The 141,344-nt window shown below is 48.5% G+C and overlaps 8 protein-coding genes and 1 long non-coding RNA gene across 9 annotated transcripts; 5 read left to right on the forward strand and 4 right to left on the reverse strand.

Moving 5' to 3' along the window:
• Positions 1-9,535: 9,535 nt before the first annotated feature.
• On the reverse strand, positions 9,536-12,811 carry LOC144138418 (uncharacterized; the record flags this gene model as incomplete). Its single annotated transcript, XM_077670689.1, has 2 exons — positions 9,536-11,825; positions 12,668-12,811. Coding segments are annotated over 2 exons (2,124 nt in total), but the record flags the coding sequence as incomplete, so codon positions are not given.
• A 1,170-nt stretch (positions 12,812-13,981) lies between these two features.
• On the forward strand, positions 13,982-24,942 carry LOC144138420 (18S rRNA aminocarboxypropyltransferase). The gene is made up of 6 exons (XM_077670691.1): positions 13,982-14,392; positions 14,457-14,643; positions 15,279-15,472; positions 21,984-22,154; positions 23,973-24,021; positions 24,748-24,942. Exons 1-6 carry the CDS (start codon positions 14,269-14,271, stop codon positions 24,872-24,874), a joined length of 852 nt encoding a protein of 283 aa, XP_077526817.1. The 5' UTR covers positions 13,982-14,268; the 3' UTR covers positions 24,875-24,942.
• A 1,715-nt stretch (positions 24,943-26,657) lies between these two features.
• LOC144138421 (N-acetylglucosamine-1-phosphotransferase subunit gamma-like) lies at positions 26,658-36,085 on the forward strand. The gene is made up of 7 exons (XM_077670693.1): positions 26,658-26,973; positions 27,031-27,217; positions 27,294-27,377; positions 30,857-30,950; positions 32,591-32,791; positions 34,776-34,883; positions 34,957-36,085. The coding sequence occupies exons 1-7, from the start codon at positions 26,880-26,882 to the stop codon at positions 34,975-34,977; spliced, it is 789 nt and encodes a 262-aa protein (XP_077526819.1). The 5' UTR covers positions 26,658-26,879; the 3' UTR covers positions 34,978-36,085.
• On the reverse strand, positions 34,219-45,546 carry Ercc1 (DNA excision repair protein Ercc1). The gene is made up of 9 exons (XM_077670694.1): positions 45,331-45,546; positions 45,214-45,271; positions 44,806-44,909; positions 40,915-41,014; positions 38,814-38,890; positions 38,626-38,725; positions 35,883-35,954; positions 35,708-35,776; positions 34,219-35,021 (listed from the first exon to the last, which is right to left on the reverse strand). The coding sequence occupies exons 1-9, from the start codon at positions 45,348-45,350 to the stop codon at positions 34,974-34,976; spliced, it is 648 nt and encodes a 215-aa protein (XP_077526820.1). The 5' UTR covers positions 45,351-45,546; the 3' UTR covers positions 34,219-34,973.
• A 459-nt stretch (positions 45,547-46,005) lies between these two features.
• Positions 46,006-46,575, reverse strand: LOC144138424 (large ribosomal subunit protein mL62-like). Its single transcript, XM_077670696.1, has one exon. It carries the CDS (start codon positions 46,544-46,546, stop codon positions 46,049-46,051), a length of 498 nt encoding a protein of 165 aa, XP_077526822.1. The 5' UTR covers positions 46,547-46,575; the 3' UTR covers positions 46,006-46,048.
• A 2,370-nt stretch (positions 46,576-48,945) lies between these two features.
• On the forward strand, positions 48,946-63,762 carry Polr3h (RNA polymerase III subunit H). The gene is made up of 7 exons (XM_077670695.1): positions 48,946-49,260; positions 49,329-49,425; positions 49,590-49,676; positions 51,839-51,902; positions 54,005-54,091; positions 57,950-58,055; positions 63,490-63,762. The coding sequence occupies exons 1-7, from the start codon at positions 49,150-49,152 to the stop codon at positions 63,538-63,540; spliced, it is 603 nt and encodes a 200-aa protein (XP_077526821.1). The 5' UTR covers positions 48,946-49,149; the 3' UTR covers positions 63,541-63,762.
• On the reverse strand, positions 63,555-93,029 carry LOC144138419 (F-box/LRR-repeat protein 16). The gene is made up of 3 exons (XM_077670690.1): positions 90,854-93,029; positions 90,631-90,779; positions 63,555-64,138 (listed from the first exon to the last, which is right to left on the reverse strand). Exons 1-3 carry the CDS (start codon positions 91,942-91,944, stop codon positions 63,990-63,992), a joined length of 1,389 nt encoding a protein of 462 aa, XP_077526816.1. The 5' UTR covers positions 91,945-93,029; the 3' UTR covers positions 63,555-63,989.
• Positions 93,030-108,027: 14,998 nt separating this feature from the next.
• Positions 108,028-122,411, forward strand: Tzn (hydroxyacylglutathione hydrolase tenzing norgay). The gene is made up of 3 exons (XM_077670697.1): positions 108,028-108,179; positions 108,261-108,672; positions 121,885-122,411. The coding sequence occupies exons 1-3, from the start codon at positions 108,114-108,116 to the stop codon at positions 122,268-122,270; spliced, it is 864 nt and encodes a 287-aa protein (XP_077526823.1). The 5' UTR covers positions 108,028-108,113; the 3' UTR covers positions 122,271-122,411.
• A 4,787-nt stretch (positions 122,412-127,198) lies between these two features.
• Positions 127,199-128,154, forward strand: LOC144139286 (uncharacterized). Its single transcript, XR_013316132.1, has 3 exons — positions 127,199-127,727; positions 127,827-127,905; positions 128,011-128,154. It is a non-coding gene; the product is annotated as an uncharacterized LOC144139286 (long non-coding RNA).
• The last annotated feature ends 13,190 nt before the right edge of the window (positions 128,155-141,344 follow it).

Below are 141,344 nucleotides of genomic sequence, written 5' to 3' on the forward strand. Positions count from 1 at the left end.
TCATGTAGTTCGTACATGTTGGCCCCAGCACACAGCGTTACGCCCAGATATTTGTAGGACGTGGCGACAGTCAGTTGCTCTCCCTGCAATGTCAGGACCGGTTGTTCAGTCATGTCCCCGGCTAGTTGGACAACCATGGACTTCCGTTGATTGAAGCGGAGACCAAGTCTCTGGATTTCAACTGAGCAAATGTTCAACAGCCGTTGTACATCGTGTTCGTCCTCTCCCATGAGGACAAGGTCGTCAGCATATGCGAGACCCGGCAGGCGGCGGGAATCATCGACTCCGCTGGTGCTGTATCTTAAGCCAAAGCCCAGGTTTGCCTGAAGGAGGGACTTTTCCAGGCCGGACACATACAGCAGATAGAGGAGAGGAGACAGTGGGCAGCCCTGTCGCAAGCCCTTCTGGACCGTGACTCTCTCCGATCGCACGTTCCCAAATACAGTCGTGACTGTATTGCCCACATATAACCTCCTTATAGTGTCCAAAAGAAGTGGCGCTAATCCCAGAGTGCCAAGGCGATCGAAGAGGGTTGCGTGCGGAACATGGTCGTAAGCTTTTTCCACATCCAGAAAACAGCAGATGAGTCTACGGCCCTCTTTTCTGGCAATATATATACAGCTCGTGAGCACAAACAGATTATCTTCCAAACGCCTGCCTGGACGAAATCCGTTTTGTAGCTCCGTCAGGCACCCCGCAGTCTCCGCCCATCCGCTGAGCCACGCTTTCAACACCTGCATGAACACTCGATACACAACACTGGTGACCGTGAGTGCCCTATAGTCGCAGATATGAGCCGCATTGCCGCCGTGCTTCAGAAGGAGCACGACCCTGCCATCTCGCCACTCCTCTGGTATATCTTCCCCGTGAAGAATGTTGGTGAACAGCTCCGCTAGCTGTTCTCTCGAGCCCGGTCCGAGCAGCTTGAGTATGCGAGCAGGTATTCCATCTGGTCCCGTGGCTGTACCCATGCCAATGCGGCCCAGTGCACGTTTTATGCCTGCCGGTGTGACTTCCCAGGTTGTTTCTGATTGGCTTGGAGGCGAAGTTGGGGGCCTTGACAAGCTGACATCGACAAGCTGGCAGCAGCGCCACAGCGGCCTTCGCGGCAGCGGCTTGAAACGGAGGATCGCGGTTTCTCGGCGGGTACGCGCGCGTTGACGCCACCTCCCCCTTCTAGCCACCATAACCAAACGCTTTAAAGTCCTCAATGATGATGATGATGATATTTAGTCCTTCCCCTTTGTAGCGGGTGATCAACAGGCGCCCCCAAAAGGGCCCTGGATCTGGTCTAGTTCCTTGGCGGAACTCGAGATTTACTCCACCCGCGGCACTTGGGTGCTTGCGGTTGGAGTATGCGTCTGAGAAGCACGAATGCGCCACCAAAGTTCTAGGCGTCTCTTTGATGTCTCCACCGCCTGCCAACTAGGCTGCTCTCCCCGTCCGCGGAAACCGAGCGCCATCGCCAGCGAGAGGGCAGCGCCATCTGACGGGGGAGGCCGCAGCTCCGGGCATTCGAGCACAATGTGGCGCACTGTCTCGTCGTCCAGCCCGCAGTTGGGGCACGTTATGTCGAGCCCCGCTGTGTACTTTGCGCGGAGCTGTCGGGTTCGGAGCATACCGCTACGTGCTTCAAACAGTAGGCCACTGCCCGTAGAGTTCTCGTAGAAGAGCTCCTTCCCGATGCTTGTTTTTTCGGCGCAGTACACGGCTAGCGCCGGCTTTGCCTCGGCTGCCCTCCGCCACCTCTCCTCCTCTACCTTGTTGACTTGTTGGCGGACCCTCTCCCGCCAGCCCCTCTCTGCGGTCTCGCCAAGGCGCACTGGGGCTACACCGTATCTTTCGGCGAGGCGTCTCGTCCGGGCCACCCATTTGGTCGTAATGCATCTCATCGTGATGTATTTATACACCTCCCGGGCCCATCGCCCATCCGCCATGTGGCAGAGGCGTCGTTCGTATGTCAGCTTGGCCACCGCCTCTCGCGCCTCGAAAGTGGACCAGCCCAGGTCGCCCTGGATGGCCTCGCTAGGGACTCCTTTGTGGACGCCCAGGGCCGTACGTCCAGCCTCCCGTTGCCGTGTTTCCAGGGCCCGCTGAGTCGACGCCACCGTGCACATAACAGCGTTGCCAAAAGTCAGGGCCGGCACCGCGACCGACTTCCACAGCTCCCTGGCGACCTCAAAACGACTGAAAGCCCACAGCGCCCGCGAGCCCAGGAAGGCCCTGCGAGCGACGGCCTTTGCCCGGAGCTCTTCCTCGAAATCCTTGGTGTAGTAGGGCGCTGCCGCTAGAGTCACTCCGAGGTATTTGTAGGCGGCGACCCTCTCAATCCCGTTGCCCTGAAGGGTTAACCTTGTATCGTCCGCGCCGGCCTCCTCGGGAGCATACCGCATGGTGGCAGACTTTCTGGCACTGAAGGTCAACCCGAGAGCTGTACCCTCCTCTGAACATATGTCCAGAAGGGCCTGCAAGTCTATGCTGCTCTCTGCTAACAGGACTATGTCGTCTGCATAGAATAAAGCCGGCAGCCGTTGTGCCCTGCTGTCCCTCTGTTTCATGTATGTGACATCGAAACCCCGGCCGCTCTCAGCCAGCCTCCTCTCCAGGCCTGACACAAACAGCATGAAGAGAAGGGGGGACAGAGGGCAGCCCTGTCGCAGTCCCCTGGAGACCTCGATAGCGTTGGTGCTATGACATCCCCAGTGGACGACAACTTGCGTATTCTCGTAGAGGGCCTCGAGGAGCCGGAGCAGGTTCTCCTGTAGGCCCAGCGCTTTCAGGACCGACCATAGCCGCCGTGTCTCCACTGAATCGTAGGCCTGTGCCACATCCAGAAAGGCCAGCAGCAGCGTCCTCTCTTCCTTCGCGGCTATCTCCACCGCCTGGGTGACGATGAACAGGTTGTCCTCAAGGCAGCGCCCTGGCCTGAACCCGTTCTGCAGCTCTCCGAGGACTCCTTCCGCCCATACCTGGATGCGCGCCCGCAGGATGTGACAGAAAAGCCTGTACAAAGCGGACGTGACGGTGATGGGTCGGTAGCTCTCGGGAAGGCTCTTGTCACTTCCCTTTTTCCATACGAGCCTCATTCTTGAGCGCCCCCAGCTCCGTGGCATCCTTCCCGTCACAAGCACCCAGTTCAGAGCCGCCAGCATGACCATACGCGTCTGGAGCCTCATCCTTTTTAGCAGCATGGGGGGGACATCATCGAGCCCAGCCGCCGAACTACCCGACAGCCCCCTCAAGGCACGTTCCATTTCGCCCATAGTAATGTTGTCGCTGGCGTCCATCCCATCTCCAGCATCCGCGGTGGCCATAGGTGGAGAGGTCAAGGGGTCAACCCTAGGGGCATCCCCAGCCCGGAGCTTGGTGGCCATGAAATCCTCCAAATATCGGAGGCATTCCTCGTCCCTGTACTCTGCTCCAGTGTTCGAGTCGCGTAGTAACATGGGGCAAGAAGCTGTCGTTGGCTGCTGGGCCTTGATGTGTCTCCAGAATTTCCTGCCGGCATCCCTCCCCGCTTCCTTAATTTCGCGCAGTGTTCGAGAGCTGACAGCCTTCATCTTTCGCTGTACCATTGTTGCCATGGCCTGCTTTGCTTCTTGATAGCGCCCCCATAGCGCCAGGGTCTCGGCCTCATCCTTGGAATTTCCCAAGGCGCCCCGGTGGGCACGGCATGCCTGTCTGCGTGCTGCCAGTGCAGTCGCTACCTCCCTGTCCCACCATGCCTTGGGTTTCCTCTTGCTACTTCCCATCGTACCCTTTCTCTCCTTGCGTACCGCTTGCAGTGCCACTTGGAGCCATTCTTCAAAGTCTTCATATGTCTGCATGGACACCCCTTCCGCCCAAGGAGAGCGCAGTGTTGTCAACTTTTTCGCGTAGTACTGACCTATCGGCATTCATCCTGCCGCTCTAAATTCCTCCCACCATGTGAGCAGGATGTCTTCCATTTGGTCATGCTTCGCACCTTGTGCTTGTTTCGCATCAGGGCCGGAAACTTGCACATTCTTTTGAAGTTCCTCTTGCTGACCGGCAATAGTGTTGAGCGTTGACACTGGCAAACCGAGCTTGTGTGCCAAATCATCGCCTCCTTTAAAAGGGGGCGATGGCCAAATCCACGCATTTCCTGTTCGGGTACAGCAAAAATCTCGCATTGTTTTAGACTTCCTAGATTTCACATCCATGGCACAACTTAATTACATCAAAAACTGCTCCGAAAATATCTTAGACCTCTGCTTCTCAAACATACAGAACGCGCGAGTATCAATGGTGGATATCTCTCTTGTCAAACCCGACAAGCTTCATCCTCCATTTTCAGTTTCGGCTCCCGTTTCGATTCGGCATTGTGGTACCTCACTAAAGTATAATGAACTCTCTCCCTTCTGTTATGCACGTGGGGATTACATTGGCTTGTACAGCTTTTTTCTTCGTTTGATTGGTCGGAAATTCAAGAACTTCCTGATTGCAATGCACAGGTCGAACGGTTCACCGAAATTGTCAAAAGCGGTATGGACCAATTTATTCCCAAGTATAAACCAAACCACTCCAAGCACCCACATTGGTTTTCGAAAGAACTTCGTACGACTCTTAAATTAAAAGACCGCTGCCACAGAAAGTATAAGAAAACCGGGAGTGACGAATGGAAACAGAACTTCTGCTCTTACCGTAAATTATGTAAAAACCTTTATGAGCGGGACCAGCGCTCCTATCTCGATTCTGTAGAGAGTAGTGCGAATTCTCAGCCTGAAACATTTTGGAGATACATCCGGTCCCGTAAGAACAACTCACATGATCTTATCAATCTTGTAGATTCCTCTGGGGAAGAAGTTCATAATGTCGCCAACCACTTTGCTCAGCACTTCAGTGCCACATGCGGCCAGCGTGACGTCTCTGAAATGAACATATTGTTAAATCGCGTACAAGGCTCCAGCTTAGTGCTTTTGGACGAGCAGTTGGTTTTGGAGAGCCTAAAGCGCATGAAACCGTCATTGTCGTGTGGAGCTGACGGAATACCTCCAGCTATTCTCAAAACATACGGCAGCATTTTTGTACCTGTTTTGACGGTGATATTTAACCAGTGTCGAAAAACAAACGTGTTCCCTCTCGCGTGGAAAATTTCTCGAGTCCGTCCTATTTTCAAGTCAGGCTCCAAATCGGATGCAACAAACTACAGAGCAGTTTCTCTCCTTTGTGCTTGTTCCAAGCTGTTTGAGACAGCGCTGTACAAATTACTGTCAAGTTCTGTACAGAATTTTCTTGTAAGTAAACAGCACGGCTTTATGTCAGGAAGGTCGACAACAACTAATCTCTCCTGCTTTATGGAGCAGGCCTCGGCAGCCATTTCTGAGAGGCGCCAGCTCGACGTTGTCTACTGTGATCTGAGCAAAGCATTTGACGTTGTCTGCCACACGCTGTTACTTAAAAAGCTTTTACAGGTAGGAATTGATACACCACTCGTGGCATTGTTGGGTAGTTATCTAGATAACCGGTTCAGTTTCGTTAGCGTTAACGGGCAGACGTCTGCTCTGTACAGATCAACAAGCGGTGTTCCTCAAGGCTCCGTGTTGGGGCCTCTCTTGTTCTCCATTTTTGTTAATGATGTGTCAGCCGCAATTAAGATGTCTTCTTTCCTTCTTTACGCTGACGACATTAAAATATTCAGACGGATTGAGTCCATTAATGACTGCATTGCCCTGGAGCAAGATATATCCTCATTTTCCAAGTGGTGCTCAGACCTTGTAGTATTTGCGCACGAAGTTTCCTAGTGGTCCGTTCATCTTGTGCATGCTTATTCCACCTTACACTAAAGCATGAACAAAGTCATGGATTACGCCATCCACTTCAGATTCTTTCACACGTTGTCTACAGGGCACATCAAAGAGTGTCTGCTGAGATGTTTCCACCTTCTCCGCTTCTTGGGTGGACATCTCGAACTTATTTTTACGAGATGACGCTATAGTTCACTCTAGCCTCTGTATGGGCCGCCGCGCTCTTCAATTTCGTCTGCTCGAAACTGCTCTGCGGCCCGTTGTCGCGAAGCCTGCTATATGTTGCTTTTTTTTTCCCACGGCTTTTGTCTTCCGCACGTACGCGGCACTCCTGCCCGCACACGGGCATGAGATCGCCGAGCAGACAAATGCAGGAAGGACGAGGAACAGATACCGCCAACGAAACACGAGAGATGCCCCGGAGTCGGAGACCGCCGCCGCGGAGACGTTGCCGCCGCCGGCCCACCCGACCTTGGAGGGCCGACTGCGGCGGCTTGAGAAAGGGAAACGGCGGAGGGAGCGGCTTCAACGGACCTGGGCTTGCGAAGGTTAGCTGCGTGACGTCATGCCGTCTCCTAACTTTTTTTTTCCTCTATGTCGTCGTCACGTCAAGACATCGTCAAGAAAAGTCACGTGACCAAAATTGTTTCGCCACTTTTTTGTTTTTGTTTTTTTGTTTTCGAAACTCTCTACGTGGGGGCGGCGGGTCGGCGTTTGAGGCCCCATTGTCTACCTTTAAACGTCGATGCTATCCGCATGTTACGTTGTCAAGGCCGGTTATTTGAACCAAGTGCAGCGTCAATCTGGAAACGCTCGAATTCACGTTGTGTGCTGTGCTGGGAGCTCACGGGTGAAGCCGGCGTGCTGAGCCCTCGTTGGCGAAACGGTGACCTCGACGACACCGATCCGTCTCGTGAAGGATCGAGGATGAAGTTTGCCACCACTAGTTCTGCACTACCTATCCTACAAGTCACGTTGCCATCGGTAATGACATGCAACAACGTGCCAGAGATCACCACACGAACAAACGCCGTGCTGTGATGTACATACGTGGCGACGTGTGGTTCGATTGCGTGCATCGGAGCGTAGAGCTCGACGTCTTACCACACTCGGCTTTTGCGGTAAATGTGCAATTGAGATGTGGTCGAGTGGAGGGTGTGTTGTGTCATATGTACCGATTACTTTGTGCTGTCGCCCTTCATGTCAGCGCACTCTGCGGTGAAGTGCGATGCTTGGCAGCGATTGTTGCAGGCAGCCGCTGCAAGCAACGCGCGGTTGCGCTGGCAGTTACGATCGCTTTGGCGTTCGGTTAGCGCCCGAGGGAGGTTGTTTCGCTTAGTAGAGCTGCTACCCGCGTAACATGCTGCGCGTTGTGGGGACGAAAGATGGCACCGGAGGTGGTGAAAGGGTACGGAGACCATGTTGACAGCAGGACGCTTGTTTACTTTATCCCTCGCCCGTGCACTTATTCTATTCCAGCATAAAGGCTAGACTTCTGCCAATTTACTAGGACGTCATAACCTAGCTTTATGAACGACAAAAAGTAGGTTCTGTAGCTAGTAACAGCTTCGAATTTCAGATTTACAAAAATACAGCCATTACACTGGACTAAATGGCCACTTTACTAGTGCCCTTTTAGGGCTGCTATAATTCAGGCATGTTATCTGAACAACCTCCGCTTAAACCCTTTTGCGCTTACCCCCGCCTTTTGCTATATATCCTCCTCTGGGGATTGAAGTGTCCCTGTGCATTCTGCTCTTTGTTCTCTTCAATTTTATTTCAAGCCGTACTAAAACAAAGTTCATGTAATGACTTGCATAGTTTCGCAGTGTTAGTAAGAGTATTCCGAGTTCGCAGCCAATTTTACAAATTAATTGTGAAACCGCCATACTGCACGAACGTTAGTCGCAACCGTTACCAAAGCCTGAAAGGAACTTTACATTTATTTTGTGTGTCAGCAACAACTGAAAGAGCCCTGCTGTAAACAAATTTTGTACCAAACATTATGCTTGCATTAAGGCGCATACAGTTGGGATGTTTAATTGCCGCTGCTGTACATCACAACTTTACATTAATCAGGCAGAGTTAGAATGACAGCAAGCATTGCCCACATGCTTGAGAGAAACTGCTGGTAAAACAAAATATATAAAATATAAAATCAGCACATGTGCCATAAGGCCATTAACTGCGAAAGTAAAATTAGAATTCAATAAGTACACTTTAAACACGAGAAAAACCAAAGAATATTTTACTACAAAAAGTGCAATATCTTGCAGGTAGGTAGTTTATTGGTGATATGACTGACTGCTTGTTTGTACCTGTAATTCTGCCTTAACTGTGTGAAGCATTCAAATGGTAATGACTGTCTAAGCTGTAGCTTATAAGCCACTTAACTGCACTCGGCAATGCTACAGATCTGTGAGACAGGATAGTTGAGCAGACACCAATTTATTTGAGAGCAGGCCTCAGGTACATGTGGGTGTACAAACATATTCAAAGTTAACACCGAAAGACAGACTAATATATAATATACACAGGTAAACAATCCAATGTGGAGTAATAAAATAGAAATCAAAGAACACAAGACGACTTGCACTTCGCTGTACAGACCTCCGTGAAATTATAACTCGCGGGCATTGCACAAAGCCTCCACAAAAATTGTTCCATGATCAGTTAGAAAAACACAGTAAAGAGAAGAGTTGGTGCTCAAAATACAAAAGGCACGAAGTCAGGTAAATTCCAATACATTAGCATGTGTAGCTTACATGTATGCCACACACGGAGGCAACACCACTCTGATAAACTTGAACAAAGCATGGACATTACACAAATATCTATTATTTGAGGACTGCTAAGCATATACTACAGACCAGTACTTTGTTGATGAATTTAATTTCTCTCAAGTGACCCTTTTATTGTTATAGCAGTTGAAAAACTAGCATGTGGCATAGATGCAGTAATGACGCCAAAACAACATACATATCAGTTGATGACACAGCCCGCCGATGGAACATTTTTGAACTCAAGTGAGCACGAACATATCAGGCAAGCCTCCCTTCACTGTGGTCCTTAGAACAGGGAGTTCAGTTCAGCAAAAAACACACTCCCGGGATATCTGTGTCAAAATTTCAGTGTAAATGCAACATTAAAGAAGCCACGAAGACAAAATGCAAGTTTGGTTCATTTGAAAAAGTGCCTCATTACAATAACCCTGATACCACTTTAGGCGCAAGCTTCACTCAAATAAGCTATATAATAAGCAAAACAGAAAAGGCATGCAACACCCGAGCTACTTTTCCGCACTGTATGATGCATTATGAGCAGCTTGTTGCGATTGGCTGATGCCGACAAAGTGCAACACAAATTCAACAGGTGTCGCAAGCTTGTAAAATTTGATATTTGCATCTAAGTTCGGTGCATATTCCTTTTATAGCGGTAAGAATGATAGGATAAACAATGAAAGCTACAAACATAAACTTAAAAGCACCAGTGCTAACGGGACGCACAATGCTGGCCGAAGCTGCGGAGCCGTCGGGCACAGTGGGCTTGTCTGACACGACACTGTTAACTGGCATAAGCTACATTGCCACTTACGTAACTCTGTTTGTCGAGCATAACCAGTGCTTCACGAAACGATTACTATGAACCGTACAAAAATAAGCCAGGTACACATCCGGTCAAAAACAAAGCGAGTGTGGACAGCTGTCTTTGCGCAGTATTATTGTGCCACGTAGGAACGTGGACGGTAAATAAAGACAACAAATGGCACGTCTCGTCGTTTGCGGCAGACTTAGTCAACACACACTTTTGTTTTAGGAACCTACCCTAAATATGCATCGCTGATGTCACGAAACACGCAATGCACCGGGAGAAAATTTCGACTTAAACTGTTTAATTTCTCAGTGAATAAGGCATTGTTTGCTGCCTGACAAGTGCTGGAGGCACTGTAAAACACCAAATCTTTCACAAACTTGTATTTTGCTTTCATGGCCTTTTGAGTGCAAAGCATTTTGTGGACAACTTTGAAGGAGTTCATACACCACTCGCAAGTCAGCTAGCCTACAGTGAAAGGATAGCGCACTATAGGCGTTTTCGCTTTGGAAGGGGTTTCAAAGATGAGCATCCTTTCGTTGGTGAGCCTCGAATTCGAAGACCTGAACTGTGTGGCACACATTCAGCTAACCTACGAAACGCTGATTCAACCATTTTCTTGGTGTCCAACAGTGCATCAACGTCATGACAGTAATGAAGAAGGGAGCTGCATTTTTCCCATTCTTCAGCTATGGCTTTTCGCAGCACTGATGCTGCCGGATTTCCTAGAGCTTCTCTCTCGGAATGCAGAGCCTGCTGAGGGGCCTCAAAAACAGGCAGCTCTACGAGATCAAGAACATCTGAAGATGTATCTTCTGATGGTGGACAGCTGCCCAAAGTAATTTCGGGCCGATTACGGTAACTATCTGGGAGTGATGAAAACGACCACCCACTAATGTGCTTAAAAACAGCACAGAAATGCTTGCATGGGTATTTGTGCTTGGCAAAGTCAGGGCAAGTGCATAGAGGCTTGCAGAACTCAACTGTGTGCACTTCATCGTCGTCTCTTTCCGACTGAACAGCAAACGCACCTTCAGTAGGCAGTTCCCTAATGTCAGAGCGTGTATACTCCTCTGCATTTACAAGCCGCCTGAGCATGTGCCTAATAAAGCTGTGGGGCCGGTTGTGAAGAAATGCGGGGACAGTGTCGTTGTACTGTCTGTACAGTGACGACTGCCTCATTGTCGACTCGTGGAAAATTTTCTCGTTGTCAGGAAGGTAGCCACAAACAACTGCTGCGATCAGAGACGTCAGTGACCGCTTTCCACTCGCACTTTTGACATAGTGGGCCTTGAGCACCCTGTTTTGGGCTTCAATGCCGTTATTTGTCGTTAGAACAACGTCAAATTCAAGTCTATGAAACATTACCCACAGCTCCTTCACACTTAGCCACACCGTTTCAAAGTAGCTGCGAAGTTTCCCATTGTTCCAGTACTCTGAGCTAACAAGGTCTTCAAGTGCCTTCTCAAACTCGCCCTCATTTAAAGCACTGCCCAGGCGTTTCATTAGCTGCAGGGCATGCTCTGGATGAGAAATGTTATTTTCTTTTCTTCGGAGCCACCTTTGCCATGCCTGCATTCTGTGAAAATCACAGATCGTTACCCTGCTGTTCGCAAACACCTGCCGGATGGCACTGATTTCTGCATTGCTGTAGTCCACCATCCAGTACTGTGGGGAAAAGTTGTTGCCCCACTGTTTGAAAATGTTCAGGGCTTCAGCAATGCAGAAAGATGTTTCAAACTGCACAATAAAAGTGCCAGCAGCTGCGTACGCTGATGGTGTCTTGACAACCAGAAGAAACAAAGGCAACGCATAATCACTCGTCTTGTGCGTTGCATCTAAACATACAACTGCACTGCCGTACTTTAAGAGCATGGTGTTCATAAACTTGGACTGAAAACAGAAAAGCAGCGTTTCCTTACACTCACTGGCGACAACTTCTTCCACATTCTCTGATTCAGTACTGGTTACGCAGCTGCGTGCCCTGTATGGACGGTAGAGGACAAAGCTGTCTGGTTGCTCGCTGCTGATTTTTTTAACTAAGTCGCCAGCATTCTCTTGGTCTATCGTGCTGAAGCGGTCTTTCCTCAGGACTGCCTGAATGTGGTTGCTCACATCTCTGTTTGTAGGGTAGAATGCCCTGCTACTGGTATCAGGCTTTTCTTTTCCTGAGAAAAGCACATCACGCACATAGTAAAGAAGGCACTTTTTCACATCCGGCACAGATGCAATTCCTTCCCTCACAAGAATTTCAATCCTCTCCGCAATGTCCTTGTTTACACCCTGGCTGAAGGCTTCAATTTCATCGAAACCATGATTGCAATGAGAGTCCAAGTCAGCAACTGCAACGTATACCCTGCATTCAGTGCTTACTGCCTGCTTTGCTTGCAGTGCCTTGTTCAGCTGTCTGGCCTTGTCCGACTTGAGCCTCTCTTCCTTATTTCGGCCGCATGGCTGTGGTATGTCCGCCTGAAAATTAGGCATTATGGATTATAACGTATACATCAATCACAATGGCTTTCGTCACATGGGCACTGGGCTATGAATGCAAAAAAGATTACATAATGTGCTAGCACTATTCAGTCAGTAGAAGTTTCTCAGATGACTATAGAAGCCTGCAGCAAAATGTTTTTTTCAGAGAACTTGTAAGAGCCATTTACATTATTGCAGAGGTAAAGATAGCCCTGCTGACCAACAAAACTAATAAGTGAAATCAACATACCATTCAAATAGAAGGTATAAACTAGACTGCAATAACAGTAAAAAAATGGTGTTTAAAACAGTTATGACGACATGCTATGAAACACAGTTATGTATGAAATGGGTATAATACATGATTGTTATCTGGAACAAGTTGCAAGTGATGAAATGTAATGCAACAGATGCTGAGAAATTTTAGCTCTTGTGCAGCTGGATCCAATTAGGAGAATTACATCATAAAGAAACTTTGATAACTAGCATCTTAAGGAGGCTATAAAATTCATTGAACAAGGAACAAATGATTGCACTATGCACAATTATTTGGAAGTGAACATTTTGGGTGCCATATCATAATTTAGAAAAAACTTTTACATTTACTTGTAGGCTGTGTATGTGCAGCTCTTAACCAAGCTTTTACATCTCATTCTGAGAGATTAATTATATAAAAATGCTTGCATCTAACTTTCCTTGTTCAGATCCAAACAATGGGCAAGTAACCGTTACAGGTCGAACTTATGAAAGCAAACATTGAAAGAGAAAAAAGATAGTTGTGTGTGAAAGATCGAAGCACCTCAGCTGAAATTTTTACACCAACAATCGCACACAATTACCTTGAAGTCGGGATAAAGTTCTACATGCTTGAAATGTAGGGTTGCTGTGCACCCTTTTTTCTTTGTCCCTTGGAGCAGGATTCTCTTCTTCTGGAAGACTTCTTTAGGCCAGTCTGTAGCTGTTGGGCCCTGTAAATTCAAGAGAGAGATATATTTTTATTCGTGATGCACCAATGTGCCAAACAACCAGTACCCAAATATGTTCAGTGTGGCATCCTGTGACCTAGTGCACACACAAAAAAAAGGGAGCAAGAGGCTTCAATGCTCCCAAAAATTTTTTTTTTGTTACTTTTTCGTTAGCACAACTTGGACACGTAAGCACTCTCTACGATTTAGTGAATGTGAAAGCATTAGTGCTCAATTGCTTCCCAATAAATATGCCAGTATTGTGGGCACTGCCATTGTGTGGTGGATCACTGGTGACCTGTGCACCAGTGGGTAAGCTCGATGAAATCACGTACTCTCATTCATATCGTCCTTTTTTCTTTTGCGTCTGCGCCAACTGCTGCTACACTAGCCCAATGCAAAGAACCGAAATGTCCAAACCAACGCGACTGCTCTCCCTCTTCCCTGTTGAAACCACTCTGACATTGAAAAGCAGCCTGCTAACCTTCTTCCTGCGGCAACAAGCGACAAGTGGACCAATTTTGTACATGTTTTTGCCGTTTTGCTGCCTCGGTAAAGCTAGCTAACACACAAAAGGGTGAATGAGGGAACAACGCTGGAGTAGTGAAACACCATTTATGCCAAGCTGCAGCACGAAAGCCTTAGACAGGTGGTGAGCTGGTAGGCATTCGTGGGCATGGCTTGCTGTGACTACTCGAGGATGCCCAATGACAAAAAACAGGTGACGTCACTTCCGTGGGGCGCTCCAGCCATGGAGCATGGACATCATGGAGGAAAGAAAAGTTGGCTCCAGCATGGGCTCCAGCCAGCCGCCGATCGGGCGAGGCTGGAGCACCCCGGGGGTATAGTGCCTAGAATATACCAGTATATTCTAGGCACTATACCGGGGGAAAGGATCCCCGGGGTGCAGCAGCCTTTGCCATAATGCATAACAATCTCCTGAGTAACTCTGAACAATCTCAATGCTAGAAAGCAACGCCAGTGCGGCATAACTACATTACGTTCACGTTATTGTCCCCGCAATATTTTACAAGCTATATTTAGCGTGGTTAGGAGAAATATAAATTGTAAACGCATGCGGAAATATGACGCTACGTTGGTTCATCATCTACTGCTCTAAATGTTTTTCAGGCTCTTGCGAGTTTTCAGATTCGTTCAAATTCTTAAATAAATCCGTTATTGACGTTGGCTGGACTTGAATCTGCGACAGCATAGCTTATGGCTCTGATAACCTCACTTCAACTAATGCAGTGCAGCCAAATAGAATACAAGAAAGAAACTTGCAGAAAAAAAGGAGTAAGCTCAGCCCCTGTCCCACTGCAAGCTTCAACAGTTTACGAAGTTTACGTCCCCAGAGTCATTTCTCCACCTTTTGCAATAGTACAAGTCACGTGATACAAACAACACATGCACGAGGTTCGCAGCAGCCGGTATCCGTGGTATCCGTGTGCTGTGTCAACTTGCAATCAAAGTAAATGGATAAACGTTCTAACAAGAAATGTAGAGGAGGTAAGCACTCCGCTGCCCGCGCAAGAAAACAAGAACGGCTAGCCTCCGGAGAAAGTATGGGGCGAAAACCAGAGCACGACTCGGACGATGGTAAAGTTTGACGTTGGAGCCCTCTGCGCAAATTGTAACCAATGATAACCTCTATCGCATGCAGACGACGATGAGAGAGTCCGGTGGCCTTTCGCTGTGGCCATGTGGGAGCTGGGCCACTGCGATCCGAAGCGTTGCACCGGCCGGAAACTCGCACGCAAGGGGATCGTGCGGCTTCTACGTCTCGGTCAGCGCTTCCCGGGAGTCGTTCTTACTCCCAATGCCACGCGGTGCTTGTCACCGGAAGACCGGTGGGTGCAGTTGTAATACGCGCATTCCACCAGTTGTACTTTTTAAGAATACGCTTATTTAAAACATACTTGGAGTCCACGTTTTTGTAAAACTCGTCAATGCGATCGAAGCTGCCTTACACAACTTCCGATGTAGTGTTGCTCCGAAATTCTTGCTGTTTGCTGTGCATACGAAACGACAAATCGCTTTTCTTGTATTGCCGCGGTTTTTCTCTGATGAGACGATGTAACCTGGCCACGCCATTACAACGGCTGGGACTTCCTCTTTCAACGCCCATGCTGCCTTCACTTAAGGGCCACATCCCCGACATTCTGTTACAAATCTAGAGGTCGCTGCTTCCGCTTATGTCTACGTTTCCGATACTAGGCCCGTACCCTGTTAGCTGTTATTCTTGAGCATAATCTTACCTGTACAAAAAGTTAGTTTTCTTCTTCCTACTTCAGCTTTCGATCTTTCTGTTTACCAATTCTCTTATGACTATGCACTATTTCTTCATTCAAATGTTTGTTTCTAATTTATAGTTTTGTCAAGCGGGCGCATTAGCCAATACGACCGATTCTTGGCCAATCCCCCTGTGGGTATGTGGCCAAAAGGAAATGGAGCAACAAGTTATAGAATGGTGCTGATGTTTCAGGGACATCGTGACAGGCCACGGACTGGCCCTTGTGGACTGCTCGTGGGCGCGCCTGTCGGATGTTCCCTTCGGCCAGATGCGCACCCCTCACCCGCGCCTGCTGCCACATCTGGTGGCTGCCAATCCGGTCAACTACGGCCGCCCTCAGCAGCTGTCGTGTGTTGAAGCACTGGCGGCCGGTTGCTACATTGCGGGTACCATGACCTTCGCTCTCCTTGTGGGGGTCTCTCCGGTTTCTCATTTCGGACTCAACTACTCCAGAGCTGCACCGTACTTTTTTCTTGTTTTTAGCCCCTCGAAGTCATATTGCGAAAGCAGTTGATGTGTTTATTTATTTATTCCTGAAAGATCCCAACGGGCACTTGAAAGTAGGGTTAGAGCAATATATCGTGTACTGCCCATGCCCACAAACTGCTCAGAACTATTCAGAACTATACCACCCAAAACGCAGCATTGTATGAGATATCGTAATTGAGAAAGCAGGGTTGGTCGGCCCTAGGTATATGGGTAACCTGCTCTCTGTATTCTAAAAGTATGATATGGGCTGGTTTCCGAAAAACACAATCCTTCGGCGAGTGTCACAAAGACCAAAACGGATGAAGGACAAAGGAGGCGGGGACGCAGGCGATTTGTCACACATGTCCTCTCCAGGTGTTCCGTCAGGTTTTTTTTTTTTTCATAAATTAATAGTTTTGTTGCACTTGTTGATTGATGTTGTTTGCACTCAAGTCACCATCTCTCTCCCTCCAAATGCACACCTATAACTATCATAGGAATGTCATAGAGGCACTGGAATACACAAATATTGAGGGTTTTATTGAAACCTTATAAGTAGTGCCTTGTGAGAATACTTCCACACCAAGACCATGTCAACACTTGCCGTAATGCATGATTGGCACTTCAGGGTCATGTGCCGTACACTGCAAGGCACCATTAAACGTTGAATCACTTCCGTACATACAGAGGGTAGTACTAGTGTAACTGACAAGAACAAATTGAAGCACTAGGTATTGGATATACCCGTCTCTTTCCCTCTCCCCCTTACAGTCTCTCCCACACTGCAGGCAATTCAACCCTTTCTCGACCCCGCACGGGGCACCTTGAGTAATCTTGGTGACGGTATTGGCAACACCGCGGACCCCAAACCCCCATACTCATGCTGTATCCTACCGTGGCTAGGAGTTTTAAGGTGAAGGGTAGAAACCACAAACGGTGGCCGTCGGAGCCGTGGTCAAGCTCCGGGACCTCTCTCGGCATCAGGGTAAACCGAGCGAAGAAAGTACCCCCGTTCTCTGCTTTTTTTCCATGCTGCATGGTTCTTTCAAAATTTTCTAAACCCACTGATCGGCCCCCCAAAAGGGGCCGCACCGAAGCGAATTTTCCCCCATTGCCTGCCCTATCGTTCCAAATACCTGACAACTTTCCCCGGTTCTTGATCATCGCATCCGAAGATAGTACAAAGCCAGTGACATCTACATCCGTTTTCTTAATAGCTAAGTGCGTTGAACATGTAGGAAAACACTACAAAGCCAAGAAACTGACCTCTGGAGAAATCCTTGTAGAAGTAAACAACCCGGCTCAATCAAAAAAGCTCCTTGAACAAACCCTCATTGGCGACCTGAAAATCAAAGTCACTCCCCACCGAACGCTAAATACATCCCAAGGTGTCATATCCGAATCTGATCTCTACAATGAAACTGACTCTGACATCCTCGAGGGCCTGCGCGACCAGGGCGTCATTGCAGCAAGGAGGATCACTATGCGTCGAGAAAATCAGGAAATCACAACCAAACATGTTGTCCTCACCTTTGACCGTAGTACCTTACCTGAATTTGTGAATGCAGGCTTTCTTCGTTGTACCGTCCGACCATATGTCCACAACCCGCGTCGGTGCTTTAAGTGCCAACGTTATGGGCACAGTACTAACAACTGCCGTGGGCGTTTTCACGTGTGCAAAGTGCTCAGAGCATGACCACCCCAAAGAGAATTGCAACAGCACTTTGATCAAATGTCCGAACTGCGGTGGCCCGCACACAGCGTACTCAAGGACGTGTGAAACATTCAAACTTGAGAAGAAAATAATAAATCTTAAAGTCAATGAGAACATCTCTTACCTAGAAGCGCGTAAAAGGCTCAACGCCTTTGCTTCTGCGAAGTATGCCGATGTGGCTTGCCGGGGGGGCGGAGCGGCGTCTAGTCACTGCGGCCACCCAGTACTGTGAAGCAGACTTGGTGCCGCCCCAGCCCCCCGAGGTGCTGCCTAAGGCTGCCCAACCAGCTGACACAACACCTGTGGCACCCGCAAGTGTTGCGTCGGCCACGAATGCCAGGAGTGACGGCTCTGCCGTCGGTCCCCTTCCTCCGGCTACCAGACCTCAGGTGGCCATGGATGTAGATGTGGCGGGTCCTTCGACCACCTCTGCGTCCAACATGCAACAAACTCTGGTGGGAGGGATTCCTTCCTCCACTTCGAACATATTCCGTGTCGGAGGCCGCAAGGACTCCATCTCGTCGCTGTCCCAGCACTCAGACGAGGACATGGAAATGGCACCGTCTCAGCCAGTGCCAAAGGCGGTGAAAGAACAGCGCTCCATGGCGGGGCGGGGACAAAAGCCAGCAGCCCCCCGTGTCACTGGCCCAAATCATACCTAAGTGTGGTAGGTGATACATCCATCCCTAGTCTTCACCAGCCAAAATCTTCTTTAAACATTTATGGTAGCACAAATAGTTATGCAGTGGAACTGTAGGGGATTAATTAAAAACCTAGATAATATATATGAAATTCTACACAAAACTCAAGCAACCGTCCTGTGTCTACAAGAGACTCACTTGAACCCTAAGCATACCAACTTCCTAAACCAATACTTAGTATTTAGAAGAGACAGAGACAGCTGCTCGCACTGCTCGGTTGGCGTGGCAATCGTTATGTGAAAAGCTGTCCCTTGTCAATCTATTCATTTGCGCACCGGCCTAGAAGCGGTTGCTGTTCGGGCAATTATCTTCAACAAGTTAACAACAATTTCTCACTACATTCCCCCTGAATATCGTCTGTCCAGTTACGAATTTGAGTCCCTTATAGATCAACTGCCAGAACCGTTTTTACTAGTTGGTGACCTTAATGCCCACAGCCCACTATGGGGATCGGAACGCACAGATTCCCGGGGCCGCTTGATAGAAAACTTTCTCTTGTCATCCGGAGCTTGTCTCTTTAACAAAAAGCAGCCGACATACTACAATACAGCACACCACACATATTCACACATTGATCTGGCTATAGGCTCCCCCGTTCTTTTTCCGTCCATCGAATGGGAAGTGGATACAAATCCCTATGGCAGCGACCACTTCCCAGTCACCCTCAGATATTTAGAAAAATGCCCCTACAGTTACATTTCACATGCAAAGTTTAAAGAAGCTGGTGCCGACTTGGCAACGTTTAAAGAGATGTCGAAACTTACTTACACATTAATAGCACACTTAAGTATTGAACTTTGAACATATTTCCAGCTCCTCCCACTACACCGAGACATTCTGGCGATACAAAGAATCTGTTGAAAGAAAGCCTATTTGTGACAACAAGAAATCTAATGACGGGTATAACTCTAATTTTTCGCTGCAGGAACTTATGGTAGCCCTCAACACATGCCGCGCTTCGGCGCCAGGAGTTGATAAAATAACATACACAATGATTCAGCACCTGCACATAGATACCCTCAATACTCTTCTCTTCTTGTACAACAAGATATGGTGTGCTGGGTACTTTCCTCATGCTTGGAAAGAGGCAATTGTGTTAGCTATATTGAAAGAGGGAAAAGATGCCTCTTCTGTGACAAGCTATCGCCCTATTGCTTTGACAAGCTGCTTGAGCAAGCTCTTTGAAAAGATGATCAATAGACGGCTTATCTATTATTTCTTGGAATATCATGGTGTCCTTGATAGCTGCCAGGCAGGCTTTCCCTTGGGGAGGTCAACAACTGACAATCTTATAGCTGTTGAATCTTATGTTAAAGATGCTTTTGCTCATAAACAACACTGTATATCTGTATTTTTTTACATTGAAAAGGCCTATGACACCGCTTGGCGGTATGGCATCCTGCATGACCTTAAATCTGTCGGCATTTGTGGAAACATGTTAAACACACTGGAAAGCTACTTATCAGATAGAACATTCCGGGTACGAGTTGGTGCAGCATTATCCAGGACGTATACACAAGAAAATGCCGTTCCCCAGGGCGGAGTACTTAGCTGCCCACTTTTCATTGTAAAAATGAATACGTTAGGGAGAGCACTGCCACCCACCATTTTTTATTCAATCTATGTAGACGATGTTCACATCAGCTTCAGGTCATGCAACTCCTCTATCTGTGAACGGCAGATCCAAGTTTCTGTGAACAGACTAGCCAAGTGGGCAGACAAAAATGGTTTTATCCTAATTCCGCAGAAAAGCACTTGTGTTCTCTTTTCCAGGAAGTGTGGGATCCATCTGCAACCAACCATACAACTTAAGGGAGTTGACATACCCGTAAAAAGAGAACACAGGTTTCTTGGAGTAGTTTTAGATGATAAGCTTACATTCATCCCACATATTAAACAACTTAAAATGAAATGCATGAAGACTATGAACATCTTAAAAGTCCTTTCCCGCCAGTCATACGGTGCAGATACAACATGCCTTTTACGTGTTTTTAACAGTCTTGTCAGGTCCCGTATCGACTACGGAAGTGTAGTGTATGGGTCTGCCTCAAAAACAGCTCTAAAAATGCTGGACGCAGTGCTGCACTTGGGGCTCCGCCTGGCATCCGGAGCTTTCCGGACGAGTCCTATTGAAAGCCTCTATGCAGAAACGGATCAGTGGTGCTTAGAACACCAGCGTACATACATGGCACTTTTGTACTGCGTAAGGGCGACATCCTTAAATAGTCATCCGCTAAATGCTATTCTTGAAAACAAAGCGTCCGAAAGGCTGTTTTTGAGCCGTCCGTCGCTTCCTCTGCCTTTCTCTATCCTAGTGAAGGTGGAGGCAGAGGAACTTGGGGTTATTTTATCTGAATCTTACAAAACTGACTTCGTTGAGTTCATGCCGCCTTGGCAACTGCGCCCTGTCACCTGTGACATGTCGTTCAAGGAAATTTACAAAAAACATTCACCCACAGAACTCATCCTACAACACTTCCTGCACTTGCAAAACAAATTCCCATACACTGCTTTTTACACAGATGCCTCCAAAACTGCCACTGCTGTGGCATGTGCTGCACACGGTCCCAATTTTGCCAGCACAAGGACACTAAACAGAAACACAAGTATATTTACGGCTGAGGCACATGCTATATTAATTACGCTAGAACACATAACACAAACAAAGATACAACAATCCATTATATACACAGACTCATTGAGTGTTGTGACAGCACTGCATTATGGAAAACCGAGTAGGAACATTGTGCTGAACAGGTTAGTTAAAGAGATAATGGCAGCCTACGCTTTAAAACAGGTCATAGTCGTGTGTTGGGTGCCTGGACACAGTGGCATTCCTGGTAATGAACTCGCAGACCAGAGCGCCGCTGTGGCAGCACTTCGCTGTAGCGTCGACGTTCAGCAGCTTCCCTATCTTGACTGGAAACCATCCATTCGAAAGGCAATCCGACAACGCTGGCAGCAACACTGGGACACTCAGACAGATAATAAACTCCACACTATAAAACCCCAATTAGGCAGCTACTACACAGAAAAACACAACAGAACAACGGAAGTATACATGTGCAGATTACGAATAGGCCATACATACGCTACTCACTCGCACCTTCTGCAGGTCAAACCACCGCCACAATGCGACAGGTGCGAACATCGCCTATCCGTCAGCCATGTCTTAGTTGAGTGTGGGTACTTCCACAAGGCAAGGAAAAAGCACTTCCGGGAACTCTACACTCACATGATTCCTCTTCATCCCTCGTGTTTTTTTAGCTGATCAACCCTTAATTCCAAGTAAACGCCTTTTTGCTTACCTGGGAGACATTGGCTTTTTAAACCGCATATCATACCACATGTAACCTCGGGGCCCCTCAGAGTGGGAGGAAGCTATGAGTGTCTATTTATTTTTTACATTCTCACCCTGCCATTCCCATTTCCCCAATTTTGTTGTTGTTTTAAATGAGGGGCTGTATACACCCCCACACTAACCTCTTTTAATATCGTCACATTTACAGCACCATTTTACTAAAACATCATTCAAAATGATCAACCATTGCGTTGGCGCTCTTTGGCCATCGTTGCCCTTGCGCCATAAAACAAACAGATACTACTACTACTAACCCTTTCTCGAGTGCAGTCTTGGACAAATGAAATGCGAACACGGAAATATGAACCAGAATGCGCAAAAATTGAAAAACACTGTTCATGAAGGTCGAATAATGGCTCGCTTTTGGAATATACTTGGAAAGCCACATTTTTGAACCTTGTTACTGTAATTGAGTCACGCGTCAATTTGACTTGCATGGAAATAAATGGCACTATTTGTGTGTTCTGGGTCATATTTTTGGGATCGCGTTTCATTTGTCCATGGCTGTACATCCTCCATTGAAAGGCAAAACTTTGATTTTTACTTATGGCGCCGTCTGCTGGAGTTTCTGCGCATGTCGGACTCGGGGAATGTCACAAGCCTTAGCTGTAAACCTGATCAGTTGCTGGTATTACAAGTGTGCGCTGTTGCAGGCTATGAGGAGCTGGCCCGCGAGTGCCTGCGGCCCTTCAAGTGGGGCCATGCCTTCCTGCAGCTGAACGGAGAGCTGCTGGCGGCCTATGCGGCGGCCTCCGACGGACCTGGCGTTCTGGAAGTGCAGCGACAGCACCTGGAGCAAGCTCATTGGGACCGGCAACATCGAGGCAGGCACACCTAAAACTCTTGTCTAACATCTCCTACTGGAGAAACGTGCCGTAGTGGGTTTGTAGTACGTATGCAGTCTACGCTTGCTGATATGAGCTCGGTTAGGTGTCCCTCAGGGTACCAGACTAGGAACACTCCTGTTCTTTCAGGCAGCTGCTTGAACAGCACCACCATTCGGTAGCCTAGGGGTAGAAATCACGGGTTTTGGAGAAAACTTCCTGGGTTTGAGCCCCAGCAGGGCTAATTTCTTTTCCGAAACTTTTAGCTCCGATCTGCTCATTCTTTTTGCAAATAAAGACAATTTGGTACCCTTTAGGTCTGTTTAGAGGTGGGGTGTGGCATCTCAACACTTCATATTAACATTCTGCATCACAACAGAAGTGCCCAGCTTGTACCTATCTCGGAACGGAATATCGCCTCGGTTAGTCCAGTTTTAGTTTTATTGCTTGACGTCACTAAATTTAGCAGTCCCGTCTTGATGTAAAATAGACTAATTGGAGTCACAGAGCCACACACTGGATATGATGGTGTTGGGGCAGTCTAGCGTCACTGGGGGCGTTCTAGCATTGTGTGAGGAATCGTCCATCCGCTAACTGGTGGTCAGACAAATGTCGCGTGAGGGAAATACACGTTCAAAGGTACTTTACCGAATGTAACTGTGTGCGGGTAGTGGCGGTTTCAGCTATCAGAGTCAGTTTCTTTGCCACCTGGCAACAACGCACCTCCTTGGTTGTACGGTGGAGATCACTGGCTCCCTTGCCTTGTAAGTGCTTCAGCATTAAAAGGGCCATGAAGACAAAATTCAAGTTTGGTTCCTAAAAAAGTCTGCTTTATCTTCATAACAATGATGCAAACTTTATCGCAAACTTCAAAGAAATTATCTAGATATTGAAGGGGCGATGCAGATAAAACACAAGTTTGTTTTATTCAAAAGCATTCGTGTTTTATAGTGCCCCCAGCGCTTGTCCAGCAGCAAACGGTGCCCTATTCACGGAGAAATTAATCAGTTTAGGTTAAAATTTTAATTCTCCCGTCAAATCGTGTGTTTTCACAACGTCAGCAACGAAGTCATAAGTGCGTGTACTCAAACGAACTTCCACTGTGTTATTCAGCTCTGCAGCCTTGCTTGCCGTCAGTCCTCTTAGATGGTGCTACCATACTCATCCACAGACTGTTGTCTGCCGTTGCTTTGTTTTTTACCGTATTTGCGCCTGGCTTGTTTTTGCTACTCTAGAAAGAAATTGTTTCGTGAAACATGGGGTATGCTTGACAAACAGGGTCATGTAAGACAACTCCAAAGCGGCGGGCTGCTGTGCAACAAAAACAAGCATAGTGCGCCCAGTACCAACAGCAGTGCGCATCGGTACTTCCATGTTGACGTGCATTTTCGTAACTTTCATTGTTTACCCCACCATTATTACTGCTGTAAAATGAATATGCATTACACTTAAGCGCAAATAGTTCATTCGGAAAGCTATTAAACCCTGCCTTAATTTGCGTTTTCTTTTGCCAGCCTCTGCCAATCGCAGAGCTGGGCATATATGACATTACAGGTTTCGCTGCGGGAAATTAGCTAGTCGGTCGCAAGGCCATTCCCTTTTTTCTTAATTATATAGCTTATTTAACTGAAGTGTGCACTAAGAGTGGTGTCACTATGATTCTAACAAGGCAATCTTTCGAATGAACCAAACTTTTTTTTGTCTGCATGGCCCCTTTATGGAAAGTGAACAGATCCTTTGAAGCATGTCACTTATTTTGCATCTTTTGACCAGTATAACGGGAACACAGTGTTGACTGGCTGTGTGTCATCGGTGCAGGGGAGATGGAGCTACCGCCCACCGACAGCAGTAGCAGCAGCAGTGACAGGTGAGATGCCACGAGAGGCCTTGATGTGAACACAACTAGTGGGATATGGCAGCGCTTCTGGATGAAAAACTACATGGAACACGACACCCCCTCTGTCGGGGTATGGCAGCTCCTAGCTGAAACACAACTTTTTTTTTTTTTAATTGCGATAGCATGCCTGTTGGCATAAATACTATGCTACAAGTATAGGTTGACTCCCGTTTCGTGAAGAAACGCAAGAAGGGAGCGGTGGTGGGGTCCTCATCTTCACCGATGAAGGTCAGGTGGTCTGCCAGGGTGTCTGCCAGGCTGTACCTCGAAGGTGTCGTGTTCTGGCCGCTTACAATGAAGGTCACGTCCACAGCAAATGTTCTGTGTTGGCATCTTCGGCAGGAGCCGTGCAAAAGGGGCAGTTCTGGTCGAACGGGGCATGGTAGCGTGGTGGCCACTCCCGGGTAACAGCGGGAGAGAGGGCTACACCAACACGAAGTCTTATGAAACATGACAGCATCTCTGTTGAGGTAGGGCAGCTTCTAGCTGAAACGCGACAGTCTCTGTTGGAATATGGCAGCTTTTATCTGGAACACATCAGGGAATACAACAGCCTTTCTGTTGGGCTACAGCAACTTCTGTGTGGAACACAAGGAACGCAACCGTTTTTTGTTAGTATACCACAGCTGAGTTACCGTGGAATGAGGTCATGAGTTAAAAATGCGGTATTCGTGTCGTTTTTTTTCTCCCATTTAGCTCTGAGGATGAAGCAGCAGCGTCAACACCCAAGCCGCATGTGGAACAGTCCCAGGTGGAACAGTCCCAAGTGGAACCGCCACAAGCGGAACAGCTGGAGAAGCAAGCAGCCACCATTGAATTATGAGCCACCTGTTCCATGCTCGTTGAAAAGGGGAGGTCAGCTTTCCGCAAGAGTAAACAACTTCAGCAATTCTTGCCTTTCCCTTTCTTTCTTCAGAGTGGTCCGGACACAAACTTTGAACCGGACTCCGTGTGTCTCACCTGTTGGCATTGCGGAGCTTTAAAATCAAAACTGTATCGGCTATTGGCTGGTATGGTTATCGGCTGTATCACAAGTAAAAAGCCAACATGAGGCTATGGCACAGGTTTTTTTGATGTTCTCATAAAGTGGCTGACTCCTACTCAAAAGAGGCATGGTTGGCAGGACTTGGTAGGTGCCTACTCGCGCTATGTGCCAAAAATCTGTGATCAGGTAAACGAATTGTGCAGGTTACTTGGTTCTGATCAAGTCCATGTGTGTGAACAATATCCTTGAGCTGATATGCGAACCGTGAACCTGTTGCTGGGGTTAATTGGACAAAAACGCTTACGCTTCCCGTACAGTGTGAGAAGTAATTAGGGGGCGACACTGCACTTGCAGGAATTTCATAGGCACCGTGTTGCATACAAAGTTTCTCTTGGTCAATAATATGTGGTACTGCTGTAGACATTCCAGTTTACCACATACTGAGAAACTAGTTCAGTTTCAGGGTTCCGGTTCATGCTCTGTTGCCTTTGCGCACATTGTAGTCTTTGTTTCAATGTCAACAACAACTCTCGGTTTGTCAGTTTGTAGTGCACTCCAGTGTGCCAACAGCATCCAGGCCTTGTGTTAAAACGTGGCGGCCTTTAAAGTGAATCGGTGCTTTTGTCTGCATTTGAGCACTTTTACGTTGATAAAATAGATAAAGTTGCCCACAATATGGCAGCAACACATAGGTAGCCACCGGCAGTGTGCTGTTGCGTTTGGTCTGCTGTCTCACACAAACGCACTTTGCCATGTCTACATAATGTGTCTATTTCTAGCTGTGCTGTTGATGCCATTCGCATGTACTGCTACATGTACATATAAACAGCTGCTTATATAAGTGTACATATACTATATATATGCTTGGTCAGGAGAGCGCATAGATGGCAGTGTTTGATGGCACTTTCTCTGTCCTCCGCAGGCAGGACTATTTTATTCAGTATGCAGTCATGTGAACGCACCGCAACGCGACTAAATTAAGTGCAACCAACTTTCGCTTTGTCTTGTAATTGAAAACACATGGAGGACGGTGAGGGTCATTTGTGGTCGTTTGCTTTTGAGCTACGCAGACGCGTACGACACGAGGGGGTGCTGCATGTCGCCAGAACTCCAGTGCAGGAGCCCTAGGCATGGACTGTGGGCATGGAGGCCACGGCCCTAGCATAGAGTTTCCTACAATTTTTATGAAACTCTATGGGCCCTAGGAGCAGCAGGAGGCCAACCTCGACTCTCTAAAGACAAACCAGGGCCCAAGGCTACCCGCCCAGTACAGAAAACAAGTCTGCTCCCTATGAAAAGGTTCATTACTGCAACTGAGAAAGGTTGCAAGGTCCGTGTGGAGCAGATGCCGGCAGAAACTCTATGGATGCCGCATTCGCGCCGATCCTGAGCTCGTAACCTGTAAGAAATTCTATGCTCGTAACTTTCGATGTGCCAGTTTTCGTTCTCTGGCAGGCATACGCCAACATTCTCGCAGCAGTTCTAAGCAAATTATTTTACTGCGTCTCAACAAACTGGATTACAGCTACCCCATGAAGTTTCATAGTATGAAACTCGATGCAGTTACCGCGGAATTTACGAGCGCTACTTTCCGCACATCGCTGCCGACCGCAGCGCCATTGTTGTGTTTTCAAATGAGACAAAATGGCGCCAGCCGCGCTGCGTGACAAATCCCAGCTGAGCGACGCTACCGAGGGTGTGACTCGCGTTTGCGCAACGCGATGGGCCTCGATAACAGCACGATAACGTCGGTAGACTCCTCTTGCCGGCTGTGTGCTACACGAAGTGGCGTGCTACGAACTTTAGAGCCTCGGCCTCCTGCGATCGGGTCGTTCCGTGCGCGATGAAGCAAGCAGACGACACACGCGATCGGCACGTGCGACGCCTTGCAAGCGACCGCACCGCCGTCATTTCGTCCATTTTTCTTCTAGCATTGGGTAAATATGGCCCCTTTGAGAGGCGACGGGCTGTGCCTACAACTGTTGCCTTCGCAGCCGTCCCCGGCGAATCTGTGCCGATGCGGCTAGTGAAGCAGGCGGCCGGACACAACTCCGGGCTACCGCCTGCTGGTCCGTTGCAGCATCAGCAGACGACGGTGGTCCGCACGCCGCCACGGCCTTTCAAGGGACCGGAGCACTTGAGGCCGCTTTTGGGGCGCTGCTTCAGCCAATCAACCGCAGGGTACACAGCTAATAGTTAGATCGGTTAATTTAATTGGCTGTCGTGGGAGTTTCATTGATTCAGGGCTGCTCCGCAGGTACCGCTACACCCTGTGCCCCTTCGACAACGTTACTCAGGCCGAGGAGAGCGCCCGCTGGAACGCTTACAACGGTGTGCTCGGGTAGGCTATACGGTTGCCTGCACTTGCACGCCTGCAGTGTTGTTGCGAAAGCTTTTGCATGCACTATCGCCACTTTCCAACAGCTGAAGTTAAGCTACAGCGAATTCCTCACTTGAGCGAACATTAAAAAAAAGATTTTAGTAATAAGTAATGTTAGGGTTCCTCGAACTCAAACGCACATATGAGTTCCCTAGCCGAAAAAACCATTGGAGGTCCAATTGGTCCTCAGATGAATTTTGTCGGCTGGGTTAATTTATTCGCAATTTATTTCGCCCGCGTTTCTGAAAAAAAAAAAAAAAAAGGTGCAAAGAGAGTGGAAAATTTAACACAAAGCAGGATCCAAGTAAATATCGGGCATTTCCGAGCAAACAATAGCGAGGTAGACCATATGTCTATGTGGCAGTGTTGCGGAATGGGTATCCCCATTCCATTCCGAGGAATTAGAACTTGTCGTGATTCCATTCTTTACAATTCCTCGGAATGAAAGAAGTTAGCCCATTCCCACTCCAGGAATTGACGGAAAGATCAATTCCATTCCTTTAATTCCTCTACGTAAGAACTGCCTCAGGTGCTCTATCGAGTTACCGAGGAACGCAACATGAATCTGACGTTATCATACGCGTCGAAAACTGCAAAAGTATGGTGAAAAATGTGTCACTTGTCAGCAAAGTTGCCAGGTGGCAGAAAATTGGGTACATATCTCTTGCAGAACAACTACCTCATGCAAAAAATTACCGCGCCTTCCTTACGAAAGTAGAGAGAAGCGTGAAAGCTACAATTGTGTCACACTTTCGCTGAAAGTGCGTCTAGACCCATCTTCAAACATTTAAACATCCAAACCACACGCGAAGAACGAACCCATTCGGCGATTTTTCGCGGACTAAGTACACGCAACTACACGCAACACCGTTACGTGGTTTGAGTAAAGGTATATTGTTGTACTCCTTCATGATCGACGCGTGTGTAATCTTATTTATAACCTTTCGTTTATGTGACTTTCAAGTAAGTGTTTTAACCCAATGGTAGCCCAGTTTAGCGAGAGAGAGAGAGAAAGGGAGATTTAATTTGCGCTTTTCGGTAGAGCAACCGGTCTAAGGGGGAATATTATATTTTCTGATAGAATGCGATAGTAACACTAAAAATCTTTCGTTCTAAAAAGGAAAGTTTTTTCCGTTTTGTTGCACAGTCTGTGGCGTGCTACCTTGCTGTCTGCTTTGCGCACCCTCATACCAGCGTAATTAGTATGCTGTGGATAACTCACAGGCATGTCGCGCGGAGCTCATTCACATGTACTTACATGCATTCCAAATGCTTACTTGAATGATTTCAAGTGAATTTACAGGATTGAGCGCTAATGCTACTGTACCAACGCGAGAGATGGAAGGGCGGCGGCAAGGAACACCGTTAACACTTCTTGCATTCACCGTAGGAAAGTCGCCACCGCTTCCACGTTGACCTCTATTTCGCTTGTTTGTTGCCCTGGCCTTACCTCGGCACAATCTGTTCAATACAGAACATTATTTATGACCACCTAATTTAAAGTGACAGACCCATATCGTGACGGGAGCCATAGCAAAATAAAGATGTATGGAAAGGCAGTTTGTTTCCACGAACGAGCAACCTATATGTCCAAGGACCTGATCAAAATTGTTAAATGACGCCTTCCTACCTGAATTGTGGCGACGTTTCAACTTTCGAGCCGAGAACAAGGCTTCAGTAATTAGGTACGTTTGTACCCAGGCGCAGAGGCCGCATGAATAGAAGCAAAGCAACCAAACCACGAACAAGACTGGCCCAACAGGAGGAGAGGGCTGCACATTGGGATCGAAGCAAAGCACGGTGTCGCACTGCTGAGAGCTGTCAAAGCACTCGCAAACAAAAGGCGCCATTTTCACCACAACTATTAGAAACAAACGCCTTTCGGCAGGTGTGTGTTCTGCATTGTTTATATAATATCTAGTGTAATCGTATATCCCAGCTGCCCACTACCGTATAGCAGCCGTAGCGGAGCGTGGAGGTACAAAGCTCAGTAACATATTCGAAGCTCGCTTCTCAGGCTTATGGCGGGTGCCGTGAACACAGGGCCCTCACCCGCTATTTTCTTTTGTTGCCTTGGTTTTAATTTGCTAGAGCCCCGGGCACTCACTGAAACACTCGGTCAGACGGTCGACATGTCGACGTCGTATTCCCGCGAGATGCCTACCAGGTCGGCTTGCAAGCTACAAGGCTATTCCTTGCGCTCCTGGTACGGAGGGTGGTAGGAGAACGCAAAGTAGACTCGTTGGTTCATGTTTTATGCGAAAACGCTTTACATTGTTATCTTCAAGATTTCGCAGCATCAACACCGCTGCTTCGGAGGCACGAAGTTCGTATCCCCCTCCCCCTCCCCCCCGTCTCTGCTTGTCAATGCTATTCCCCGCCTGCTGGCCTGGTCACACGGCGCCTGCCACTGAGAGAGACGCCGGTCTGCCATCGGCGCCACGGGCAGTTGTATAGAGAAAGCTATGCCTCAAACAGCCTGCCGAAGCACGAAGAGTCGACCTAACGGCGCCACCGGCCAGACGTGCTTGCGCCGCTCGAAGCTTACTTTCACACACACAGCGGCAGGTTGCGCGGATTCAGTTACTCGAGATGTCGGGTATGCGTTCTCGTTTTTGTCACCGCTGACCCCTTTGAGATGTACCGACGCAGTCGTCGCCACATACTAATCAAGTAGCCGGAAGGCACCAGCCATGGTGACACTGTCGTCAAAAATACTCATTCCATTCCCATTCCATTCCTGGCAAAAGACGCTTAATTCTATTCCCATTCCATTCCTCCAAGCGTTGTCCTCATTCAATTCCCATTCCATTCCGGCATCTCGAAAAGGTGGAATGAATCCGGAATCATTCCAATTCTGGAGTGGTAACTCCGCAACACTGCTATGTGGAGATTCCTTTTTTGCCATTGTTTTTGTATCTGCGTGCCTTATAATTAGTTCACTTCAGAAAAAAAATTTATTGACGCAAGCCGTGTTGCTAGCTCCTCTTGCCCAAACTGCAGGTGCTCAAAAGAAATACTTTTAAGTTTCTAAAATATCCCAGATTTATGACTTCTGACAGCTGTTTGCTTGGGGCAGCTTGTCGCCGCAAGCGTCAGCAGTGGCCAACAGTTGCCTTTTATACCTAGACCTTAACAAGTTCTTGGCAGTTGGTGCACTGTTGCGCAACTCCTTGGTCTTGTGGCTGTCTGAACACACCTTCACCTGAAACCTACCTGAAGTGTACTTAGTGCAATTCCTTGGCCATGAAGGAATTGCTAGCAAAGGAAAGTACAACACCGCGTACTTAACATGTGTTGGAGTAGCTTTAACCAGAGCATGGCAAAGGTGATCGGGCATTCTGTGCACTGCTTTACGGAGACCTCAGACATGAGCACTCTGCAGATGTCTATTAGATGTCTATCAGATGGCAAAGGCCTCTTTACACTTCCTTTCGCAGTGTCTGGCAGGGCTGGTCTGCAGCCAACGGCAGCCTGACAGCCATGCACTACACCCACGGGGACAGCTGTGGTTCACTCAACCGCTCAGTCGAGGTATTCCCACCTTCTTTGAAGCAACTTCTAACTAGAATCAAAATGCTTTTAAATGGGCCATGAGGACAAAGCACAAGCCTGTTCAGTTTGAAAGATATTGGCTTTGGTAACTCACTGAGATCCATTCCTGCCTCGAAAAACGTCGTCTTAACCGAAAAAGAGCAAGAAATATTGAAGAACTCGAATTTTATGCTTCAGTGATGCAATAAGGGCAGGAATGATGTATTAAGGGTTATCAGTAGAAAACAACATTTAAGTTATCAGTGTCTTAACTGCCTAAGCATTCAAGTGACGTGACCGAACAGAACTAGGCGCCCCACTTGGTGGTGGCTTAGACAGGCGGCCTCCAATCACACAAACAAGGTTCTATGATGTCATAAAGATGTGGCCAGAAAATGGCTATGGAGTCGCCACTGCTGCATATGTTTTTCTCAATATCTCTATTTGTTTGAAGTTTGCGACAAAATTGGTACCATTGTTATCGGTACGAGGCAGTCTTTCTAACGAACCAAACTTGTATTTTGTCTTTAACACAAAGTCCGCCCTAATTCCATACCTGCTTGACAATCCCAATTCATTATACGGTCGATCCCGCATATATATTGAACCCAGATATATCGAATTATTGCATTTATCGAGCAGTCCAAACAACCCCTTGGAAATCCTATGCAAAAGAAAATATTTTATATGTCGAATTATCGATATATCGAACTATTTTGCGATCCCCTTAGAGTTCGATATATCCAGGATCGACTGTGTAGTCCTGTTCATTATTATTACAAGAGACATTTAGAATTTTTATGTTTGTGTTTGCGTTGCCGTGCTACTGACTGTTTTTGCTCGAATGTAAGTATGCTTGTTTAGTGCAATGTATAATTACGGCTAAGTGTGCCAGAAAACTGCTTTTCTATAAAAAATGTTTCCTTTTATCTTCTTCGAATTAGTCCACCAACAAATTGTTTTCCTACATTGCAACTGCTGGTTGAACTGTATATGGGGCACAGGCCTTGTCGTCGTAGCTTGCTCACTGGACCCAAGTATAGCCCCACAGCGTTCCGTTGTAGCGGCTGTTGTCGCGGCGTAACTCAGAGGCTTCGAAAGCCAAGTGGTTTATATAGTTTATGTACCGGTTTATATAGTCATAAGTGTTCGAAATTTGTGAACCGCTGGCGCTTGTCATACATCTCCCCATTGTTTAGTGCAAAGAAAACTGCAGGTACATTTGAGGCCACATATACGTAATTAACCGGCAGCACCCGCGTTCATTTAGTTGGGAACGCTCGTTGGGTTGGTTTTAACGGTAGTGAGCGAAAAAAAGTGGCAGTGCAATGCCAGCACGTGCAAGAGGAAAAGCAAGCACAAAAAGAACCGAACTCCCGCTGGCGCAATTTCAGGCTGGGGGCGCGCGAGCACTTCGGAGGCGGGAAATTTGAATTGCATTGGGTGGTAGCAGTGAGCGGATAATGGCGCTACACTCCATTATGGCGAGTCACTGCTCTGCACTTCCGACAGCTTTCACATTGAGTGGAACGGCTTTAATTTTTTGCCTGTGTCCTTAGCATAATTATTGTTGACATAAACCTGACTTTGACTGTGACTTCAACGTCAGAGTATCTGAAAGTGCGTTGCACTGGGTGCAGGTGCGGCTGACGTGTGCTCCACAGCCGTCCCTGGTGTCGGTGAGTGAGCCCGAGCGGTGTCGCTACGCCATGGAGTTGGCCGTCCCCACCGTGTGCCACGAAGATGCCCTGCTCGTGTGGCCAGCTCTAGGGCAGCCCCAGTGGCAGCAGCGGTGGCACTTGGCCCACAGCCGGCATCACTCGGGGGAGACCACCGCGCAGGCATGCCTCCTCACCTGCCACTTTCTGTGTTGGTTTCAATCGTGAGAGCTTTGAAGGGGCCGTGCGGGCAAAATCCGTTTTGTTTATTCGAAAGATTTCGTGTTTTAGGTGCGAAGCATCTCATGCTCGGGGCTGTGTCCCTACCTCCCTTGTCGTTGTTGTCCGCCGTCCACACACCCACTGCGCATGCCTGGCCAGGCACCGCTGATGATGATTGTGGCAGGATGCCCCTAGGGATTGGCCAACCAAAGAATCCATCACGAGATAGCTTCACGTTCAACCACCGTCGTCACCTTCCCGTAGGGGAACCCTGAGTAGTTTGTGAGACATTCCTCCTCTACTCTCCGACACTCCTCTTCTCTCCGGGATTGCGCAACGAATGGCAACACCTGCGGCTCCGCGCGCAATAATGCGAAGCAGCTTAGGGTTAGAGACGTGACAGTAGCCGCTGCATACTCTACTGGGGGCGCCACTTCAGCTCTGCGGTATAAATGACGCGCGCACGTGCTCCACTCCCCTCATTCTCCTCCCGCAACGCCGCGATCGAACTGAAAACTAATGGGAACTTGAGTCGACCCCATGGCTGCTTCGCCTACTACTCAGGGTTCCCCTACGGGAAGATGGTGAAATTTTGTTTTATGGCAAAACCAGTTTTTTTGGTTCCCACTTTCCAAGCCCAAACTTAAAACGGTCGTAACTTCTGCTACAGACCAGATAGAGTGATACTGTTAGTCTTGTTGCACTCCCTGATTTGTGCACAGTTCATTGGTACCTTGTTCCGCTGCATCACTCCAGCAGATTTTTTTACAAAGGCTGTCAAAAAATCAAATATAAAAGTCTAAATAAATTTGAACGTACAGTAGACTCTCGATAAATGGAACTTCAAGGGAGCAAAAAAATTAATTCCGTTTAACAGGAGTTCCGTTTACTGAGATAGATGTGTGAAAGTGCAAATTTATGTGTGTATACACTCTTAATACCATTTTATGGAACTTTAAGCACGAGAAGGTGAATGCAGCTGATAGTTTTTCAGAAAGCAAGAAAACTACAAGAGGATTAGGCACAGCATTCACAAAGATGATTTGGCAACATTGAGTCGCTGTGCACTGCAAAGTGCATGTTATTTTTGTTTGAGTCCTTGCAACTGCATCTTCACAGAGGCTAGAGGCCTCAACTTCGCGTGCGCTTACGAGCCACCGAATTTAGAAGACGGAAACGCGGTAATGAAGCACGAATAGCGCCGCAATGGCACAAACAAGGCGGCAGGTGCTGAGCCCTGTAACCTCTCAGTGTCTTGAATCGAGACCGAACAACTGGAACAAGAACTGCCATGTTGCATTCGTTGCGCTAACACGGCTAATGGTACTGCAAGTGTTCGACAACGCAACTCCCCTCCTACCTCTGATTGGAGTAAAAAGAACAACACAAAGCGCTGCTCTGCCGTCGTCACAGGGCAGGTATTTATTTAAACATTCACTTAGGTTAGTAAGTACAGTTTAAAGTGTTGCCATAGCGTAGCTCGAAAGGATACGGTGGTCAGGGCTCTTGGCAACATTACTCTTTGTAATGTTGCCCCCCCCCCCTTTCCCTCCCCTCAAAAAAAAAAAAAAAATTCCAATGTCAAGAGGAGAACGAAAGACGGAATTAACTCTGTCTGTCGACAAATAATAACTACCGATAATTGTTTTTGTGCACCAACCACATGTGGCTTTGATGTATGTTCTTACCACAAAGATGAGCGATTCTGGAGTATGACGTCATCTCGAGGTCTTTGTAGCTGTGGATTTTTATTTGCTATTGTTGTTGTTTTGACAGATTTTCTCCTTTCGCGCTCTCCCCTTTTGGGGAAGCCCTAAATGAAATCCTGCGTACGCCACTGAGCGAAACACAGCTGCAAACCAACCACAGTGCCCCCAACTTTCTCCCTGTGTTTGTCCATCACAGCTCGCGAGTATTCTTGAGCGTGCCTTATTGCGCAACACAGGGACATGACGCCGAGCTGGCTCAGATCCTCTGGGAGGCGGGTCTCGGAGTGGCGCCGACAACAGTTGCGCGGCCTGCCTGGGCAGACTTGGCTCCCCAGTGCCACACGGTGAGAGGCTGCCACCATTGTTGCTGGCCGGGGAGATGTCCCTCTGACCGGGCTTGTTCCCTCTGCATCGCAGGTTTACCAGGAACTGGCCTAGGGGCGCACGAAGGGCTGCTGCAAGACTTCGTATAGACGTCGAGCCTGGAGAAGAACGAGAAGGAAGAGCGCTAGTCACCCTAGGGGCAATAGGGAAGACCCTAGAGACAATACAGAGCCAGATACTGAACCTAGGGAATAAGGAGTGGACCACTGCAATCCAAGGAGAATTAGGGAGGAAGAAAAGAGAAATTTGGGAATAGAGGGAAGGAAACAAGGGTTAGTCGCAATTACGGGGACAACTAGGGAAGAGGGGAAGGTAACCTGGCAAAGGGGAGGGAGGGGATACAAGGGCTAGTCACAGCTATGGGGACAAGGACAACTGGGGAAGAAGGGAAGGGAACCTGGGGAAGAAGTGGTAGTTACAGCACCTCGGGACAACACACCTTCCAACATTACGTCTCAGAAAGAAGGAGAAGCACAGGCTGGTGAGGCTTAGGGACAATATACTGCATACAGGCGTTGAACCTGGGGAATTGGAGACATTGACTGCTGGTCACAGCCATGGACCATTCAGGAAAGAAGAGAAGGGAACCTGGGGAAGACACTGCGATTACAGCATCCAGGGACAATACACCTGCTATCGGTGTTAAGCCTAGGGAATAAGGGGAGGCTAGTCCGGGGACTAGGGACATTACACAAATGGCAAGCAGTGTGCGGGGTGCATGAGAGCCGGTAGCCCCAGACCATTGTTCCCATGCATGCCAACGCACTGCAAGCCCCTTCGTTACCTTGTGAGGTCCCAGGCCTGGCTGCAGGATCAACTCTTGCTCAGAGGCTCCGGCCAAGCGTTCAAGGCTCTGTTGTGTGCAGGACCAGAGGCAAGGTGATGGCAATGTGCCTTCAGATGACACAGTAGTCACTACAATAACTCGGAGAAAGGGTGACGCATGCATTTTCACTCACCCCAAAGGAGGCAAGCAGGGAAGCTGCGTCAGGTCGGGTCAAGGACCGCACAGAGGACAGCGCGTCGATCAGCTGCAGAGAGATTTGCACCGAATCACATTTACTGCTCTGTCCAAATGCTGTTTGCAGAAAGCTGACTAGAGTGAGCATCACTTGAGCAACACGTTTCGCTTGGGCTTTATTAAATGCTTTGCCGCAACCAAGGCAAGTCGCTTTCAGTTGAATTCATTCTCGTCGACACACATTCGTCCTACAAACATTTTCCGTATGGTGTGCCACAAGTAGTAATGGAGGTGTTCCGAGTTTGCATTTCTCTCTCTCTCTATGTGCTGACTCAGTGAGTTTTGAGCTGTCACGAAATCTTCAGGGGTATTTGGAAAGCAGAGGGATAAGGGCTGGCATCAGTGGCAAAACTGATGGAGGTGAACTGAAAAGCAAAAACGCCCGTGTGCTCGAGATTTCGGCGCACGTAAAGAACCCCAGGTGGTCAAAATTAATCCGAAGCCCTCCACTACGGCGCGCCTCATCGCCTGCGTTGCGTCGGTGCGTTAAACTCTACAATAAATCAATCAATTAATCTGGCATTTCCCAGTGTCCCCACTGAAGAGCGACCGTACCACAGGCCTGCTATAGAATAGACACTGAAAGCAATACATCCAGACACTATTCTACCAGTGTGAATACTATAGTACGGTCGAAAACAGATTTGCCAAGCTTGGAATTCTGTCCCACATTTGGTTGAGGAGGGGAGGAGTCAAAGGCAACATCTATAAATAGGGATGTGTTCGTCCATCATGAGATGTGACGCAAACTGACAGTAAGGCTACGGTGATAATTAGGCAATAACATGACAAAGCGGCAGCTTGCTAAAACGAATTCCTGTGTGGTACACAACGGTACTCCCGTGAGAAATACAAACCACATACGAAGATAGCCTTCTACATAGTTATTTCAGCTTTGAAATTTCATGTCGGTACTCCTTTAAGCAAAGCATAACTTCAAATGGAGTGCCCTCAAATCAAGTCACGTAGAAACTTCCTGCATAAAACTTTACCATGCCCAAACTAGTCCTTTGTGACATGCATAAGTAGCTTCCTGTGAGGTGAGCACTTTCACTGAAATGCTGCCCGTTATTTTCAAATGGGGACAAGCAGACAGTCTTAGCTGAACGAGGACTATTCGACCAGTAACCCCCCCTTTTTTTTTGCCATTACTTGCTCCACTACAGCCATGTACAGCCTTTGCTGAAGGTTTCTAAGCCACGTCAAGCATTTCCAGGCCACGAAGAAGTCGGCACAGAACTCAAAGGTGCGACAGAAATATTTGATCGCAGAAAGCTAACAAAAGCTTTTTTTTTTCTCTCACTGGCATAAGATACATTGGTAGTACTTAAATGTTAAGCTTGCTTTAAATTCTGTGATGCCTAGAAAATCATGACATGGCCTAGAGACCTCTGACAAAGACTGCACGTCTCCTGACTTTTCGCACAACCCGCATTTCTCTATTGGCATTCGCGCACAATGCCAGAGCTGTGAAATTGAACCAAACACTCGGCAAGGGCTTGTTCGTATCACAAATAGGTTGAATGCAACACTCTGAATTCTACTACAATGGGCTGCAAAGAGCTGTTTGAGGTAAGCACCTCATGTTAGCGCAGTTACCTACAGTGTACTACAGTGTACAATATATCTTGCTTCACAGATGTTGGGGCATGCCACTTATTCATAACAAGTTAATTTCTCTCTTTACCTGCCACTATGAATTTTCCGTAGCTTTTGCCAGTCAAATAGGGTACGTGATGCAACCACCTCCAAGAGATGCAGCCGATTACATTAAAGTCAACGCTGCGATCACAAAGTGATGGTGGCTGCTCAGTGTGAACCTGACAAATGCCTGTATCTTTGTTCTCCCATCGAGCATCCTGTCAGAACAAGGAAAAGTGGAAATTTTGGATAGTTCACTCTTCATTGCATCAAGCAACGCAAACAGATGACACCAAGGACCACAAAGCAAACACATTGATGGTTTGTAACCTGACGCAGGAAACGCGAAGCTCATCCAGAGCTTAGAGATGCAAAGCTTTGCCTGCACTTAAGCACTCATGGATGCCGTAAGTGTGCACAGCCAATGGGGGAGGGGGGGGGGAACAAAATCTTATACTTTCATGCGAGGGTATCCATGCAAATCTAAAGGGAAATATTCGGCTTCCAGAAGCCCTAGGATTTAAGGGTAGCACAGAGGGAGTTAAATTCAGGTCTGTCGAGGCAACGGAAAGAAGGTTGATTGATTGATTGATTTTGGGGTTTAACGCGCAGACGCAACGCAGGCGATGAGGCGCGCCGTAGTGGAGGGCTCCGGATTAATTTTGACCACCTGGGGATCTTTATCGTGCGCCGAAATCTCGTACACACGGGCGTTTTTGCTTTTCGCCTCCATCAGAAAAGCGGCCGCCGCGGCAGGGAATCGAACCCGCGACCTTGTGCTCAGCAGCGCAACAATGAAAAGAAGGTTAGAATGCTGGTGGACGAAAAGCAGAGAGGGGAATATTGCCCAGGACAGCTACCACCTGTAACAAAAAAAAAAAAAGTACTTTGTGCCTAATAAGTTTTTTTTTGTGCCTGCCCTAAGAGCAGCGCTAGTATTAAACGAAGAGTGTAAAACATAGGTATATTAGTTTCTTTTTTGGTAAGGTGACATGTCAACACCCTGCTACAAAGGGGAAACCAATAGCAATCATCATCACCTTGGACGCAGTGTCTCCGTCCTGTTTCTCCATGAGCGCATCGGCAGGCTTGGCCTCGAGAGCCTTGTACGTCTCCAAGTGGCGGCCAGCTTCTTCGGCGCTGAGAGAGAGAGGAACGAACGAGAAGCTATGAGACCGAGAACCAACGATACGCCCTGATGGAGGAAGGGGCCAGCCGCTGTCATCACCTCCACGCCAGCAGCAGGGTGCAGTCGGCAAGCAGCGACACTTGGGACAGCTCACGCAGGGACGGGTGGGGGTCCGCCTGCGCATTAAAAAGTTGATTGATTGAGTGTAGGGTTTAACGCACCGACACAATGCAGGCGATGAGGCGCCTGCATTGACCACCTGGGGATCTTTAACGATCACCAAAATCTCGTACGCACGGGCGTTTTTTTTTGTTTTCGCCTCCATCTGAAAAGCGGCCGCTGTGGCCGGGAATCGAACCCGCATCCTCGTGCTCAGCAGCACAACGCCTTAGCCACTGAGCCACCACGGCGGGTACATTACAAAGTATCGCACGCTTCCGCTACCGCAAAAATTAAAGCAGTTCCACTTAACGTGAAAGCTGTCGAAGTGTGGAGCAGTGATTCGCCAGAGGGGCTGTGAACATTCTCTTTTGATTAGTTTTAGTAACAACCTGCTGCTCATACTGAAAGTAGTCGTCAGGAGGGGGCACTGCAGCCCCTGAAAAAACCTATAAAGAGACACTCGATTGAGTTTTCATTAATTCATGTGTTAATTCATGATGTTTTCCTCATTTTATGTTATCGTGTACTTATTTGTAGCCTAGCAACAACAGCCTCCGCGGCAACGGTGCAACGGAAAGATCACCCTCAACACTTTGCACATGACCAACGCCTGCCCCTGTGGCGCAATGGGATAGACATTAGCTCCGTAACGTGGGGGACCTAGGTGACCACGGAAAGTGGTGATCTCTTCAAAGCTTCCGTCTGTGTGCGTGAAGCCGCGACTATGGTGGCTAGATATTGTGACCCTGGGTGAGCTAAGACGACAAGCCAGGCCCCTAAAATGCTCTGCACTTAAAAGAGTCAACACTCGGCAAAATTAGCCCTTATCATCCTCCTGTTTGTGTCCACTGCAGGATGAAGGCCTCCCCCATGTTCCTCCAGTCATTCCAGTTTTACAATGCCATACTATATTCTCTGAATTTTCTTAGTTCATACCTCCATTAATTAAACAGTATTCCTCTTCTTTTAGACCCCTCTCTCAGTAGCCACTTTGTTACTCCACTAGTTGTCGACTCTCTGTATAACATGTCCCGCCCAAGTCCCCTCATCATCATCATCATCACAACCGCCCTATCTACGCCTACTGCAGGGCAAAGGCCTCTCCCGTGGATCTCCAATTATCCCAGTCCTGTGCTAACTGCGACCAATTTATCCCCGCAAACTTCTTGATCTCATCTGCCCATCTAACTTTCTGCCGCCCCCTGCAACGCTTGCCTTCTCTAGGGATCCACTCTGTTACCCTTAATGACCAGCGGTTATCTTGCCTTCGCATTAGATGCCCTGCCCACGTTCATTTCTTCTTTTTAATTTCTACTAATATGTCCTTAACACGCGTTTGTTCCCTGACCCACTCTGCTCTCTTCTTGTCCCTTAATGTTACACCTATCATCTTCCCTTCCATTGCTCGCTGAGTCGTTAATTTAAATTGAACCCTCTGAGTGAGCCTCCAAGTTTCTGCCTCGTAGGTGAGTACCGGTAAGATGCAGCTGTCATACACTTTCTTCTTCAGGGACAATGGTAGGCTGCCATTCATTATCTGAGAATGCTGGCCGAATGCACTCTACCCCATTCTTATCCAAGTATTATCCATTCTTATCTATTCTCATACCAAGTTCCCTATTTCCTCCGAATTCAAGCTACGATGTCTTCCACCCCAAAATTGTTCTCTGATATCAGATGCTGGTTTTCCATCCCAAAGTGGTACTCCCATTACCCTTCCTTCTATTGCTCGTTCAGCCAACTTGAGTTTTTCTTCAAGGCACTTCGTAAGGTGCCAGGGTTCTGCCCTGTAGGTCACAAATGCAGTAATGTTGGGGTAGCTGCATTCGTGACGTACAATGCCTACGACAAACTGATTCTCTGTCGAGCTAGTTCGCTCGTAATGGCTATGAATCTGATGGCACAAAAATTTGTAGAACGGTGCCCAACATTACCCTCGCATCAGAAGAGGCTGTGTCGTAATGTTTCACCACTAGAGGCACCAACAAGACCGACACACAGAGGTAGCAACAAGACATGCTCCGAAGAAAAGACTGACCACATCGACCAGCACGAGTAAGAGGCGGAGGTCGAAGGCACGGCCCAGGGAACGCAGTCGCCCGTGAATGTAGTTTGGGAACAGCTGGTGGTAGCGCAGGCTGCAAAGGCAACTCAGAGTCAATTGCCTAGTTGGCTCATGCGTAGCACAAAACTAAGAGAAGGCGTAAGGCAAATAAGTATGCTACACTGGCATTCCGCATAATTCCTTAATGGGGTCATGCAGACAAAAACACAAGTTTGGTTCATTCGAAACATTGCCTCTTTAGAATTACACTGACACTGCTGTTAATGTAAACTTCGCTCAAATAAGCTACATAATTAGGAAAAAAAGGGAATGGCCATGCAACCTATGATGTCATTTGTGCCAGCTCTGCGATTGGCTGAGGCCAGCAAACGCAAATTAGGCAGGGCTTATAATCTTGCCGAACAAGCTACTTACGCTTAAATTTAGGGCACGTTCTTTCTACAGCAGTAAGAATAGTGGAGTAAACAATGAAAGTTACAAAAATACACGTAAAGATGGAAGTACCCATGCGCACTACTGTTGGTACTGGGTGCACTACGCTTGTTTTAGCTGCACAGCAGTCTGCCGCTTTAGAGTTGTCTTACCCGACACTGGCCGATTGGTGCGAGCAACGTTGTCTTACGTGACCCTGTTTGTCAAACATACCCCATGCTTCATGAAGTGATTACTTTCTACCGTAACAAAACAAGCCAAGTGCAAATATGGTCAAAAACAAAGCAACAGCAGACAACAGTCTGCGGCTGACTATGGTAGCGCCATCTGGGAGGACCGACTGTAAGCAAGGCTGCAGAGCGTAATGACGCACTGAAAGTTTGTTTGAGTACCCGCCCTCATGACTTCATGGCGGACGTCACGTGAGAGAGAGAGAGAGAAAGAGTAAACATTTATTTCTGAAAATCGGGCAAGGGCGGCCATCCTAGTCCGGTAGGCCATGTGCCACGGCCGCTGACCAAGCCCGTTCGACCAGTGCAGCCGGTCCTCCAGCTGGCCACTGCGCAGAACGCACTCCCACTGCTCGTAGGTTGGGTGGGTTGGGGGTGAAGGGTTAGTAGGGCACTGCCATACCAAGTGGAGTGTATTCAATGGGGAGTTGCAGTGTGTGCAGTTTAGGGAGTAGGTGGTCGGAGATATGCGGTGTAGATGGTGGGGGTTATAGAAAGTGTTGGTCTGTAGGCGGCGAAAACACACTTTGGCAGAAGATTCAGAATTTTAACCTAAATTGATCAATTTCTCAGTGAATACGGCATTGTTTGCTTCCGGACAAGCACTGGAGGCACTATAAAACACGGAATCTTTCGAATAAAACAAACTTTTATGTTGTCTGCATGGCCCCTTTAAACACTCTCATCTTTAGCACTACTAGTATGTCTCTAAAACACAGTGACACCTTTCTTTTGCTGTGGCCGAAAGGAAACAAGTGAGGAGGATGCCCACAACTTTCATCTAAAGGCTAGACATTTTGGCATAACACGTTACGTACACAGGAAAAAAAAACGTTGCGAAACAAAGGCTTCTGGCCTCCTCTTCGTTTCCTTGTGACCAGCACTGACTAGGCCGACAGCCGGGTTTGCTGCTGCATGCAATGTTACCGCCTGTCGCAATTCACTTTTCTTTTTTTGCACTCGCCACCCCAGTCAACTCTTCACGCCCTCCCACATACTTAATCACGAACTTCGCAAAGGAGCTTGTTTCATCAGCATGGTTTAGGATGGCATTGTACACTTTGAGAAGACGGGGATGTCGACATTGTCTTCCGCATCGAACTCAGTTGCTCACTCGTGGAAGCTCAGTATAGGCGCCGGACAGCGCCCAGAGGGCGACACGGAGCCCGCGACGCCCAGCGCCCCCTTCGGCAGATATGCGCAACACTGGGTCGGTTACCGCAAGCCGGTATGCTGCTGGCGCGGGTGCGCTCATCTTTTTGCAGCGCGGGTGAAGCATATTAGTCGCCCCGTTTGGGATTAAAACGAAGTAAGAGATTGTAAAGTAATCCTGTCACATAGTGCATGTGAATGAAGAAGGATTTTTTCGGTTGAACTCGCGTATAGGAAGGCATATAAAGGCCGCATAGGAGTGGCCAGAACACTTGTACAGCCTGCCTGCGGGGCAAAACGTTCTCAAGATCAGCATGTTTACCCGCCGCGGTGGCTCAGTGGCTAAGGCGTTGCGCTGCTGAGCACGAGGTCGCGGGTTCGATTCCCGGCCGTGGCGGCCGCTTTTCTGATGGAGGCGAAAAGCAAAAACGCCCGTGTGTACGAGATTTCGGCGCACTATAAAAATCCCCAGCTGGTCAAAATTAATCCGGAGCCCTTCACTACGGCGCGCCTCATCGCCTGCGTTGCGTCGGCGCGTTAAACCCTACAATCAATCAAGATCAGCATGTTTCGCTTCAAAAGAAAACGTAATTTAGATTGTTCAATCCACAAAAGAGGAGGCTTTGTCTGCAAATAAATCGGACGTTGCGCGATGTTTCCGCGCAGGTTATTACATCCATGTGAGTGCGCTTGCATACGATTGCAGAACTACTAACTGGACCACATGGGAGTTGCATGTAGGTCTTTGATCCGAATATGATGCTCCATACATGTAACAGTATGAAATTCACGTTTGTTGGGGTATAGCGAAAGTGCGGAGGTTAATCAGTGCCCGCTTTCCCGACAAACTTTTGGGCTTCCAGTTGTAGCCCAGTACGCTAGTTGCGTATACATGTAAACACGCCCCGAAAAAAAGAAACTCTTCACGAGAAGGCTATCTCAAGAAATTCCTTTGGGCAGGGATGGGATGGGGGAAGGGGTAAGCATAACATCTAATAGGCGTATCGGAATAAATTACGGAATATTCATATTCGTTTTTTTTTTTTCCTCCACGCCAACGGGTTCGGCAGGATAACTCCGTTAGGAAGGAATAGTAGCGCTTTTATTGCCGTCACCACCTTCGCAACAAAAGTCACGGGATAAAAATTTAGTTCCCTGAGTACACTCCTCACTGGTCCAGAGTGACCGCAATCACAACGGATGGGATAAAGAAAGTTTGTCCTCCTCCTCCTACTCCCCGAACGCGAAATTTCTGTGTACGTATTGTTCCAACTTTTATTGAGGAACGTCTTAGCTCTATTTTTCTTTGCTTTTCAGTGGATTAGACAACAATTTCACTGTTTCTTATTGCAAGAAGAGACGATGATTTTATGCTATCCAAAAGCTCGCGAAACATTTGGAAACGTCACCGCCTATAAGTTTCCGCGCCCCATATGTGGTTATAAGTATTTAAGACTGCGGTATAAGCACGCCGAATATTAGGTGAAGCAGAGTAAAACCGCTGGGTGATAAAACTACAATGCAATAACTGTGTTTGGGGGCCCTCTTTGTTACCAAATTTAAAGCGCACTTATGTGTATTGACCGCCTGCTAACCAGCCTACTAACAAGCTGATCGTACACCACGGCAGCATGTACTAATCCGATCGCTTAATGTGGGCTTTTCAAGATTCAGTAACCATGCTTGGTATCTGCGAAAAAAAGAAGAGAGAATAAGAATCCGCGGGAGAATGCAAAGCCTTGAACATATATGCTTCCCAGTTGTGTTAGCCTACGGCTCGGCAGCGAGGCGACAGCATTTTATCAGAGCCCCGTTTTCTTTGGAGGCTACCCCCAACTATATAGCATTTTTCATGACTTTGTTGCACTATGTAGTACATATACGCGCAAATAAAGTTATAACACATGTTATAACAAGTTGCGTTCACTGGCGCTGAAGGTGGTCGGCGCGGCGGGACCGACCCAGAGTTGCGCGTTCTGTCGCGGCTGGCGCTGCGCTCGCGCGGCAAACTTCTCTGTCCGGAGCCTATAGGCAGTGACCAACAACTGACCTGAGGTAGAGAGCGCACGTTGTCTGGCCCACAATGTAGTCGGGCTCAATGTCGCCAAACTCCCACGGCACGCTCCGCAGGCTTTTGAGCAGGGGGTTGCCTTTCTGTGGGGCAAAGGAGCGCACTCAAACCTTACTGCACATTTCACCGGAGTTGTAAACCGTCACAGATCTAACCGGCGCAACACAGACGTATACTCAATCACAAACTCAGACTTCAGTGTTGTGACACTGCAGTCGCTGCAGTTGCGACGGTGGCAGTGCATACGTCGAGGTGCGACAAGCGCAACGCTCAATATTAGTTTAAAGCAACCTGCAGCATTTTGCCGATCACGGTCACAACAGTTTTCATGTTGTGATCGAAACTCCGAGGGCAAGGTAGCGGCTGTCGTAACAAGAAAATACTTGCCTGTCGTGAACTGACCACGAGGGCGTTCGTTCTACCTTTGGCTGTGGGCTCGGCCGGCCTGCGATCGAAGCACACGCTGTGAGGCCACTCGAACAAGCAAACATCGCGGATGCTTACCCGTCCGCTTCGTTAGCCATGGGACCAGAAGGCTCGACAACACTCGCTGTCTATGGCCGCTAAGAGGTCCTAAGGGTGCCTACTAAATGGTTAAAACACTGGAAATAGTTCTCTCAAATCATGCACCGCAAATTCTTACTTTTGAGCGGACGCAATAACGGAGGCTGCGAGCGGACACGCACGAACGGGCCGCGTGGACGTGAAAATAACGATGCGTACTACCACAGAACAGGGAGGATTGTACTACTACCGGTGGTACCTATTTGCACGTTGCTCTGCCATGCGCGAGATTTCGTTACGTGCTGGGCCAAGGCGATGGCTGGGCAAAGGAGGCTATGCGCTGGGGAAGAGGCGATCAAGAATCTGCTGAAACTCCCTTTGGTTTATTTTGCAATACTAAATAACATACCCTACAGCGACTATCTAATGGAGCACGATGTTAAACGAATTTCTGCTGACCTCCTCCCATGACCTGCCTCTATGACCGTAACCGAAAGCGAAGTGTACGGTCATCGCCAAGCACAGGAGGCGGTGGTATGATGACCACAGCAATTATACCGATTACACGCCCAACTACATGTGTAGCGCTGACAGTCTAATCAACTCTAGCAGCAATAAGCACGTGGACGTCACAAAGCACCTACAAACACATGAAAACAAAAAACACATAGCAACTAACAGAGGCGGCTTCTGCAAGTAATTTTTATTGACTACAAGACTACGAGTTGCGCAGGCTTTCTGCGACCCTAGGAACACGCAAACGTTCAGCAGCCAGTCTTTCGTGCTTGGCCCGCAAGGTGAACCTCGTCTCGGGTATCTTCTCGGGCGGCGGGTTCGACACCTCGCGGAGCATGCAGCGCAGCTTGTCCAAACAGTCCGCCACGTTGATGGATTTTTTGCGCGTCCTGTCGGACGCCAGAACCAAGTGTCCGTGGCTGTCGATGTACGGCTTGCACTCGAGCCGGAGCCTGTTTTTGGCCTCCGGAGAGATCCACTGCGCAGAGTCCAAATGCACGCGCACCTCTACCCGGAACGGGTTCGACGGGTCTTCGTCGTAGATTTTGACGTCGCTCATGGGCACGCCCTGTCCAGTCGGCAGTTCTACGTTCTTGCTTTCTGGGTAAAGTGTTTCCAGGTTGATGCTGCTCTTGTACGACCTGCAGCACGCCAGAGAAGACGGGCGCGGAGAGATGAGAAGACGTCGTAACGCCGCCATTTTGCGACTCACAGTACGGATTTGGCTGGTGCTGGCTCGAAATACATTAGGAAGCGAAATACATTATTTCCATTACACAATTCATATCAAGTAATTTATAACTCCGTTAATTTATAGCAAAAAATGTGTAAAAACTTGTAGCTAAGAAAGCGTAACCAAGGTAAATATAACTGGTAGCGAAGCTTCCATAGAAGCCCATACGTTCAGAAAATGGCGGCTCTTAAGCTGCTCATGGGGCTTAGCGCCATCTGTGTGAGGAGGGAACACTTCCGGCGGAACAAAAAATAAACAGGATGTGACGCAAGATCCGGTCAGAAAGTGATGTCATTTTGGTGGCATTAGCGGGAAAATTTGACTTCAAAATAGCCTTAGCAGGACTCTGATCGCTGAGGGCTCATGTCATTGCCATCTGACGCAAGTTGGCGAGCCCTTGGCGTGTGTGCTTCAAGTCAACGCCTGCGTATACTCGTGACTAGAGAAACGCACTTTAGCATACTGTCGTATGATTCGCCTGGGTGTTTATAAAAGCATCTTGCATCTTCTCTGAACCTTTCTTCTGTATTCATACCTTCCACTGCTGTATAAAAGCAATCAGTTGTTTATTTTGATTGCACCGGGTGGCAAACGTACACCCCCCCCCCCCCCCCCCGACCGGAATTTTTTTTCTGCCTTGGGATACAGAGCCCAAAATGACACTTGACCGCTCTCCCCGGCCCCCCTTTTATATAAGAAACGTGCCCACTCCTTACCCCGATACCAATTTCTACCAACGCCACTGCTAAGTTTAATTGCGTCGCACATACGCAGGTAGGCGTGCGTGCCTTAAGTATAGATCAAGGTTATATAAAATGCTTGCTCAGTTTGTGTACTTCTGTTCTAAGAGAAGAAATAACGCATAGTCATGCTATAATCAAGACATTTGAATTTTATTCCAGGATGAACATAAAACAAATTTACCACACTGCACAAAATGAGCACGTATACAATAAGTACAAAATGTTCGTGGGCACTACATGCATTATGATTTTCCTTACGCGCCGAAAAATTGCCTTTACCCGTAACACATAGCATTATGAGCAATGAAAGCGTCAACAGCAGAACTACTTCGAAACAAGAGAAAAGAACTAGACACTGCATCTTGACGTAGAAAACCGGGCCGCAGGAATGCCGATTCACGAAAGTGCAGCGAGCACACTGCAGCTGTCCCGGCGTCTTATCAAGTAGACAAGGGTTTATACAGAAGTTCACTCAGCATTCACGCCTGCAATTTCCTGGTTGCATTATTAGGCAAGTGTCGCAACAGATAAGTAAAAAGAGGAAAAATGGATCAATGCAAACGAAAGCGACGGCAGTATGTAAAAGCACATAGCAGGAAAGATCTGGCAGCAGCGCAGCACGGAGCAGCACAACACAGTACTGCGATGGAAATATTGCTTGCGCATACAAGTGCGGGAAGCAACGAGCACTACAATTAAGCGTTGTAATGCAATAGAGAAGACACTGAGATAGACAATTAAAGCGACTCGTTTAAATTCGAGTGGTACTACGCCGAGAAGTCCTAGAGTAATTGACACAACTTGCTCTGAGCCAGCCTGAGGTGAAATCAAGAGATAACTGTGGCATAACAAAGCTTTAGACCCATTTTTTTCGAAGTAGCACCACGTCCCTTTACACAACCCCCGTGCACATATTAACAGTACAATAGTTTCGCGTTACCTGTGGAAATGAGAGGAAAATGGTGCAGTAAAACGCCAGGTGTACGGGAGTTGCTGTTGCAACTTGTACAGCGCATCGTTTCTGTAGGTACCGACGAAAGCGCTCCGCTCCAACCGTTGGCAGCATCGTCCCGTAGTTCACCGTGCCTGCCGGGTACGATACTACACGTGTTCACCGACGATACAACGCACCTCGCAACTCCACGCACAGCAAAAATTAAGTGCACACCAAATTAACAAGGAAAAACGAATGCAAATGCGCACCACCAAAACACGCGAGGGGCGTTTCCTAGCAGACGAACTTCAGGAGCGCCTTTCCGATCACTACAAGGACTGCATCACAAAGCAATGACATGTGCCATTCTTCAGAGGGCGCTACAAAAAAGGTTTTTGAGAATGAACGGCATTTTCATAAATTATCTATACACTGTGCCTAAATAAATGTGATTCAGGAATAAATATAGTTCGTAAAATATAATTGTTGTTTTATTGTTGAACAAAACTTGGTTTTTTGTTACTAGTGTTTGTTCCCTCCTCACCTAGTCGCGCTTCAATCGCCACTCCCATAAGCCCCCATGCTGATGTCGCTGGCAATAGGTTCTGAACCGCTTTTTGCCCGAGCCTTCGCTACCATTTATATTTACCTTGGCGTAACTAAGAATGACTGTAAAAACCACTATTCGCATCATCGTTTCACGTGCGAATACGTGCGGCGGGTGCTGCGCGTGCGGCGTGTTTACGGCGTGGTCAACGATTCCGAAGAAGACGACCACGCACGCCCGCCCTGGTCGCCTGCTGTCGGACGAGACCTTTCCCGATTGTACGTGAAGCACCCGCCTTTAAGAATCTCGTTCCGGATTGCGCAGAAAAGGCAGAACAGAGCACGAGATGTTCGTCATCAGTGAGATGTCCGACACCATCCGCATCCCTCCGTGGCAGTTTGGTCTAGACCCGAACGCCGCCGTCGTGGACCAGCTGAACAAGCGCTTGGCGAACAAGGCAAGACGTGACAGCTCTGGCTCCTTTTCGGCTTCTGTAATGCAATGCGCATACTTGCCGACATGCAGGTCGTGGTGAACGTGGGCTTGTGCATAGCGCTGTTCGACATCACCCGCATCGAAGACTCCAAGATCCTGCCCGGTGACGGATCCTTCCACACGACCGGTGAGCGGCATGTTAGGCAATCTTGTCGAGTGAACCTTCCTTTGCCGGACTACCACCACACTATTCCGTAGGCAACCGTAACTCGCAAAGTGTAACTAGAAAAATTGCATCACGTTCCCAGGACGAGAATGAATTGACAGTTTGATCGTGCTGCTATTTTACAGTCCAATTTCGCTACGTCGTGTTCCGGCCTTTCATGGACGAAGTCCTGGTTGGCAAAATCCGCAGCTCCAGCCAAGAGGGAGTCTTCGGTGAGCTCCTTTTGTCTGCCTCGTCCCTTTTGTTACAACAGCACGGGCTGACTCTGCAAGCTCAAGCAAAGCTTGTGGCCAGGGATGTGTGTGATTTGTGTTGGGACTTTAAATGCCCACTGACGGGCATCACTTCGCTGTTTGAAAGAGTGGGTCTGTGCCCAGGGAATCATGCTGTGAGCATGTCTGCTTGCTCGATTTTGTCCAGAGCGTGCAAAATATGCTTCTATGCATACTAACGTTTGTTGTCGTTCCTTGTCTCGTTTATTAACGCTGTTTTAAAGTCCGTTGGTGTGCACCAAATCGCCAAAATCACCGCCTTAACTAACTCAGCACGCCGAATTCTTGCGTAGGATACATAAAAACAAAAGTCTGGCCATAATTCACTGCATGATCGCAGCTCGAACCGGAAAGAACTGGGGAACCGACACTTTGCTCCTAACCCAGCTACCGGCAGTAGCGCCATTAAGAGTGAGCCAGACGGTTGATCTGAAATCGTGTAAAAAAGCCTGGGTAGGCCGTAGCTGGTTCTCTTCACTGAATGCCATGTCATCGCTTTTGAGGCATGCCTGCAATACATTTTATGTAGAAAAATTATGCTGTGCAGTCTACGCAAAGCACAACCATGGATTCCATGAACTGATCCTGCCTATTTTGTGCGAATTCAGGAGAACATTAGCCAACAAGCAAGTACAGTCTAGTACACTTATCACAATATCCAAGTGCCAAGGAAATCCCACCGTTATAGCCGTTAATTGTTATAAGCGGGTTGCGAAATAAAAAGACGGGACAGAGCTCAAAACATTTTATTGGCATGCAAGCAAGGTGGTACTGCTACTAATTTGCGGAAAAGACGCCACAGTCGGTCACCTTTGTTTGCCGCGTGTGAAGCTAGCGCAAATCTTTTCCAAGAGCATCTACAGGTGCTTCACCTAGCTGAGGTAAATGTCCTTGGCGCAAACAAAGTCCCTGAGGGACTATGTCACGCATTGGGCCTCCTACGAAGACACTACCTGAGTAGGCTGCGCAACCGCGTCATTTGAGTCGTCACTGTTGCACATTTGGTGCACAATATCACCGGATTCAATCGTTATATCCGACATCGTGCCACTGGAGCATGGTAATAAGCTGTTTATTTTACCATAGAAAGAATACAAAAGTTGACGGTGCCAGAGCTGTTCATCGTTATATCCGATGTATCGTTATAAGTGGACTCGACTGTAGTACTAACCTTCACGTTGCACCATGCTTGGATAACCTAACCAAGTGCCCCTGGTAGTGGTCAGTTTAGCAGAGAAATTCAGAGCCGCAGATTTGCCTAGCATTTCCCAGGCGCGACTGAACAATTAAAAGATTTTCCCACCCGCCGCGGTGGCTTAGTGGTTAAGGCATTGGGCTGCTTGAGCCGAATGATGCAGGTTCGATCCCAGCCGCAGCAACTGTTTTTTCTGATGGAGGCGAAGAGGGAAAAAACGCCTGCTTGTTGAGATTTCAGTTCACATTAAAGATCACCAAGTGGCCTACGTTTAAGAGACCCTGAAACACTTGCTGTAAACGCAAATTTCACTCTTTATTTCACGTCTGGAAGCACTGTGAAAGCTGTAGTTATGGCCAGCACACAGCGGCACGGTGTGATTTGCCGATCGCAGCAGATCAGCCTTCCGTTTCTGTCTTGCTTTTACGGCTTTCTTTTTAAAATGGCTATCAAATGCTTTCATTGCTGCGACTGAAGGAAAGCCGGCCAATAGCTGCTGTAATGACGTAATTTCGGCGGTCAGAGAACGTCGAAGTTGGGAAACAGAAAAAAACCTTCTGAGCAAATTTCTAAGTTACCTCACGGGCACGTGGCTGAAATACTTTGCAATCCCCTAATCTAACTGCTGGATGTGTAGGTTGACTACGTTCTGCAAGCGTTTAGGATTTCCAAATTGAAAAAAGTGTTGCAGGGTCCCTTTAACGTGTAGCCCCATCCTATGGTGCACTTCACAACCAAGGTGTACTTCGCCATGCTGAAAAGACATTTGCGGGCTTCGTCTGTGCCCTTCTTTGCACCCTCTTCGCTGCCCCCCACGTATGAAATACTCTCGATACCAGTAGTCTCAACCTGTGTTGTGATTCGGCTGTGGCCATCTGTGTTGACTTCCGGCCTTGTCTGTGTGCAGTGTCCATGGGCTTCTTCGACGACATCCTCATCACCCCTGATGGTCTGCAACACCCATCTCGCTTGTATCCTGTCCACTGTGCATCAAAGCCGCCCTGGTGGCTGTTTTTTGTGAAGGCAGGCCTTGCAGGAAAGGAGATTAGTCAGTCCTGTGAACCTTATCTTGGATGAGCTTTGACCGAGATAGGGATTTGAGTCACCAATGAGTTCTTAAACTTACTTTTCAAAGCGAAAGCTTTCTTAGTAAAACTGATGGCGTCCTCTCAAGAAAACTAATGCATGTCCCCTTAGACCAGTTGGTAGACCAAAAAGTACTGATAAGATCTCTGGACACTGGGTGCATGCGTAAAACCGGGCTTCTATTGTGCCAAAACGGTTACTTGAAAATTGCAAAGAAGGGACGGTTCTAGGTAAAACAATATACGCATCGATCACAAAGGAGACTGAGTACAGTAGTACACCTTTATCTCATAAACCACATATCGGTATACACTTTGATCGTTCGTAGATGCGTTTACTTGGTGCGTGAAAAATCATCGCATTGGTTTGTTCTTCGTTTGCGATTTGGGATTTTGAATGTTTGGCGATCTATTGGATGCACTTTTAGCGAATGTTTTCAGGCACTTTTGATGCAGTTTTGGTGTGAGAGAGCTTTCGCACTTCTAAACTTTAAAAAAGGGACGGTCAAGCTTTTTTTTTTTTTCACTGTGTAAATAAGTGTAGCCAGTTATGGGCTTTTTTTTCACTGGCAGTGCACATGTAAGCAGAGAGCTGTTGAGTTTTTCTTTTATAAGGGTTTATAAAAATGTGTTGACAAACACAGAGAACGGGTTGGTATGGATGCCTGAAGAAAATCAAGAATTGGGTGGCCCTTGGGTGGCCCTGTAGCTTGTATACTGCATGAATTAGGTTCATCGTGGTGGTGTGCTACTTGAAGGCCTTTGATTTTGAGCAATGTTTTGGTTGTGCATGTTCTTATGACATTCAGCGTCTCCAAAATGTTTTGTGTTGGACGCGTACGCGGGCAAGAAAAAACGAATACTGTTTCCTGACATTGGTGCAGTAACGTGGGCTTGATAGGTGTGTGAGTCATTTTCAAGCATTGACAATGCTTGTGCTCACTGCTAGGCGTGACCTACGCCACATGTCACCGCTTCTGTAATGGACGCCGACGGTGTAGCGTGCAGCCGTTGGGCTGTGTGACAATATGTGTCCGTGTTTATTTTCTTTTTTTGCACCTGCTTAATCAAGACTAGTTGCTGTCAGTCATAGACATCGGGGACTAGTTGTAGCATGAAGGAAAAAAATCAAAGGAACCAGCATGACGTAAAAATGGCTAGCTGCAACTCCTGTAAAAGCATTTTCAGCATTAACCTGTATTGCCACTTGTAGTACATTTTGTGCACATTTGGGCCTTTGCACAACCTTCTTGGTGTGCTGCGCAGAGAAACGATAAAAGAATGAAAAAAAAAAGGCAGCATCTTCATTCTGTGGATAATGGCGAGGGTGCGGAGTACGGGGACTCGAAGTGACATCCAAGTTGCGACTCGACCGTCATTCGATTTGAGCCACGATCGTCATTCGATTTTAGCCGTGAGTTGCACCTTGATTATTCCCTAAATGAAACTGCAACTCATGGCTCAAATCGAATTTCGCTTGATGGTGGTGTGCGCACGGATGGACGCAGACAGACATTGGGAGGTCCTAAGGTACTCCGCACTATTACAGACGAGGGAGTAAGCCGTTTGACTCTCTGGTACTAACTCACGGCCGTAGCCTGATGGGTAAGACGACTGACACTAACTCTGTCTGGTCTACCAGAGAGGCTCGAATCCTACCGGTGCCTTTGTGATTTTTCGAAATTGTAAATGCTATGTGAACGGACGTGGACGTACATTGTGCGGTCCTAAGGTACTGTGCACCTAAAAAAAGATGCGAGTGCTTTGCAGTATAGCTGACTTCTCGCTCCGAAAAAAAAAAGAGTCGTCAGGATTGAGATTTCCATGAATGAGATTGAGATTTCTTTCATGAATGATGCGAAGGCTTTGTAGAAGAATGAGTGATGTGCACACCCTTAAGGGTTTGTCAGCCACACCTGGCGAGTGCCATTCGCCCATGGTGACTGAGTCCCACTGAGACTGAGAACAAACCTTGACAAGGTGGCCAGCGACGAAGCTGAGCAGCTGTGGGTGTGGCAGTACGAGTGCGAGGGCGGAAAGCATGACATGTTCATGGACCTCGGTGAGCAGATCCGGTGAGTGGGAGTCCGATTTCCAAAGTGTTCTCGAAAGGGGGACACGTTTGAAGGACACACAACAAACCAAAATTGGACAGGGTGCTGAATCTCTCTGTGCAGGCGTGCACTCAAAATGCGGGTCTGATGACGAGGGATTACTGCGTTGCTCGTAAGGGTGGAATTACCCACAAGTGGTACAGCGCGTACAGTCTTGGTGAAAAGTTTCTGGGCCGTATTAGAAGTTAGTAGGCCACAAACAATTGAAAACACGAGCTTACCTCTCGGGTGAGACTGTAACGTTTTTATGCCTAAAAGGGGGCACAGGCACTTTTCTTATGGTCATAAAATAATTCAGTCACACTTGTAGCTTTTGTGTTCAATTCTTTGTGGCCATGGAAACTTTTGCTGTGGTCTATGAAATTATGGCTAAGACTGCACATATTTATTCATAAACTTCTTTAGTTGGCAGATCTGGTGACTCAATTTACAGGAGCATGTTTTTTTTTTTTTTTGCATAATCTAGGGAAATAATGAATTGGGACTCGGGGCCACACATAAGTTGCTCGTCGTCAAGTTACAGTCTATTGCCAACACGCTTTCAGGGCTTATCGTGACTTTCAGAGCGAATGCTCTATTACTCTGGGTACAAGCCCAGAAGATGGCTTGTTCCTCATAGCGTCAGTCTGACCTTGAAGCTCAGCCAAGGTCATGCCAGTGCCTTGTGTGGTTGTGGAGTGAAAGCATCTGATCAGTCATTAATGTCACGAAAAGGGGTGTGGAGAGGGAGCTGTGTGAAAGAGTAAGAATGTTTAACCATCGGAAAATGACCCAAGGAGGCGCTGGCTTCATCCAAGATGAACTCATTTACAGCTGGCACGAGTGGCAAGGAACCATTCCGAAGGCCCATTTCAAACGCAAAAGTTTAATGAGCTATAAAATTGGTTCCAAGCAATGCACCAAAAAACTGCTTTTTATATTGCATTCAGCAGGGATCATAGTATTAGAAAATATGAAGACTGCAGTTTTACAGCCAATACCTGTTGAACACGTGCTTGAAAAATGACATTAAGTGCTTAATGCCTAGAGTTTTAATGCCATTAATTCGCTGCTACACGCAAAAATCTAACTACGTTTGCTCTAATTTCATTTCTGGTTTAAAGGAGCCATGAAGAGAAAGCACAAGTTTGGTTCATTCAAAAGATTGCCTCGTTAGAATCATGCTGACACCACTTTTAACGTAAACTTCGCTCAAATAAGCTATATAATTAGGAAAAAAGGGAATGGCCAAGTGACCCACTAGCTCGTTTCCCGCAACAGAACCTAGGATGTCATACCAGACAGCTCTGCGATTGGGAGAGGCCAGCAAACGCAAATTAGGCAGGGCTTATAAGCTTGCCGAATGAGCTATTTTTGGTTAAATTTACGGCACATTCTTTTTATATCAGTAAGAATGGTGGGACAAACAGTGGAAGTTACGAAAGTACGCGTAAACATAGAAGTACCGATGCGTACTGCTGTTGGTACTGCGCGCACTATGCTTGGTTTACATGCGCAGCACTGCGGGGCTTTGGGACTGTCTCGGACGACACTGGCCCGTTGACGCAAGCAACAGTGTCTTAAGTGACCATATTTGTCGAGCAATCACCATGTTTTACGAAACGATTTTTTTCTCCATGAACAAAAAAAAAGCCAGGTTTAAATACGGTCACAAACAAACCAAAGGCAGAAAACGGCTTGCCGTGATGTAGTGGCGCCATCTAGGTTGACTAACAGTAAACAAGCCCCCGCTCCACACCAAGTTTAGTGGAAAGACCTGTTCTTATGATGTCATTGCAAACGTCGTTCAAACAAACGTTTGGCACGAGAATCAAAATTTTAGCTTAAATTGATTAATTCCGCAGTGAATAAAACATCGTTTGCTTCCGGACAAGCGCTGAGGGCACTATAGAACACCAAATCTTTTGAATAAAACTAAGTTGTATTTTGTCTTCATGGCCCCTTTAATGAAGGAGTTCCACACAACTCATTCGCCTCACTCGAATACGATGAGCACCAAATGAAACCAATGAAACTGTCAGCACCAGTGTTGACACGGAAACGCAGCTGAACTTCGAAATAAGCCGATTTTTTATGCACTCTTGGTGTCGAAGTTCTGAAGAAAACGAAGTTCACTAAAACAGCGGCAAAAGGCAGAATGTCATGTTACTCATCGTTTTGAATTTTTCGGATTTGGCTACCACTGGCAGGCGACGGCATCTGCTGGAGCCACTTTTAGAAACTGCTAACACCATTTTTTTAAAAACCACTATTTCTTATAACATTTTCTTTCACAGAAAACATTTTTAATCCTTGTAAGACATCTCTACGTTAAAAACTTCTAAAATATGAATGCATTTCTCTTTTTGGTCATTATCACCATCATTCCTAACACATTTAATGCCTTTGCATTTTCGCGTGTAGCACGGCCCACCCAAATAATGTAATTCTTTATCTTGAGGACTTAGAAACTTAACCCTTTAAGGGTCACGGCCGTACATGTACGGCATCGGCAAACACTTTCAAAATGGTCAATGACGTACCTGTCGGCATTGCTTGCATCTTTAAAAAGCGCACCTTTTTCGCCAGCTTCTCTTGCTTGGCATGTGCTGCCACACTTCGGAAATACGTCAAATTTTTTTCTTGCGCTGATGGCTCTTCTTTTTATTTTTTTATGGTTTACTTCAGCGGCGCGCCGGCTATCGTTTGCGCATCCGCTAACGAGGGGGCGCGCTGAGTATCGCCCACCGGGCGCCAGGGCGCCTCTCACTTCTTGCGCCTGCCACAGACCAAGGTCACCTGCGAAACTGATGAGGCTCTTTTCTGTATTTTATGAGCGGTGCGCCATCTATCACTCCCGCATCCGTCCGCGCGCGCGCAGTGGCTGGTTTCGGTATCGTTCTCCGGGCGCTTCCCATTTTTTGCGCCTGCGAAACTGATGTCTATCTGATTTTGAATCACTCAAAAGGTGCCGGCTTGTTACTTTCTCGTTTTTATTAAGAATTTTTCTTGTGTTGCTCATGAATAAACCCCATATATGTAACAACACAAACAATTTTTTTGTCACTTTATGGTCACCCTAAAATAATTGCGGTAATTTTTTGTCGAAATAAATTCATCCAAAGGATTTAAATCAGCAATAAAAAAATCGACCCTGGGGGGTCGCATTTGGCGAAAAAGTTCGACCCTCAAAGGGTTAATGTCATTTTTGGCATGCGTGTGGCATAAGTATGACATTGTCTGTTGTTCCTGCAGAAATGAATAATTATCTCTAATTATCTTGGTTACTAATTCACTAGCTCAAAAAATAACGGCATGTTTGAAATCAGTGGGGGAAAAGCAGCAAGACTGACAAGCTTCACAGAGTATTTAAAAATGAAAAGAATGTTTTTAAGACACATGTACCCCCTTAACTGCGTTGAACCTCGCAAAAGATTTCGTTGTTTCGTGGGTTGAACCCGCCGCGGTGGCTCAGTGGCTAAGGCGTTGCGCTGCTGAGTACGAGGTCGCGGGTTCGATTCCCGGCCGCGGCAGCCGCTTTTCTGATGGAGGCGAAAAGCAAAAACGCCCGTGTGTACGAGAGTTCGGCGCACGTTAAAGATCCCCAGGTGGTCAAAATTAATCCGGAGCCCTCCACTACGGCGCGCCTCATCGCCTTCGTTGCGTCGGCGTGGTAAACCCCACAATCATCATCATGTTTCGTGGGTTGAAGAGTAATGTAAACCTCTAAACCTAATGTAAACCAATGTAAACCTCTGTAAGCTGGCCTTGCTGCCTTTAGAGGCCCCGTGGCTGTGGTGGTGGTGTGTGTTATGTAGAGGACGTGCGTTGCCTGTGCAGGTTCAGAGTGGTGGGCGAGACGTTTGTGGACACCACGCCCGCTGGGCCGGAGACGGCCGCCGAAGCACCGGAAACCGAGGAGCGGCGCGCGCCTTACTCACTGACGGTTAGTGGCAATGCCTAGTTGGGCACGCTCGATCACGGGTACACTCCCTCAAACTCCCTCGTGTTCGAACACACGAGTGGTACGCTGCGCGAGTACAGTCAGTTGGGATAGCTCGTGAGCACAAAAGTCAGTAGTGAGTATGTACCCGGTCATAGGTACATTCAGGGAGCATGAAAGCAAGGTACAATTTTGGTTCATTTAAAGGACTCCTTTGTCATGACAATAGTGATACCAATGCTATCACAAACTTCGAACAGATAATCAAGATATCAGAGAAAGCATACAAAGCAGTGGAAACTCACCAGAGCCTTTCCAGCGACTTCTCTACGACGTCGCAGAACCTTGTTTGTGCGATTGGTAGCCGCCAACGTAAGACGCCACCGAGAAATGTGACCCAGCGAAGGTAGTGGGGAGTGTTCGGTCACATTGCTTGAATGCTAACGCTTGTTAACACGCTGATAACTGGGTGGTGCTGGCCCATATGGCGTCACTCATGGTCATATGACGTCACTGCAGTGCGGACTTTGAAATTTGTTTGATATTTCAGACGTCTTTTCTGTTAAAAAAAATGTCTTTTGCAGCTGGAATGGAGCTGACTGAGTTACCAAGGTCTCGATCGTTCAAATTGGATTTTGTTTTTGTGGCCCCACGTTCATAGCAAGTTCATACCGTATTTACACGATTGTAGGTCGACCCTTTTTTTCAAATTTGACAATCCAATGTTGGGGGGGTCGACTCAGAATCGAAGTCGAACCGTCTACCGCTAGTAACGGCAAGAGAAACGAGAAATCGGAGGTGCTATGACGTGGGGGCAGCTTTGCACCCTCGTTCCGATGGTTATGGTCTAAAGTGTGAACTTCATGGGGCGTTTTCTGCTTGCGAAAATCCGCGGCGCTCATGCTGGCGCGAATACCACCTGCATGCTGTGCACTACACGATCGGTGGCGGCAACATGGCGGCGTCACCAGCCGCGAAGAGGTGCGCGTAGCTCCGGCGACCACTTCTAACCGCTCTTTAAGACATCACTGAAGGCACAAACGAAGACGTTTGTGCAGGAAAGGAGCTGATAATGTGGTCGAAAACGACAGTATAAAGCATTATCCACGCCGCTAGTGAAAGCGCCAAGCAAATATCCGCCAGCGTGGTAAGCCTAAACACCTCCGGCGGCGCCAGCCGACTCGCGCCTCCCCATCCTGGCAAGTCGTCAGGCTGCTCCCACTGCCGCGCTCGTCCCGCGTCATACCGAGGTAGAACTGAAGCTGCCGCGCGCGCGGAATAGTCGACACGGCAGGGCCGTAGCCAGAATTTTTTTTTCGGAGGGGGTTATGGGTTTTGGAAAGGGGGTAGTTTTGCTGAAAGCAACAGTAAGTATTGCGTATGCGCTTCCTGGAGAAGATTTCGGGAGGGGTTGGAACCCCCAAACCCCCCCTCTGGCTACGGCCCTGTGACACGGGCATGAAAAAGTCGCCCGCGCAACGCCGACGTGCACGGGAAAAAACGCGCCAAGAAGCGTTTTTCGTCTCTAATAAACAAAATGAGAATTACGAATCCCCTTATTCAATGCGAGGCGCTAACGTAGCCCAAATCATATCACATTGTTCAGTACACTTGTGAACAGGATGGTAGGAGGTTAGTCGCTCAAAAGGAAATCTCGCGCGCCCGCTTCCGTCAGCCACCATGTTGTTTTGTTTTGGTATCGCGCGGCAGTAGCCGCTGCCGGTTGCTTCGATGGTTGTCATCTTGCAGTGAATGTGTTGTTCCCACTCAAACCACAACGCATGGTTATTCCGGGTGCTTATACAAAAGCTTTCCGTTCTTTAACATCTACCGCGCATACTGCGTGTGCACGGCTCTTGTGGGAGCATCCGATCATTGATGGTAGAGCCGCCGTGTTGACGGAAGAGCTTCTCTTTGTGATACAATTTTCTAGGCGGCGCTCGCATTTTTTTTTTTTTTTTTGAGAGATGCAATTTTTGGGGGTCGACCTACATTCGAGTCGACTTACAATCGTGTAAATACGGTACTAACCGAGTTCATACCAAGTTCTACCACCAGGTTCATAGTAACAGGTAACAGGTGTGCACATCCACTTACACTCGTGTGTAAGCACAGACTCTCTTTCTCTTGGGGGTGCTTTCACTTTTGCACAGTCATCCCTGGTAGCAGTGATTGGACTGAAGAGTCAATGGCGTCCCTTTTTTTTTAAAATTTGCTACTAGTGCGATGGCTTCTAATCGTGTGCTTTTTGCAGGATTGCGTAATGCATTTGCTCTGTAAGCAGTCAGCTAGTCTCTGATAGGGAGTCAATTCTGAACCTTTTTGCAGCCCTTGTAAAGTTGTTCGTACAGGTTTGTATACTTTGAGAGCTGCTGACATTGGCTGACAGGTAACGCATGCAACCGCTGGCCACACTTTGAAACCATTCATAATTAGTCGGGAGCACTGCTTTCGTACTGTCCTCAATTTGTATTCATTTAGTTCATCGCCTGGCTATATTGCTATGGCATTGTGAATGCTGCACACAAATAATGACCTATACACAAACCCTTCTTTGATTACACATTGTGTCGAAGTTTGTTTCAAACGCACTTGACGCCAACAGTGGCACATAGGCCGAGCAAGAATGACAGGTTATGCATCGTTCGCTTAATTTTTTTAACGGCAAAGCTGTTCAGCAAATCGTAATTTTTTGTGTCCGGAGTTGAAAATACCGCGAAATTGCCGAGCGCGCGCATGTGAGCCCATGCCTTGCAGCAACTGCCCGGCAGTTTACAAAACCAATAAAATGCCGAGCGCTCGAGTGTGCACCCCTCGCAAGCCAAGCATACCCACCTAGGGAGATTGGACAAGATTAGCATTGCCCAAAAAAAGTGCTCACTATATTTATGCCAACACTTGCTCGGAACGAGAAAGATTCACCGTAATCGTTCAACGTAATCATGGCAACACTTTCTCAGAACAATAAAGACACGTTATAGTGTATGCCCGAAGCTATGCCCGAAGCTATCGCCCTCCAAGGCCATGTCAAATAATTATCACTTCCAAAAACATGAAAGAAGCTCACACTTACAGTAACAATGATAGAGTAAAGGTCGTTGCGGCCACGAAGAAGCAAATCCGCTGCAATCATGAATTAAACCTTCATGATAGTCGTGAAGGTTGCGTACAGCTTCACAACCTTTAACCCTCACACGTTAGTGTAAGCTTCCCTTTTTTTCTTACGCCAGGGGTGGAATTCCGGGTGTCGTTTATATCAAAAGCATCTGTTTTGGGTGTCAGGAGCAGTTGCAAGGCTGGGACAATACAAACGTTGGAAGATGGCATAGCTGTAGAAGTGGACTCTGTTGGAACAGACAGAAATTGGGTAGTATTTCACCCCCAACACAGTGAACGCAATGATCTAGAATGGAAACTTATAGTGGTGAGAAGTCTGGGTATGCCGCTGGCTGTACATTGCTGAATACGCCAGCTCTCATCCAATCACTGAGAACTCCAGATAATGCTGTTTTTTGCCAGCCGACTCTTGCCGTTTGCACTCCAGTCCGTGGTGAGTGGAGTATCTGTCAGGAAAATTTCAGCCTTATTTTTCTCTATGTTAAGCCTACTAACTAGGGTCCAGTAAAGATTGTAGTAGTTCGTTTCCCCAAAGTTTGGTGTCGATCAGGAACCCAATCGCCTGGGCTCCGGTTGATTTGGCAGGAGGCTGGCACAGCAGTGGTGTTAAAGTTCTTGGAGACGGCGGTCGAATTGACGAACTCAAGGCGTTGGGGTTGAATAAATGAAACGAAGAGTTTATATACAGCTATTTACAGTAGGAAAACTGGGTACATGAGTAATAAAGGTAAAAACTTCAAACTTCAGCTAGACGCTAGCTCCGAGTGCGCACAAATCAATCGAGCTCCTCAACTTCGTCTAACTCTCCTACCCTCGGAGCGTACACAAACCGCTCGAGAAACGACGGCCGAGACTCTGTCTCGCCACAAGATCTGTCTAGTTGCCCGGTACGGCGCTGTACCTTAAACCTCCGATGCGATCTTAACCTGTAACCTAGGGGGCTCGCAAATCCCAACCTAGCTTTAACGGTCGAGACTCCTTGTCCCGCCGGGAACTGCCCAGCTCAGCGCTCAGACGAGAACGATTTCTAACGGCCATGTTCGGCCTTATAACACCTCGAGATCACACTCTCTCGGGAGTGCCCAAATTCACGTAGACAGCTGTCACTCAGCACGCTACGGAATATTCAATGAGGCGCCGCCATCTTTGGGTCAACGGCACGCTCGCGAACGAGCAGGTGCGCGCAACTCCGCGGGGTAAGAGCGAAAGGCGGCGACAGTGCACTGTGCCGCCCGGGGCGCGTTAACAATGGTGTCTCGCGCGGCGCGCGCTTCGATGCCGGTAATTCCACCACCTCCGCGCGTCACCCAGACGGTTCCCGGAATCCGGCGGCGCCGTCTGCTTTCTCAATGGGGGATCATCCCCGTGGCATTCGGTGGGCCAGACAATCCGTCTCCCGTGCGCGTCGTGACGAATTGGCGACGGCTGCGGCGTAGAGTCCCCAGTGCTGGGCCCCCAGACAGAGTGGCGGGTTCTCACGTGCAGCCCGGGTGCCTGGCCGCTGATTTCATAAGTGGACCTTACAGGTCCTTAGCTAGAAGTGCTGTCAGGATTGATAGCCAACTAAAGCCTGCACATTTATCGCTGGTTTAGTTTACTAGGTACTCGCTTTTGTGGGTTTTTTGCCACTGCATATGCATACCTTCGTGCGTGTGTGCACTGACCACACTGATATGATGTAATAATCCTCTTAACCAATCGTAACATTTCAGGCTCAGATGTGCAGTCTGCTACCAATTAACTACGTTGCCTCTTTACCTGTCTTCATTTACCCTTTAATGCCCAAAACTTTATTATTTTGCCTAAGCGTGTGAGAAGTTTTTCATGGTTTAAAAGGACTACTGACATCACAAATATGAAGCCAGAAAAAAATTTGTTTCATCAGGACGGACGCACTGGGAAACACTGGGCACTGGCTGGCCATTTATCCCTTGAACAAGAGAGCTACCTCGGTCAGCGTGGTTTGTGGTTCAGGTGACGAGAATAACGTTGAGTTTGTATTGCCATGATTTGTAATAACGAAATTTCACAATTTCGGTTACCTGTCACTAGTCTATTGAGCCACCTGGGCTCGATGTGAGTTGACACGCGTAAACAATATTTTCTTTAGCACGTGAAGAACGTGCTGCCCTCTCTTTTTAATTTTTGTAGTTGCGGGATCCTTCGTCTGTCGATAGATGGTGTTAAACGTTGAAAAAACCACGAAGTGCGAGAAACAAAAATATTGAGCTGTTGCTCCTGAGAAACACTGGGCATCAAAGGGTTAATCCTTCGGGACTGCGTTTCGAAGTTAAAGACAGTCGTGTGCTCCCACTCGCAGGGCTCCATCAGCGAGTCTGGCCTGGGCCTGCTCAAGTGGTGGACGGATTGAAGGAGGACCGGCGGTGCATCAGAGTACTTTTTTTATTCTCTCACAAGGGGAAGACTTGCTTGCTGGACTATTTCTGTGCAAGGAGCAAAGACAACAAGGCATCTTCTTCTATGTACATACACACACGTGCGCGACGGGCTGGCTCTCTGCCCACCAGTGCACCCAACCACCCATCTTCAATAAACGGACATCCGCTGGCACGGTGGCGGTGGCGACCACCCGCTGCTGCCCTTTGGTGTTGTCGCTGCAGCCTCGGGCTGTGCCGCTGTTTGTGAGCAACCGACTCCGACGGTTTGTGGCCATGCTGCCAGACGGGCAGACAACCGCTATGCTCGGAGTGAGCGGCGGTTGGCGACCGTGCGTGACGCTCGACACGGCGACGAGGTTCACAACCGTGGCCGCGCTCTCCCTCTTGTTATTGCTGGTGAGCGGGGGCGGGCGGGGGGGAGTCAGTCGACGACGAGGCAGTGGGGAAGCTGTTCACGGAGGAAAGCGAGCAGTTCGGTCGTGGCGCCAGGGCAGTTGGTCAGCTCGAGCTCTTGTAGCTGCCGGAGTTGTGCCAGCCCGGACAGGCCGCGCGCCGTCACCTGCGGGCAGCCTGCGTAGAGATAAATGGGACACTCCATCACGAGCACTTGGTTGTCACGTGTGACGTGTTATTTCTTTTTTTTTTCCTGTTTGTGCTAATGTGACGTCACAAGTGCTTGGTCGTCGTATGTGATGTGTTCTTTTTTGTGCTCTTTGTGATGTGTGTTCTTTTTTGTGTGTTCGTGTTAGTGTGACATCACAAGCACTTGGTCATCATGTGTGTTTTTTGTTGCGCTGTTTGTGCTAGTGTGACGTCACAAAGATGAGTTGTCATGCGTGACGTGTTGTTTCTCTGCGTAGAGATGGATGGGACACCTCGTCACGAGCATTTGGTCGCCACGTGACGTTTCTTTTCGTTTAAACTAATTTGACGTCACAAGTGCTTGGTCATCATGTGTGATGTGTGTTCTTTTTTGTGCGCTTGTGCTAGCGTGATGTCACAAGCACTTGGTCGGCATGTGTGATGTGTTTTCTTTGTTGCGCTGTTTGTGCTAGTAAGACGTCACAAAGATTGGTTGTCGCATGTGACGTGTTCTTTCTCTTTTTACGTTATGTTTGTGCTAATGTGACGCAACACGCGCTCAGTCATCACACATGGCAATCCTTTTTTTGCATTGTGTTTCTGCTGGTGAAAAGCTTGGTGATGAGGGTCGGAGGAATTGTGCTTCAGTTCGTTGGAAAGGATCAGATGTGTTTTTGCTCGTGTGTGTGAACTAATCTGCAGCGTAGCAGCAGATGGAAAAGCTCGTGCCTCATGTGTTAGAACAAGAGTTTGCTTGGCTCGTCAGTAGGACTAATAGCAATTCCAAGAATCTTTATGCTAGGATCTCACGGTTGGTACTTTACATTTGCGAAGAGAATTTACAGAGTGGAGTTCAATTGTGGTGCGTGATTTTGTAATGTTGGCATTTACGGAAAGTTTTCGCAATGTGATGTAAGCTTCACAAAGGTGCTTCAAGTGAAAATGCTTTTCCTTCGAAAGCTTTATAGCCACGCGAGACAGGAGAGCAACATTTCATCGCGATAAAACTTCTTCCATAAATTTTTGCTGATAAACTTTGGCCCGACTGCAAATTAATAAAATATGCAATGTTGTTACAACCTATAGCAATTGTGCAAAAAGTGCAGGAGCACGTATCTCCCAAAACATGTGAGAAAAGGTGTCGTGACGCTTTCAGAGCTGTACAGATTTCCTATTGGTTCATCCGTGCCACTAATTCAAAGTCGAGTGCTTACAAAATTTTGCAAGTCCGGACGACATGGGGAAATGAAAAATGGTGTGTCAAGTTTAGGTCAACACATGGTCCTACACTAGGTACAAGGCACTTAAATACAGAATCTTGAATATCAGCCTCGTGCAGTGATACAAATGGTGTGGTGCTAAATGATTCCAGCTAATTTAATCTTTCCAGCCGTGAACATGTTCACGTGGTTTGGAAGTTGATCAAAACATGGCAAGAGCGACGAGATCATGACAAAAATGGAAAAGAGGAGTCAATATGTCTGTTGCACAGCTTGTCCAAGTTTGTTTGTCCCCCTTTCACCGGCCCTTGGTGTTGCATGTTTGGTTTTTCATTGCAGCTGTGATGTCGTATGGAAAAACCATTAGCAAGGTGTGTGCTAAGCTTCTTCAAAAGAGTGAAATGCTGTGTGCGCCGTGGCTAAGAACAGTTGTGTCCCCCGCTCCGCACTTGGGAAACACTTGGCTACAGGTCTAGCAACAGATGCATTGGTCTGTGCGTACACTGTCTTCTACTAGCCTGACATTCAGACAGCCTCCTCTGACGCCGCATTCTCCTCTCGAGATACTAATGATATAACACCACGGCATCATAGGAATAACTACTATGAGGGGTGTGGCGATAGTTGTTGGAATAGCTTGCCCTTTCAGTTTGGCTCGGCAGAACAGATTGCTCCAAAAGGTCCGTCCCACCGCACCCTCTTTTACTAACAACCTAGAGGTCTCTCTTTCTACTAATCATCATCATGATCATCGTGGAAGCATATAGGGGCCCTGGCTGGCCATTGGCAAAGTTTCGAACAAAAATGTAGTGGAGCTGCATGATGCTGCAACTGCCTGTCATTGTGAGAATTGTGGGAAGAGCACAGGCTGGCCTTAGCTTTGTAATTGGCTTGGCTTTGTTGTTTTGTTTTGGTGAGTGAAAATGCTCATAATTCAGCAAAAACGACAAAAAAAATTTTTATGTAGGAAACCAACAACAAAAAAAGACGCCGATAAATGAAATTAGGCGTATTTTCTTTAGTTTCCTTTTTTTTTTGAACACGCAGCCTACGTGAACATATTTTGGCTGCGGTTCATCTGCCGTTCTGACGGGCCAAGCAAACCATTGACACAGAACTTGTTACTTTCTCCATAACCCCCGAAAGCACGTTTTAACAATTTCATTTCTATGTTAAAGAATGAATTATGAGAATAGTCCATAAAAGTTGTACATGTAGGAGCAGTTTGGCCAAACTGCTAGAGTCACTGTTACCGATTGCTAATATTCCTTGCTTTTGCCCTTTATTAGGGATGTGTGATATCAACTGTGGGATTCCAAATCGAATACGAACAAGAAACAGTGAGGGACTATGAATCGAATTAAATAATTTTGAACACTAATAGTAAGAACTGACTGCAAATTGGAAGGAATATTTCTGAATGTGGATATCCTTGCTTTAATAGATATAGAGCTTCTGAAACATAGCTACATAAATCAAAGCCCCTTTCTAAGATGGTTACAACAAAAAGGTTTTTCCCGTGCAACCTGAATCAAAGCCAAAGTCCAAGAAGTGCTTGGACTGTGTCGGAATGGTGCAATCAGCTAGACGTCGGCTTCATAACGCAATGGACGCAGGTCGAATTCCAGGCACAAGAAGGCGTTTTTTTTTTTTCCCACAAGGCTCTTGACGTGCCTTCGCTTATCATAATGGTTGTTTGAAACGCATTGTGTAAAGTTGGCTTCCCTGTGTAGTGCGTCTTGCTCGGACATTGACGTTATCAGGGAGGCGTAGAAAGCTTCGTTTTAAAAAGCCCAACTTGTGCATTCAGGACTTCGCACACTGGGTGTTCACGTACTAGTGCTCGATAGGAAAATGGTGCAAACGGGAACGGAAAAAATCCCAAGCCATCTCCACTAACCTAAAACCTGGGGAGGGGCGAAGCATGCATGTATAAGCGTGTTCTTGGCACCTTGGCGTTTTTGCCAACAGAAATGAAACCGTAGGGGTGTAGAGGTATACAGCTTTGCTGTAGAAGTCTCTTGTATTTGAAGCACGAAGCGTTCTAGCGCGAGGCGTAATCGAGTGTCCAAGTGCTTTGTACCGTGACTACATGAGACGACGGTTACAACGACGACATCAACGCCGAGAGCCCGAGCTGGGCTACGCCCCTAAAAGGCGACCAAGAGAAGCTGCCGAAGCAGTGGAACAAAACTTCGGCATACATTGCCACGGAGACATTGGTATTCCTAAATATGCTGTGAATATACGGGGGGTGCATAATGGTCGCTACAGTCGAAAAATGTGCCATTCCTTCCTAAAGAAAGTGCGCCAAAACCCTCGCTAAAAGTGGGTCCAATCGAAATCGCAAATGTTCTGCAAACCCATGCGACGTTTTTTTTTTTTTTTTTTTTTTTTTTTTTTCCTCACAAGTAAACGCATCTATGAACCATCTAAATGTATACCGATATGTGGTTTATAAGATAAAGGTATACTCTTGTACTCCTTCATATTCGGTGCATGCATTGTCTTATCTAGAACCGGTCTTTATCGGCGATTTTCAAGTAACTGTTTTGACACAATGGAAGCTCGGCTTCACGCACAATGCGCTCTCTGCCGCATGACGTGCAAACTTTTGAGCTTCACCGCACGGCATGACTCTTTGGATTGGCTTTCCCGCATGACGCCGAAGCCGTGCAAAGAAGCCTTACACGTGCCTAGCATTGACTCGTTTTGCGCATGATGACGATGATTGATAATTGCTATTGGTTTCCCCTTTGATGCGGGGTGATGACATGTCATCTTACCAAAAAGGACTAATATAACAATGTTTTACACTCTTGGTTTAATGCTAGCGCTGCTTAGGGCTGGCACTAAAGCTTATTAGGCCCGAAAGACTTTCTTTATTCCTGTTACAGGTGGTAACTGTCCTAGGCAATATTCCCCTCTGCTTTTCGTCCACCAGCATTCTAATCTTCTTTTCGTCCCCTCGACAGCCTTGAAGTTAACTTCCTCTCTGATACCCTTAAATCCTAGGGCTTCTGAAAGTCCAATATTCCCTTCATGTAGATTTGGATGGATGCCCTCACATTCTAACACTATGTGCCGCATAGTTTCTGTTTCTTTTCCGCAGACCATGCATATCCCATCATTTTGTGAATACTTCCCCACAAAACTCTTTAGTTCGCAGGCAACCTGCTCTAGCCTCGAAAAGCAAAGCACTGCCCTGGGAATTATCGTAGAAATTTTCCTTTCTGATTTTCATCTTCTCAGCCCTGTACATCTCTAACGACGTTTTAGCTTCAATTTTTTCCCTGCATTTATTCGTTTCAATCTGCCTTGCCTCTTTTTTGGTTACCTTGGCTGTTTTGGATTCTCCAATGTTCTTTCCGTATTTCATCGTTAGCCTTCTGGTCTTCCTTATGTTAGTTTTTGTGGTGTGTGCAGCATGACCACAATGCGAAGAGCACAGAATGCGGCAGCTTCGCGAGGAGCCGAAAGAAACGACGAGCGGCCGTCAAGCTGCCATCTTCTTTATTGAAACGTAATACGCGCGAGCGCGCGGCGCGCGGGACAATACGCCCGTACAAACGAAAAAACAAAAGCCACAAAAGCGCAGGACGGTGCGCGCACTCTGCGGTGAGTCACGGGGTCTTTTGAGCAGGCATGCGCGCTGCAGTACACGTGGCACCATCCGGTGGCCGTTTATTACACAACTAACACTCCCCCTTAATGAACTGCCACCGATTTACGGAGAACGAAGTGCACAGCACACACTTTTCACTCCCAAGCACTCACAATACGCATGTCTTCTTTCCATTTAACGGCTTCGTGAAAAGATCCGCGCTATTCGTTGACGACTCAACGTATTGTAGCTGCAGCCTTCCTTCTTCGATCTTTTCCCTCAGGAAGAAATACTTGAGGTCAATGTGCTTGCTTCGCTCCGAAGTCACTTGGTTTTTAGCGAGAGAAATAGCGCCCTGATTGTCCACCTTCAAAATCTGCGGTTCTTGCGCAAATTCGCTTGCGGAAAGTTCCCCCAAGAATTGTTGAAGCCAGAGCGCATTCCTCCATGCAAGAGCGCTTCTTTTGTGGCTTGGCACATGGCCACGTATTCAGCTTCAACAGTTGACAATGCAGTGCATCGCTGTTTTCTGCTGCTCCAGGAAACAGCAGCACCAGCCAACGTAAACACGTATCCGCTGAATGACTTCCGATCGGTTCGGTCGCTGGCCCAGTCTGCGTCACAAAAGGCTTGTACGCAAGTTCCAGCTTTCCTGAAAACAAGCGCATAACTCTTCGTCCCCTTTATGTAGCGAAGAATGTGCTTTATGCCACTCCAATGTTCTTCTGTTGGGTGCTCGCTGAACTGGCTCATGTATGCAGTGGCATAAGCGATGTCCGGCCTTGTGCCTCCAGCAAGGTAAAGCAGTGCACCGACTGCTTGCCTATACCTAAACTTTAGGTCTTCTCTCGGCGGGTTCCTGCTGTCTGCTTTTTCGTATTTGCTTCCCGGATCTAATGGAGATGACGCTGGTCTTGCATCTATCATGCCAAACGTCTCCAAAATATCCTCTGCATAAGCCGTCTGATCAAGAGACAACTTCCCACTTCCTTCTTTCTTCAGTCGCATGGAAAGAATGTGACTAGCCTCTCCCAGATCCTTGGCGTCAAATTCTCGACCCAACCGGCTTTTGAAATCAGCGATTTCTGTCTCGTCTTTTGCGATGATGAGGAGGTCATCAACGTAGACTCCCACGATGAGTTCCTTTCCTTGGCTGACATAAACACAGGGATCGGCTTTGGATCTTGTCATCCCTTCCGACTTCAGGAGACTGTCCAAAGTGAGATTCCACTCTCTCCCTGACAGTCTTAGCCCATATAAACCCTTCTTCAAAATGCAGACCTTGCCATCTTCACGGGCTCTTGAAGATTGTGGCTGTTCCATGTAGACGGCCTCTTTCAAAGTTCCGTTCAGATATGCTGCGGTGATGTCAACCTGGTGGATTTTCCACTCCCTTTCGACGGCTATCGCCAGCAGCGTTCTGATGGACTTGAGCTTCACTACAGGAGAGAAGGTTTCTTTGAAATCAATTCCCTCCACTTGCGAGTATCCACATGCTACCAAGCGTGCCCGCTCCAAGTCACCATTGGCGTCATACTTCTTACGGAATACCCACTTGCATTTCACGACTTGTCTTCCCTTTGGTCGTGGCACAAGCTCCCATGTTTCTGATGCCTTCAGGCTGTCCAGTTCGCTCTTCATGGCTGCTTTCCACTCTTCCTTGTCTGGAGCAGTCAAAGCTTCCTGAAGCGTCTCTGGGTCTTTCAAGCTGTGCCTGGCTACACAGCACCCGGGGCATTCTCTTGAACGTAATTCTTTGTTTGCAAGTCTCTCTGAGCGTCTCGGTGCCAGAGTACTGTCATCTGTGGCGTTGGACGGGTGTTGCATAGCTTGCTCGTTTTCGTCTGATGAAACGGCTGCATGGTCGTTTCGGTCATCGTTATCGCTATGGTCAGCACTATCAGCGTCCTGTGGGTCATCTGAGCCTGCTTCAACTTGAAACATTACTGGTACATCAGTGCTGTCGCAAACCTCAGGGCCGGTGGTCGCAGCTTGTACATGCTTGCATGGGAAGCAATCCTCGTCAAAAGAGACGTCCCTGCTAACGAAGAAGTGGTCTTCTTCGAAATTCCACAGCTTGTAGCCTTTCACCCCTTCTGGGTAGCCAACCAGTACGCACTGCTCTGCTTTCGGATCCAATTTGCCCTTCTTCCGCAGCCTGCCTCGCACGCTCCATACTCTGCATCCAAACACCCTGAGGCCGTCCAGCTTCACTTCTCCCCCTGTCCACAAAGCTTCCGGCGACTTTCCTTCAATCGCTTTGGATGGACATTTGTTTCTTATACGGCTTGCAGTGACAACGGCGTCAGCCCAAAGCTCCTTGGGGACACCTGACTCAATGAGGAGGCACCTTGTCATGTCTAGCAATGTCTTATTCATCCTTTCAGCAACTCCATTCTGCTCAGGTGTGCCAGGGATGGTTAGTTGGTGCTTGATGCCATGCTCAGTCAAGTACTTCTTGAAGTCAGTGCTGGTGTACTCTCCCCCGTTGTCACTACGTAAAACCTTAACTTTTCTGTCGTGAAAGTTTTCCGCCATGCATCTGTACTCTTCGAACCTCTGAAGCACTTCGCTTTTCGCCTTCATAGGATACACAACGGTGTACCGTGAGTAGTCGTCAGTGAAGGTTACGAAATAACTTGAGCCGCCCTTGGATGTCGGCACGATTTTACCGACGACATCTGAATGAATCAGCTCCAATGGCGCTTTGGCCCGAGTTGCTTCTCCCTTCGGGAAGCTTTTTCTTCTCAGCTTTCCTAGGCGACAAACGTCGCAATGATCCTCCATGTGATCTTTGCCGGTTCCGCAGAGGCCACGAACAGCATCCTGATGCAAATGGCCCAGCCGCCGATGCCAAAGAGATGTGTCTTTTGTCTTGGCGAGCCTCGACGACACCTCTGCTTCTTTCGCGGTGTACAGTCTCCCTTGCTTCGTTGCAGTAAGGACTACTTCTCCGTTGTCTTTGGAAACGAAGGCTTTGCCGGCAGCGAACGTAACTTGCAACCCTCGCTCCTCAATCCTTCCAACCGATAGGAGGTTCCCGTTCAAAGCAGGCACATACAGGACATCTTCGAGCGTGATGTTTGTCCCACCGCACTGCTCAGACAGCTGAATCTCGACTCTTCCTTTCCCTTCGACTTTGATGGACTCTCTATTTGCGGTCTCCACTGCTGATTCGCATGGCATGAAGTCGGTGACCTTTGACCTTTGGGATGTCATGTGATCAGTAGCACCGCTGTCAAGGTGCCATACACCAGGGTGTGACGCTGCCTCGTCCTTCGCACATAAGGCCATATGCGTTGCTATTTTGGCGTGTGGAAGACTTCTCTTCGTTTGCTGGTCCTTCTCTTCATCTGGAAACCGGTCGCAGTCCCTCGATATATGACCGATCTTGCCACAAGCAAAGCATCGCACCTTCTTCTTTTGGACACCTGACGTCCGTTGGCGCATCTTGTCGTCTTTCTTATGAGCAGGCCGATAGCTCATCTTGTTTTGCTGCTTGCTGTCGGACGTGGAACAACTTTTGCTGACCAGCGCCCTAGTCTGACTGTCGTCGTTGTCGACGCTCTCTTCATTGCGACGCAGCTTTCTTTTTTCTTCAATGAGCAGCCTCGTCTTCACTACCTTCGTGCTCAGTTGCTCTTCGTCCTGCTCCAAATTGAGAATGAGCGGTTCGTACGAAGCATCACCAAGGCGACTTCTCTGTCGGTGAATGCATGTCCTGCACTTGACAGTTTTCTGTGCAGCTCCATGAGTCTTCCCAGGTAGCTCTTCATTGATTATTCTTTCTTCATCCTTACGTTGAAGAAATCACGCATTAGCTGGAGTACATGCAGAAGTCCAAACTTCGAGTGCATCTCCTCAAGCGTCGTCCACGCTTTTCTCGCAGTTTTACTTTCGCCGATGTCATCCAGGTAATTGTCCTCAACGACGAGGAATAGAAAGGTCAATGCTTTGTTGTCTACCTTCTTCTCTTTATCTGTCATTTCCTCAGAATAACCGGGTTCGATGGCGTCCCAGCACCCCTTCTGCACGAGAGCGGCTCTTGCCCTTATAGACCAGGTATGGTAGTTGTCCGCCGCCAACTTTGGTAGCCTGAACTCGTCTGATGCTGCCATTTTGATGTTGAACGGAATGCCAAACAGAAATGGTCTTCCCCTAGTTCCGCAAACGCACAACCTTTACTTCTAATACTCTTCTTTTTCACGCCACAACTGCAGAGCACAACGCAATGTCAGTCCCTTCTTCCCGACAGTTTCGTTTCTCCGCAGCCGCGTCGTTCCGCCACTTACTGTGACCGCCGCCTTGTGTAAGCACCAGCTCGAGTGGCGTCAGCAGTGAAGCAGGTGTCGTATGACATTTCGTCCTTCTAACGAAAAACCACACGCCCTGTTTCACACTCTTCGCGATTAGGCACACACCGTTCGTCAGTCCCTTCGTCCCGACACTTTCACCACCCCACACGCTTGTCGCTGGAACTTCTTCCGTGGACTGTAGCACGTGAAGCAGAGAAATGGGTGTGGCTTGACTGTTCACGCTTCTTCATGGTCGAAACTTTCGCAGCTCATCACAAATCAGTCCGTTGCAGTTCTTCGCCAATGATGGTCGATGCACCGTCCTGGGCCCATAACCTGTTAGTTTTTGTGGTGTGTGCAGCATGACCACAATGCGAAGAGCACAGAATGCGGCAGCTTCGCGAGGAGCCGAAAGAAACGACGAGCGGCCGTCAAGCTGCCATCTTCTTTATTGAAACGTAATACCGTAATACGCGCGAGCGCGCGGCGCGCGGGAGTAAGACAATACGCCCGTACAAACGAAAAAACAAAAGCCACAAAAGCGCAGGACGGTGCGCGCACTCTGCGGTGAGTCACGGGGTCTCTTGAGCAGGCATGCGCGCTGCAGTACACGTGGCACCATCCGGTGGCCGTTTATTACACAACTAACACCTTAGCCACTGCGTGTCCACGCTTTTCAAGCATAGGTACCTAAAAACCTTAGCTGCCCACCTTCGTTGATCCATTGCCCTCAACCTCATCTCAAAGCATATTTTACTCTGAGCTTCTCTAACTTCAAACGACGGCGCAATGCGGGCACGTGTAAGGCTTCTTTGCAAGGCTTCGGCGTCATGCGGAAAAGCCAATTCAATGGGTCGTGCCGTGTGGTGAAGCTCAAAAGTTTGCACGTCATGCAGCAGAGCGAACTTTCATCTGTCTATTAATCATGAATTTGGAATATTCAAAAACTTCCAGTCGTTCAAACGGTAAAACTGCGCTGCAAATCGAATCGAGTAGCAAGCGCTATTCGCTAAGTGTTCGATATTTCGAATATTCGCGCTTTTTAAGTTATTAACAGCGACTCTGGCTAGTCAGTGAGCGCATATGCAGGTCGGGTAAAAATCCCTGCCGTCTTGCAAGATGCGCACGCGCAGAGAGCAGTGAGGGCTGAAATCAAGCCTGGTAGTGTAGAACGAACCTTACACGGTTAGAAAAAGCGAAAACTCGGCGTATGAAACCAAAGTACGTATTCGTAACTACATCGAAATGTAATCCAACGTGGTGGCACTATGCGTGAAGGGTATACAGCTCGCACCCAAAAATTTTTCGTTGCATACGCCAGCCCCAAATGTATCGTAACCAAAGTGCTCCAACATATAGCGACTAAAGAGATTTGACCTTACGATTTGTGAATGCTGTAAGTCTACTTTCACCGAATGCCCTTACAATACCCCCGGCGGCCTTCATTTTGTGCTTGCGGCACAGAGGAAGAGGGGAAGAGAGGTCATGTATGCGACGGCCAGATGCTAGGGTAAGGCTCGCGGGCCGCGGCTTGATGTACAGTGAGTCTGACGTCGCTTGGCGCGTCGTTAGGACGCAGGTGCGCGAGATCCTGATGTTAACCCTAACGCGAAGCTCACCTTAACACGAAGATGGCGATGGAAGTTGCCGCTGTGCCTCATCCTCGCAGCCGGATTGTACTCCGTTCGGCGCAAAAAGTGCGTTACTAGGAATATTTCGAACATGGCACAAGCTGTTTTTCGTGATTTTTTGGACGTAATATGCTTATAAACTACTGCAGCGACGACAAACAAACCGTAGAAAAGGCAGACGACATCACGCATTCATACCAATCTCCTTTCAAAACGCGCGCGCCCGTTGAAATCTGGGTCCGTCGCTTAGGCGGAGTGATGCCATACCATGAGCTATTGCGTTTACTTCTTGTCGAACTTGACGTACGTAGGCTTTTTTTCGCATTGATAACGAAAAAAATGCACCCACGCGCTCCGTACAGATGGTTAAATGGCGAAGCTGTAACAGCTAGGTGGCCGGCGTTTGCCTCTGCCGCGTTGACGCTGCTCCGCCGGAACCGCCACTGACCCTTCCCGCCGTTGTTGCTTGAGCTGCGCATCACGCGCAGTAGCTAGAGTTCCTGATTGATTGTAGGGTTTAACGCGCCGACGCAACGCAGGGATGAGGCGCGCCGTAGTGGAGGGCTCCGGATTAATTTCGACAACCTGGGGATATTTAACGTGCGCCGAAATCTCGTACACACGGGCGTTTTCGCTTTTCGCCTCCGTCAGAAAAGCGACCGCCGCGGCCGGGAATCGAACCCGCGACCTCGTGCTCAGCAGCGCAACGCCTTAGCCACTGAGCCACCGCGGCGGTATATAGCTATATAGAGGAACTCTAGCAGTAGCTTCCTGCGCGCGCGCTCTGCTGTGACTTTTTTGCTCCATTTGGGGCGAAACTGACGTCGGTAAGTGCGGGAGGGTAGCTACGTCATCTGTAAACCCAGCCAATCTCTCTCTCCCCTTACTGCTAACTCCTCTCAAACCTGCTTTTTTTTTTTTTTTCGCGCATGCGCGTGGGGTTGCGGCGGGGGAGTTTTCTGCGCACTCGGAACGCCAGATTTTCCTTTACCGTCCCGTGCTAAAGAAAGTTGAGAGAAGCGTTAAATCTTTCTAACACAAAAACTGCGTCGAAATTTAAGAGCGTCAAAACCCTCGCTAAAAGCGCGTCCATCCTTCGCTGAAGCGGAATCCAATCGATCGTCGAGCCTTCAAACACCCACACCGCAAACGAAGAACGAACTTATCCGACGATTTCTTGCTCGCACACTAAGTAAACGCATCTACGAACGATCTAAATGTACACTGATACGTGGTTTAAGGTACACGTGGTTTAAGATAAATTAAGGTACACTATTGTACTCCTTCTTCACGATCGATGCGTGTATTATTTTATCTACAACCGTTCCTTTGTCGCGATTTTCAAGTTACCGTTTTGACACAACGGAAGCCCGGTTTTACGCATGCGCTGTGTGTCCAGAGATCTTATCAGAGATTTTCGGTCGACAGGTCGCCAACGGCCCCAGTAAGAAAGTTTTCTCTTTGAAAGGAAACGTTGTTTACGCTCAAGCATCAAATTACCCGACGCGTTGGCGCGCGCGCGGGACATATCGCATCACCACTGTCAAACACGCCGTCAACCGCGCCGCGACAGCGTTTTACAGCCGGAGGGCGAACGCGCCGGCGGAGTTTTCAGGACCAATCGATGATGCCGAGCTGAATTGCGACGCCGCAAGCACGGATCGGGTGTCCAACTTGCCCGTTCGTTACGTAAAAGCTGTCGCCATTGAAAACGAAAAATTGCCGAAACGGCGCTCGCACGCGCGGAAGGTTATGACACCGGGTCGCCGAGCGTTTTAGATTCTATTTTGTTTGCCAAGTTTAATGAGAACTTGACTCTGGGGGATTTCGAAAATGATATGCGAGGCCCCGTATCCTGTCGCAAAGAAAATGATGACTGGCAAAGCTGGGCGCAGTTTAATGAGCGCACAAAACAAGACACGTTTGTTTGCGATTTCCGATTGAGCATGTACTTTCCAGCCAATTAGCTGAACGAAACTGGCAATACTGGAGTTTTATTCTAGCTGACAAGCATAGCTGTCCGTTTCCCTCGCCCGTCGTAGGCATCTTGCTGTACGCGTGTAACAGTCCGCTCGTATCGGGTTGTTAGACGTCCACGTTGAGATCTCCCACCAGCACAACGGACAAGTCATCGGTGAGCGCGCGAAGCCTAGCTGTCTGCGCGTGAACGCATAAAGGGGCGACCGGTGATGTGCTCATGCTTTGACGACAAAGACACCGGCCGAAACACTCCGGAAAGTGTTCCTGTCTGGATGGGAATAACACAGGCCGAAACCCCACTCCAGGAGCACTAGCACATGGAGCATTAGCTCATGGAGACGACAAATTTCCGTTCTATGCCGATTTTTTTTTGTCAGGTCCGCGCGTTAACGTAGCGGACAACGGCCGTGGAGGAGGCTAGAGGTCAGCGTGTGATCACTTACGGGGAGATAGTGAGGTGCTATCGAGATGATAGGCAGAGACTTACGGCCCCGCACCCAGAACTCACGCGGGGGCAGCAAGTATTGTATCGACAGATACAAGCAGGATCCTTCGCTCACCCACGCTTACTCGATGGCATGTTCTCAATCAGTACGACACGAGTTGCCCTTTCTGCAAACAGTAAGCATTCTTCGCCACAGGATCATAGGAGAGTGCGATCTCAGCCAAGAACACCCACCCCTTCCGTCCCCATTTTGTCCCCTAATAACCCCGCCCATTCCCCTAGCGAGCGATATGGGAGATCGTGGTGCCCAGCCCCGCGTTGGAAAATCAGCTTCGATTTGTTGCCAGGGGCCTGGTGGCGAAAGCAGCATATGGAATCCTGGCTACTAAGAAATGGGACTAGAAGTGGGAAAGACCGATAACTCGATGGAAGGAGGAGATAAGGAAACTGAAGGAGGTTTTTGGGCGGTGAACACTAACAATGATGACGGTCGCGAAAGGTCACGGCAAAAGAGGTGACGTCGAAAAATTCACTGTAAAATCTCGTAAAAGCGCTGCATCTGCCATATGGTGTGTGTGTGGGGGGGGGGTCAGGCAAAAATGACTAGGCGAGTAGGTCAACGAGAGGAGGTTGAGTAAATGCTCCCAAACCACACAAGACCACACGGTTTTCCATGCAAGGATGCGGCGAAAAACAGTTATCCGAGAGTTCCCGTATTTCTACCTCTAGTTTTGTAAAGGTATTTCAATACGTTGTGGCTAACCTAACGATTGTGGTCTGAGTATCTTCTGAAGAGGAAATGTCGAGGCAGTCGAACTGGCCTTTGGAACAAACGTAATACTCAGAACCCGACCAGGAAGGCCGTGGGGCAGGGAAACACTAGATAGTTTTAGCTTACCGTGTGTTCCGTATGTACCGTGTGCACCGCGGGACCCGACTGGGCTTGTCCGCATTCGTACCGGTAGATTGGCCAAGTTCCGCTGACAGGTACCCCGCCTCGATCGCCGTGTCCGCGCGCGCATGCGCAGTCGGGTCCCAGTTGTGGGGATCGCGACTGCAACGCGAACCCCTTTTCTGGCATTACGGGAGGGCGCCAGCGACCGGACGGTTTGTTGTCGCCCTGGTGGAAGCGTTGACCCTTTTCTCCTCTGCCTTACCCGAGAACCAGTTCTTCCTCGATACTAGCGCCACCGTAAGGCGAAGTCTGGTGGGACGTAGCATGACGAGGGGACGCTCTCTTGTCTTCGGGATCCGGTAGCGCGCGGACGTTTCGGCGCGCTGGTCCTGACCTGGGGGAACACGCCACAAAGGACGCGTCCGGACGAGCTGGGAGACTGCACCCGCGCTCGCACGAGCAGCGCTCCGCTGCTCCGGTATGCAATCGGTGAGTCGAACCATCTCGATCTCTAGCGTTGTTTAATGCCTCGCTCCCAATGTTACCGTTATGGCCTACGATTAGTCTGTATGCAGTGTATTTGATTTGCACTTTGCAATAAATGCTGCCATTGATGTTTTGCCCTCGCCGCCTCCTGCCTTTGTCTGTCTCCGCAAACAACGGACCCGTCCGCAGCCGGCGCTCGCAAGGCATGTTTGCTGAGCGCGGATGGCTGCGGGGTGGGAAATCACTAGTGTGTGAAATGTAGAATCCCACATCTGGCGCCCAACGTGGGGCCTTGTTTGCGGAGACGAGCAGGAGGCACGGCAGCATCCTTTGTTCTGGCGTCGGACGATCCGAGCACAGACAACAGACTTCAGGCCTAACTGATTGGAGCGAGTTATTAGCAGAGGCGAACTTTCCTGAGAGTGAGGCGAATTATTTATTGCTGCGGCGTTTTTAATTTGTTAAGCGCCGAGTTTGCAGCAATCGTGTATATGGCAGGACATCGCTGCCAGTTAACACGTGGTCGCCGAATTTTTGTCGGGACGTTGTTGTTTATGGAAACGGGGGTTTCCGAGTTTGCATCCACGCGAGGCCGGGAGCCCGCGCCGTTGTGTCAGCCCGAAGTGAGTGTGTACGGAAGCTGCAATTTGGGTCCGAGTTTTGTCGACTCCGGGAGTCGAGGCTCTGGGAGCCGTGTGGCCGGGCCACGTGTGCCGCAAAAGGCTAGCTGGTATTGCAGCCTGGCACGGGCGCTCCGATACCGCTGAATGCGGTAGGCGCCGTTCGCTCATAAGCTGCTTGTGTTGCAGCGAGCGTGTAGGACCCTAAAAAGCAGATGTCTCCTCACGGCTGCACGTACGGGCACGTTCAGGGTTTCTTTCGTTTGGTCTGTTTTATTTTGTTGTGTTTTTGGATGCGGGTCGTTTGCCGAAGTGAGTGACCCGAAGGCTTTCACAGCCGGTCCTCCCGGAGAAGGCACGACCTTGGGAACAATGCGAGTGCGCATGGAGCGCTCCCCCTCTTTTGTTGATCGCCTCGCGCGAGAGAAAGGAATCTCTCCCGCCTCAGGAAAGACTTGCTTTGACCCCTCGCTGCTTGAAAAACTGCTTTTCGCAGCGTAGTTGTTTTTGTTGTCGCGCCACGCGGGCGACGGGACTGAAAGGGGGCCTCATCCCTCTTCCACTGACGGGGAGAATTACGCGAGGCAAACTTTGCGCCCGCTGATTGTAACGTCGCAGGAGCCCTGTTGTTCGGCTCGAGAGACCAAGCTCTATTCACGTAAACTAAGCGCCACTGTGTTGAAACGTATTTCAGCATTTTTACGCAAGCGGCGTTCATGTGTGTGAACATAGGGCTGTCGTTGGGAGCAAGTACTGTTTCCGCGTTCATGTGTATGAATGAAGTGTTACTGATGCGAGCAAATACTGCTTTCGCATTTGTGTGGTTAAGCATCGCGCCGGGCGGTCGATGCGACCGTGTGTGTTCTTTGTGCCCTGTACCGTATAGGGTTAGAACAGGTTCTAGCTCTGTGGACATTTCCAGAGCGGTTGCATTGCTGAGAAACTTAGCAGCTGAACCATCGGATTGTGTCACGTTATCGATGCAATCGAGTTCGTATTCTCCCTACCCTGCACGCTGCAGGGTTAGGACAATTTGGCGTGCTTTGTTGATGTTAACAAGCTGGTAATTATGGCGAAGCCTTGGCAGTTGTGATATTCGACATCGAACCACATGATCGATGGGATCAAAGGGCTACTGCAGCCTGTTTTTTCCTGCCCTATACATTGTAGGGTTTGGACTGTTTATTGGGCTTTGTTGACATTAACAGAGCGATGGCAATGCTGACAACTCGGCAGTTGTCGTTAGGATCGCGCCACAAAGGCGGTGCGATCGGAGAGCTATTTGTTCTGCCGTACACTGAAGGTGCGGGGAGTTTCTTTGTGCAGCTAAGCCACCCCGGCTTGGACCACATGACGAAGCGTGTTATGCTGCTGTCTACTGTTCTGGGCGAGCTGCCGAGCCTGCTGAAGCGGTGCGGCGCGGCATGCCGCCACCAGCCTGGCTGAGAGATTCGGCAGTCTGGTCGCTCGGCGGCCACGGGCCATCACGGATGTGCCGCCACTTGAGCAACGCTTGCTTGGGTTGGCTGGTGCGATTCTTCCCGGAGCTACCTGCCTGCAGACATCAGCGGGGGACGACCGGGCCTGCTGGTACACTACCAGTGGTGGCATTGGACGAGTGGAAGCCGGCGTAGGCAACACGATGCAGTGACTAACGATTTAATCGACGAACGAACTTTTCGTCGCCTCTAGTCCTGTAGTCAGCTCTCACCGGCGTACGCAAGGAATTTAGGAGGGAGGGATGTGGGGATCGCGACTGCAACGCGAACCCCTTTTCTGGCATTACGGGAGGGCGCCAGCGACCGGACGGTTTGTTGTCGCCCTGGTGGAAGCGTTGACCCTTTTCTCCTCTGCCTTACCCGAGAACCAGTTCTTCCTCGATACTAGCGCCACCGTAAGGCGAAGTCTGGTGGGACGTAGCATGACGAGGGGACGCTCTCTTGTCTTCGGGATCCGGTAGCGCGCGGACGTTTCGGCGCGCTGGTCCTGACCTGGGGGAACACGCCACAAAGGACGCGTCCGGACGAGCTGGGAGACTGCACCCGCGCTCGCACGAGCAGCGCTCCGCTGCTCCGGTATGCAATCGGTGAGTCGAACCATCTCGATCTCTAGCGTTGTTTAATGCCTCGCTCCCAATGTTACCGTTATGGCCTACGATTAGTCTGTATGCAGTGTATTTGATTTGCACTTTGCAATAAATGCTGCCATTGATGTTTTGCCCTCGCCGCCTCCTGCCTTTGTCTGTCTCCGCAAACAACGGACCCGTCCGCAGCCGGCGCTCGCAAGGCATGTTTGCTGAGCGCGGATGGCTGCGGGGTGGGAAATCACTAGTGTGTGAAATGTAGAATGCGCAGTCGGGTCCCAGTACACACGGTACGCACGAAACACACGGTACATACGGTAAGCTAAAACTCTCTACTATATTTCCAAAGCTGCTTACAGCCTGTTTCTAAGGCGTGTTCAGGAAGCTTGGCTGGGAGAAGTCAGGTTTACAAGCACGTAGATAACATTTGAGCCACTTGATATTTTGCATACGGCATTGTCTTGTCCACTGAGCCCGGTGAACACTTGCAAAAAAAATGCTTCGGGGCCTGCACTCAGAAAGCCTCGTCGCAGGGCTAACGATAAAGACGCACAAATCGAAAGTAATGTAAACGTATAGACCTGCCGAAATCCGGTAGGACACCGATTAACAGAGTGGCTACCGAGAGACAGCACTAGAAGAAGGGCAATGGAAAGATGAATTCAAAAACAATGGAGGCAAAGAAGAACAGAACGGAAAACAAACCCAATACCAGTGTTGTTGGTCTATATCAGCATCCACTGCAACAGCAAGGAAGAAGAAAGGCGAGTCGCGGCGGAATAAACCTGGCGCCCTGGCAGTCGGTCGCGGGTATAAATTTACAAACGAGCAGCCGGCAATCCGTCATCCTCCCGGCGACCAAGCAACAAGGACTCCGCCCTCTACAGCGGTCTAGTCCTTGCAGTCGTTCCAGTCTCGATGTCCGATGTCTGAGGTCAGACCCTCAGCTCAGCACCAGCGCTTCACGGAAGGAAACTAAGCGCCATCTTCCAGGCGATCCAGCCTCCGAGAGACCGCCTTCCCCAGCGACCGAGGTCCCCTTGACTCTCCGCTGCTTCTAGGCGTAGCGATTCCCGTGGGCACCCCGTTTTCCGCGGACATTGGCCAGCCTCTTCTAGTCGCTTCCATCGCCGCTGCAAACAGCGGTCACCTGTCTGGGATTGTCCAAGCCTTCTCGGAGGTGTCTCAACGGCTCCGTGATTTCGCGACCAGCCCGTAGTGCACTATAGCTGTACCTCTAACCACGAGTTTATCGTATGCAGACACGGACGCCCAAGTATTTCGTGACTACCAGGACAACGCCGTTCGCTAAATAGAGAGGATAAACGCTTTTGCTGACCGCCACACAAGGCCCGAACATGCAAAGCGGTCACTTGCAGAAGAACACCTGCGGGATGAGATCCGGCGTGGAACCCGTGCGGTGGACACTCGCACCCGACCTGGTCCAGCTAGAACGGGGCGCTGGTCGCAGCATTTGGTGACCTGCTAAGTGGTTCTAGAAATCACTCCATAGACCTTCGCACTCGACAAGGGATCCAGTACTCCCTTCTGCAAGTACGTGTCCATCGCATCGGTAATGATGTGGACCTTGTCGACACTGGCGCTGGACGTCCGGTTCTTTCCGACGCCTTGATCCGAAAGACATGCAGCGTTAGACGCAGCCTCCAATAGATTATTTAGCGGGCAGCAACACGTCAAGAGGAACGCTTGGATACTACTCGGACAATCGCTGGAACGAAGTTTTTTAACAAAAGTCCCGGCCTGCAATGATCGCCCAGCGGATTTGATACTGGCGTCCGACCACCTCCTTTTAGACAAGGCAGAGGTCTTCATTCAGGACGGAAGCGTCTACCTACTTCCGCCTAGCCCCCGCAGTACACTCCGACTAGTCCTGGCTGGGTGTCAACCAGCCATGCGCATCACATAAGTTGTGATTGTTTACCACTCATTACGCGAGATAGCTGAATATTGTCTTTGCGAGATGATTGTACGGCCCAACGTGAAGGCACCGAAACGACTGCCATCATCAGCACTCTCCTCAGCTCGTCAGCGCGGGGACAAATCTCTGCATTGTTCTTCGGGATTGAACGCTGACACCACTGGTTAAAGAAAAGAGGCAGGAAAGTTGTTTTCTCCCAATCCGCCTGCCCGCGTAGCGAGGACATCGAGGGTGGCATCACTTCAAAAGCTGCAGCTTCTGGTATCCGAACAGTGACGTTCGCTCTGTCGTAGCCAGCTGTGAAGTTTTTCGAAGTAACGAGAAAGGCTACAGGCTCCTTGAGGATGCCATCACGCCGTCTGCGTTTCACGAAGTTTTTTTTGCGGCCGCTGTCTAATCCAGCTTATCTTGGCCGATCGGAAACCTGCCGTAAAGTTGACTGAAGCACAGCGGAATATATCTCTGCCATGAGAAAAAACTCTGCAAGGACATCAACCGTCTCACCTATGGCCCGAGCTCGTGCAGATACACCCCCACCCCCACCTGTCAAATGCCAAAGTAACAGAAACCAGAACCGTGACGTTCGTGCCTACGACGCGGCAAAGATGGGATGGAGTTTAGGGGCAATGAAGCAGATTGCTATTGACAGGGATAGAAGGTTACATTCAGAGACGAAACTAGTCACTTAACGAACAATTTGAATAAGATAATGAAAACAGCGGAAGGGTTTTATGCAGATTTATACGCTAACAATTTTTTCGTCACAAAACTACAAAACGAACTAGCTTGGTTCGCCTAAGTTCCAACAGTAACAGGCGGGTGCGGAAAATGCGTTCAAGCAAATGAAGAGAGCGAAAGCCGCAGAGCGAAATGATGGCGGGTCTAATAAAGGATGGCAGAAAGCAGGACAAAAAAGCTGTGGTCGATTCCTGTATCATAGGAATCAGTGAAATGTGCAGCGATATCTGCAGCTGAGCATGATTTGCGGGTGAGCGGCTGCCTTGTGGGTGTGCTTGGTGAGCGACGTCCTGCTGGCGGTTCTCTTCGGCAAACGTGTGCTGGCGTCATCTCCGTGACGGATATGACGTCAGTGAAATCTCGGTGTGTGCCGGCATAAAACAGTTTGGTGTTAATATATAAAACCCGAAAACGAAAAACCCTTACGTATCACGTACTCTTTAGTACTAAAGGTTGCTTCCCCGCAAGAAGATACTGTGTGCAGGAATGCATCCTTTACAGGCCATTTGCTTCGTTGTACTCAGGGTGTCGAACCGGAATATTTTCGGGTTCGGTTCGGGTTCGGGTTCAAGCCTTTCGGGTTCGGTTCGGTTTCCGTTCCGGAGCACCATTCCGTTCCGGTTCGAACCGGTTCGAACCGGTTCAAACGGGTTCGGACGGGTTCGGAGAAAAAAAAAAGCATTTTTTGTTTTTTTTTTCTGTTAATTTTTTGTGTTCGGTTTTCGTTTCCTTGTCAGGTTTCCTTGTCAAAAATGATGCCATAATGTAGGTTTCTTTGTGCAAACGTTTTGTTTTGGCCAAATTAAAGCAAGCCTGCAACACTTTTTTCAACTTTGTTTTCAAAATCTTGAATGCTTGCAGAAAGTAGTCAACCAACACGTCCAGTACTTAAATCAGGGAGTCGGAAAGTCCCTCAGACAAAAAGTACTGCTCTGTCCCCATCAGATAACTTACAAACTTGCTTGAAATATTTCTTTTCCCCAGTCTTGGCGTTCTTCTACCGCTGGAATGACGTCATTACAGCGATTTCGCGGCTAATTTCCAGCTTTCCTTAAGTTGCGACATTAAAATGAACTCCACAAAAGCAAAGCAGAAGCGGAAGGTGTATCTGCTGCACGAGCAAATGACGCACTGCTGCTCTGTGCTGGCAATAGCTATAACTTTCGCAGTGCTTCCAGATGCGAAACTAAGAGTGAAAGCGTTGATCTAAATGTCGAAGAGTTCCTTTAACTGTAAAATGTGCTACAAAAAGTTTTATATAGTTGGTTTACGATAACAACATTAACTTAAGCGAAATGAAAAAAATCGCTCGGACACATAAGACTGCGTATTTGTATGAATTTGAAAGCCCTGCTCTAATGGCCGCAAGTTTATTTTTAAGGGCGAAGCTCCTAAAGCCATGGGTCTGTCCATCCCTTGTGTCTCGTAGTACGTGACCGCCGCATGCTTTCGGCGATGTCGCAAAGTGGGCCGCGTTGTACGCGCAAGAACCTGCTGCAACCGGCAGCGCAAACTCGGCACCGGGAGCGCGAGCTTGTCTGTGTTCGCCAACGGAGGCGCGAGCGCACGTGCACTGCGAGGGGGAGGTCACGCAAGAGATCACGCCACGAACGCAGGCAGTCGTTCTCGGAGATCGAACGAGACGCAAGGACCTTTGCTCGTTTCCTCTCGTCTTGTTCGGGCACAAGTTCACCCTAAATAAAAGTTCTTTCTTTACCGTTGTGTCCCATCCTACGTGACAAATTGTGGTGGAGGTGCGGGGTAGTCCTCGATGGCGCGGGGTCTTTCACCAGGTCTGGGCCTGGGAGCATTGACTCCGAAAATAAAAGTTGATTTGTACAATGTACGCACACAGTCTTACGTCTTTCTTAATGATGTAATGAGCGAACTTTCACGGGAGAGTTACGATTACCGATGATCTCCCCCTCTCGAGCTTCGCCCCACTTATCATCATTCATTCCGTGGATATGGCGTGATTTTTTATTGATTGATTTTCTTTCAATTTTATAATTCAATTTAATTTATTCTTGAATCATAACACTGCAGTTTTATACCCCGCAGTTGTTTTCTTGAGGAAGAAAATGGCGGACGATTACGACACTCACTAATGCGAAATTTGAGTGCAGCGCGAACTGTAGTCCTCTCGGCGACGGCGCATAAATGCTGTGTCTCCGGAAGTGATGGCGTCATCAGCTAATGCATGACGGCGTGCGGTATACTCTGCCGTTATCTCGTTAGGCGTCGCCACTGTGAAGTACGTCTAGCGCGGTCACGAAATTACGCCCTCCCCCTTACACTTTCGTCATACTTTCAACCTTGTTTTTCCTGCTAGCTCTATCTTCCGTGGCGTCTTCGTTCTCTCGGTTACAACGAGTCCGACGCTGAGGGACCACGCGAAACCACAGGAGCGGGTGCTTAAGGGCTGCGCTCTAACGCATGGCTCTACGTAGCCGCTGTGCAGCCATGTGATCCACTCCCTTCGCCGACAAGTGACGGGCCGCACATCGTCTCCAAATAATGCGTTCTCGCCACAGTCTACTGGAAGGCAAAAAGGTAGCCTCCTGACCAGTGGGCAGCACACGGGTGCCTCCGACGCCTCCCCCTCGGTGCATCTTCGCCAGAATCTTCTGGTAATGGGCAGCCTCCCTGCAGACTGCCTATTGCCCCGTCCTACTATAAGCAGACGACCCGTCCGTCCACAATCGTTTTAATGCGTAGCATTCCTTGCCGACAGCCAGGACCGTGTAACAGCCTTCATTTCCACAAAAATGCAGATATAGCGGAAGTTCCACCTGTAATCGCTATAATAGCGTAAATGGAGATTAATGGTCGCACGAAATTTCTGTAAAACTAAAAGATAAAAAAAGCAACTACCGAAACTGGCGAACCGTGTGACACCATGCATTTCCACAATAACGAGGATTTCGAGAAATTTCCACCTGTAATCGTTATAATAGTGTAAATGGAGCAAAAACAAAATTTAGTCGAACAAAATTTAGAAATGTAAAAAATAAAAAAAAATGTAAAATAATTGCGGAAACTGGCGAAACTGCGAACAACCTGCATTTTCACAATAAGGCAGATTTCGCGAGTTACAAATGTATCGTTATAATAGCGCAAATGGAAATAATTGGTGGAACGAAATTTTGAAAAACTATAAAATAAGTAAAATATTAGGCAAATAAGGAAAATGGCGAATCGTATAACTGCCTGCATTTCCATAATAATTGATATTTCGCGAATATTCCATTTGTAATTATAGCAGCGTCAATTGAGATAATTGGTCGGACAGGATTTATAAAAACCAAAAACTTGGCTGTAGAAACTCACACTGAGGACAAGCGGCATATTAATGATACGCATTAGTCGATAACTCTGAATTTCGGCAGAATTTTTTCAGTACCCTGGAGTGTCGCCAAAGTACAGCATTTTGCGTCTGAGCCACCTCCGCCCTGGCGTCTCGTGCCGGGCCACCCCTCGACCCCAAATCACGCATCCTCGCAGGAATCGTCTTCCTGGCAGGCAGCCAGGCAGGCAGGTAGTTTACTGGCAAGCTGGCAGTCTTTTTGGCGGGCAGGAGAGCCTGAGCGCCCAACATTTTTTTTGATTCCACCAAATGTCTGCGCACGCACACGCGCATGCACCCCTGTTTTCGCACAATGAGGCAAAAAATTTTGCATTTTAAATAAATTGGTTGGTCTGCTACGCTTTTCATATACCCCTTGTTTCAAGGGCGCTTTAGCTTTAACATGAAATAATTAGCACTGCTAGAAGTCGAAAACAGTCCGGCGTCGGCGTCAACCTCCGACTGTCAAGCGTGGCTGGTGGCGTTTAAAGCGATTTCCTTCTGCTCATCTTTCATATGCTAACCTACCAGTTAGAAAGAAAGAATGGCTTTAATGACTCATTGGACGTCGTGTACAAGACGGCATTGGATACGGAACCACCTGAGATAGGAACTTGCTCAATGGCACTTCAGCGACAGGTGAGAGCGGTTGGGCTCTGGGAAAGATAATAGGTGAGTGAAGTAACAAGCAGCAGTAATTATCCCTCATAGAGAGAGGGAAAATGAACTTTAAATAAATCGAGTGAAAGTTCCAGAGAGGCGTCCTCATGCAAGGGGTCGAGTCGACAGTCCTTTCCATCGAAAAAAACTGATCTTCCAGGCCGGAGCTGGCGAAGGCTCTCTTCCAAATCTCTATGAAAACGTGGAGGTTGGGTGGATCTAGGCTGGACTTATCACAGCCGCCTACTGTGTGTATGAGGTTCCCAGGCTCTCCACAGAAGCGACGAAATGGAGAGAATTGTGTCCGGTCAAAAAGGTGAAGACTGGTGATGTGTCGGAAGGTGTTAATCCGCAGGGCGCGGAATAATCTTTCCTGGTTATTCGGCAGCGATTTGTGCGGGAAGGAATACGTTCTACGGGAGAGCCTATAGTGCTAATTAATTTCCTGATATGCATACAGGATGCATGCGCTCGCGCTCGGATTTATCAGCGCTGGCTAAGCTGGTCAAATGTCAAGCCACGAGGTTGGTGATCTTGTCTGCCGGTGAGGCCAGTATGAGCTGGTGCCCATACAATCCTGGCTGGTCTCGTTGGTGGAAATGTTGTAACATGCAATAGACAGTTGGCAAAGTTGCACCACGCCTGATAAGAGCTCTGTTATGAGATGTTTGGCGCCGCTTTGGCTAAGCGCACGTGATCGCCGCTTTTTCAGCTTGGAGGGAGCTGTGTTCGGCGGTTGAGATGCTACACCGGTAAAAGGCTGCCGAACGGTAGCACAAAGAAAGAGAAGGTATTGGCTATCGGGTGTCTTTCGCATCAAACCAGTTGATCGTTCCTCTTTCTTTTTTCTTTCAGTTTAGTTGCTTCCTAGTCTAACCTCATATATATACACATTTCGAGAACCTTTTGATGAATATAAGATATGCATTAGACAATTAATTTTTAACTTCAGTGCGAGATGTAAATCTTACGCGAGAAACAACATAAGAGCGTAATACTTGCATAAAAAAGGTCTTTTATAGCATTCAGGTAGTCGACACATAACATTCTGGCTATTTTGTGCGTAACTACACTTCCTGATTGGTCGAAAAAGAGAACGCTGCGAAATTTACAAATGCCACGGACCCCAATGCTATCATGTTTGGTCCGACCCTCTAGTCCGCCTTAACGGACCCGCTAATTCCTCTAATCCATATTAATCAACACCGCAGTCCCACTAATTCACATTAGTTCATTCACTCATCTCACGAAACCATCCCAGTCTACGCGCTAATCCACGTTATCGACTTAAATCCATGCATCAAAATGCTATCGCATCTACTTTAAAAGTGCAAATGAGAAGGCTCCAATTTTTTTTTCAAATTGTCATGTTCTCGTAGGGCAGTACCCAAAGGACACAACGGCACTGTACAAGAAAAAGTGATGATGACGTAGAGAACTGTGAGTGTTTGTGTCTCAGTGCTGCTTTTATATAAGTGCCCACTCAAACTAAAATAAGTGGAAGATATGGATTTATTGTTGATGGTGTCCCTGAAAGCCTTCACAAACGGACATATATGCATTCGAATTAACAACATGAAAACCTCACACGATTTGAAAGACACTGCATATAAAAACCATAAAGAATACACCATGATATGTTGCCACGGAATATGCGTTTTAACTTAACTTATTCTAAATGTAAAAAGATAATGGGAGGAGATGGGCAATACCTAAAGCAAACTAATAGTGTATACAGAATTTACATTATATTTACGGTAATAATAAGATGAGAACCTTACGGGCATTGGGAACTGCAGACTATGCAAAATCTTTCGTGGTGCCGTCTGGCGAATGGTAAAAATATACTGAGACGCAAGGTAGGGTACCGAAATCGAAAACTAGAAATCACAGTTTTGAGGCCCCGGAACCGGTTCGGAACGGTTCATTCGATTCGTTCCGGTTCGGGTTCAGTTCCAAAATGGCGGAAAAAATACGGTTCCGGTTCAGTTCCGGTTCCAGGCAAAAATTCGGGTTCGGTTCCGGTTTTCGGTTCGGTTCCGGTTCCGGTTCGACACCCTGGTTGTACTGGCGTCACTTCCGTGACGGGTATCGCGTCAGCGAAATCTTGTGTATCCGGGAATAAGACACTTTCGTGTGAGAATATTCTCGGGCTTCCTCAGGAGTCTTCAAAGCTACCTCTAGGCCGAAAAAAAGGCCGATATGATTTGCATGAAGGGTGATATCAAAAAGCTTAGCGTTTGCAGACCCATAACTTACTCTGTTGTGCGCGGACATAAATAGGCTGCTGCTGCTGATGATGATTTCTTATTGCTGAGGTGCTATGCAGGAACGTACAAACGAGCGTCTATACACAGCCTTAGTGTGAGTGACGTTCATTATCGCAAGACCCCTGTGGCTTGTCGCGGTTCCCTACAGTCAATCTGCACTTCCGGACCGCGTAACCACGAGGAACACTAAAACACTTTTTAAGTATCCTTCTCTCTCTGGCGTATTTGTGTAGGTGAAGCCGGGTGAGAAATCGAAGGAGGAGCTCACCGGCTAGCGACAGTACCCGGAGGCTCTTCATGCTGCAGAGGTGCTGGAGGCCGAAGTCTCGTATCTGCGAGCACCAGCGCAGGTAGAGGACTGCCAGGTTGGGGATCGTAGACAGGTAGCCCAGGCCGATGTCCGTTATGTGCATGCACCTGCGAGAGGGGCATTGCAAGGCGTCAGTTGTTGCGCATACACGCGGCAAGCGAGGCGGTCGCAGTGAACGTACCGGTCGAGGGTGAGGTGTTGCAGCTGCGCCATGTCGCAGGCGATGAACTCGAGCGAGGCGTCGGTGACTCGCGGGCACCAGGACAGGTCGAGGGACCGCAGCTGGCGCAGGTTCTCGGCGAGCAGCTCTACCCCGTCGTCGCCGATCTTGGTGCATCCGGAGAGCGAGAGCTCGCGCAGCTGGGGTACCGCCTGCACGAGCTGCACGAGCCCCTGGTTGCTAAGCTCCCAGCAGGAGCGCAGCCGCAGCACGGCCAGCTGCGGGCCGCCCAGGTGGGACAGCGAGGCGTCGGTCACGTGGTACGCCTGCAGGTTCAGCTCACGCAGCGCCGGAAGCAGCTGGGCCACGGCGGCCAGCGTCTCGTCGGCCACGTTGATGCAGTCGGCCAGCGTGAGCGACGTCACGGTCGGCCGCAGCGCCGCCCATAGCCCGGCGTCCGTCAGCTCGTTGCAGCCGAACAACTCGAGCGCGGAGGCCCGCGGTGCGGCCGCCAGAAGGGTCTCCAGGCCGCGGTCCGAGACGCTGGAGCAGCGCAGGGCCACCAGCCTGGCGCGGCCTACCAAATTGGCGCCCAACGTGGTCACGTCGGCCAGGTCCTCGTCCGAGGCGCCCACGAGGTAGAGGGCGTCGAGGCCGCGTCGCTCGAGCGACTCGAAAAGGCTTCGCCTGGCCTCGACCGACTCGCGCCGCAGCTCGCGGCAGCGCAGTACGGCGGCCATGTCTCTCCAGTGCCGGGGCTCGTACAGCGCGTCCCGCCAGGCGCGGCAAACCGAGGCCAGGGGCAGCCGTTCGCGGCCCCGGAACATGCCGAACAGGCGGCCCAGGAACTCGGCGTCGCTGAGCAGCTCGGCCGCGGTGCGGGGACGCGGCGGCGACTGCGAGGGCACCACGACCGTGGGCGCCACGGCGGCTGCGGCTGCGGCTGCCGCGGGGGGGTTGGTCGCGCGGGGGGCAGCCCCAGTGCCGCCACCTCGGCGTCTGGTTGGGGCCGCGGTCTCGTGCTGGAGGCCTCCCTTGGCACGTACAGCGAGCCCGTTGAAGCAGCGGCTGAGCTCTGCCGCCGCGCGTTTCGTGAAGCTCACCTCGGCCATCGCGCGCTGCTACGCCATGGCGCCGGACGCCAGCATCGATCCCCTGCCGCCAGAGCGCGTGACGTCAGCGGAGCACGTGCGCGGGATCCCGAAGGGAAGGATCGGCGCGTGACGTCACGACCTCGACCCGGAGTCGGGAAGGAAGCGGGGGAAATGGGGAGAAAAAGGTCACAAATTACCCCGGCCTGGCATTTGCGGCCGGCTTCCGCGCGGAGCCGTGCGCCGTTTCGGTAGGGGATTACTCCGTACGCGATTTGGCCAAAGCTGGTCGAAGCGGGGCGCTCCCTGTGGGGCGTGGGTTGCGGGGCGAGCGAGTTAAGCTTGTTCCCAATACAGAATGCGCGATACAGTCTAAGTGCATAAGGGACTGACAGGCGCCGCACTGACGAGCATCGTTGTGTGGTCGGATCTTAGTTCCCTCTTTAGCAGTGCCCGGAAATCATGTCACGCAGTGAGTGCGTCATTTCACTCACCGCAAAATGTAGCGCTAACCTTTTGTTTATCGCAAAAGCGGTTGTTTATGTTGGAAGCAGGGTGAAATGTACGGGGACATGCGCAATCTACTACGACAGGCAGATTGCGAAAACCTATATCGCTGATTGGCTCATTACGTACTGCGACTCTCGCGCTCCAGCGGAAACGAAAATGGGATCGTGTGCCTACCCTTCCTCCACCACAATGTAGCCACGTACGATGGCTCTCAATATTGGAACAGGAGCTGACTGAAGCATTTCCTTAGGGCGGACGTCGGGAAGCTTGCGCAAGTGTAGCGGGAACCGATTGTTCACTCAGCAAGTCGCGCAACAAGGTCGGCCTTGTCCTGCAGATAATTGTCAGGCAATAGAAAATGTCACGTGAAGTGTCCCGCAACGTACCTACCTGGTGGATCGCGGTGACGGTGTGTCTATGGGAAATTCGCGTGGGTAGTGGTACTTCTAAAGCGAAGTCTCTCTTGCGGTATGCACGCTTTGAACGAAGGAACTGGCATCCGGAATGCACGGTGCGGGTAAAAGAAAGTGCTCGCACGGCTTCGCAGCTGCAAATAGGAGGAGGAAAACGCACTCCATGCACCAGACGGCAAAATAAACAGAACCGAAAGAAGGCGATAGGGGAAAAAGTGCAGCCGACGTCAGTGACACCAAAAGCGTCTGTCGCAGAGAGACGCGGCGCTGTAATGAAAGGTTGTTGACCAATCACAGCTGTCGGCTGCCGCGTTCGTGAAACAACACTCGTAGAAGGCACACGTTTGTACGACCTCAGTGCAAACGCAGTGCTTTAAACCCGGACTGCAAAATCGAAAGAAAATGTTATCGGAGCGTGGTGGGAGTGCAGCTGGAAATATTCTAGAAGAACAACACACAAACAAAAATTCACACAAAAACAAAGAAAAGAGTTTCGAAATATTAGTTTCTCTCTCTCTCTCTCTCTCTCTCTCTCTCTCTCTCTCTCTCTCTCTCTGCATAACTGAGTGTGACGGGTGTATGCCAATTAAAATTGAGTTTGTTTTCTGATAAACGCCACTGACCTGAAATAGGACAACACGCGCAGTTGTCAGGGGTGATGACATTAAAAAAACAACTCTGGCCGTGCGATGTAAAGATCATAAAAAACTAAACTTTTTTCCCGTGGAATTCCAGCGTGTCTTCCTCAGCGAGTTCAAAGCGCGACTGCAATAAACATGGCTGAAAATTTATGCGTGCCAGTCAATGTTGTGTCAGTGTTGTTTTTCATTGGGTTCGTTCACTCTTGAAGTGTTAAGAGAAACATGGTTGCAGATATATCATACTCAATGGGTTTATTCTCGCGGCTCTATCTGAGATTGTATTACTCTCGTTGTAAAATATATGGTCGGGCAGTTTCAGCCCATCTTTCCCATAACCTTCACCAACGTTCACCGCTGATGGCAGATATTGTAAAAGCGAAGCTTTCTTGGTCTTACTTATGGTAGTGTAGTAAGCAAAACGCACTGCAGGAAAGCCAACTTTGCACAATGAAATGGTGCATGGTAATGATGATGATGATGATGATGATGGTGGTGATGATGATGATGATGGTGATGATGATGATGATGATGAAACAAGGAAAAACGCTACCCGTGGTCGGAACCGGCCCTGAGTCCCTTGCGTTATGTAGCCGACGTCTATGCGATTGCGCCATCATCGTATTTTTTTGTAACAGCAACTTTATTTACGAACATAGACGCAGAGCCACAGGGATTACAGAGTATTCAAAGAACAAGAGCACATCGTTTTACGCACACAGAAATATAAACGCGTTCGGGAATTGTGCGAGCAAAGAGTCAGCATGTTTGGAAGTGAAATCATTCGAGGGGCAATACTAGCACAGCCGCGCAGTGCTGGCGAGTTTTATGCTATAGAAAGATTGCCAAATGGGCGGTCGGGTCAATTGTATACAGTTTGAAGGAAACGGGATGAGAGCAGTGGGGTTGGGAGGGATGTTCTGAATGGAAGTGGTTTGTGAGCAGAAGTGGGCTTCAGTGATTTCACGGTCCCAGCCTTCAAACTGAGTCACCATCTCTTCTGTTGCTTTATTTCGAACTTCATCAAAGCTCGCAAGCCTCGCGCCAGTGCGTCGCGACGCTCAGAGACTGAGTCAGGCCCCTCAAGGGCGGCGGACAATTGCCCACTGCGCCTTCTGCAGCACAGTCAACAGCATCGGCTCTCGCCCTCCATAGTAAGTGGAGACCTATGAGATGGACGCAGTCACGGAGGTGTGGGAACTCCTATACTCGGGAACAAGTTAAGAGCGGGAATAGGTCATGTACGGTATCACTCCGCCTAAGTGACGGACCCGGACGTCAACGGGCGCGCGCGTTTTGAAAGGGGATTGCTATGAATGCGTAATATCGTCTGCCTTTTCTCGCGCAGTTTGTTTGTAGTCGCTGTAGTCGTTTATAATATTAATAATGAAATTTTATTTCTGTTCCATAAACACAGATACAAATACATAAACACAGATAAAGAAAAAGGAACCGCGGTAAAAAGCTGTCATAGACAGCTTGACGAGGCCGCAGCCCCCTTTTTGCTCAGACTGCAGCATCGCGACAAAAGAAAACACACAGTTATAAAGGCAACCGAAAAAAAGTAACAATAAAAGCTAACAATAAGACTTTTTTGCACGTAGTACCCGTTAGTTTTAACAGGTATAAAAAGAAAAGTTGAACAAGAAAGCAAATGAGAGACATAGAAAGGAGGTTAACACATTTTAGTACACATGACACGTAATTGACGCTTAGAACATTTATACATATCAAAATCGGCGACTCAAATACATTTAAAAGAGAAGGCTGGGTATACTGTAAGCGCTCTTTCCCAGTGTTTAAACGGGCTGTAGGGACCGCCAAATGTTCCTTCATCCTTATGTTCCTTAAGTATATTACGTCCAAAAAATAACGAAAATGACTCACACTAGGTTCAAAATATTCCCAGTAACGCCCTACTTGCGCCGCGCGGAGTAACATCTGGCTTCGGTGATGAGGCACAGCGGCAACTTCCGCTGCCGTTCTTAAGTTGTCACCCAAGAACCCCAACTTCATCCGGGTGAGCCGCCAGTGCGTCTCAAAGGAGTACAGCGGCTGGTCCCAAAAATATAACGCCGTGTTGCGCCCCGTTCTTTGCCAGTTCATACGCAAGGTTCTCCGTGTTATGACGAAAAGGTGTGCCGATTGTAAATGGCGGAGCATGCACTTGATCTCCGTTGAAAAGAATTGGGAAAAAATAAGTGTCCTTCCACTCTGGGAAGCAGGGCGACTAGCGAAGCTGGGAACAGTACAAGCGCACGAAACAAACACGTTTGTAAATTGCGATTGAGCATACTTCGTACTTAATCACGTCAATGAAGCCTGGACGGAGTAGCGATTTATTCTAGAGGACAAACAAGGGAATGTCATTTTCCCTCCCGTAGAATCACATGAATTGACAGTACCCTGTGAACAACCTAACTAAGCAAAGTAAATAAAATTCGGCATAATTAGAGTCGTCATATCGGCCAATTTCAGTACTATATACATTTTTTCAAGATACCTACATTAGATTGAGAGCTACAGAGCATTTACCAGGAGGTTGGCTTTGCCGCAACACACCTTGTAGACACACGCAGTTCTAGCCTGGCATAAAACGGCCCCGAAGTGAGTTTGTTGTGAAAGAAAACTCGTATTAAGGTGCGTATCTAGCGCTCTCGTTTTCTTAAAAAAGAAGAGAAATAAGCGTCATTTAATACCTGTTTATGAACTTCCCAGATCCTCAGCTTTCATTCGGAAAAAAAAAACGAGGATCACGCAGGGTAGTAAGTAAATCGTTATGAGCGGTAATAGGCCATATTAGGAGCGGTTAATTCCTTCGTATCCCCGCACGGGGCACCTTGAGCAATCCTGGTGACGGTACTGGCGATACCGCGGACCCCGAGCCCCCAAACATAAGCTGGATCCAACCGTGGCGATGTGTTTATAGGTGGAGGGTTAGAAACCACGAACGGTGGCCGTCGGAGCCCAGGTCAAGCTCCGGCGGATGGGCTCCCTGTCTGTTCACCAGGCAGGGAGCTCCGGGACCTCTTTGGCTACCAGGGTAAGGTCAAAGAAGAAAGTACCCCAGTCTCCCTGCTTTTATACTATGCTCTATGGCATTTTCAAACCCCCCCCCCCCCAAACGTGATCGGTCCCTGAAAAGGGGCCGCACCGAAGTATCTTTTCCCCAATTGCCATCTTTAACATTTCCTGAACCGGATAATTTCTCTCGATTTCTTGTGATGGAATCGCTCAATCCAACCCACCCTCTAGCATCTCAGTCAGTCTTCTTGATCGCAAAATATCTTGAAGCCATAATAGGAAAATCATATAAGTGCAAAAAACAAAGGTCTGGTGAACTACTAATCGAGGTAAATGACAAGCAGCAGTCCACGAAGCTTCTAGCTCAGACTAGACTGGCTGATCTAGACATCAGGGTCACACCCCATCGGAGCCTCAACAGCTCGCAAGGTGTGATATCCGAGACGGATCTCTTGAACGAAACGGATGCGGATCTCCTTGCCGGCTTGAAGGATCAGGGCGTCACTGCCGTGAGACGCATCACCATCCGCAGAGACGACAAGGAGATTCCCACCAAACACATTATCTTGACTTTCGACCGCGCAGTTCTTCCACAATGCATAAATGCAGGTTTTATCCGTTGCTCCATCCGTCCGTACATCCCGAACCCGCGGCGCTGTTTTAAGTGCCAGCGGTTCGGGCATGGTACGAACTCTTGCCGTGGCCGAACGACGTGTGCAAAGTGCGCGGCGCACGATCATCCGAGCGAGAACTGCTCAGCCGAAACTCTCACTTGTGTAAACTGCGGGGGGCCGCATGCGGCATACTCCCGCAAGTGCAAAAAATTTCAACTAGAAAAAAAGATCATAAACATTAAGGTAACCGAGAACATCACCTTTCCAGAGGCGCGGAAGAGGTTCGCCTCTTTCCCCCTGGGGAGGTACGCCGACGCAGCTCGCCGGGGGGCGGAGCGGCGTCTCGTTTCCACAGGGACCCAGTTCAGCGAGTCTGACCTGGTCCCTCACCCGCCCCCCCCTGGGTTGCCTCTGGCAGCCCAACCCGCCACCACGCCGCTTGCTGAGGCAGCAGCGGTTGTGGTGGCAACCTCTTCCGTCGGGACCGGTGCCGCTCCCGCCTCTGTCTCCCCGCCCTCCAGTGCGTTGGAGGGTACAGAGGTGATGGACACCACGGGCCCCGCACCGGTTCCCACCGCCACCGCACCGCCCGTGCCACCTCTGGCGCCCCGGACGCCCTCGGCGGTGGCGGCTCAAACGAAGGGCTCCCGAGGGGGGGCCAAGTCCAGGGGGCCCGGTCCGTCGGGCACCCCTCGGACATCCGACGACGAGATGGATGTCGGGCCGTTCCTGCCTGCAACGCAGCGCAAGGAACGCGTCCCGACGCCAAAGCCTCCCGACAAGCCAAAAAAGGCGAGAGTCACAGCCCCGAAAGACGACACATACACAAACACACACACACACTTCAGTAGCTCTCACACTAAATAATGGGAAGAGAAAACATAATTCAATGGAACTGTAGAGGCCTTCTTAAAAATCTTGACGATGTATACGAAATACTGCATGCTAATCAGCCAAGTGTGATGTGTCTTCAGGAGACGCATTTGAATTCCAAGCACACAAATTTCTTAAATAGGTACATGGTCTTCAGAAAGGACAGGGATGGCTGCACACACTCTTCGGGCGGTGTAGCCATAATAGCCCGGAAATCTCTAGCATGCCACCCTGTCGCTCTCAACACCGTCCTTGAGGCTGTAGCAATACGCACAATAATTTTTAATAGGTTGATAACGGTATGCTCCATATACATTCCTCCTGATGTCACACTTTTGAGCTCTGACTTCGAGGCGCTGGTCGACCAGCTGCCCGAACCGTACATCTTAACAGGCGACCTTAATGCACACAACTCTCTTTGGGGCTCCTCCAGAACGGATGCCCGAGGTCGCCTGATAGAGAAATTTCTTACATCTTCAGGAGCATGCCTTTTCAACAAAAAGCAGCCTACATACCATAACTTAGGACACAATACATACTCACATCTCGACTTGGCTATTGGTTCTGCAATTCTCTTTCCATGTCTTGAGTAGGGCGTGGGCACGGACCCATATGGTAGTGACCACTTCCCCACATCCCTAACATACATAGGTAAAGGCCCATGCAGTCCATCTTCTCATAACAGGTTTAATGAATCAAAAGCAAACTGGAGTACATTCACAGAAACATCTAAACTACACCACACAACCATAAAACACCTACACATTGAAGAAGCAGCCCAACTCGTCACGGCGCACATAGTCGACGCCGCCGAAAAGTCCATGCCCCAGGCCTCCAGTGCGTCCCGCAACCCAAGGAGGCCCTGGTGGAACGAGGACTGCAGGCGGGCGCGAGAGGCCCAGAACAAGGCGTGGGGTGTCCTTCGCCGGTACCCCACGTCAGATAACCTCATTTCGTTTAAACGGGCAAAGGCTCTTGGGAAGCGAGTGCGTCGTGAGGCGAAAAGGGAGAGTTGGCGCACCTTCCTCACTTCCATCAACTCATACACCGACACACACAAAGTCTGGACACGAATACGAAAACTAAAAGGACAACAGACACACAGACTGCCCCTTGTTAGTACAACAGGGGACACACTGGAAGACCAGGCTAACACACTTGCACAACACTTCGAACACGTGTCCAGTTCAGCACACTACACAAAAACGTTCATGAAACACAAGACATCTGTAGAAAAGAAGTCCCTGCGTGATAACAACAAGTCGCACACTTCTTATAATTCTCCTTTTTCAATTCATGAGCTGAAGGTTGCTCTGAACACATGTAAGCCTTCAGCTCCAGGTGCAGACAAAATCACATACACCATGATACAACACCTACACCCAGACACTCTTGAAACACTCCTACATCTATACAAAAACATATGGCTTTCGGGGCACATTCCTCGCTCTTGGAGAGAGGCCATAGTAGTGGCTTTCCTGAAGGAAGGAAAGGACCCTTCCTCTCCCGCTAGCTATCGGCCCATCGCCCTCACAAGCTGCCTGTGCAAGCTCCTCGAGAAGATGATAAACAGGAGACTCATGTACTTTCTTGAGTACAATGGTCTTCTCGAGAGCTGCCAGGCAGGCTTCAGGGTGGGGCGGTCCACCAACGACCAACTCGTCGCGCTCGAGTCCTATATAAAGGACGCCTTCATTCACAAGCAGTTTTGCACAACGGTATTTTTTGACCTTGAGAAGGCCTATGACACCGCTTGGCGTTACGGGATCCTCTGTGACCTAAAGTCTTTCGGTGTTTCGGGCCATATGCTCAACACCCTTGCTAGTTATTTGTCCGAAAGAACGTTTCGCGTGAGAGTAGGTAGCACACTCTCAAGAGTTCATGTGCAAGAAAACGGCGTTCCGCAAGGTGGAGTGCTAAGCTGCACTCTGTTCATAGTTAAGATGAACTCCCTTGGGAAGGCACTGCCACCTACAATTTCTTATTCAATGTATGTAGACGACATCCAGGTATCTTTTAAATCATGTAATATGTCCATCTGTGAGCGTCAAGTCCAGCTCGGTGTCAAAAAACTTGCCAGCGGGGAGACAAGAACGGTTTTAAACTTAACCCAGAAAAAAGCACCTGTGTTGTCTTCTCCAGGAGGCGTGGGATCCATCCGGACCCATACATTATCCTTAATGGCGTATCGATTCCTGTGAGGAAGGAACACAAGTTTTTAGGTGTGGTGTTGGATGAAAGGCTTACGTTCATCCCTCACATTAAACAATTGAAACATAAATTAAGGCTCTCAACATTCTTAAAATCTTGTCCCACCAGTCGTATGGAACAGATAAGCAACTCCTGTTACGTATTTTCAGAAGCCTAGTGGGGTCTAGATTGGACTATGGGAGTGTTGTGTATGGGTCAGCCACTAAAACAGCACTTAAAATGCTCGACCCAGTGCTTCACTTGGGGCTTCGCCTCTCTTGTGGCGCATTCCGTACGAGCCCTGTACAGAGTCTTTACGCAGAGTGTGACAAATGGTGCTTATCACACCAGCGAACCTATGTTGACTTGTTATATGCCTCTAAAATTTCATCAATGGACAACCATCCTTTTAAACCGGTTTTTAATGATACATCCACATCAAAGCTCTTTTTAAATCGCCCATCCATTCCTGTTCCCTTCTCGCTCAGAGTAAGGGACGAGGTCACTATTCATGAGGTCTCCTTTGTAGACACATTCAAGTCATCTATCACCGATCTTGTAGCACCATGGCATCTTCGTCCTGTTGCATGTGACTTGTCTTTCTTAAAATACAATAAGAACAGGACACCAAAAAGTGGGATTTTGCAGCATTTCATGTATATACAGGATAAATACAAGGCTGCAGAGTTTTTCAGCGATGCATCTAAAACGTCCACTGCGGTGTCTTGTGCTGCGCATGGGCCCAATTTTGAAGCATGTAGAACAATGAATGTTAATACAAGTATTTTTACGGCAGAAGGATATGGCATATTTCTGGTTGTAAGTCACATAGTTGAACATCGTATTCCTACATCCGTCATTTATACATATTCGTTGAGCGTCGTCCGTGCATTATCATCCGGAAAGTCATCAAAAAACCATGTCATTAATCTTGTCTTCAAAACAATTATGGTAGCTTATTCCTCAAACCTTGGGGTGACTGTGTGTTGGGTGCCAGGCCATTCTGGCATTGGCGGTAATGAAGTGGCGGATGAAATGGCGGCCAATGCTGCACTCCGAAACACAGTAGACATGGCAACACTACCGTACACAGACCTCAAGCCACACATTAGACAACAACTCCGTAAAACTTGGCAAGCAGACTGGAGCGAACAGACAGACAACAAACTACACGTAATAAAACCACACTTGGGACAATACACAACTGACTCACACAACAGGCACATTGAAGTTACCTTAGCTAGATTACGGATAGGCCATACACATGTGACGCACTCGCACCTGCTCACGGGATCTCCAAGACCCCTGTGTAGCAGGTGTGGGGAGGGCCTATCCGTAGTCCACATACTCATACAATGCAAGGCACTTGACACAACACGACACAAACACTTCAGACAACTGTACAGACAACATATTCCCCTACACCCATACCTGTTTCTAGGTGACGATGCCATGGTTTCTGTGAAACGCGTTTTTAAATATTTGTCAGACGTCAAGTTTTTAAACCTCATTTCCTATCACGCATCATGAAATCTGGCCCTATACACCAGCCATCACCATCATCTTTATTGATCTTACTATATATGTCCAGTTTACACGTTTTATACCTACCTTTTGTGGTAATCACTTCTTTTCATTAAATAACTTCTCTGGCGCTCTTTGCCCTCGTCGGCCTTGCGCCATTAAACAAAAAACCATCATCATAATTCCTTCGTATGCAAAAAGGTGGCATTGCGCGTCCAAGAGCGGGGCTAGTCGTGCGCTCCCAAAGCGCGGCAGCAGCTTTGCTGCAATTAAAAAATCCCGGGCCATCTCAACTAACCTGAAGCCTGTGGAGGGGCGAAGCAGGTATTGTATAAGTGTATTCTTGGAGTCTTGGCGTTTTTGCCCACGGAGACGAAACCGTTTGGGGGGTAGAGATATGCAGCTTTGATGTAAAAGTATCGTGTCTTTGAAGCGTGCACGAAGCGTTCTTGCGTGAGGCGTTGGAAAGAAAGTGTCCCGGTGTCTTCTTTTAGTACGCGTTCTTGCCCGCGGAGATGAAACGTTCTAGCGCGAGACGTTGGAAAATGATCGAGTGTCCCGGTGTGTTCTCTGAGTACGCGTTTTGCCTACGGAAATGAAACGTTCCAGCGCGGGGCGTTGGAGAACGAGTGTCCCAGTGTTTTTGTAGCGTCACTACATGAAACGACGACGACGACAGGAGACACCGACAGCCCGAGCAGACAGTTTTCCTCTCCAGGCAGGGAGAAACCCCGCTCCTCTTGTCCTGCCGCAGTAGGTAGGACTCCTGTGAGCAAGCGGAAGACAAAATCCTTCGAACCAGTCGGAATGAGGAGCTCCGTCCAAGGACGTCACTTTTCAGGCGACCTAGAGCTGGTTCGTTGCGAGGCCGCATGCTTTAGGCTCCGGCAGAGCAGAAGCGCTCTTTGGATTTGGAAGTTGGCAGTTTAGATTTTTTGGGCTTTGGGAGCGTGAATCTTGTACCTTGATTTGACTCAGTTTGCTCAGCGAAAGCTTCGCATTTTATCCCTCTTTCTCCTAAGAAAAGGGGGTTTGATTTTTTTTTGTAAAAATTTATCTGGAATAAACCTTGCACATCAAGTAGGCGATGCAATAATGGAGCTTTAGCACCAATGTTTCGGATATGGTCAGGAATACGGACTTTTGCTGAACTCGTACGGCTACCTGCAAGAGCTGTACAATTTTGATGCAACTATTTGAAGTGTCATTTCATAAACACGGAGATGTATGCATATACGTAACTAGGCACTGTGAAGTCGGCGTCGTTCGGTGTAACGCATAAAAAAATTCCGCGCATTTACACTCTGTGATGGCGGATGACCGGCGGGACTTTCGTGGGTTTTTGGTTGCCTCAAACTCGCCCAAACCGCGCCGTCGCGTCGGGAAAGGGTTCAACGGAACTGTGAGTAGGTTTCACTGTGCAACACACAATGTGAGAAAGCCAGTGTACGAAGACCAAGCTTTCACCGGTCTCCTTAAAGCACGCCTTTACTTCTAAACACCAATGAACTGCTGGGGAGACATTTTAATACGGGGGTGTTTTATTCGTGGATACACCAAGATCTCACTGACGTCATATCCGTCACGGAAGTGATGCCAGTACAACGAAGCAAGCGGCCTGTAAAGGGTGCACCCCTGCACACAGGGTCTTCTTGCGGGGATGCAACCCTTAGTACTAAAGAGTACGTTATAATTAAGGGTTTTTCGTTTTCGGGTTGTATATTTTAACACGAAAGTTGTTTTATGCCGGGATACACCAAGATTTCACTGACGTCATATCCGTCACGGAAATGACGCGAGTGCACCTTTGCCGAAGCGAGCCGCCAGCAGGATGTCGCTGGCCGAGCACACCCACAAGACAGCCGCCGACCCGCAAATCCTGCTCAGCTGCAGATTTCGCTGCACATTTCACTTTCGTGTTTTACCGATGCGTATGACAGAGGAATCAACCACAGTTTTTAAGGGGAATTACACGTCATCTCTTAACAAATATGAAACGCCGAAGGCTACCAGATGGCCGTCTGAATTAGGAGGAGGGCAGGGGTTTTTCTTGGCCGGCAGACGCCAAAACACGTAAGAGTTAGCCTATAACTTTACCGCTGTAAAAAGGAACCCTGAAGACATTGCGGCTGTATTTCCAAGGTTCAAATGACGGATATTTTAGAGTAAAAGCTCTCTTAGTGAGGCCGATGGTGTTCTGTCAATAAACTATAATGCCTTTCCCCATAGACCGGTTGGTCGACAGAAAAGCTCTGGTAACGTATCTGGACCCACGGCGCGTTCATGAAACCGGGCTTCCATTGGGTCCAAGCGGTTACTTGAAAATCGCGAAATACGAACGGTTGTGATAAGACAATACACGGATCGGTTATGAAGGAGGAGTACAATAGCATACTTTTATATCATAAACCACGTATCGGTATACACTTACATCGTTCGCCTATATGCGTTTATTTATTGCGCAAGAAATTCGTCGCATGGGTTCGCTCTTCTTTTGCAGTTTGGGCCATTGAATGTTTGAGACCGTTTGACGATTGACTGGACGCACTTTTAGCTGTTGCGCTTCTCTCAACTTTCTTTAGAAAGGGGTGGTAGATTTTTTGCAATCTTTGACCGCGTTGTGTGTGCCGATGTCCATACACTATAGGTTCTGCGCAGCTGAAGGAAACTACATTCCTTACATCTAACGAATTTTTATTTTCGCCCAAGAACAGCAAAGTTAGAAATAACTCAGTTCGAGGATTCCTGAACTGCTTCACTCGATACGCCGCAGTTAACATCCCAAAATCCGCGCAATTAGGTCATCCTTACCAAGACCTGCACTGTTTACGGCCTCACAGAAGATGTCCTAGCTCGCTGGGCACACTACCGGCGACACCGAAACACGCATTCCACCAGATTGACTTCTCGTTTCCCACACATCATAATATCGCCCACTTCCTAAGAATATGCATCCTGTTCACCATAAGGGTAGGCGAGAAGCAAGAGCCTAAGTTCTCAACAAAAATTCAGGGAAGCTCACACTAACGCGTAAGACTTGAAGTTAGCAAAACTGTACGCTGCGTTGTGCTGCTGAGCACGAGGTCGCGGGTTCGATTCCCGGCCGTGGCGGCCGCTTTTCTGATGGAGGCGAGAAGCAAAAACGCCCGTGTGTACGAGATTTCGGCGCACGTCAAAGATTCCCAGGTGGCCAAAATTAATCCGGAGCCCTCCACTACGCCGCGCCTCATCGCCTGCTTTGCGTCGGCGCGTTAAACCCTACAATCAATCAATCAATCAATCAAAACTGTACGCAACCTTCACGATCATCGCGACGGTTTAAGTACACGATTGCAGCCGATTTGCTTCTTCATTGCTGCCGCGATGACCTTTACTTCCTAATTGTTGCTATAAGTGTGAGCTTCCCCCCATTTGTTTTTGAATTGATAATCATTGGACATCACCTTGGAGGGGAGTACGCTATGACCCGTTTTCTCGTTCCGAACAAGTGTTGCTACGATTACGGCGAAAGCTGGAGTCTTTCTCGCTCCGTGCAGGTGTTGCCACTATTACGGCGAACGCTGGATATTTTTTTGTCGAATCTTGGCCAATCTCCCTAAATGGGTATGCTTGGCTTGAAAAGAGTGCGCCGGGGACGCTGGGCGGTCGTCGTGAGGCACGCACACACGAGCGCTCGGTACTTTCTTGGTTTTTTTTAAATTGCCGGGGGGTTGCCGCAATCTTGGCCAATCTCCCTAAATCGGTGTGCTTGGCTTGACAAACGTGCGGCGGAGACGCTGGGATGTCGCCACGAGGCACGCACACACAAGCGTTCGGCATTTTCTTTGTGTTTTTAACTACCGGGTGGTCGCCGGGAGGCACGCGCGGAAACTGCGGAAACGAAAAATAATGATTTGCTAAAGAGCTTCGCTGTTAAAAAGTATGGGCTTCTGCCCACAGTGGTGTACACAGATGCAGCCACGTACCCCAAAAGACAAGCCATGGTAGCGGTGTGACAACGAAGACGTACCTCGTCGTCGGGGCAACCGTGCCACGAGCCTTACCGCAAAAAGCGGAAGAACTAGCCGTAGCCTCAGCTCTCACACAAACGAAGGCAAATGTCCCCCAAAAGGTCCACGTACCAGGCTGACCCTCCAAGTTCCCAATGGACCCGAAGACGTCCACGAACTCCAATGGCAACTACCCTCGAAATCCTCTTCTCACACTTGACCCTTAGTCCTTTTATTTAAATAACGTTTTCTCTCGGGTCCTCATTTGCTATTCCGTGGGCAGTCCAGGACTGCTCTCACAATAGAAATTATATGGACAAAAAATTATGGAGCTGTTTTCGAGCAGCTCCGAGCAATCCAAAATGAAAAATCAAGGAGAGCTTTTGTCTTTTTTTAAATTCTAAAAACCGCTGGGGTTTTCCGTGTGCCCTCGTAGGTTTTCCAGGGAACGTAGAGCGCATTCGACAGTTGCAGACGACAGAAAACACCTGGATTGCTACACCGGATGTAATGAAAAAATATCCGGTGTAGCAATCAAAAATAGCAAAAATATCAACAAAAATGAGCGGAAGCGGTTTGACCGGTTGGGTAAAAATCAACAAAACTCAAGAAAGGTGATCGGACTAACTGATTCGCGCGCGTCGACGTTGCGCGTGCGTTTTTCGACACCCGCGTCGACAATTCCGCGCCAGCGGCAGCATCTGCCTTGGCTACTATATAGTACACTCTACCAACATTCTCTCAAAGGAAGGAGGCACTAACGCCGCGGCTCTCCATTAGTGGCCTTTAGTACGTGACAGTTTCGGTTTGCGCCATGGACTGCCACGACCTGCTGCGAAGTGCGACGTTAACAATAAGTATAAAGGCGCGGTGAAAAGCCACAATTTCGTTGACTCAGTAAAAGCTCATATTGGCCGTTGCGGAACGTTCGCGGACACGCTCCAATGTACGGAGGCATGTGAAAGGCCCAGCGCGCTGCAACCAGTCATGTGATTCCCTTCGTAGGCCCGGTGTGGCGCGCTCATTGCAATAGGTTGTTTAGACGAAGTATGAAAACCAGCAAAATAAAAGAATGTGTGCATTTTTCTATTACAGCTTCGTCTCGAATCATATATTGTAAGTTTGCGCCCTCTGCAAGCGCAAAGTATCTCGCGAAAGCCACCTTCGCAGACACCCATGGAGGAAATGCAGACACCAAATTCTGTGCCATCTCGAGCGGGGCATCTCGTTACGCTTGTCTCGTTCACGTTGGAGTAAATTTGACGACACGTTTTCAGCGTAGACTGACTAGGTTGCGTTCCAATCGGTGACGTGCATGGTTACTACCATAGAGTAACTCTATGGTTACCACCGTTGAGTCAAATTGAAATTTACGGCAGCAAATGCGGCAGAAATTGCTACTTGAATAATTGAGTAAAAATGAAAAAATAAGGACTACCAAAGTAACCAAACATTGTCGTGTCACATTTTACCAAACCAAAAGATGGTTTCGTCAACTGCCTTATGTGCCAGCTCGGGAAATATAATTCCAAGCGCTACCAAAGCATGATCACTTGGTTTGAGCGTTAAGAACTTCACTGTACACGCTAAATTTTTTTCGTGATTTGCTCACGAGTGCTCTTCGGGTGCGGATTCAGTTAATTTCCGCGAGTATGAAATTTTTTCGTCCACTGCATCCACCATATGTCAGTTCAACATGTACGCGGAAACAGCTGACACGCCAGCTGCAAGCAAGCTGGCAATGAACGGTGAACGCCACAGCCTTTCTTATTACACGTCGAAATATGGGGAAGCTGTCAAGAAGAAACATACAAATTCCGCAACCATGCAGGGTCATTTTGTTTTAAAGCCCTTATGATTCATAAAATCGTCAACAGTTCTTGTACTTCGTAGCAGACGACGTTGACCTCATCCGATTACAGCGCCATTGTGTTCAAAGCGGACAGTGGTGAGCATTTTAAATCTAGTTCTAAAATACTTCTTATGTTTATTTATTGTCGTAGATTTTTAACAACCCACTAAATGTGTGATTGAGGTGCCCGTAGAGGCTTTAAAATTGTTATAAACGTCCGTGGAAACGCTGTCGATTGCAGCGCCTCTACAGCAAAAGCCCCGACAAGCAGAGTAACTCTGCCGACAAGCAGGTTAATACTTAAAAAAAAACACCAAAATACTCTACTCTAAATAATTATTGTAACAAGTAACATATTGCATTGATTTGATATTAGTACTGTGACCGCTGTGACCGTTGCTTTTCGCAACCAATTTTTTTACGCGCACCAGTTGAGCTCAGAAGCTCCACCAGTGTAACAACAGTGCGTAATTTGCGAACAGAGCAGCGCCGTTTTTTTACCTGCAAATTAACGCCGCCTGTGGTGTTGCGCAAGAACTGACAGCAAATCGAATAAACCGCCAATGTCTGTCGCCGCTTTCGCGAAGGGAACGAGCGCTTGGTTTAGTTCCGTTCTCCGGCGCCTAGACGTGAGATTCTTTTCGCTTTTCCTTCCTTTTAACAACGGGGATCTGTTCTAAACGTTGTTCCCGCGGTTCTAACTCCGCCAGGTGCGTCAAGGCCGCACTATGCAGGTGAAGGTTCTGAACGCGCTCGAGGACAACTACATGTATCTGCTGGTGGACAGCGCGAGCAAGGAGGCGGCCGTTGTAGACCCTGTGGAACCGACGAAGGTGCTCGAGGCTGCCGAGAAACTCGGAGCTCGCCTGACGACGGTTCTGACGACGCACCACCACTGGGACCACGCCGGGGGCAACAACCGACTCCTGGAGCTCGCGCCCAATCTGCGCGTGTTCGGCGGCGACGACCGGGTCCCCCGCATCACGGACCATGTAGCCGACGACCAGGAGATCCGAGTCGGCCAACTGACGGTGCGCTGCATGCTGACGCCGTGCCACACGTCGGGCCATGTCTGCTATTACGTGCCGTCCGCCGCCGGCGAGCCACCGGCCGTGTTCACAGGTGCGCATATCCTTCCTCAAACTCGTGAAAATGTATGTGTTTTTGTAGCTGGATTATTGAACCAGGAATTTCCTCTAGCTAGTGATATTCTAGCTAGAAATAGGCAGAATTTCTAGCTAGGAATTCAGCTTCTAGTTCATTTCTAGCTGGATTGAGATTTACTTCCAGCTAGCATTTGTCAGTCTAGGAGAAAAAAAAAAACCCGCAAGCTGGAAATAATCATCTCTAGCTAGACTAAGAATTTTTCTAGTTATGAGCTGTCGATTCCAGCTGGAATATAATAATGTAGTCAGAAATGAAGCCGGAAATTATGATTTATTTCTAGAAATGCTCTTTCGATTTTCCCGGGGGAGTGGGCCGAGCAGGGTTTCGATCCCCCTTGGTTCTGAGACGTATCCAGTTGTACAGCGGGGATTAAAAGATGAACAACGGAGCACACACCGTCCGACGCATGCCGCACCGTCTGCGGCACTGTCAGTAAACTGCGCGCATGCGTAGTTCTTTCAGAGCGCGTTTGAGAGAGTGGCCTACTCTTACGGGCAGTGCTTGATAAAGAAGCGATGTCGGCCATTTATTTTGAGGCGTCTTTTTATGCTCTGTCGCCACTGAGCATCCTGTTATCTGCTTCATTCGGGAGCCAAGCGCGCAGCAGGTTGATTGCAGCTAGCATGATGCCCTTCAACGATCATCCTGCTCAGTGGCCGCACAGCGCAAAAAGGCGCATCAAAATAAACGAACGGTGTCGCTTCTTGACCAAGCATTTCCCATAAATGTAGGCCACACTCGCAAACGCTCTCAAAAAAGTGTGCATGCGTGCAGTTTATTGACTTTGCAGCCAGATGGTGCACACGCATCGGAGGCTGCGCGCTCCGTTGTTCGCATTTCTTTTAATCCCCCCTGTACACTGGCGGGGAATACGTCAGACGTGCCTACAAACACCTGGGGCGGTATTCTCGAGTTTTGTCCCTTTTGCGTCCCTTTCAAAAGTGTACCTTTTGGCGAGTCCTGATTGGCTAAAAGCCAACAACCAGAAGTGACGTAACGCAAGCGCGGCAAACCTACTGTTAGTTTTCCTTCATGCTGTCCACCTCTTAACCGGAAGTTACGTCACGATGAAAGGGACGCAAAAGGGACGTTTTCAAAAGGGACAGTTACGAGAATACCGCCCCTGGTGTAATGCGCAAAGGTGAGCGGTTGCATAACTTGATTAGTGAGGCACATATACCGGAGTCTTTTTGCCGGTCGTTACGCAGCATCACGCTGTTTTGATTGAAATGAAGTGAAACAAACAAACAAAAACAACAAACAAAAAACTTGTTAGATTATGTCAAATTAGGCTTGGCTAGGTTTAGGTTTGGTTTACGTAAGGTTGATTGATTGATTGATTGAAGGGTTAGGTTTAGGTCAGGTGAGATTTGGTTACATTGGAACAGCTTCTTTGGGTACGCGGTACTGCGGAACGACCTTGAAACACTCTCCCCACTCGTAACAAACACTAGAACTAGCGTCACTAAATAAGCTACGCTTTTATTTAGTGACGCTAACTAGAACCGTACTCAAGCTGGGCGTGATTGCACCATAACGTGATACAGAATTAGATCCAGCCAACAAGTGTACACGTAGATATAAACAGGTACTTTTTAATTGGCGCTTCAATGTTCGTTTGCTAGAACACAAATGCGGCATGCTTTTGCTGTAATTAGACACCTGCACAACAGTGAAATGGAGCGCAACATAAACTTATCGTTATGAAGTTACCCCATCAGGAGAACCCTGCACAGCCTTAACTTGCAATACTTGAGCCGTGGTTGTCATTTGTACGAGACTTAATAATGAATGTTTGAAAGTTTAATTATTGCTACAAATGATGGTCACAAAAGCAGGTACAGTACAACCCCCTTGATACGTTCTCGGATCATACAATTTCCCGGTCAGTGCGCTCTCAATTGTGAACACTAAAATTTTCCCGTAGTACATTTCTTACCGGACATTATGCTTTCCTGGACAGTAAGCTTCTCCGCCGAATTTAAAAAAAAAACGTATCAACGAGGCTCTACTTCACATACAGGCGATGGTCGGATTGTTGACTCTACCGGGACCCTTGGCTAATTGTACATAAAAAATACACTGAATGCACCTAAAATAAAATTACATCGTTACACACCTCGTTGCGAAAGAAAAGGAAAAAAAAGAGAGATTCATAACACAGTATGCCAAGTTATCATTGTCAAGATGCAGCATTATACAAAAAACAAAGCAAGGGAATTCTGAGGAAAGTAAACAGACCAAACAAACACCAGCATGAAATGAAATCTCTAGTGAATTTTTAACACAGGAAGTCAGAGAAGACATAAATACAGTAGCTCAGAAGACAGAAAGAAAAGAGAAGAAATTTAACTTGAAATGTATATGGAGTAAACAAATATTTTTCCATCTTTCTCATCTTCTTCGATTGTCAGGATTTCTTACATGCACACCGTACAACCTAGGTAGATAGGTACAGGTGACTGCAAAATGAAATGGACCAAGCAAGCGGGGCCGCGAAAACTGTTGGCGTGACACTTTAGCCCAGTGCCTGTTGTCAGGGTGGCTGAGTGCGCATGCGTGGTCCTTTGCTAGTCAAATCATGCCAATTTTTTTCAATTTCGGCCGCATATCTTCGTTTCTTTTGAGTGTGGCACCCGGCACACCAAGCAAGCAGCAGGATTATTGGCCGGAACTGACAGTCTGTGCGGCACGTGCCGAAACTGTATTGTGAGTTGAGCTTCGAGACAATACGCGCATCAAAAGCTTGTTTATTGTCATTTTATTGCTCACAAGCAGAGTGGCACTGGAGCAAGTCGACGGTTAAGCTTCACGCGTGACTGAATTGTCATCGCCAGTCATTATGGAATGCACAGACAACTAATATCAAGCACTAAAAACACCTGCGATTGTTTATTCAGTTCAGAAAAATGGCATTGGAGGTACCTCGGGTTGCTTACGTTTGCATCCAGGTGATTGTGTGCAAAGCGGTCGTACGATTTCTGGCCCGGGCATGCAGGATTTCCTGTTCATCGCGGACTGCCTTCCGCAGCTCCACAACTGTGCAGCCACAGTCGTTCCGTGTAAAGGGACCCTGCAACACTCTTCGTGCAGTGCAAGTAAACCTGCGCGATGTTTAGATTAGACTTCCAGGAACACCCGAGCCAAATATTACACGTGCACGTGAAGCGGTAAGCGCGCAAATCGCCGTGAAAGACGCGGACAAACCAACCGCTCTCTCTTCAATTCTCCTCATTATGCACCCCTTGCATGGCCTGTGCGGCGTCAATCGGGCCATGGCTGTCCTATTGGCTGTCACTGGTCAACTTCGTGGCCTAAATTCTGGCATTTCCTGTGACGATCAGTCGTCGTCGGCGCTGTGTATGAACCTTTTCTATGTCGGAACCTGTCCGCATGCTTTTGGTGTTTCTTTTGTTTTGAGTGCGTTCTGAGTTTGAGTGACGAACTAAATATTCCACTTTCAACGAGCCCACTCGACAACAAACAATTATTGCTCCAAAAACGCCCTACCAGCCTGAGCGCTTGTTTGCGAGCAGGCCACCATGCCTGCTCTTTTGTGGCACCAGACCGGAAATAGACCCGTCCACGTTGCGGGGAAAAGGATGAAACTCCCCGGCCGGTGACATATCGAAGGCCGCCGAACAGAATGCCGCGCGCAGCCCCCCTCTCCGGGAGAGAGCACGCAGCTTTCGTCGCGTTGTCCGCGGTTGAGTTGAGAGGGAACATTTATGCCCGATTTCTCATTGCGCGTAGTTTCGGTGATAGTGAACGGATTTTCCTAATTATTGCGGGAGTAGATTGCTGGGACAATAGACTTTACCCCAAAATACATTCCGTGTAGTCGATGGTAAGTGTTGCAGGGTCCCTTTAAAGAGCTGGATCTTTGTGATTTCTCCACACATTATAGGTACAGAATTTAAGTCGGCGTCGCACGAAGCCCACTGCAGCCGTCGCACAGCGTGGTACTCTAGCAGAAGGCCTACGGCTCGTGCAGCCAGGATAGGGCTAAAGTCCTGTTGTGAGAGGAAGCACCCTTCTAGGATGTATGGCATGGTCATGAAAATTGCACGGTATTTCGAAACATTGAAAGGGCCCATGAAGATGAAATAGAAGTTTGGCTCGTTAAAAATACAGCTTTGTCGTAACAATGATAAAAATTTTATCGGTATAAAATTTGTAACGTCATTATCACACAAATAATTGCGGAATTACGGGAAACAGACGAAGTAGTGGCAACCCTGCCACTTTCCACGATTTCTTTGTGACGCCGGAAAATCTTGTTTATCTGATCAGGGCTGCTGATCTGAACTGGGTGATTGTAGTGGGGCTTCTAGTTTAGTTTGATTGTATCACTTAAATGCTGTCATTTAGTGAACACACTGATAACTTCGCTTTTAGTGTTGGTCCATATTACACTACTTGTGCGTATATCAGGCCTCCTCGATTATCAGTCCCGGATTGCCCGCGGACTGCCCGAGAAGCGATCCGGTGCTCGTTTTTCGCATGTATTTCTAAGGGGCTTCTGGTCCAAGGGCAGTCCTCTGACTGCCCGTGGACCGTCCAGGACTGGCAAATCGAGGAGGCCCATTATGTCACTGGAGTTGGAAATTGCAAAGTTTTTAAATATTTCTCGTGTTTTCTTGGTTAAAAAAAATGTCTTTCCTAGCTGGGATGGGGCTGAGTGAGTTGCCGTAGGCTTGTTCTTTAAAATGCAACAAAGTTGTAATTTGTCTTCATACCTGTTTTAAAAGCATGAGCAAGTAGAGAAAACGTTCAGCAGCTGAGGTTCAGTGACAACTTTGGTGTTAAATGTGACGCTTACATCCAGTGAGAATGCCTTGTCTCGTCGGTACAAATCCTTACCCCTGGGTGTTGCAACATATGTAGCAGCCGGAACACTCAGACAGGGATGCACTACTGGAATGCGTGGCACGACCCACTGGCAGCTGTTAACGCATTAAGTGCGTAAGGAGCAATGTTTGTTTTTGTGGAACAGAAACACACTTGTGACAAATTCACAGTGAGGAAACAAAGCCTCCAACACGCAAGCATCGTTGCAGCAAACCAAGGTTCAGTTTGCGACACGAAGCCTTCGCAGAAGTACCACGTAGTTGGCATACTGCCCAGTCAGCATAGTTCATTTGGACCCTCATCCCTGGCCAACAGGACTCCTGTCCATGATGTTCACAACCCGTCCATGTGAACATAATGATATGCTTTTCTGTCTCAGGTGTCTCGCCGTGGTGGCTCAGTGGCTAAGGCGTTGCGCTGCTGAGCACAAGGTCGCGGGTTCGATTCCCGGCCGTGGCAGCTGCTTTTCTGATGGAGGCGAAAAGCAAAAACGCACGTGTGTACGAGATTTCGGCGCACGTTAAAGATCCCCAGGTGGTCAAAATTAATCTGGAGCCCTCCACTACGGCGCGCCTCATCGCCTGCGTTGCGTCGGCGCGTTAAACCCTAAAATCAATCAATCTGTCTCAGGTGTAGTGTACTACAATTCTTAAAGGTATTATAATGTATCACGACAAGAAATTTATTAAGTTTTAATGTATGTAATATGTGGTGAAGGACAAGGAACAGGACCTGTGGTTGGAGTTGAAATGGTGTATTCACAACTTGGCCATCAATGAGTCCAAGCAAAACTTCGCACCACACATCTTTAGCTTTATGAGGAGGGTGGAACACAGCGTCGTGTGGCATTTCCCTATTTGTCGTCATCTCTGTACATATTGTCACGGGACCAGTGGACAATGCCCCATGGCGGCATAGCTCGGCATCGAAGACGACGATAAGGACGGCGCGTGCAGACTCAGCGGACTCGGCCATGGCCGCTTGTAAATACTGTAAATAGATCGTTCTACCCCATTACATCGTTCGTCTCATCTATGTCCTGCCGCCGCGTAACATTTTGGTGGAGCATGCGGGGTACAGTCCCATCCCGGCCCCGAGCTTCACCTCGCCACGACTCATGAAGCGGTTCACCCTGGCTCTTGGAAAGCGTCGGCCCACCCCAGCCCCGGTGAGCCATGGACGCGACCATTCCCCAGCCCCGTGTCCCCTGCCCATGCCCCGCCGAGACCAGACGAACTGACCCGCTGAGACCAGGCGTAGAGCCGACAACGTTCCCCCTCCCAGATTTCCGGCGCTTCTCCGAGGGTTTTGGATGCTGCCTCGTGGGGTCGGCGGTGGTCACAGCTGTTCCGGGGCCAGTGCTTATCACGACAGTCACCATCATATGCGACGGCCAGGACTTCACTATATATACTCATCTCATCTCGTCCTCACCGCAGCTATCGACGTCAAAACTTTCCGGCTGTGCGTCGACATCATCGAACTCGCACTGGTTGCTACCGACGGATTCTCCGCGACGGGAAAAGCCTTGCCCCGAAGAAAAATTGAGATACTGGTGCAACAGCTTGTGGATCAAGAGCTACCTGGAGCTACCCGGTTGAGAGGCTCCAATAACAAAGCGGAGCGTCGTACAGGCACATCCAACCACACAGCCCCCGTCTTCTGCAATTGCGCTCTGCCTATCAGCAACCGCGTGCACTACTGCGGCTGGCACTCGAGCGCTGCTAAGACAAGGTCGAGCTGCCGACTCGGACCCTCGCAGGCGAAAAAAATCAACGGCACCGCCTTCGATTCGTATCCCTATGGCCTCGACCGGGACGGTCGTCTTTGCCCGGGGGGGGGTAGTGTCACGGGACCAGTGGAAAATGCCCCATGGCGGCATAGCTCGGCATCGAAGACGACGATGAAGAGGGCGCGTGCAGACTCAGCGGACTCGGCCATGGCCGCTTGTAAATACTGTAAATAGATCGTTCTACCCCATTACATCGTTTGTCTCATCTATGTCCTGCCGCCGCGTAACAATATTATTGTATATACAGTTTGACGACCAATTTTCTTATACGCCTAATTTTTCAGACATGCTTGATTATTCAGACTTTTTCCCGGCACTAGGAGATACCTCATACATTCAGTGTAGTACGCAGCTCAAAATTTCAGACACGCTAGGATGGGCTGTTCGATTTTTCGGACTATCCAAGCGTCAGTCAGGCCGGCTACCACGCATACTGAGGTGTGTCGTCGCCGTCTTGTTTGTTTCCAGCAGCTTTTTGAAAGCTATGTGAGAAAGCTAGATCGCAAATTTGATCTAGAAGGCCGCAAAGTATTGTTGTTCCTATTGTCCGATGCAAGCCGAGCTGATGCAAGCAGTCACAACTCTTTCGTTGGCTTGCGGCGACATGATGACTCTCACCGAAATTCAGGTGGACCTGCTCGCATGGAAGTAAAGCATGGTTCAGAAGCGCATTAATCACTTTTTCCACCCACTCACTCAATCGGTTGTCGACCGTGTATATAGTACACACACGAGTGCATCTGCATGTGCGTTTGTGTTTAGTTATATAAGTATATAAAAGTATACAATTCCAGTATAAATATAATACTATTATATTACAGTACCTCCGGGGAGGACTTAAGGGCACAGGGTAAGCCCTATACTTCCCATGCATTTTTGGCCATTTTGAGGTACATTTTTCTCGGCATCTAATAAAGGTATATACATAACGTATATATCATTTTCTTTCAAATTTTGTGCTCTTTTAACTGTACTAGAAATATGAACATCCTTAAAAATTTCAGTTTTTTATCATTTTTTGTCTGTTAGTACCTAAATTTTGGCATTATTTTAGCATTAAAAATTGTGTAACAAAAAAACTGTGGCGTGCATACTTTCAATTCTAGTACAGCAGGTGTGAAACGTTATGTAGATGACAGGGGAAAAAAATCAGCTCGTTATCGTGAACGATATAGGAAATAATGGTACCTATGTAAGAAAAAACATTGTTTTGAGATAATTGAGTTTAAAGTAAAATAGAGGTTAAAAACAATACTTTTTTGCCAAAAACACCATTGGAGCCATTTATTTAAAAAGCACCAGCTTCATAATCACTGGCAAAGTCATTTTTTTGCTTTTCACCCGGTCGTCTGTCCTTCCTTGACTATTTTGTGCACCATCGTACAGATCTCCTCACAAAGTATTTTGCTTGTGGTCAACCTATTTAAGCGACTTAATGGTGGTGTTGCTTCCAGGTTTTGGTCTGAATGATTTCAAAATGCTGGCTCATGCGTTGCTTCATTATTTAATAAAAGAACAGCATCTAATGTTACAGTCATTAGAGTGTGAAGCCCAAAAAAGATGCTTTTTTGTTCGCAGCTTCCAAGGGCAAATGTGGAAAAAACGTGCAACAGGGTCTTGGGATTGCCCTCACTGAAAAATCAGCTCTGCAATGGTTGCTATGCCATTTCTTAATACAGCTGGTTCCAGAAAAGCATTTTGATCTGAAACTGGAAGTTTTTTGATGAAAAAAAAATGACAATAAACCCTGAGAACATTCTTAAGAGGATGTGGGCACTTACTACATGCTTACGGGAAAACTGCTTTTTAGCGAGAAATAAGACTTTTTAAGGCAAGTGTGAATATGGAAAATGTGCGCAAGGAATTGAACTTCCCTAATTGCGAAGAAAAACAAAAAGTCATTTTTTCAAAATTTTGCCTTACCCTGTGCCCTTAACCCTAACGTTATCCCTAAAACACGACACAAACTAATAGCAGCATTTCTTGTTTCTTTGTGCCAAGAAGGAAAGTTGATTCATTTGGACCAGCCCTCGTCATTGTACCGTTAGCGGCAACCCAAAGTTGGTTACTGCAAAATTCTTCCAAAGTTCTCATTCGTAAGCTCGATAAGGCTAAAAGCACTCAAGGGGGTGGTGCTCACATGCCGTTTTTGCGCAGTGAAAGCGATATCCACCGTAGCCTCTAGCAGAAGGTCACAAGATTAGGTATGTGTGCACTTGACCAGCAGCCACTTATCAATGACTTTTGTGTGGTGTGCGGTCAAGTTGTCAGGCAGATATTTTCCCTAGTGTATGCACCTCATCTTGCATGCTTTTGCAGGCGGCTCTTGATAGATATTGCAATCTGGGCCAGGATGCGCCTACTTGCACGTGTTTATCACAGCTTCCTAACAGTGCAGTGGAAGTGCACTATATTGTGCTGTTTTGAGATAGGAGTCTACGCCTTAGAACTGGGTACCCATGTGCTTTAAGGCCATTTGCTTTATGTAGTTTTATGTGCCAGTAATATATAATAATTATTGTTGTAACACATTTCTTGATTTGTTGTAAACACACGAGATACATGACAAGTCAGCCCAAGCCAAGGAGGCTTTCGGGCTGTACCTTGCCATCAGTTTTAGGGATGTTATAAACTACAGGAACAACATTTATTTATTCATTCACAATACCCCTAAAGGCCCCCGTGAGGGGGTATTACAAGGGGGGTTCATAGCACACATATTGTATTAGTGCAATAAAAGGAAGGGTAAAAATAAAACAAAAAGAAGCAGGAGTGTTCAAATGAATACACACTGTAAGCTTGAAAAAAGTGATAATGCAAAATTCAATACATGATAGCAAAAAAAAACAGGAATATGATACAAATGGTTTAAATTCAAGCACGACACTATGTGCCATCTATCAGCACAACAACAAAAAAGAAAATACAGAGCAAAAACAAAAATGTTCAGTGCACGTTTTGAAGGACGGAAAAGAAAAACCCAAAAATGAGAGCAAAGCGTTAGGTTAGCTCTTGAATCAGTTCCCAGAATTTTGGGTTGTCATTTTGAGAGGCGATTTGAGATGGCAGATTATTCCATTTGACTATGATACGTGGAATGAAAGACCAAGCAAAATCAGATGAGTGACAATTTATGCGTCTAACTTTGTAGGAGTGGTCTCGGTGAGGGAAAATGACGGGAGGTGGCTCGAAGAAATCATCGTGAAGTGACGCGTGGTGATAAAGCTTATGGAACAGTGATAGCCGGGAAAGGTGGCTGCGATGTGCGAGATCAGGTAGTTCAGTGCGACATTTTAGTGCTGTGACACTAGAATGAGGTGAGTAGTCTGAATGTATGAAACGAGCAGCACGGTTTTGCAGAGATTCAATATCAGTTATGATGTATGCCTGATGGGGATCCCCAATGGCTGATGCATATTCAATTTTAGGACGTATTAGTGTAGTAAAGGCAAGTTTGTGAATGTCAGAAGGATCATGTTTAAAGGAACACTGACACCAACTTTCGGCGTCATTATTATTGCACAGTTCGCTTCCTCCACTCAAAAGAATACCCTGGCTGAAATATGAGTGGCCCGCGACGCGAAGAACATAGTTCAATTGGATCTCATTTATTGCGCCGACGGAGCAGCGCGCGGAGCGGCACTCAGCAAATGGGCATCAGCGTGACATCACCCTGTGAAGCCAAAAGAAGTGACGCGACAGCGCTCGTCAAAAACTCGTGACGTCACTTCACGCAACTTCACGCAACACAGTCTCAAGCGGGCGTCGGTGACGTCCGCACAAAGCGGTGAGGTCAGGCCGGGATTCTGTCATATGCGCCGTTTGGGATGAAAGTGCGGGTATTTGAAACAATTGATTTTCAGGCCGTTCAATGTAATTAACTATCACGCGCTGAAGTATTTGAAGTGCTGTTTCATGTTCGACAGACCATTAAGCATCGATAAACGTAATGAAAGTGTAACATAAAATTTTCGTGTCAGTGCTCCTTTAAGGTTATACTTTAGAAAACCAAAAGAGTGATTAGCAGAAGCCAGGGTGTGCTTTTGTGATCATGCCATGACTGAATGGGTTGTAGATGAATTTCTTGGTATTTTAAGTGCAGACGAGGTCAATGGCACTGTTATTGAGCGCGTAGGAGGTAGGAAAGGGGGAGGCGATTAGTGAAGGGCATATACTTAGTTTTACAATGGTTTATGGTCATTAGCCAAGATCAGCACCATGCATTGATACCGTTAAGATCAGTTTGCAAAGCTTTACGGTCATTATCACAAGAAATTATTTGGTAAATCGCACATTCATCAGCAAAAAATTCTTATTTCGGAGGAGACACAGGAGATAAAAAGAAATACAGTAAATCAAGGTCCAATGCGTGTATGCAGAGATACTTACAAAGAAAAAGTATCAAGCAGTATCAGAAAAAGGTCCTTTAAGTACAATTTGAGAGCACGTTTTGACAAAAAATAAATAAATACCAGTGGACATGCAATTAAATACATGAGGAACATAATAATTATGCACAAAATGCCCAAATTGGGTGTAATGTTGGGTATGCAACACAAGGAATGCAGCCTGAGTTGTCTTGTAGGCACGAAAGGAAGCAACACGTTCCTTCAGAAACGACGATGATTAAGAATATTGATACGACAGGCCACATTTGATAGCATCGATTCCATGTATGATTGTAGTACATGCTTTAGCAAAGAGTAGTACATGCTTTAGCAAAACACAGTCGGGCGGCATAAGTTGGAACGCCTGACAAACCACTGGTAGCTACTTGAAGACCAAGCCTCAATAATGTTATGTAATAACTATAGGTCAAGAATGAGAACAAACTGTTGACGTTTAGTTAACATGCTTTACCTTGGCTGTAACCCATACCGAATTTTTCAGTCATCCGTCTGGTTCCCCAGCTTCAATGGTTGAAGACTGTACATCACTTCTGTTTGTACGTTGTTTCGTGCTTTAAATTTACCGGAATTTAAGATAAAGCGGTGGGTGGTGAATGAAAATTTTTGAACAACAGTGATTTACTGGTCACTTGTCTGATTGAGGGGCTTAAGTTTCTGTGGCCACAGGTTTTTCTTATACTGCCATTTTGGCGGCCAGTTTACTGATAGGGATGAAGCTCATTCACATTATTTCTTGCATTTTATTACAGTTTAATATCCCCGTTTGGTCTGGGTAATTGAGGGTGTTATTAATACAGCGTTTAACCACCCGAAATCACATTTGGGGGCAGCGCCTTCTCGCAGTGTACTCGCTTAACATCGTACTCCATCTTCAGCTTAAACCCGTGCTCAGTCAGCATGGTTTTCATACATGAATTTGAGCACAAATGAAAGTGAGGGAGTGTACTCTTGAGCACCTGATGGCACTGAGGACATTGCATTAGCACTGAAAGACAGCGCACAAGATATTGCTTGTATTCACTGGCGAGGCGCGCATGCAGGCAACCGTGTGAGTTCGCCGTCACCGGTTACGTCGAGCTCCGCAGGATGGCGGTATTTGTCCATGCTGAGCACATGACTGTGTTGCACGTTAACGAACTCTGTCTCACCGAACACAAAGTATTGCCTCGATTCCACTGTGAGTGCGATTAATAACATCTCTGTTGACGCCACCATTGAGAATCGGGTTGAAACGGAGCAGACGACGCACGCCAGTGTCTTTTTTTTCTTCGGCGTGCGGGCGCAGTGGCCCAACTACGGCCATGTCCGTGGCGCTGGCCGTTTCCAGAGTTGCCAAGCGAAGAAATTCACAGCTAAACTTTTCAACGAATACCACCTATAAACATATGGGATAAATGCCAGACATCAACTGATTTTTACTGTCTAGTGTTCTTCTAACATTCTATGTCTACGTATATATCTAGCGTTCTATGTCTAGCATATGTCCCGTGAATTTCTATCCTGTGTACCCTCTTTCAGCATGGATAAAATGTCCGTGGTATCAAGTAACCTATTACCCCAACTTTCCGTCATTAAAGAGACAGACAAGGGATTTTTGTGGAGTATACGCTCTCTATTCCATATGAAAGGGCATCACTTAAAACAAATTTAACCGAAACAGTTTCCTGATAAAGCTCCAGAACATTTCAGACCGGAATATTTAGATCTACCAGTCTTTTGTATGCTGCCAAAACGAACGCTGGCAACCATGATATCGAGCCGTGTGGCAACATACTTTTAACGGTACGTGAGATGAAAGAGGTATGGAGAAACTTGTCCCCAGCTGAAATAGCAATAAAATGTAATCTTTCCTATTCCTTTATGCGGCTTTTGAATCGTGCATTGAAGCTGACAGATGTCTGTATACGTTTGTGATGTCATGTTTAGACACTACATGGCACCACCTTTCAGATTTTAGAGAGTTTCGTGGCAAATTAAAATGATTTCCACCAATTAATATAGAAATTCATAAAACGTTGGCTTTCATATGAGCTAGAGGACATGGGTTTCGCAAGATTCGGTTGTCTGTCCCTTTAATACCTCATCACTTCTGCTCTCGGGACTCTTCCCGTGCAGGTGACACGATGTTCATCGCCGGCTGCGGCAAGTTCTTCGAAGGCACGGCGGACCAGATGTACCGGGCCCTGGTGGAGCGTCTGGCCACGCTCCCGGACAACACGCGTGTCTTCTGCGGCCACGAGTACACCGTGAACAACCTGCTGTTTGCGGCCACTGTGGAGCCCAATAACAAAGCAGTGGCCGACAAGCTGGCCTGGGCTCGCGACTGCCGGTCTCGCAAGGAGCCCACCGTGCCGTCGACCATTGCCGAAGAGCGCAGCTTCAACCCGTTCGTCCGCTGCAACGAGCCCAGCGTGCACAAGCACGCCCATCTGGACGACCCGGTCTCCACCATGGCTTTCCTGCGTAAAGAGAAAGACCACTTCCGCCCGCCCACGGCCTGACAATGTCTTTGACGAGTCTGCACCTCGTGTTAGGCCAAAGTATTTCATTTTTGAACTTGCACTTGCTGTGCGGTGCGAGTTTTGCTGAGTGCAAACAATGATACTTGCGCCAGTGTAGCTAGTACAGCCAAAAAATTAAATACGGATGGCTACCTACTTGTGCATTTCCTTTCCATCCCTCCCTGGGCTTTGTTAGTGAATTCTGTAATACCGTTTCGCTGTTGCTTGACTCTTTGTGCCCATGGCGTGGTGACGCCTTTGTGGGATTTGTATCTTGTGCTAGACCCAACTTTTTTTTTTTTTTTTTTTGAAACCTGTACTGGCTGTGCGGTGCAATTTTTGCTGAGTGCCAGCAAAGGCGGTGATAATCGTACCAGTGTAGCTAGTATAGGCAAAAAATTAAATACAAGCAGCTACCTACTTGTACATTTGCCTTCTACCCTTCCTTTGTTTCATTAGTGTTTTCAAATACAGTTTTGTTTCCCCATGTCGTCTCGTGGCTTTTTTGTTTTACAGTTTGGGCCGTTAGTGCGATTACATGGGAAATGTTGATGTCATCGCACTTTTTGTCCTCACATCACGTAACATGAGGGGGAGCGCGTGCTTTGTGGGTGGGGGGGCAAAGATGTTGCGTAGTTGGGACTGCATGCAACAGTTGTAATTCTGTATGTGACAGTTAGCTGATGCTGGCCTGCATTACACGTCACCGTTGTTTATTCTTTATGCCAGTTGGTTGGTCGGTCCCTGGAAATGAACAACTTACAGAAATTTGCGGAAACTTTGGCCTCTCTGTCACCCAATCAGCCAGAAAAGTTACTGATGACTCTGCCCGCTACCGCGTCACTGACTCACTGACAATTCCTAAGTCCCTGGTTAGCCACCAGTGTGACCAAGCATCACATTGTTACGTGTGGGTCACCAACCATTGCTAGTGTAGAGGGAAAAATACTCAGGAAGGTCCCTGACGTCACATTTTGTGAAGCTGTGCTCCGCCACCTTACGGTGTCCACAGAACCCACTGCTTTTTCCTACGCCCCTCTGCTGTGCCTCGGCTTCTTCCCTGCCACTTCCAAACAGCACCGATCAGGCACTCGAATGCCGATTGAACCGGCAATCTTTCTCTATCGGACTCAATCGGAAGCCTGCGAACTCTATCAGAAGTCACAGACTTCCACAACAAGGCCGTTCCGTGGACGTTTTTGTGTACAGAGTACGCCCAAATATGACGTGGGTTCAGCCGTGCTTGCTGCAATGCACTGGGAATACTAGGGGCCTCTCCTAGGTATTCCTCCTTCCATGAGTGTCCCACTAGTGGATACCCATGGATCGCCAGTCCAATATTCTGTTCCCACATAGGTCCCTAGACGCACCCGGCTCCCTGTACTGGTTTGTTTAGAGCGCTCCTGTTTTGAGCAAAAGCTAAAACCACTCAGCCGTTCATCCTTGTGACCTAAGGGTAGCTTCACAGGTTTAGGTGCGACTGGCCTGGATTCGAGCTGCAGCAGTTCTAATTTTTTTTTCCCTCAAAAATGCAGGGAGCTGATTACCACGCCTCTTCCCGTCCTTTTGCCCAATATGTGTTTAATCCTCCTCAGAAACCGTATTTGCTGTAAAGTTTTCTTTTTAGCTCAATTCTACGCATTATTTTTGTAGGTAAGTGTGGTTTGGTACCCTTTACATTGGTTGAGGGGCGGGGCGCGGCACTTCAATACGTTCAATTAATGTTTTGCAGCGCACCATGAGCGTCTAGATTGTACTTATCTCGGAACGGAATACTGCGTCACTGGCGGTTCGCGGGATCCAGTAAGCACACTGAAAAGGGAAGGAGAGGAGAGCAGTAAGGAATGGCAGGAGGAGACTATTATGAGGGCGTTGAAGGAAAAAGACGGGGAGAGGGAAGTAGAGAAGAGAGAGAGTAAACTTAATTAGAGCAAGAAAAAGCCAAGTGGTCGGTTTCCTCAGTCCAGGACCCTGTTGGAGCGTCCAGCCGTCTCAGCCTGGTGAATCAGCCGAAGTGGTTCTTCGACGCTCGATCTGGCCAGTTCTCCCTCCCACTGCTCAACCGAGGGGTAGTGAAATCTCGATATAACGAACTTCAGGGGACCGCGGAAAATTGCTCTTTATTCTGAAAGGTCGTTGTAGCAAAAATCGCAAAATTTAAGACAGCAAAAAATATTTCGATGCCTAAAATGACCTGCCTGTAGGGCAGTGCATCCTTGAAGTCATTTTTCACAAAAAGCACAAGTGATCATGAAAAAATGCACGTTTATTTAAAGTAGTTGGCAATTTGGTTCTGGTGCGTGCAACACAGGCTTCCTAGCACGAAGGACTCGAACTCTTCCACATTCCTGTGGACTGAATCTGCAGCCGTGCGGTTTTTCCCCGGAAATCTGCGGAGATTTCTTATGCTGTCCAGCACATCCGCAGTCGTCACGTGCTCGTCGCAGTCTTCGAGTGCTGCCGCTGCATTCTCGGATCGAGGCATCGTCGTTCATACCGTCCTCGCTGCCTTCTTCATCCTGAACGCTCACGCTCTGGAGATTGTTGTCAGCTCCGGTGATGTCCGTAAAGTTCTATCACGCCACCCGAGCAGCGGCGGAACGAGAAAAAAAAATTGGCCGCGTATCTGCTCCTTTTGTAGGAAATGTCGACAAAAGACGATAGTCTTTATCGACCTTTGCCAAGTATATGCCTCCCTTCGCTTTCCCGCTCACCTATCATGTTGTTACTTTGGCGTCGCGCTCCTCTCAAGGTGAAGACGACAAAGATTTGCTTAAATAATTTGAAATTTACCGCGTTCCACCGCTCCAGGCCCGGTGTCTCGATGCCAACGCTGCCGTACGGCGGAGACGCGCGTGAATCGAGGACTTCAGCGTTTATAAAACCACGTTGCCCTACTCCACATGCGTTCCAAGCAGAACGTGGAACCTATCTAGTGGAACTTTCCGTAACTGTTGCCGGTTGATTTCTTAAAATGGCGCCAGAAGCTATAGGGGCGCGGGCGACAGCAGGCGACAGCGGAGGGATTTTTTCCTGCAGTTGATGAAGTATTTAATTTCGCAAAAATCAAGCATGTCTGATTTTTATAAAGGAACACTGCAAATATCACTTCTGTATCAATTTGTTGTCTTATATTTCCGTAATGTTTTGTTCTTCTTCAACAATGTTGACAAGTATGAGCATTACACCGGACTTAAGACGGGTAGATTTAGCTGTGACTATATAAGACTATTGCGCAGGCCCTCTGTTACTTTGGCCGGGTGGCTGAATCGAGTCACAGACATACAGAAAGACCAGAATTTCTGGGTTTTAGTAGCCCAAGATAGACTATCGTCTTTAAAATTTCCGGTGGTGCGCGAATAGCGCGGCAGCGGCTTCGTCGGTTACAGAAGCAGCCCGACTAAATGGCTGAACCAATTAAAACAAATGGAATTCGACTCAACATGCCATATGAAGACTATCTATAAGCATGGAGGAGCAAAGCAAAAAGCAGTGCAAACACTTGCCCGCGCCGTTGCAGTCGGTATTCTTACATATGGAGCCCAATCTTACACATTGAATTGTACCCAACGACGCGCTCTTAATGTCCTTCAGAATGCGACTCTTCGTACAATCACTGGCTTACCACCCCAGCCGAAAAAAACCATTGGCCGACCAATTGGTCCAATTGGCCACCCAATGGGTCCAAACGGAATCCCAATGGGGCCAAATGGAAACCCAATGGGCCAATTGGACCTATTGGAGCGATCCGAATTGGGCCCATTGGCTCGATTAGGATGGCCAGTTGGCCCAATTGGGCCAGTTGGCCCAATTGGACCCATTGGCTCCAACCATAAAGTTAATACAGTCGAACACGGATATATCGAACTCCAAGGGGATCGCGAAATAGTTCGATATATGAAAAATTCGATATAAAAAATATGGGCTCTGAGACCTCACCTATGGCGGACGATCACTTACCGATCGTCGCATTCAAGAATGACAACTAATTCCACACTCACGATGCAACAGGACGCTTTATTTCTGTGAAAAAAAAAAAGAATCGCTGATCTTGGCCTGCTTCTTCGTCCTGGAAATGAAATTAAAAACGCTGGTCTCGATCTTCTCGAGGCTGCACAACTAGAAAATTCCAGCAGTACGATGCGCTTTCGCACACCATGCACAACACGCTCGCAAAAGAAGAACAGCGCGCACGTACCACAAGAACTTTGAAGGTAACAATTCCAAGGCTCTCTGACCGGACTCCAACAAAGCGCTCGCGATGGTCATCTCCGAAAGAAACAGTGATCTCCGAAAGGTGCGGGACAACTCGCCAAACAGCAGCAACAGCAGCAAAATGCAAAAGAAGGAGGAGGCCGCCAGCCAGCGCCTTCGTTCCCTCTTCCCTTTCCGGAGACGACATCGGGGGAAGATGTCGTCTCGGGAAGCCGGGGAACGTACGTATCTTTTTCGGCAAGCCGGGGACGTACGCAGCCGCAAAAAAAAAAAAAAGGACGTCCGCAGTCGGGGCATCCCTACCTCGCACTGTCACATTTTCTGAGCGTTCGGGATTGTGTGCCTAGAGAGATTTAGCATACCGGGCTCCGTCAGCTAACGCTACGGCGGCCGGTAGCGGGGCCCGAGCTGTCCGGTAGGGGGGATTAGTTCCGCGAGCCAGCCTTCGCCATGCCCGCGCATTCCTCCACATCCTCCTCAACCTCAATCGGGGGTGCAGCGACCGCCGAAGAGCACCTTCCAGCTTGCGCGGCGTTCGATATACCCAATGTCGGGAAAAATACTGTTCGATATAAACGTACGAATTCCTATCTTTTACACAGAATTTTCAAGGGGATAATTTAGGAGTTCGATATAGACAATAATTCGATATACCCGTGTTCGATATATCCGTGTTCGACTGTACTACTGACTGCTCCAACATGATGTACCGATTGGGGAGCCATTTTGGATAGTATTTGGATAGTATTCAATTACGACAACCATTTGCTGAAATTTAATTCTCTCTCTCACCCTTAATTTGAAACCTTCAGAAATGTTCAAAACTTCAACCTTTACAAATGTATATTTATGAGGCAATTAATTTTGATATTACAATCAGCGATTCAAGATAAAGTTCTCAAAAAAACAACAAGCAAACACTAAAGAAAACTTTCCGACACGAGTAGCCAAATTGTTTTGAAATAAAACCATGATCCAATCCAATCGAATCCAATCCATAGACGTACAGTGGATAAGTGGTATTCAACGTGGTGCTGGTGGTGTATACGTAGTGTAGCCGTGTTGGTCGGTTGCACACGCAGTCTTCTCTGACTGTGCATTGCATTGGAAATGTAAAGTGGTCTGCAAGAGTGTGAGAAGTGGCGACGATGATGTCGCACACCCAAAGCAGTGTGTTTCGAGATGCATCTTTACGCTGAACGCCGCTAAGCCTCGCACCGAAGGAAGAGTGCCTCTGTTTATGTGAGTAACATAGCTGGTTCAGTTTTCCTTGCCAATTTCACTCCTCATAGCGTGAGCGGTATTATTAAGAATTAATTTGTCTGCCTAAATGTATTTCAGGGCTGTTCATGTTACGATTGACGGGTTCACGACATCGCCACGCAACGGAGTTCGCCATGCATGGGACGTTGTTGAAGAGGTGAGCTCACGCCACTCAACATTTCAGTGCCTTGTTGTTTGAATGCGCGAAACTGCGGTTCGCGCATTAAACCCATTGTTCGCTTTTGCCACTCACTTTGTGAAGGTCCAGCCAGCCTGCGGCGAGCGGAGCACGGCATGGACAATGGCCTGTGGAAAATTGCTTAAAAGACGAACTAGTCTGCATGCTGTGTATACAAACAGAGAAATAAAGATATTCATCCATTCCAAGAGTTGTATTTGTGATACAGGTAACCAACACACTGCAGCGGCAGCTCAGATGGAGTGGCTGCAGCAATGGGATAGAACCAACTAAAAGTGCAACAAGTTGGCGGCCAATGGGAAGACCTATTGGCGGTCCAATTGGCCGGCCAATAGGTCGCCCAATTGGCCGGCCAATGGGTGCCTAATACATCATTGGCCGACCATTTGGCTGACCATTTGGCCGACCCATTGGAATTCCAATTGGTCGGCCAATGGTTTTTTTCAGCTGGGACGCCATACAAAAATCTCTAACCTCCAATCTGCGGCTGCCCTTCCACCAATTTAAAAAAATATTCAAGAGGAAATCGACCAATACAACTTCAAGCGGAAACTTGCCCATCAAGGTGCCATACTCACGGCCTGGGATAAGCAAGATCACATCCCCTTACCTGATTTTCCGATGCCTATTCCTCCATGGCAACGACCTCTCCTGACCGAACCAACAACAACTCACCCCATCATCCGCACAACGGCCATTCCTAGACAAAAACGTTGTCAGAGGCTATTCAGCACAAAACAACCCGACGAAATCGACATTTATACTGATGCCAGCCTGACATCACCAAATGTTGGAACTGCCTGGGTTTCCCCAGATGACCGAACCATTATAGGAACCCGACACTCCAAAATTCCTGTAACACCCACGGAAGCGGAACTACTCGCCATTACCCATGCTCTTGACTACTTGATGTACGACCACCATCAACCTATACCAAAAAAGATCAGAATATTAACCGATTGCTACGAAGCATTTCAAGAACTTCGACGACCATTTTCAACGCACCCTTCCGTAAACCAAATTATCCGGCAAACAATGACCATGGCATTCAAGTCCGCATAGACTGGACTCCTGGCCATGATTTGGCGGCACCGTCAGGCAGCCCACGAAGCTGCACAGGAGGCTTGCTCTTAATTTCCTTCCTCCGCTGACCTCGCCGTCGCCCAGCCTTCAGACCTTCCTGAATGCTTGGACACGACCGAAAATATCAGCGTACCCCCCGCCATTCGCATACACCGGTACAAACACGAAAAGAAACTCCGACTCAAGCAACTTACGCCGAAGGATCCCGTTTCCAACAGACCTTCCCTTACAAGAACCCAAGAAATATTTATTAACAAATTCTATACAGATGCCTCATTTTCACCGGAAACAATTCGCAAATGGTACTGCCCCCACAACAACCCAAAATGTCCATACTGTCAGCAAGCCGTCACGGCTGATTTTCACCACCTGGTCTGGATATGCCCCAAATTCTCTCGATACCGGAATTTCACTTCCCCAAACCCAGATCCCTCAACCCGTATCGATCCCCTCACATTAGATGAACACACCCTTAACCTTGTAATACGGTTCGCCACTAAGAGCGGTCTAGCGCGAGTTAGATAGCGATGGTCTACACCAGTGAATGGACCATTCAATGCTGAACAATTGTCCTGTGAAAAACTGATGCCGCCTCCCGAAGACCACGAACTCATACGAGCCCCCTTCAACCATTAATCCTCCCCTCCCAACTACCCCCCCCCCCTCCCAAGGCCTCCGGCCTTCCCTTTTTGAATAAAAGATTTAACAACAACAACCTGGATGAAAGAGGCCACCCATGCTTCATTTTTTTCCCCTTCTCCTCACCTTATTTTTTCTCTCTCTCGCATCGGCTCGCGCGTTCCGTTGAGCAAGTTGCAGGCTTCCCCTTCTGCGCCGCGCTTTGCCGTGTCGTCTGGTGGCATACGGCTCCGGTTGCCGGTATTGTTTCCGTGAAATCTAAGAATCTCCGGCCTTGAAAACATGAGTTCGTAGTACTGAGGCGTTGTTTGCATGGCACTTAACTAAATACAACGATCGTTATTCTGAAAATTTTGCTATTCTGAAGTACGTAGTAGTGAAATAATTTTACATTAAAACTGTAAGCAGTCGGCGTGGGATTTCTTAAATGCTCGCTAATCTGAAAAGTGCAGTAATGTGGTGTTCGTTGTAGCGAGATTTGACTGTACCTGGAACGGGCGACAGAAACGCTATCATCTTCCGACGCCATTTGTAGCGGAGCAAGCAAACACGCGGTCATTTTTTTTTACGCTTTTTGGACGGCAAAGCAATGGCGCTCCTCCTCGACTTCGGTGCAAAATAGCGCATGAATACAGTTTAAAGGCCAACTGCACTCAAAATTGCCACCTCTTGAAAAACCTTGTTTCCGTTAGTCTGCCTAAAAAAACTGCAGCGTACAAATTATAGCAGCTCAAATGCACGTGTGCACGGCGCAAACGACCATCAAAAATTAGTGATTTGGCAGCTGAAATTGAGAATAGCGCCGTCCAGTGATTTCCCTACACCCCCCCTAGGGGGTGTGTAGACCCCCCTAGTTTTTCTGGACACCCCCCTTGAATCCCCGAATTTCACTCTTGTTAGTCCTGGTATGGACCTTTTTCAGTATCGATCTGCGCATGCGCGGGCTGCCCGTCTGCTATTCTTGGCAGTAGCCTCGGGCAAAATAAACAAAAGTGCGCCCCCCGAGCTTGCTGTTAGCGTTGCACGTATTTATTTCCTTTTTTTCGACAGCTCGTGGCTTTCGACAGCTCGTGGTTCTTTCATTCGCAATAAAAACGCTTTGTGCTTCTGTAAATGTATAAATAAAATTTCACGCTTTCGATATTCGAAGATTTTTTTCAGCGTCTTTATTTGGCCTAGTACCATGTGCCCGGTCTTCAATTGCTTTTGTTTTTATGGACCCTGGATGATTAGCGCTGCTTTCACGCTGCGTCAAGTAAGACGTGTGCAAGTTTAATTATAAGAACTGCAAATAAATAACATATCGATTCGTCAGAGTTCACTGGTACAGAGCAAGAACAAGCCCGTGAGGAGGTACGAGCAAAGCATATATCGACAAGCACTCACCCAAAATTACTTCGACTGAGGCCGCCTTTGACTTGAACTAAGTGCAGTAAACACACATATAATTTACTTTCTTCATTGATTCGATGCCGTTCTTTGTTTACAACCGTAATCTTTGCAGAAGCTCTTTCAGCATGTACATTTAAAATGGGCAATTTGGCGAGGCGAAGCGCTACGGAAGCTAATGTAGGCGTTTTAATAAATCGGGAGCGTACAATCGGTGCCCGATTTATAAGTGCTGCATAATTCGTGTACTACCTAAACATTGTTTCAAGAACTCAAATTTCGTCACTGGCCCTGGTAACAAATTCGAAAATGTCCTTATACGTTGAAAAATGGCGATAAACTAAAAAAAAAACTGAATACGGACCTTTCATGGTAAAAAATGAATTTCTCTAAATTTGTTTTTTCCTAGATTGAATAGAAAGCACCGCCTCTCAGGTGTATATAAAATGAAAAACGTACGTCACGGGGATGAGCGTTTGGTTAACACACGTCTATTATTTAACTAGTGGGATAAAAAAACAGCTTTTCTAGTTTATGACCCCCCCCCCCCCAGAGCCATTGAGACACCCCCCCTTGATTCGATGCCTGGGGAAACCCCTGGCGCCGTCATTACGGCCAGGATGAAGTGACGTTGCAGCCGGCGAGTCGGAGCACCCCGGGCCTCCTCAGGCCAGCCGGCAGAGGCGTCAAGCGGGCGCACTGCTCTGGGTGACAGCACGGCGATTGAGGAATCTACGAGCGACAATTTTTCATTTCTCTATGATGGACCTCGAGGGCTACACGTCGCCTTCGGAGGAGGCGATTGCACCTGCTGGGGAGGCCACGTCATCGTCTTCGGCGGACACTTCCCTCTTCACGAGTCTCAGCTCTACCGAGAGCAGCGACACCGCAGAGCAGCCTCAGCGCGAGCAAGGGCATGCGCCGGTCAAAAACACCGCTCTTTCTGGAACCTCCAGCGGCTCGCGCAGCAGCCGACGAAAGGAGAAAAACAAGCCCGGAACCAGTGCCAAGACAGCACTCGCGTCAAAGCCCTCTGCCGCGGGCCTTCTTACGCCCAGCACCAGTGTTCTGTTTCCGCCCAAGATCAAGGCCCCCGCCTAGTCAATCCTGTCAGCCAGGTCGCTGACCTACTGCGCTCCCCATCCATCCTGGATTGGCCCGACGCGTCCAAGCGGACCCTGCCTTCCTCCGCGGACTCAGGTGACGCGGATGACACTAAGAAATTGTGTGTTGAAGTGTCCTCTGAGGACAGCGAAATGTAGGAGGGAGCGTCAACATTAACTGGCGCATTAATACCATCATGCTGGTACATTTTCTTTCCCTGAATGCCCAAGGTTTTCGAAGCTTTGACAAACAGAGAGAGATAATGCATTATGCACGTGCGCAAAACGTTGACGTTCTCTTCCTGCAGGAATGTAATTTCCGCTCGCCGCGCGATGTGTTGGCTTTTCGCGAGCGGTTTTCAGTGGAGGCGTTTTTTGCATTGCATGATCGGGTAGCTTCGGGGGTAGGAGTTGTTTTCTTGCGCGAGAGCCTTCGTCGCAAGGCTCACTGCACGTTTGGCTTTGACGGGCGCGTGCTTGCAGTAGATTTTCTGCTCCTAGATCGTCGCGTGCGTGCCGTGGTTGTTTATGCACCGGCGCGACACTCCGATTCATCGGCGTTTTTCGCATCTCTAGATGCATTCATGTTGGAGCCCTACCCCACCTTTTTAGTGGGGGACTTTAACTGTGTTCTCGATCCCCAGCGAGATGTGTGCGGTCCTGGACAGGGAAACCTTATGTCGGCGCGCGGGCACTAAATGATCTTGTAAGCCAGTTCCAACTCCGCGACGCATGGGTGCAGTTGCATGGTGAAAGGTTTGCCGCCACGTGGGAAAGGGGACGATCGGGCAGCCGGTTGGATAAGTTCTACTTCCCGCCGGAGCTCAGCCATTATCTTGAGCGCTGTGACGTTCTTTCTTTTCCTGTGGGCACTCCGCGTATCTCCGATCACAAGCCAGTCTTAGCAACTCTAAACCTTGGCGACTGTATGCCACGTCAGCAGTTGTGGCGGATGGACGAGAGTTTGCTGACAGATGAGGTCAGTGTAGCCGCGTTAAGGGATGCGCTTCGTCCACCGCGCCGCGACTCGACGAACCCACTACCGTGGGATGAGTTAAAGTCCGGCTGGCGCGAGGTGTTGGTCCGGGAGGGGAGAGCGCGTAAAGGCCGCATCACGGCCGCGCTCAACGATACACTGTGGAGGCTTCGGATCGTCAAAAGGGGTGGCGCTTTAACCTTCACCATGCGTGACTACGTCAATGTATTGAGAGCGCGATACGAACATCTGTTACGGCAGTCCTCTCGCGCTGTTAGTCGTGCCCAGTTTCTAGGCCGGCCAGTTTCAGACCCATCCGTGTTACGGTACGTCAAATCAGGCTCCCTTGACGGACCAGGATTGGCTCAAGTGCCAGAGGTTATGTTGCCGGGCGGCTCAAAAAGTGCTAATAGCGACGACATTTGTGAGGTGTTCACGGCACATTTTTCTCGCCTTCTCACCTCAGAGAATACGTTGCGGGATGCATTCTTTGAGGAACGCCTAGCGTCTTTTTGTGGAGCGCTGCCACAGGTACCCCATGACATGGCGAGCAGGCTTTGTGCGCCGGTTTCGCAAGAGGAGCTGCACGATTGCGTCAGACGCCTAAACGGCGCTACAGCGGCGGGCCCTGACGGCATCCCTGCAAGGTTCTACAAGACCTTTTTTTCCGTTGTTGGGGGCGCGCTTCTCGCCATGGTGAACGGCTTTCTTCTTCATGGAGAGCGGCCGGAATCCTTTCGCGAGGGTCGTGTCGTACTGATAGCGAAGCCAGGAGGGAGCCCTTCGGACCCAGGTGCCTACAGGCCTATCACGCTCCTCAACACTGATTATAAGATTGTTGCGTCCATTTTAGCCCGCCGAATGAGCCATGTACTCCCGTACATACTAAGCTGCGCGCAAACGTGCAGCGTGCCGGGCCGGTCAATTTTTTCATCTTTAGCCCTGACCCGCGACCTATTTGACTTCGCATCGAGAACCGGCATTTCCGGTTGTTTCATATCGGTCGATCAGGCGAAAGCTTTCGACAGAGTGGAGCACCGGTACATGCTCGGTGTCTTAGGTCTCTACGGTTTCCCGTCGGAGTATATATCTTGCCTTCGGCTAGCTTACTCGAACGTGACCGCCCGGCTGCTTGTCAATGGCCGCCTCAGTGAGCGCTTCACAGTTACGCGCGGGATCAGGCAGGGGTGTCCCTGGTCCCCCTCGCTATTTGCCCTATGCCTGGACCCCCTTCTGCGTCGCGTGGCAGCGTGTCCTTCCATCCGCGGCTTCCCGCTGCCCGGTCAAGGTCAGATTAAGGTCTCTGCATATGCGGACGATGTGTCCCTTTTTCTCCGGGATGAGGACAGCTACCGAGCGTTTACACGGCTTTTTTTGGAGTATGGTGAGCTGTCTGGATCCCGGCTGAATAAGGGCAAAAGCAGAGCGCTACGATTTGGGTCGCTTGCCAGTGACCTTGCTGGAGACGTACAGTGGGTGAGGAAATTCCGGGTGCTAGGTGTAGTCTTCCATGGCTCTGGAGAAGTTGCTCGTGAGACGTGGAAGGGTTTGTTAGATACGGCTGACAAACGTATAAACATAGCGTCGACTTTCAAGCTGTCTCTCTCTGAGAGGAGCTATATCATTAAGTCGTGCGTGTCAGCGGCGTTCTTTTACGTGGCGAGGGTAGCTCGACCACCTCGTGATATAACTCGTCGGCTGGCCACAAAATTCGGGTCATTTTTCTGGGCTAGCAAGACCGAGTCAGTTGCGCGCGCTTTGCTGCGTCTGCCCCGCAGCATGGGGGGTTTTAGCTTGCCATGCCTGAACACGATGTCAAGTGTTCTAGCGTTACGCGGTGTGTGGGAACTAGTAGATGATGATGAGTACCCGGGGCAGGCTCTGCTTCGCTACTTCTTGGGTACTGCTCGCTTGTTGTTTTATGATGAGCCCGTTCCCGGACCTACAGCCGTGCAGCCGCCAGCTTTCTACAGGTACGTTACTAAAACACTTAGAGGCTTTCAGTCGGCCAACCCAGATTTGGATATTAGAGCTTCATCTGCGACTGATATATGCGAGAAATTGGCTATTGGGCAACTGAATGATCGGCAAAAAGAGAAGTCTCGCGGGGCCCGCTGGCAACAGTTAACGTCAGCGGTGCTTCCTGCAGACGTTCGTGATTTCGGGTGGCTGCGGGGCTGGAGGGCCCTGCCGACGTGTGACCGCCTTGCAGCATTTGGTGTGGTTCGCTCTTCCCGGTGCCCGCAATGCGGACGCACTGAGACGCTAGAGCATGCTCTTTTTGAGTGTCGTGTGGCCGCCACATTCTGGGTTTTACTCAGCAGAATGTTTGAGCTTAGGCTGGGAGCCCACACGAAATCGAAAGACCCATTTGTCAGCTTTCTGTTGTGTGTGGGTGCCTTTGTTGTGTGGCGCCAGCGAGGTGTAGCCGCCTTGCAGGCACGACCACAGCGTGCCATGTATCCCCTGTTGTGGCGTGTTCGAAAAATGGCCATAGAGCATCTGCAGCATGAGCTGGTGGCGCTGGGTGAAGAATCTTTTCTCATGCGTTGGTCTACTCGCTTCATCAAGGTTGCCAATAACACCGTGCAATGGTGTGTCGTGCCTTATTAATAAGGTGAAACTTGCGTGCTGAAAGGAGTTGTATGTTTGAGGCCAAGGCGCAGTTTAGGCAGCCTGGCTGCGCATGCATCTCTGTACGGACATAGAACGGATGTGTGTGAACTGTTGTGGTTTTTATGTTCACTCCCACGCGTGAACTATGGCGTCTGAGTCTCGTGCCTCGGACATTATTGTAAAGGACCTTCGGTGCGGTGTACTAGTTGTTTTGTGAACTTCCATGATCTTCACTTCCTTTTCCTCTGTGGCACATTACGTAAATCCTGTGCTCTGTCGACCCGTGTAGTAGCTAACTACAGCGGGTCCTAGCTGTAACCTGTGTTTAATAAATTCTCTTTATGTGAGTCGGAGCAAACCTACCACTTGCGCTCGCAGCAGTACTAGAAGTGCATGCACCCAGCGGAGCGCGACCGCGCTTCTCCTGGCAGGCCAGAGGAACAGGCACCCGGCCGGCCACGACGTCACTTCCGCTTCATGGCCGCGCTATCCGGCGGCAGGCGCAGCGTCGTCTGCAACGGAGCTATTTTACATGTTTTTATCTAATTAACGCATTTCACGGGGCTACCAGTCATGTCCCAGACGTTTCCGTGGTCGTACTGCACGTTCAAGTAAATTTGGCTGAGTTAAAATTTGAGTACATTTGGTCGTCAAGGGCATTCTTTAATTAAACTGCATGCCACATATATTTCGTTATCATACAACAACATCGTATTTGGATATCTTAGTGGAAGGTGGATGGAGCAAAGAAAGACAGTATATTTCCCGAAAATGAAAAGTAATGGACCCCCGTGCAGTTAAGAGCAATAAGGTTGAACGGCTTTCTCAGAAAATTCGCGGAGCCCTTTGGATTTCCGACACAGCACGGCGCAACATTTGTGGTGCCACCTGGGTGCAGAGTAACCGCCTGGATAGGTGTCCACGAATTGAAGGGATTAACCCGGCATCAAAGTGTGTCATGCGATGCGGAACAGCTAGACCCATTCCGACGGTGAACGCTATCAAAATATCAAAAACGCTATCAAAAACGGTTCATACACCGAAGCGGTCAACGCCCTGGAGAGAAACGTAAACTGCAGACCATCAGGCTCATATCCAGGGTAACCAATCGACACCACGGCCTCAAAGAAGGCAATATAATAAGACTCATACAAGCATATATAATATCAAGAATTGCGTATACACGACTCGCTTCCTGAAATTGAAAACAGAAGAAAAGACCAAGCTAAACAACCTGATTAAATGAGCGTATACAAAAGGGCCATAGGAATACCGATCAGCACCTCAAATGACAAGATAGAGGCCCGTGGACTACACAACACGCTGGATGAGATAATCGAAGCACAACAACTAGCCCAGCACGAGAGACTCTCAAGAAGCAAAACAGGCAGATACATCCTAGACAAGCTAAACGTCAGAACCAGAACACAGCAGGAGGGATCCAAACAAGAAATGGACACAAGAATCAGAGAAACGTTCATCATAGCCAGCATCCCAAGGAACATGCACCCAACTTACAACAACAACAACAAAAAGACAGGAGAGAGCGAAGGCTCTCCACAAGAAATATGGTAAACTATAAGGTACCCTATACACAGATACGGCCTTACAACAAGGACCTAAAAGAAAATCTACGATATGTGTAGTCGTGGACAATACGGGATCAATTGTGACAGCCTGCACGGTTATGACCAAGTACCCGCATATCGGAGAGAAAGCGGCAATAGCCATCGCCATGGCCACCGGAAAGGCAAAGAGAATAATTAGCGATTCGAAGACAGCTTAGGATTGCTGTCTTCGAATCGCTACATCTCACGATGCTGTCTCACGAGGTTACATCTCGACAACAGCATACAGTATCATAAAACGAAACCCCGAAGCCAAAACCGCATTAATATGGACTCCAGCGCACTCCGGAATGCCTGGCAGTGAAGTCGCACATGAGGCTGCTCGAGATCTGGTCTACCGAGCCCCCCAACCCCCTGCGGACACACTGCCAGATGAAACAGCGGATGACAGAGACGCACCCACGACGTATAGAGAGATCGTGTACCACTATAGATGCAGCAGGAAAAAGTACCCAGAGGCACACGGCAATCTGAATAGATCCCACGCCATCGCTTGGCGACAAATATAGACAGGAACTTTCCTTAACCCACTTCTGTATAGCTACTACTACCCCGGGACAGTCAGCGATCTTTGCAGAACATGCGGCCAAAGGGCACATAATATGGGCATGCACAGAAAAGAAAAAAAAGACACACGAAGGATAAACATCGTTAATGAGGAGACGGCGCTGCTCAGCTCCGAAGAACTACTACAGCAACTACTGATCCAAGAAGCTGAAGAAGCCGCCAGGGGTCAAGGACTCCAGGCCGACGACTGGAAAGAAGGGCAGGGAAATAAATCCCACTCCTTCCCCTTCTGGCTTTCTGAGGAAAAAAATGTTGTCTCTCTCTCTCTCTCTCTCTCTCTCTCTCTCTCTCTCTCTCTCTCTCTCTCTCTCTCTCTCTCTCTCTCTCTCGCGCGCGCGCGCGCGTTGTATGCGATTTAAGTCGGCGTTTTGCACAGCACGCCAGCAGTGCGGGAAAACCAGACACACACCAGGCAGGCATAGGTGTAGTCGACGTGCAGGCACACACCCCGTGCCATGGCGTGTCAGAACGCCAACAAAACCTGGGAGAAAAAGCCGTATGCCACACCGCGTTTCATCTTCCTCGAAAGTGACTGAACAGTGATCAATCCTACCTCTATTCGGGGTAAAATCTGTGCCTGTATCGCTTCTTATTCGCGCAGGAAGGAATGGTTTTCTAGGGTTCGCCACATCTGTGCTTCCTCACACCGCACGCTACTACAGCACTCCCGCAACCCACACCTGTTCCACGCCGCAGAGTGTCCGAGGCGGCACGACCTCGACACGCCTTACCACTCCTTGTGCGGGTGCCTCGCGGACGTACCCTTACCCCCATTCTTTACCCCCACCCACTGGGAGTGGGAGCAGGCATTTAGTATTTCGGACCGGTTATGATGCGGCCAGTGCTGACGTCAGGGCTGTGAGGCATATGTTTCTTCATACTTCTCGCTTTCTGTTTTCTCTTTCTACTTTTCTCCTTGACTCAGTATATATTGAGGCGCCCACAACTCGCGGGGAAGTTATCGGCTGGGTCGTTTTCTTGATCTTGCAATAAAACAACACAGACCCACACCAGTTGCATCGTGTACTAATGAACCCCGACGCGACGAGCACTAGCTTCGGCCACCTGAACTGAGCCAGCACCCCTCCCCCCCCCCCCCCCCGCACACACAACATGAACCGGGTGTCGGAATAATCAACTCTCTCTCTCTCTCTCTCTCTCTCTCTCTCTCTCTCTCTCTCTCTCTCTCTCTCTCTCTCTCTCTCTCTCTCTCTCTCTCTCTCTCTCTCTCTCTCTCTCTCTCTCTCCCGTGACATAGCCCCCGTACCATGCGACCACGCTTCCTTTATATATATCTGCCGTTAAGACTAACGTTGCGCTTTGATGTCTAACGACGTTGGCAGGTATAGCGGCAGCTTGACGTAAAAACTCTGAGAGTTTGACCTTGTTTGGCATGTCGTTAGGTACAACGTAAGGGTTATTCATCCCTAAGCCTAACAAGGGCCAAATCATATATCCTCAGAGGTGTATTAGTCAACGCTTACCTTCCGGAGAATACTTGAGCCATTTGAGGTTTGCGGACGACATAGCATTGCTGAGTGAGACGGCAGAACACCTGCAACCAATGCTGTGCACGAACTACAATCAGAAATCATGGCCGTGGGGCTAAAAATAAATATGAATAAATATAAAGTAATGAGGAATAAGCATGCCAAGAACGTCTTCTTCGGCTTAGGAAAAGAGACGCTAGAAGAGTGAGTGAGTGAGTCTTTTATTAACACAAGGAGGGCCCAGGGGCCGGAAGGGGGGAAAGGGGAGGGGAGAGGTGGTCACGAGGTGATGTTCATTTGAAGATCCTGGAAAGGATAGTCAGTTCATGAATGCACATATAGGGGCGGTAGACCCCGGCTAAACTACCGTAATTACCCGATTCTAACGCGCCCCCGATTCTAACGCGCACCCGATTTTCCTTGCAAAAAAACCGAAAAAAGTTTCGGTTTCGTATCCGATTCTAACGCGCATGCGATTTTTCGACCTATTTTTCCGGAAAAAAGGTGCGCGTTAGAATCGGGTAATTACGGTACTTTTGCGAGGCCACTCTCGAGAGCGAAGCGCCCAAGGGCAGCAAGGAAGTCGGGGTCACTGAGTTTCGTGGGGGGCATCTCACTTGGATTTGGTAGGGCATTAAACAGGATGGGGCTGAAGGATTGGTACTCAGAGCAGTGCCAAATAAGGTGGGTCAGGTTTGCTATTGTAGCTGTGTTGCAATATGGGCAGTAGGGCGGAGGATCGCCGGTCGGGTGATGCCATCTGCGTGTGATGTGGGGAGTCAATGCAGTGTTCGCGCGAAATTTGTTAATAAAAACTTCGGCAGGACGAGTTAGGGATGGGGCGTTATGCAGGAAACCTACAGGAGTGTCAGTGGCAAGGCGGTTGTGCCTAGCCTGGCGAGCGTGATCCAGCTGTTGCCTGAGGGAGAGCGAGGGAGCAGGGCTGTCGACCAGTGGAGGAGTTGCTTGATGACTCTCCCGCGCTGCGTCATGGGCAGCCTGGTTGCCGGAACCCTGAGCCATGTGTCCCGGTATCCACGCAACACGTACAGAGGTACCATTGCGAGCAATCAGACTAATCATATGTTGAATCTGATGAACCAGAGGGTGATCGGAGAAGGGTTTCCGGAGCTCACGTAGCGCCATTTGGGAGTCAGTCAGGAACCGAATGCGGAGTGGTAATGGGGCAGACGTCTCGTAGGGCAAGTGGTCGAGGGCTGCGAGGATGGCATGTAGCTCAGCGTCCATAATAGAAGTGGATGTTTGTCGAGTGCGAGCGCCGTCTAAAACTAGGTAAGCCTGGACATCGCCAAGCCAGTCCCATGCGGCTAGCAGACACGCTAGCGCCTGTGTAAATGTCTTGTTCATCAGGGAGTTTAGCCGCCAGAGTGCGAGAAACAGCATGATGGCGAACTCTGGATCGGGATCTTGGGACGCCTATGCGTTGCAGATTGTCAACCCCTAAGGGTCGTTTCCATGGAGGAGGGGGAGGCTGCGGTAGGGTCTGGTGGAGCGCCATTTGCGAGTCCCAAGCTGTAAGAGCCGCACCCTGCCAGGTCAAGGAACGGCGATCTCCGTGCAGTTGTCGGGTTTCTTCGAGGAGCAGTTCGAGCGGGGGTACCGGGGCTGATTGATTCAGGGCCTCCGTGCGGGTATGGCGCGGAAGTCCGGTAATGGTGCGAAGAACGGCCCGATGAAGAACGTGAAGATGTTTCATATGCACTTTGTTGAGCTTATAGACAGGTGCGCCATACGTAAGTAGACTCATTGCCACTGCTCGGGTAAGCGTAAGACAGGCTGACTGGCAAGCTCCGCCGTACTTGTTCGACATACGCGAGATGAGACGAAGCATGGGTTTCCAGTTGCGCTTAAGCTGGCTGATCCAACACTTAGCGCTATTTTTGCT

Source organism: Haemaphysalis longicornis, unplaced genomic scaffold, assembly GCF_048455015.1.
Source record: "Haemaphysalis longicornis isolate Haplotype H1 unplaced genomic scaffold, Haemaphysalis longicornis Haplotype H1 scaffold_5, whole genome shotgun sequence".
NCBI lineage: Eukaryota > Metazoa > Arthropoda > Arachnida > Ixodida > Ixodidae > Haemaphysalis > Haemaphysalis longicornis.

What these genes read in the sequence shown, in the direction of transcription:
- LOC144138420 (XM_077670691.1), top strand. Translation starts at nt 14,269, where the DNA reads ATGGATAAACGTTCTAACAAGAAATGTAGAGGAGGTAAGCACTCCGCT. An exon ending in TGCTTGTCACCGGAAGACCG is followed by an intron (nt 14,644 to 15,278) that starts GTGGGTGCAGTT and finishes CTGATGTTTCAG; the next exon opens with GGACATCGTGACAGGCCACG. An exon ending in AGTAGCAGCAGCAGTGACAG is followed by an intron (nt 24,022 to 24,747) that starts GTGAGATGCCAC and finishes TCTCCCATTTAG; the next exon opens with CTCTGAGGATGAAGCAGCAG.
- Ercc1 (XM_077670694.1), bottom strand. Translation starts at nt 45,350, where the DNA reads ATGGCTAACGAAGCGGACGG. An exon ending in CCCTGCTTGCCTCCTTTGGG is followed by an intron (nt 35,777 to 35,882) that starts GTGAGTGAAAAT and finishes TGCACACAACAG; the next exon opens with AGCCTTGAACGCTTGGCCGG. An exon ending in CAGGCCTGGGACCTCACAAG is followed by an intron (nt 35,022 to 35,707) that starts GTAACGAAGGGG and finishes GTTCTTCTCCAG; the next exon opens with GCTCGACGTCTATACGAAGT.
- LOC144138419 (XM_077670690.1), bottom strand. Translation starts at nt 91,944, where the DNA reads ATGGCCGAGGTGAGCTTCACGAAACGCGCGGCGGCAGAGCTCAGCCGC. An exon ending in CAACACCTCACCCTCGACCG is followed by an intron (nt 90,780 to 90,853) that starts GTACGTTCACTG and finishes CCCCTCTCGCAG; the next exon opens with GTGCATGCACATAACGGACA. An exon ending in CCGGGTACTGTCGCTAGCCG is followed by an intron (nt 64,139 to 90,630) that starts GTGAGCTCCTCC and finishes ATCTCTACGCAG; the next exon opens with GCTGCCCGCAGGTGACGGCG.
- LOC144138424 (XM_077670696.1), bottom strand. Translation starts at nt 46,546, where the DNA reads ATGGCGGCGTTACGACGTCTTCTCATCTCTCCGCGCCCGTCTTCTCTG.
- Polr3h (XM_077670695.1), top strand. Translation starts at nt 49,150, where the DNA reads ATGTTCGTCATCAGTGAGATGTCCGACACCATCCGCATCCCTCCGTGG. An exon ending in CTGCAACACCCATCTCGCTT is followed by an intron (nt 51,903 to 54,004) that starts GTATCCTGTCCA and finishes CAAGGTGGCCAG; the next exon opens with CGACGAAGCTGAGCAGCTGT. An exon ending in GACCTCGGTGAGCAGATCCG is followed by an intron (nt 54,092 to 57,949) that starts GTGAGTGGGAGT and finishes TTGCCTGTGCAG; the next exon opens with GTTCAGAGTGGTGGGCGAGA.
- LOC144138421 (XM_077670693.1), top strand. Translation starts at nt 26,880, where the DNA reads ATGAAGCAAGCAGACGACACACGCGATCGGCACGTGCGACGCCTTGCA. An exon ending in GCTTACAACGGTGTGCTCGG is followed by an intron (nt 27,378 to 30,856) that starts GTAGGCTATACG and finishes TTCCTTTCGCAG; the next exon opens with TGTCTGGCAGGGCTGGTCTG. An exon ending in CACTCAACCGCTCAGTCGAG is followed by an intron (nt 30,951 to 32,590) that starts GTATTCCCACCT and finishes CACTGGGTGCAG; the next exon opens with GTGCGGCTGACGTGTGCTCC.
- Tzn (XM_077670697.1), top strand. Translation starts at nt 108,114, where the DNA reads ATGTCTGTCGCCGCTTTCGCGAAGGGAACGAGCGCTTGGTTTAGTTCC. An exon ending in CCGTTCTCCGGCGCCTAGAC is followed by an intron (nt 108,180 to 108,260) that starts GTGAGATTCTTT and finishes TAACTCCGCCAG; the next exon opens with GTGCGTCAAGGCCGCACTAT. An exon ending in GCCACCGGCCGTGTTCACAG is followed by an intron (nt 108,673 to 121,884) that starts GTGCGCATATCC and finishes CTTCCCGTGCAG; the next exon opens with GTGACACGATGTTCATCGCC.